Source organism: Semicossyphus pulcher, unplaced genomic scaffold (assembly GCF_022749685.1).
Source record: "Semicossyphus pulcher isolate SPU_LCO1_2020_fin unplaced genomic scaffold, fSemPul1.0.p SCAF_7, whole genome shotgun sequence".
In the NCBI taxonomy this organism is placed as follows: Eukaryota; Metazoa; Chordata; class Actinopteri; order Labriformes; family Labridae; genus Semicossyphus; species Semicossyphus pulcher.
Genome location: NW_027211748.1, coordinates 25824792 through 25968970, shown reverse-complemented (window position 1 = coordinate 25968970; position 144179 = coordinate 25824792). Strand labels below are relative to the sequence as shown.

Sequence of the window (144179 nt, the reverse complement as noted above, 5' to 3'; positions counted from 1 at the left end):
TTTGCGCCCGCTAAACCTGTGCAAATGACACAAAAAGACTCCTCCTCTTTCTCCAAGCATGCTGCAGAGCAAACAGCGTCACTGTGCTCCGGTGCCATTTGCACGTATTTAAATGAGTCATCATGCAGACATTCGGGGCAAATTTGTCCCCTTTCTATGCAAATGAGCCTCATGGCAAAAAGCCCCTAATTCACAAACACCAGCGCTAACAGCACTGCGCAGATAGAGTGATAATATTACCGTCTGGAGAGAGTAGGTGACTAGTGGGCCCCCTGGTGGTTGGGGGCCCTTTGCATTCACTTATAATCCCTATAGGGAGAAACCGCCCTGCTGAGACGGGGCAGATAGCGGGTGCAAATGATGCGGGCCACAATTCATTCTTAGTGAATTCCCCCCTCAGTCCTTTATCTCCCCTGCCTGTCTATGAGTCGTGCTTCTGGATTCAAACCTTTATTCTGACCTGTTAAGATATTAACTCATACGTAATGTTTCTGCCGTCTGTTCATGAACTTACTGTGCAGCAACTACGTGTATTGTTATGAGACTTGCACATACACAGAACCTCGTCTTCCTGACTCACAGTGCTTATAACCTAAATCCAACAGGTGGCGTAGTTTTACCACGAACACATACTATTCCTGTGAACATCACATCATGAGTCTTGTTTTCCAGGGGAAGGCCCGTTCCCCGCTGTGTTGGATCTGAGCACATTCGGGTCTGAGAAAAGAGCCAGTCTGCTGGCCAACAAAGGCTTTGTGGTGCTGGCAGTAACTGTGTATGTCGACAAGCCCGCCATCATGAAAGAGATCCATCTGGACTGTTATGAAGAAGCAGTTGAGTTCTTAAAACAACACCCTAAAGTGAGTTCTCTGACATGCCCTCGTACCCTTTATTTTTTCTAAAACATATAATATTACACAATCTATGCAGTGGTTGAGGAAGTATCCAGATAATTTAAGAAGAGTGATGATGATGATGATGATGATGCATTGATGTAAGAGCATGATTTGACTTGCATTTGTCGACATGTACACTGCAGCATTCAGGTATCAAACCGCCAACCTTCCAATTGGGAGACAACCGACTCTTCTCCTGAGCTACAGCCCGATAACAAAAACAAAATTACATAAGCAAAACACTTTTAGCAAGAACCAATATGTAATTTTGTTTTATAAAATTTAAAAATGTTTTCCAAATTGTAAATTTGTCTCAAGCTTTTGTCAAAGTGTTTTAGACTTTGTAATTTTGTACTGTACTTGTTTACCGAATGATCTCTGCTAATTTACGTATTTCTCTTCTCAGGTGGGCAGTAAAGGAGTTGGTATATTATCACGTTCAAAGGCAGGAGATATTGCGCTTTCAATCGCTGCTTTTGTACGTGGTGTGCATCAATGGCTGCAACGCCAATGTGGCCAATCCTCTCTACTATAAGAAGAGCCAGATCCTCTCTGCATTAACGATCAGCTCCAGCAAGATAATTCACACTGAGTCAGGGGCTTGCATTGGAAAGTATGCTCTTAAAGATCCTCTGGCAGATGAGAACAAGGACACCCTGGTCCCCATTGAAAAAGCGAAAGGACGTTTCCTCTTTGTGGCCTCAGAGGACGACCTCAACTGGGACAGCAAGGCTTACATGGACATGATGGTGGAGAGACTGAAGCATCATGGGAAGGACAATTTCCAGAGTGTATGTTACCCTGGAGCGGGTCATTACCTGGAGCCGCCTTATGGTCCCTACTGCCCCTCCAGTTTTCATGCAGTTGTCGGTAAACCAGCCCTTTGGGGGGGGGGTGAGCCCAGGTCCCACGCAGCAGCTGAGGTCCACCTGTGGAAGAAGATCCAGGAGTTCTTCAGAGATAATCTGAGCTGTGATGCTGCACAGACTAAAGCAAAGTTATAGACACAAACACAAACCACACTAGAGGAATGCCACATTCACAACAAGTCCAACCCATTTCTAACACAGAGATGTGTTGTTTCTCTTTTGAAGACGCTTAACCTGCACAAATGAGACAACAGAAACTGACTGAAAAGAGATGCACCCCAGACTGGTGGAGGTGAAACAGCATCTCTGTTGGATTTAAAGTCACTTTTTCTTATTTAAGCATTTCAGATTATTTACTATCTAAATAACTCATAATGCAGACATTTGCCTCGCCTCGTAGCAATAAAAAATCCAAACACCAGCGCTAACAGCCGTCTGCAGAGAGCCAACCTTCATGGGAACAATTCCACCTTTGTGTGAAAGAACCAACAATAAGAATCACAATCCTGTGTAAATAATAGTTCAACATTATTATATGTAAAATCAGGGGTTACACTCATCCTGGACAGTCACACTTTCCCCGATGCTTGGAGACAGTATGGAGCTGTAGCTGGAGGTTTCGCTGTCTGTGTTACGGACACAGAAACTGGACTCACATCTGTTGAGACTGGACTTGCCTCATCAACTGAGATCTTCGAGAATATATCTTAAATAATTCTTTAAAAAGCTGCGACAAATTTCCCCTGAAAGATACTTTGAAAACTCTAAAGTTACTCAGTGATTTCAATAAAAACCTGGTTATGGAAAGTCTTTTATCTTAAGAAATGATTCCAGGAGTGACGGTGAAATATTGGAGTCTGCTGTGAAAACAAAGGTTGTGAAATAAAATCAAACATTTCCTGCATTAACCCTCCACACACCTGAAAGTACATGTAGGACACCTGAAAGCCTAGCCAAGTGACAGTAGGCTTCATTAAACTGTAACTCATGACTTCCTGTTGAAACCCACGTAAACTGAACCACACACTGTTCATGACATCATCACCTGCTGCCAGGTGAGTTTAACAGGCTGTATATGACCAGCAAGTTTACAACGGTCTGGTCGATTTGAAGTCAGTACAACTGAGTGAACCGTTAATATGAATATTAAACAAACTCTCAGCTGTTCGTCCATGATTACACTCACACTAATGTAACAGGTAGAAGGAATGACAAAATCATTTCTGGCAACTTTTGTTTCTTTTGCTATTTATTTTGTTGTGCTGCATATTGATGTCACCAAAATCCCTCATTTATGTTGTTATCATAGGTTGTTATGTTTCCGCTTGCTCTTCTTGGTATTGGGAGTAGTGTTTACTGTAGAGTTGTGTCATAGCGCCCTCTAGCGATCGTTAGCGGACATATCGCTCCATTCCCGTCTCTCGTCAGTCTGCACTGAACATGACTGTGAGAGGTATCAAAGCAGCGCGATCATAAAGTCTGAAGTTTAAGTTTTAACATTGATTTGAATGCACACAGCAGTTTATTTAGTTACAATATTGTTACTTTAGAAGAGCTGTGTAGTTTTTCTGACATGTTTTTACCTGTAAATGTGAGTTTTGAGAGCTTGAAAAAACTAGCTAAAACACGTTTTAACTGTAATGTTAAGTGGCTTTCGCCTTCTTGTAGGATACATGTTTAAGCTTATCCTTTTCTCATGTTAGGGGTGCTTTGTGAAGCTAGGAAGCCTGACAGCGTTTTTGCTCTGTTTGAACTCACTGCAGGTACGTGTACATATGGTTTACTCCCAATACCACGTTCAGTAAATGTGTTTTCTTTTCACTTATGGTTTTCTGTTTTAAGTGACTATATATACACAGTAGTATGACGGCCGTGGGTGCCGGTAAAAAATGGTTCATTTCATTTATATACACTATTTTTGACTATATGTGATTGACTGTCATGGTAGAGACACGAATTTGTTTATATTTTATTTACATGATTATACCCATTTTGATTTAGTCTCTATGTTAACATAAGTCTTTACTGAACATGACTGTGAGAGGCGTGCTTTGTGAAGATGGGAAGCCTGACAGCGTTTTTGCTCTGTTTGAACTCACTGCAGCAATAAACCTGAGTTCGCCAAGAATTGTCGGTTTCCAGCGGTTCTTTGCACGCCTACCCAGAACACAACGCAGAGTGGCGGGGACCGGCAGACTACCCCAGTTACACTAAGGTCAAAGGTCAAATGATAACTGATGAATGGCTTCTTTACTGGTACAGTGACTGTGCTATTCCTAATCAGCAATGGTAAGCAACTCATCAATCCCCACAGAAGAACACGAGACTCAGAGATCACATGACGCAGGTCAGAATAAAACAATCCCACCATTATGATGCAGATGATACACAAACATACGTTTCACTTGACCTGTTAAATCTCTGTGTAACTGTCAAGGAAATCAGTGACTGGATGCAGCAACATTTTCTCCGACTGAACAGAGATGCGAGCGACAGAAGAGTCTCACCTTCAGTCCCTCTCTCTTGCTCTCAGCTCTGTAATGCGTGTGTTTCCCTTATACTGAATGATGCCTCAGAGATATGGGGATTCAAAGGCACTTCAGATGCTGTGAAAAATAAGTGTTCATAAACGTGCTCGTACTGTGGCTGCTCAGGGCCACGTGTTGGTCTCCTGCATCTATACAGAGAAAATGTGAAATGATTCGACTGTGGAATCGTTTCCTTCACATGTGTCAGAGACAGGATCAATAGGAAGGTTTGTCTTTTGGCGTGAAGTGTACAAGTCTCCACAGGCTGCAGAGCTTCATGCTGTCTCTGAGGAAGCTGGCTTACAGTGTACAGGAATCATTTATCATGCAGCCTGAACACAATGATATCTTGTTAAAACCTAAATTAGGAACATACATCCAAATCAAGCACAGGTATGGTGCGAGTCAGAGGTGTTTAGGTGCACAGGTGAGAACAGAATCCTTCCTCTGGCTCTTGAAGTGTGCAGATTTAAACAAACCCGGGAGGAAACAGGCTGTGTGAGCTTTGTGAGTTTGGAGAAGTGAAAAATTAATCACATTTTCTTTTGTATTGTCCTTTTTATGATGAGATCCGAGCATCCTGGATGAATGATCGATGGTCAATAACCCTCGAGAGCAAACCCACTGATTCATGATGTCCGCTGACATTATTTAAAATAGTGCTGAGAGCAGGCCTTCACTGCAGCTGAACCTGTCTCACTTCAACAAACGGCACTTCTCCCTCTTCGTCTTCTCTCACTCCTCTCTCCTTCTTCTTGCAACAACTACGGTCTCGTGCGAGATTTCAGCGCAAGACTTCTCCGTGAGCGAGACTTGGTTACAACAACAGAGAGCATAAGGTAAAGTAGCATGGCTGCCACAGTGTTGTCAGACACTTATTATAACGATCTGAGCCTGTCAGCAGCAAAAAGAAGCGCTTTTAGTAGCTGTATATTGGCGAATGCGTGGTGCCCTGTTTAGTTACATTGTATCTCATTTGGTGGCTGCCAGCCGGTGCTCCCTCCCTGAATACTGGATCGATTTCAGTAATTGTTGTCTCCACTAGTCACTTACACACAAACACATGGGAAAATAGGGTCTAGGTTGAAAAATCCCAAAGTTATCCTTTAATTGGTTGACAAAGTTGTGTTTTTTTTTAAAAAGGCTAAAAATTCCCCAAAACATGTTCAACATTCATTTGTCATACTAAATATCCAACTTACACTGAATCAATGTTGTTGAAATTTAAGTTGTTCTGAATCCAATGATACCAAGCATTTGATTTAAATCCTTGTAGTTTTTGAGATACAGCCATTTCTGTAAGAAACTATACTATACTGTACAAAGAAACACTGGAAACACAGGTTCCTGTGATCACATGTTCAAAAACTCTCATGCACCTAAAGACCAGATAGACTCGATTAAGAATTAACCCTAAAAAATATTTTCCAATCAACTTTTAGGAAGAAATGAAGAGAGCTTCAAACCAGGCGTTTACAACAGGGCTTCCATTCACTACAATGTATTTCAAGGATGCATGCTAATGGCTAATGGGCCCATAGGAATAAATGTATTCTAATTAGCCAAGCCCTTTGAGGTGCCTTAACCACTAGTAAACACATTTACACACAAACGTACACATGCAAGAACACATGCACATGCAAAATCTCAGACACATGCGAACGCACGCGCACACACTCACACACACACATTCAGACAGAGAGAACAATGGCCACAACCAGACACTTGTTTGCAAACATCTTTGCTCTTTGAAATGCAGGTGCAGCAGTTTTTTTTTAGTTATCTTGTTTGTTGCTCAGTTGGCCACTGCCAGTCTAACTATTATTATACTTTAGAAGTAAAAGCTAAGATACTTTTTGTACAGATTTCAGAGGATTGTGTAATAATGGTGTAGTAGTAGTGTGTCTGTGTGTGTGTGTGTGTGTGTATGCACATGTGCATGCGTGTGTATAAGTGACATGAATATCTAGTTTGGATGAATCTGAGATTTAAACAGAGTGAACCCCATAGGACAACATAGAAACACCATAGAGTACTATAGAAAATGTCACTAATTTCTGCAAAATATGAACACTGGACAAAGAAAAAGCAGTGCAGTATCAAAATTATTTTTGAATATAAATTGTAAGAGTCTAGACTATGCGTGTATGAAGAATAATGAAGATGTGATATTCCTAACCTGTTGGTTTAGAGGTTACCCCTTGTGACTAACAACTAAAAATAGTCGTCTAAGAAAAACTGGCGCTGTGGCCTCGTGCTTTGACCGATTTGAAAAATTTCAATGCATTTGCTCTTAGCTCAGCTGGTACTTTGAGTGCTGTGAAGGAAATCATAAAATTCCACTGTGGACATTAATGGGTTAAGAGTTTTTATTGCAGGGTCTTACGGTACAGTCATTGCATTTCACTGCCCATCTGTGTGAGCATGTGATAAATCTTGAACTTGAACATGTGCTCAGTGCAAAAAGCCACTCAGGGACAACAATCCAAACAAACACTGCCTCAAAATGGACGTTACATGTGTTTGTGTTCGAACACCATAGGTTATCCTACTTGCTTGAAAAGGGAGAGTGAGGCGAGCAGTTGTTAGCTGGTTGCAATCTGCATCCTCACCCCTAGATGCTGCTAAACCACCGTCGAGGTCTGTGAATTGTAAAAGTTCCTTGTGATTAGATGTGTTCTTTTGAACGCATGTCCCTGATTTTTACATTAAAGACTTTGATAAAGGTCATCGCTCTAAATTCCTCAAACAAAATAATAATCCAACATCTTGATCCATCTTTACATCACAGCTCATGCATGTGTAGCAGTTGTGTCTGTTTCCACTTTCTTTGCCTTACAGCTTTCCAGAGTTATTCTTATATTGCTTAGTCTTATTCTACCTTAATAGTTTGATGAACTTTTGTCAAACCTGCTCATCATCGATCTGTGCATGGAGCTGAGATCCATCAGTGTGCACGCAGCTCCGCGCAGCAGAGAGCGGAGGTGCAGACAGCTTTTCTCCACAATCAGACGCAAAACAAGAGCAAACTGCACGGATCCGCGAATCTTTTACTTTGTGAATTGAGACGGGGCAGATAGCGGGTGCAAATGATGCGGGCAACATTTCATTCTTAGTGAATTCCCCCCTCAGTCCTTCATCTCCCCTGCCTGTCTGTGAGTCGTGCTTCTGGATTCAAGCCTTTATTCTGACCTGTTAAGATATTAACTCATACGTAATGTTTCTGCCGTCTGTTTGAGAACTAGGCGAGCAACGACGTACTGTGCAGCAACTGCGTGTATTGTTATGAGACTTGCACATACACAGAACCTCGTCTTCCTGACTCACAGTGCTTATAACCTAAATCCAACAGGTGGCGTAGTTTTACCACAAACACATACTATTCCTGTGAACATCACATCATGAGTCAATTTTTTCCTGTAGTTGTGTTAAGGCTGGGACTCTTGTCATACATGTGGAATATGAAGAAGATTGAACATTGTGCACAGGAGTTATGGTGATTTTTCTCTTTTTGGCATTTTGCCAAAACAACATCAGATTTTCACCCCCGCCAAGGCCACGCCCTTAGACGAAAATTAATAAAATAATACATTTTTTGATCATCAATGTCTTGTCAATACACCGACCGAATATCAAAAGGATGGGATGCAGTCCCTGGAAGAAGTTCGGTAAAGTATGCACCCTATAAATGTCCAAAAAAAGGCTTTATTTTGAAAATAAAATCAAAATGGTTGACTTCCTGTTGGGTTTTGAGTATGGGTGTAAGAGGCAAAAAAGCTTTGACATGATACATATGCCTACCAAATTTCATCGGGTCAAACCTGCTGCCAGGGCTGAATTTTGACATATTTGTAGGGGGCGCTATGGAGCCATTTTGGCCAGTTAATGGCAGAGGCCCATAAAATATCAAATTTTTCGGCAGGCGAAAATACATTTAAAATGGCTGACTTCCTGTTGGGTTTGAGGTATGGGTGCAAGAGGTTTTTTGTGCATCTTGGCCTGTTTAATACGCATACCAAATTTCATACACCTCGGTGAAAGTAACCTCTATGGGGAAAATTTCTAGGGGGCGCTTTGGAGTCATTTTGCAACACTCATGCCCAAGGCCGCTAAAATATCAAATTTTTCACCAGACCTGATGCACGTTCCAAATTCTATGAGTTTTGGGCTATGTTAAAGGCTCCAAAAAGGCAATTCATTTGGGGGTAAAATAAGAATAATAACTCCTTGCATTCCAATAGGGTCCTCACACCCGTCGGTGCTGCAAGCGGTGATGAACGGGCCCTCACACCTGTGGCCACGTTGGGGTGTTTCGTGGCCGCGGGGTGTGCAGCAGCCGCGGGGTGTGCATGAAGCACAGGATGTGCTGAAGACACGGCCTGTGCACCAGTAGGGGGTGCTATCAGCATCACCCAAATTCCTATGTAGATGTGTTCAGACCGAGAGTATAATCATGCATATGAAATTTGATGCTGATTGAGCATTGTTTATGAGAGCTACTACTGCCTCTTTCCACTAGGTGGCACTATGAGTATGAGCAAAAAATGTATATGTAGATATGTTCAGGCCGGGACTGGCATCATAGATTTGAAATTTGGAGCAAATCAGACGATATATATGAGAGTTGATACGGCTCTGCCCAGTAAGTGGCGCAATGGGTGCATATGACCAAAAATGTATATGCGGATTGGATCAGGACAGTACCCTCATCAAACCTGTAAAACTTGGAGGAGATTGGACAATGTATGTGAGAGTTGATACAGGCTCTCACCAGTGGGTGGCGCTATAGATTGGGGGGAAAAAAGGAGTGAGTAGATATGTTGAGGGCGGGACTGTTATCAAGCATGTGAAATTTGGTGCTGATATGGTGAAGTACAGCTGAGTTATCACAGCCTAAATGTCATGGCGAGGCATCATGGCGAAGGTTACATTCGCCATTCCGCCAGGGTCACGCCCTCTGTTGAAACCTCAGCGAGGTTTTTCACAAGCCTTAATCAAGGTCTTAAGAGCTTCCTAACATGAATTTGAGGTTAATATGTTTTACCACCTTGGAGGAGGGGCTTGTAGAGTAAAACATGTCACTTCCTGTTTCAGGTAGGGGGCGCTAGGCCTGATGGGAAATATTTTCATGTAGTTGTGTTCAGGCTGGGCCTCTGATCATACATAAAAAATATGAAGAGGATCAACATTGTATAATAATGATGATTCCTTTTCCCGTTGGGTGCTAGGGCCCTAATAATAGTAATAATTCCTTCAATTACAATAGGGTCCTTGCACCCGAGGGTGCTCAGGCCCTAACGAGCTCATTTACCCACTAATGAATCAGTCACGGTTGTAGACTGTTTAGCTTTGACAACTTGGCATTTGCTAACCCCTCACCTCTCTCAAGCACCACGCCCTCATCCAAATATGGTCACTTCTGGTTCCAGAAAACCAACATGGTGGCGGAGTCTTCATTTACGCAGGTGAGAAACCAATGGGTGACGTCACGGTGGCTACATCATGAGTCGGTTCTGTTAGCTAAAACGTTTTTCTGAGCGATCTGTCATATGATTGAAAAACAAAATAAATATTATGTTTTTTTAAACTGACGTGTACATGTCTTACATGGCAACTTATTACTTTGGGTCCATATTCATGGTTAGTGTAGTACAGTAAAGAAAGAGTAGAGCATCAAATCTGTTATTAAGCTTTTATCCACAAATATATAATTGGAAGCACAATGTCAACAGCACTGACGGTAAATCTCAAGCTAAGCTACTATTAGGAGTGTGGGCACATGGAGATGAAAAGCTGGCGGCGCTGAGTCTTCTGTCGGCTCCTTTAAACCGTCGGAGGAGAAGTGGACTCAAAGCTGGGCTATAGTTTTAACAAGTTTTGTTATATTTGTTTAGATTCTCTTTACATCACAACAGCAGAGCAGACAAAAAAAGTTCAAAAGATCTAGTATCCACGCCTGTCCAACCAATTCATCCCGCATGGAATGATGATTCACCTGTCTCTGCTCTGCTTGTGCACTCTTTGCACATACGCAGAGTTTTCCAAAAATGGATGCAAGTAGTTGCACAAGAATGGCAGAGATGGGTATTTGAATACAGTTCACGATGACATTGTTTTCATTTGATACATTGTTTTTCTGAGACCACAAGAGGGCTTATCAGGTCACACAAACACAGTTCATTTAAAGGCATTTGGACAAATTACCATTACTGTCATATTTCCATTGAAGACTTTTACCAGATTTGACCAGGTACTCAGGACCAAAGTGCCACCCCAAAACAAGATCTTTAATCATATGTCACTTAAACAAACAAAAAAAACAATGTACCCAATGTAGGATGCATCCGCCATCTTCCAGGGAGTGAAGAGAAGTGACACCAATCTATCAGAGGTTTAGGGAAAACCTGTTTCTGTGTCAAAATCTGAGCTGGACCTAAAGAAAGACTTAATAAAATGCATAAATCACATCTTTACATTTGTTTGTTAACTGTAAGGTTGGATGGATGAAAGCTATCTTTATGTCATCAAAGAGGCACATTAAATTACCCTCATTAAATCCCTGTAAGGATTATTAATATAGTTTATTTATTCAAATATCATCTTATTCATACGTATTCATCAAGTTGACCCTGGTGCAAAGGTTACTAAGGGATCTAGTTTTTCATAAAGCCAGTCAAGTTTGCTATTTTAATCTAAAGTCTATTTTCAGTCTAAAGACTGACTGAATAAAATAAACAACAAATATTAAACATCAAGTAGTTTATCAAAAAGAGAAAGTGACTCTGTAGTGTGTGTGTGTGTGTGTGTGTGTGTGTGTGTTCATCCATTCCTGGGGTGCAGTGGAGCATCCAGGGAGCTGATAGGAGCTGAAGTGTAATTGTGTCAGAGCAAAGACCCAGAAAATACAGAGAGACAGACAGATAGATAGAGACAGGAAGAGAGAGAGAGACAGGAAGGGAGAGAGAGAGCGAGAGAGAGAGTTCCCCCATCAGCCTGAACTTTGCTAAATGTCATCCATAAAGGCATTTTACTATTTTGTACTTCAGAATGCTGCACACAAAATGCTGCAAAGAAATTGTGTTGGACTCGGCAGCCTCCCACATGCTTCGCGTGCTCCATTATCAAGGCTGCAGCTGGTGCTGAGCAGACACTTGCTTGATTCAAAGATTAATAATAATATAACTGATACTGAAATAGAAGCTGTCTGTGCAGATTTTTTAAGTAGGTCACTTCACACTGAACATATTCACACATGAAAGAAGCACGTCACAACCACAGTCTTATCTGTTGGACACCAGAAATATCAGATTAAATGACTTGCTCAGAGGCATCTCAGCAGAGGTAGCAGGGAGGAGACGAGCTCTGTTGTTTCACTCGGCCACAATGATCTGTTAGCTGGTCTGTGGATCCAACTCAGTCAGGTGCAAAGATAAAATCAAATGAATCCACTGGACTTCTGTTACGATGTTAAAGCTGGTAAACATGTCCCGAAAAGGTGTCACTTTAAGGGGGTGAAACTACAGAGATTTATTACCCTACTGTAAAGTTCCCTTCATCTCCACAGAGCATTTCAGCCCGTCTTACTGTAACTCATCGTTGTGTCTCTCTTCATGTCACACCGATAAAAAAGGGCAGGATGTATTTTTCAGGAGTTGATGGACACCACAAAAGAGCCTATTTAAGATGGGACATTAAACTAAAAGTTATCAGGTGGGAAGAAACACAACTCAGAATGAATGCTGATGTGTGCTACATGTGTATGTAAATATATGTTGTTTGTGATGCAGTGAGGGTGTAACTGTGATGTAATTTTTTTACGAGACTATCGTAGTCGGGCCGATTATTGGCGCCGATATTCGGCATTTTGACGCATATCGGCATCTGCCTTTTTTTTTAATCCGACGGTCGATAAGAGATCAATTTAAAACTGGGTTATTTTGGCTCTGATGCAGCCGCGCCTCTCTGTCTGCAGTCACTACTCTGTCTCCAGCATTGTCCCACCCACAGCACTGATTGGTTACACGCAGAGCCATGGCACAGGTAACAGCCAATCAGCAGTGAAAGCTGTGCATGCAGAGTGCTCACACACACGGCGGAGAGGAGAAAAAGTTCATTTCTTTGCTAATTTTATTTAACTTTGTTTTATTTACTTTATAAAACTTTGGGAAGTTATTTATTTATTCATTAAAATTTTCAGTTAACTTTATAAGAGATGCTGCTGACCCTGGGAACTCTTTGCGCTTTTTGTTTGTTTGTTTAATAAACATATGCTTAAAGGCATTTAAACAAAGTTAAGTGTTGGAGTTTTGACGCCAATATTTTCACTTTTACTGCAAATGAATATCGGCTCCAAATATCGGTTATCGGCCTCCTTGACTACTAATAATTGGTATCGGTATCGGCCCTGAAAAAACCATATCGGTCTATCTCTAGTATTTACCCAGGATTTTGCTATTAGTAACAGTGGAGGCTAGTTATTCTGATCCACAGACATCACAGTCAGATGTTTTCAAAGGAACATTCTCCTGAAAAAGAAAGGCTGCGATGTTCACTTTAATGTGACCTTACTAACTACTACAGCGCTGCATGAGAACAACCTGGTTTTGAATGACACACACAAGCGCACATGCTTGCTAAAGGGGTCATTATATGCTCCCATCAGCCTGCATCGATCTGCTCATGTCTGAGAAAGTAGAAAATACTAGATATAAAGACGGAGGGCGGGGGTGGGGAATGTGAGCCCCGCTGTTCTTTCAGCAGATGTTAAAGTGAGAGAAAATATAGCCTTTGTGTGTTTCACCACAAAAATAGCATGTTTGATAGAAACAAAGCAGAGAGAGAAAGATCGTGATGATGCAGGAATGTGTGTGTTGTTTCAGACCAAATTAAGAGACCTCTGAAAAATGCACAGCTGACATTTTGACTGTTATTATTATTCACACTGACTATAATCATATTGATTATATAAGCTCAGTATATTAATGAGATACCAGAAAAGGTGATTTAGATATTTTCAATTCAGACTCATTCAGCAGGATGTCACGATGAAGCCATGCAAATGCAGGATGTGGCCTCCCTCCTACATGTGGGTCACATGATCAGTACATATGCTGTAAGGTCTGTTTTCTATGGAGCCTCCAAGTCTTCATAATGAATCAATAAAAATAAACAGTATAAAATAAATATATAATATAATAAATAAATAATAAAATATAAATGAGGCAAACATTTCAAACACTTTTAATTAATGATATTTTTATTTCACAGTTTAATGTATAAAATGTGTCGTTATAAAAAGTGACAACATGAAGTAAATCTTAATGTGAAAGAAAGTCTAAAAAATGTAAAGTTATAAAGTTGATGGAATGAAATCCTGTTGTCAACAACAACAATGCTGATGTGACATTTCTCTGTTACAAGTTGAGTTTTAATGACTTGGGTTATTTCACACATGACGCCTTTTAAGACTCAGGTTTTGCACACTGGCTGCCACCATGTTGTTTTTTCTGAGCCAGAATATTTGGACGAGAGGATGGCTCTGACAGTCTGTGCTGGTGATTGCATATAAGTTGATAACTGTCGTGTTTCACGAGGAATGAGTTTGTATTTGCGCTAGTTGCAACCAATGACTGTATATATAGATGGACGACGCGTCTCCATCTGCTCCCATTGTATGAAAGTGATGCCAAAATAGCCCCTGTGATAGGCGCTGCCATCTTGCAATGGTGACGTCATTTGAAGCCAGAGTCTGCGAGTCTGTTTAACATCAGAACAGCTTCTTTGTGTTGGTCTGAGGTCAACGTTCACAGGTATGGAAACTTCAATGACTGTAGTGATTGTTTTTCTTATGTTTCCTCTCTCCTCCACTCTGATTGGCTGCAGGAGCCGTATTTGTCAACAGAGCTGTCAATCATCATTTTGACAGCATCAAATAACTCAGTAAAATAAACTTGGACATAAATCAGCATGATAAGAACTAACTATAATGGCAGAAACCATTTTTGAGAAAAATGTTTTTGGCGTGTATTTTGATGTTATAGTTTAACTCATGTCCCATCTGTTAACATGGAGGAGGCGGGCTTTATGACCTATACTGCAGCCAGTCAGCAGGGGGCGATAGAGAGGGATTGGCTTCACTTTTAGGGAGCTGTCATGTCGTCCATCTTTTTATACACTCTTTGGTTGCAACTGGTTGGATTGCTGATATTCACAGAAAGCTTTAATCGTTTTTTTTTTTTATCCTTGATGTACACTGTACAGATTAGAGGGATCTGAGGTCAAAAACAGTCACACTTCTGATTTAAATGAACAACCCAAAAAAGTGGGTTTGAGGAATAATAGGTCTTTGATCGATCGAAACATGTTAATTGTACGGCCAATTGTGAATGAATGTGTACTTAAAATAGCATCACTTTACTTTTCTTCAACACAATTGTTGGAGTAAACAGATTTAAAAAATGGTCGAAGCTGTTAAATTTATGGGAGGCTGCTGAACTTTCCCGTATGAATCTTCTTCTAAACCAATCAATGATCAATGCATGCAAAGCATTTGTAATTTAGCCGATAGATCCACAGCCGCATAGTCACACTATTACAATTATTTATATTATATTAACATTACTGTTTCATGCATATACATATCGCATATCATATCATTGTCAAGAGAGGAAATCCGACACTGTCAGCACGTAATCGTCACTCATGAGAGAACAACACTTACTAACTACTGCTGTAGGTTACAAGCTGCACTTTATTTTGTGTGTGTTAGAGCGATTTTTGACTCCAGTCTAATCGATCCTGCCCCAACTGTCACTGACAACAATACAATAAATACAGGACTATAAAATAAAAGCAGGAAACTAAAAATGAAACAGGTGAGATGGGGTGCAAAAAAAGAATAGTAACTAAAATATATGAGGTTGCTGCTGCCTAAACTAAACTTTCAGCCATCATCACCACAGTTTGTCTCATCCTGCAAATCAGTGGTGTCACAACTGCTCAGACTTCTTAAAGACAGGTGCATATTTCCCATAAACCCTCTGTCTTTGCACCATCTCATGACCAGAAACACTGACAGCTTTAGCTCCGGTTGTGAGAACAGCTTCCTTTTTTCTGCTGAGCGTCGTGAAACCAACCAGATTTCTCTCTCTGGCATGGTGGAAATGTAATGTCAAACCGCTGCAGTGGCCAGTGGAGGCTTACTGGTTTATTTTTCGATGAAAATCACATACGTCACATGAATCATAACACACCTTAAATACGGACACAATGTTTTTTTTCCTAATTAAATGTTCTTCTCTCAGTTTCTGCTTTTCTTATATTCGTCCACACTCACTGAATCTGTACCATGCCTACCGTGGCATTTAAGTGCATTTGAATTGATTTGAAAGAGAACGAGTAAGAGAGGGAGGGGGAGGAGAGGAGAGTGAGGGGGATGGGAGAATGTTGCCATGACAACTGCCATAATAATCATCCTAATGATTGATGTGCTGCGCTCCATTTCTCCCCGTTTGGACTCTCTCTGTTTTTCTCCTATTTTGTCCTCTAAGTCTGTCTGTCTGTCTGTCTGTCTGTCTGTCTGTCTGTCTGTATTAGACCATGTTTTTCTGTGCCTGTGCCATTAAAACATGTGGGGATGAACATGCAGGCAAGTACAAACACACTAATGTTCATTAAAATCTTGGTGGGACAAGGAGAGATTGTTTGATTTAAGAAATTACCGTTTTATTGAACACATTTCCTACTTGTGTTTAGTAATTAGTACCCTAAAAGTGTTTGTAAGAAAGGAGGAGAGAGGAGAAGAGAGGAGATGAGAGAGTAGAGTATACGAAGGGCTGTGGCCTGTTTAGAAGCCTGAATCAATCTCTCTGTGTCATTGCATTAGACCAGTCAGGCGTTTTGTGTGTATGAGTTTGCGTGTGTGTGTGCATGCACGTGCGTGCGCAGTGTCATGATAGATAGCCCTGTAATATTCTACACACAAATTGCTCATAAATGTTCAAACTGATTACTTTACTGGCCTGTCTGGGTTGGTGGCCACATGATGTTAGACAAACTACAATCCACAGTCTTTTAAATGTGACCTCTCTGGTATGAGACAGGATTTAGTTAAAGGTATCAGGAACCGCCTCAGCTCTGTGGCTGAGATGAAAGCGTATAATATATATATTACAACTTTTTGACTGTATACTGTGGAGCCCCTGAAGTTCAAACGGGTAATATTTTTGTATCTTTTGCGCACAAGATAATTGTCTTGTTATTACATTCTGCAAATATAACAGTGTTAATGATTGTGCTTGCCAACATTTGTCATTATTTGTCTCTATTTTTGCCAGTAATTTGCTAATTTAATTGTGTAAATAATGTTTATAATGTATTCTTATTAGCGTTACTCTGGGACCGGCGTTTTGTGTGTAACATGAGCACCCTCTGCTGGAGCCCCTGCACACATGAGGGATGCGCCCCATGTTGTGTTACGTAGCAAGCTCTGCTTAAATACATGAAAATAAGTTTGTTTTCTGGGTTAAACTGCTCTCTATCCACGTGGAAGGTTTGAGAGAATCTCTGAATTCAATATCAAACGCTTTTGTGATGAATATTGATTCGCTGAGTAGGCTCACCAAGTTATTATGCGTTGCTAGCTAAAACGTAGCTTCATCATCAGCGTTCGTTGTGTAGCTCACTTGCCCGCAGTTAGCTGAATATATCCTTCTGTGTTTCAGCATTTTTGGAGTTTATTTCTACTACAAAGGTGGCTGTGAGAAAAAAACATGAGTGTTGGAGCCAAAAGTGATGCCTGGTTGCCTGGTTCATCACAAAATACAAGAGAGAGTAGGCCTACACAACTGCTACACAACGTTTATTATCTTGTTCCCACAAGACTTTTCAGAGGGTAAGTCAGGCAAGTTTAGACCCTGAGTTCCTGAAAAGGTTCCTAGTTCCTGGGGAAAGTTCCTGCTGTCGAAAAACACCTCAAGCCTGTGAGTTTTACTACAGGAAGAGGTGTTAATATTGCTGTCAGAGATCAGTAGGACTCATCACAATTCATTTTCACCGTGTATTTTGACTGAGAACTACACACGGTAAAAATAGGTGTGCCTCCTGTTCTCTACATTTTCATTTAATTTCATTTTCATTTGCATTGTGAAGACTCATCTGTTTTCATTCTTTTCAAATGAAAATAAAGACGTCCCGCAGCCGTCACGCACGTGCCACGCTTCCAGTGTTGCCCACAAAAGCACACATTGGCCTGATGCGGTCAGCCACACACCAGGTTTTGACCTAGCCTTGTTTTTCTTCTTTTTTAATACTTTTCTGGTAGTTTTGGTACTTTTTGCTGTTATCACATCACACTGTCTTTTACTTTAAAATGTAACATTATTTTTCAATGTGTTGTGCAGTAACAGTTATACAAGCAGCAAAATGTAGTAATAAGTAATAATCAAAAACAGATTATTTCTTGCTCCACCAAATCAACTAGTTCCACAACTTAACTAAAACTGGACTGTTGTTGCCAAGCAACCCAAACATTCTCCTGCACTCTTGCTACTTTGTTTGTGTCTAAAGGCCAGTTCAGACCAATGACTCGCAACAAGACTGGATGCAACTGCCAAAAGAATCCCTCGACATCTGATCGTAAACGTTCTAAAACTGGGCCGTTCACATCAAAGCAGCGCAACGCAGCGCAGTGCAGCGCAGCTGACCGTTACCACAGATCAGGGTTTTTTTATTATACAACAGTTAGTTCCGATTAAGTAATCTGATTGGATCAGAGGCATTCCATGAGTGGCGATATAGAGTACAACATCATTGGGACTTTTCACTCCGTGTTCTGAATACTGTTCAGTAACGTTACAGCAGACTATGCATGTCCACAAACTGGAACTAACTGTTGTATAAATGGTTTTATTGGCTTAATGTTTAGCTTGTTTTCTTACCTGTGAGGCATTTTTGACTTTGTTAAAAGTGTCAGATATGAATCTGTACATAATACTTAAAGAAATATGTTAGGTAACATAGGTAAACATTTTGGGAAATTCAATTATATGTTTTATATGCATTATAAGTCGCCACCGACACCCAGTCCTTAAATCTTCAAATGCAAAGGCTTTCATCAGTGGGCCATAGACTCAATCACCATCGTGTTACCTTATTCGGTGATCGATGACTGAACAGACATTTATTTGAAGGAAAATCTTTGAGATTATAACTTTAATGTTAAGATCTCTCTCCCCTGTTTGCTGTGTTCAGGCTAGGCTAAACTAATCCCTTCTGACCGTAGCCTTATAGCAGGCAGACGTGAACTATCAACCTTTTTATTTGACTCTAAAAAATAAAATCAATATGTATATTTCCCAAAAGGTTGAACTATTCCAAAGCTGTTGTCACAGATGGAAGAACACTATTGTTTAGAATATCATTGTAAGCTGCCGCATGAAAACAATGATGTGCTGTTTTGATATAAATATGCCTGCACAGTTTTGATGGCAAAATGATGGTGTGCTGTTAGTATTAGGCTTCTTTTTGTAACACGTAACAGACACTATAATTGTGTAAATATATTATACTTAAGAATCTATTCAAATATAGCATATCACTCCTGTAACATTATAAGACTTGCTACACAGTTTTTTGAAAGCAGAATCAAAATCCATGCAGCAGAACATTTTCTATACCGCTCATCCTTTTCAGGGTCGCGGGGGGGTTGGAGCCTATCCCAGCTAACATTGGGCGAGAGGCGGGGTACACCCAACCATACACACATACATTCACAGTCACCAAGTGACCTAACGAGCTTGTAGTTGGACTGCGGGAGGAAGTACCCGGAGAGAACCCACGCAGGCACAGGGACAACATGCAGACTCCACACAGAAGGGCCCCAGCCTGCCGGAGGATTCAAACCAGGAAGCTTTTGCTGTGACGCGACAGTGCTCACCATGTGCCGCCCTCCACGTCCAACCTGCTCTTGTAAATACATCTTAGTTCGTTGTTTACATTATTTCCATGAATAGTATGGCAAATTCTGTCGTGCATTTTATTCAAAAAGGCAAAGAAAATGCTCGGAGATAAATGTATTCTAAATTAATGATAAGTCACAAAGATCAAGCGGCTCCTGCACTAAACCAACCAAAGGGATTTATACCAAAAAAGTATTTAATCTGTTCTGTTTACATTATTTTCCCCCAGCTACTAATCTGCTCAATCCCACACTGTCCTCCTCCCAACCTCTCCCACCTTGACAACTAGCAATTATTTTTCTCTGAGTAGTGAACTGTCTTAGTTAACGTGTGCGTGAGCGTGCGTGTGTGTGTGTGTGTGAGCGCGCACGTGTGCATACAGGGCAACCTGTCAAAACGAAGTAGACCTCATCCACTGTTGTCTATGCAAACTGACAAGCTGTCAGCTATACTATCTCTTCCTCTCCTTAACTCTCTCTCTCTCTGTCTCTCTCTCTCTCTCTCTCACACACACATACACACACACACAAATTTACTTAATCTATCATTTGTGTTTCTTAATTTTTATGACCCACTGTCTTTTAGGCAGAAAAAGTGCTGTGGGGTGTTGCGATCACACACAGGCGGCAACCTATCGTCTTCTTCTTTGCATGAATAAAACACAATGCACATTTAGGGTCAGGCCATTTAGTATGAACGTGTGAAAACTGCTGCAAAAGTTTTGGTTCATGGACGAATGAGAGATCACCTTTTCCAGCTGAAAATTGTAAGACAGCTCCTCTTTTCCAACTGCTGTTTTTCCAAAAATACCTGATGAGGATACGCACACTTTCTCTGAGACACCATTAATCCACTTCTCTGTTAAAGGTGGATCATGAAATAATACCATTAATAGCCACATTTGTGTCAGTCAGTCACATGCTCACAATCCTGTCTGGCTTTTGGAAACATAAAATAATTTCTTAGCATTTATTAAATCCTTTTAAGATTTCTCCTCATCCTTGTCAGCTGGTGTTCTTGGCTTCTTCACAGATGATTCAGTCAGCGGTCTGTTTCTGCAGGAAGACGTTTTGGACTCATCAGGAGTTCATATGTGGGACTGAAACATGTATCTACCAGCTTTTCTGTGCAAGTTGAACCTCGCATTATGTTTGGTAAAATATTTATCCGATACTAGCTTCAAATAATATCAAACATCCTTTCAGTTTGAGGTTGAATGTCTTGCTGCTGTGAATACTTCATTTGCCATTTTCCGCTGGCTCCCTGTTGGTCACAGACATCTCATTCACGAGAAGCCTTTTCTATTTTGTTTGTTGTCGGTGTGCACTGATGCAAAATAAAAAATATTGATAAGTCCCCTCAAAGGCATTTAAGATAAGTAATGAACCCTTTTTAAATTGTAAGGAGTATTTGTTGTAAAATAAAGCGGGTACAAGTCAAAGTTGTCAGGAACATAAATACTTGAGTAAAGTACATGTACAGAAATGCTACGTAACTACAGTTAGAAAAAATGTGTTACTTCCGATCTTTGTTCGACATCATTGACTTGCAACACAGTCGTATGCATCAAATGAGAAAATAAGAGGAATCTGTCAGAGAGGAGAGACAGAGATCACACAGGCCCCCACGTGACGGGACTGACCCCTGATGCAGAATGTCAGGTAACATGTCCAGGACTAAAATCTGCAGCTCGTTGCTCAGACAATTCAACCTTATCCTGTAAGACATTGAAAAGCCCTTTGTTTATACTCTTTGGATGCAGTCGATGTTATTCAGGGCACTCAGTCTAAACAATCCTTTACATGGGATTACTAAACAAGTCATAATCTGGTTTACCCTGAGGATGTACCTGCTGATGTATTGTGCATATTGTGTGGAGAGAAGCTGCTCTGTGTTATCCCACTGCAGATTTTTGTTTTGTCTTACAAAAGAGAACTTGGAGGTTCTACCATGATTTTTGGAGGTAAAACGTGTCATGAGTTATTCTAGTTTAGTTCTGGTTTTGATTTTCGGTGTTCAGTTATTATTTCCTGTTTTACCTTTACCTTGTCACTTTGTCTCTGAGTTCTCATCGTTTAGTTTTGTAGTTAGTTTATTCTGTGTTGTTGTCACAATTTAGTCTTGTTTAGTGAAGTATTTCACTTGTGTCTCTTTGGTTAGATCGTTTCCTGTTTTACTTTGACACCTTGCCTCTTGTGATATCCACTTCCTGCCTTTGTGTGTTTCCCACTTGTTTGATTGTGTGCCTTACCCTGATCGTTTTCACCTGCCCTTAATTGTCTCAGCTAGTTCCTCCTCCTAGTTTATTTACAGTGTGTCCGAAACCGTATACTATCATACTAATCATACTAACCTAGTGACGCAAAATTGAGTATGTCATGTGTTCCCATCTCATAGTATGTAATTTTGTGTATGCGAGAAATGCCCGGATGTATACTAGATCGTCCCGGATGTTTGAGTATGAGACGGGAGCTCGCTGGTTGTACTCAACCGCCCCAAAATGCATTGCAGCTATTCAGCTTCTACTATGGCGGAGATGGACCGGAGATCAGACCGGACATACGTAACGATTAAGTCACGTGATACGGAGAAGACGGCTCTGAGTATGATGCCACTGGCATCCTAATAGTCAGGTTAGTAGGCAGTGTGCAGTACATACTGTTTGAGTATGTAGTAGGCAGTACGTTAGTATGCGGTTTCGGACACAGCAAGTGTCTTTGTGTTCCCCTGTCTCGTGTTTGTCTTTGTCGTGTTACCTGTGGACTCTTGTTGTTCTTTCCTGTGATACTTTGGATTTACCTTTTTCCTCGTTGCTCCCGTGTGTTTCAGTTTTTTCCCTTTGGATTATTTTGTTACCTGGACTCTTACAGAGTCAGCCTTTTGTTTGGCCTTGTTTTATATTTTGTTTTATTTAATAAATTAATTAAGTCTGCACCTGGGTCCTCACCTTTTTGGTTAAACCTCAAGCCGTGACAAAAAAAGAGTACTGTCTGATCAGTATGTTGTTCTGATGCGGATAACCTTAAAAATTTGGTGTCAGTATTGGCGACTACACCAGTCTGTGTACCAATCCAAAACCATGATGTGTTTGACCTAAAACAAATCAACTTGTTTCCCCAGAACTCAATCCTTCATCAGTTCTTCCGTGCTGAAAAACAGTAGCGCACAGAGAAAGGTGCACTGTTGGAAAAGTAGAAGCAAGGTATCTGGCAATATTTGACACGATAAAATTTCAACCGGTAAAATGACAATGTGCATAATATGCAAGGCTTCAGTTTCAAAGGGGTGTTGTTTCACAGGGTTAGTAGTTAAGGTCAGAAAATCTCCTGCAACAACGAGCACGCAGTTACAGAACTCTTACATTTTGAATGGGAGGCTCACAGAGGTCGATGCACAGAACGGCTTTTTAAACACAAACACAAACACATCATACGGGGATTTCTTTTTGCTACTCCTGACCTAAATACTAACCGATGTGTGTGTTGATTCAGTTTGCGTAGTGTGAGCGCGCTGCCATATTCACTGAACTTTACAGGGACTTTAGAGTGGAGTCTCTTCAGTTTTCATTCAGATCACTTCAAAATGCTTGAGTGCAAACTGCAGCCATTTCCTGTCCTACAGACTCTCGTGTCGGCTATTTGGGTTAGGATGGAAATGGCAATTGGCAGCTGTTACATGATATGATACACAGTGTTGCTAAACTTAAGGGAGTGCCGTTTTGCACTTGATTTATAAATACATCACTTTTAAATTTGGACAAATGGTTAAATTAGAAGCAGAGCCACTTAGAGAGACTACTGAGCGTGTGGACTGCCAATAACACAAGAGGCAGGAGAGGAGCAGGAATCAGGAAGACAAAGACACGCTTTAGTTTCAAAGTAAAACAGGAAACGACAAACATGAATATGTGGAAAACCAAAACATGACCTGTGTCAGAATTTCCACAAATATCTGAAATTTAATTTTCACAATTTCAGACCAAATGTTCAATAAATGTACCTAATTCTTCTGAACCGCAACGCCTCCCCTGCCACCAGCCCCGCCACACCTCGAATCTACAACTTCACTGCACAGCGAAGCCTTCTGAACAGTACGTCATTCAGAATGTACAGGAAGTACAAGTCAGTAGAATATATAAAATAGCCAATGCATATCATTAGTAGTGTTTTGTTGATGAATCCTGCAGAGGTTTCCAGAGCTGAACTATAATCGTCCTGGCTTAAGTCCAGCCTGTAGACTCTGCACATCCTTTCTGAATGATAGCAGAGCAAATGCGGAGCAGGGTTCACTGCTAGTATATGACAGTTCAGTTTGAGACAGCTGAATCACCAGCAGGTTCAGTCGTGTTTACATTATTCCAACATTACAACATGTAATTTCAACCTCATGTATGCAAACTTCTTTCAAACCAGCGCACCTTTATTTCTTATGAAATAATTCTTGTGTTTTCTCCCGAGAGCAATTTTGGGGGAAAAAAACAAACATGTAGAATACTTTGTGCAGAAGACGTAGCCATAAGAAAAACATGATGTCTGAGTATTTGTTTAATAATCAGAAAACATCATAGACAGCATAGACAGCAGTCTTTCACTAATTAAAGCATTGATTTGGACTTCCCCCACGTTTTAACACTATTAATTATTCTAGCAGTAGAAATGAATGTAATAAAGGAATGTATAAAAACAAGAATATCACATAAGTACAAATGATCCAGATGCAGTGTTAGTGTACATCTTATATTCCTGATTTAACTAAGCGTACAGCAACTCAGAAACATCATCTAATCTTAATATTTTAGCATTTTTACACACCATTCGTCTTTTAAAAAAAAGAACTCACTTTCTTTGCATCTTCTCTCTCACACTCGAAAGCGATGATACCTAAAGGGCTGCCTTCTTTTACCCAGGAGTGGAATAGCTGTGCTATGAATCTATAATGTAATCCCCCGACATGGAGAGACACACATCATTCAAATGCGACAGTACATTACTATTTCAACCCATCTGATGTGTTCGAAATGCATGAAAACCTGAGAACTGTATGATGTAGAGAGAGAGAGAGAGTGTGTGTGTGTGTGTGTGTGTGTGTGTGTGTGTGTGTGTGTGTGTGTTTGTATGCATGTATGGTGCGGCACAGGCATGATGTTTATATGTTTGCAGTTGGGTATTTGTGTTCTTGTACCCATGTTTCGTCTTTGTGTGCGATTGTGCATGTACATGTACACCAGTATTTTAGTGATGGTTATATGTTGCGTATCTGCCTGAATTCTTCAGTGCACATATGCACGTGATTCAGTGTGTATATGCTGTGTAAGTGTGAGTATTTGTGTGAGTGTGAGTGTAGTTTTATGGAGAGGAGCTGTGTGTGGGGGAGGAGAATGTGGAAGTGAATTATGCCTTTTTCAGAGGGGAGGGTTGCATATATGTATGTGTGTATGTGGGGGATGGGCAGATTGCACGCTGTATGTATGTTCACTAAGTATGTGTGGGCTGGTTTGTGGCGTGTGTGTGTGTGTGTGTGAGAGAGAGAGAGAGAGTCTGAGAATGCAGAAAGAGAAAATGCATTTTATAATTCCTCTTTGTGTGTGTATAAACTCTGTGTGTGTCAGTGCATTTTTATGAACTTGTGTATCTATGTTTCCAACCTAGTGTTTGTGTGTGTGTGTGTGTGTGTGTGTGTGTGTGTGTGTGTGTTTGGGCGGTACACATATGCTATCCGTGAAAATGTGTTACTACTATAAAGAGTATAATCATGAGTATGTCTGCAGGTACTTTATGTGTGTGAGTGGATTTTTATATTTCATATGCAGATGTGACCATCTGCTTACTGTATGTGTGTGAATGAGCGAGGTGCACGTGTGTGTGTTTGTGTGTGTGTGTGTGTGTGTGTGTGTGTGTGTGTGTGTGTGTGTGAATGGGTTGGAGGGAGTCTCTTTGTTTGTGTGCATCTGTGTAGATGTATTTACCTCCTGCTAATGGAAATGTGTTGTTTGGTGTTGTTTGTCATTAAGGATCATCTGGAACGGCATCAACATCGTTCACTCTACTTTGGCTTGCATTGAGTAGTCTCTGTTTTGCAAACACACACAATCTGTCACATTATTTCATCTACTATACATTAGATCATTTAGGGATCTCTTTGTTGTCTATATTAATCAAACTATTTAAACTAAATTAAGACCTAAAGCACAAATTACTACATCTGAAATGAGCAGGAGGGTCTGTAAAGAGTCAACACAATAAATATGATTAACTCTATAGTTAAATTAAAATGATTAACCTTGATGTCTGTCGAAAACAAACAAACAATGATTTATGCTTTAGTCCTGAAAGCATTCATAATACTGTTTTAAATAGAAGTGCATCAGTCAAACACACATGTTACATCAGTGGAAGCAACAACAGTGGCATAAATACAAATGATCTAGATATAAGTGGAGCCCACCCAGGATTAAATGAGGCATCATTAAAGGATAAGACCCTTAAACTCCAACTAACACAATTAGAGGAGGAGGCAGAGAATCCGAGCCTCGGTTCATTTAGAGCAGAAAGGCAGTTTAAATGCACAACAGGCAATAATCACCTGTACTAACATTCATGTGATTCTGATACTCAATGATAAAGCTTATCGACAGCTAAATTTCAAACTTAAGGTGTTGCCTGCCTAAACTGTCTGATGGACTCCTAAACAAGAATCTCCTAATAAAGCTCAGACTGTGATGGCTAGAAAACTCCAGTTAGTGAACACAGAGAATTTGGACAACAGAGTGCATACGCTGTCCGTTTGATATTTGATATGTTATGCAACAAGCCTATGCACACGTCTTTGAGCAACTAGTCTTCTGGTGGATTGTTAGGACCCTGTCAAACCAGGGCGTTGCCTGACCATCGGCCAGTGTTTGGCTATATTCTGAAATCATTGTAGTTTGTCTATCAGTGGCTTTTGGTCTTACGGTTTCCCTTTTTGACTGACCAAGGGTGTGGAATTGGGTGGGGATGGCAGGGACACGTCCCTACTAATGTACAGCAATGACTGAATTGTCCCTACCAATAATTTTGTCCAAAAATGTATAAGCGTAACGGTTGCACTTTCAACGTGCATAAGAGACAGCCATCACTCTGTCACTGTAAACAAGGACTCCAGTCTACAGTTCATACACTTCACTAAACTGAAATCTACACAGTGGTACAACATGACTCATGCTCAAATGACCACTTCTTGCTGCATCCGTGCTGTCCATATGCATGCACCCTCTCTCTCTCTCTCTCGGAGTGCAGTTTGTTTAACTATTACACTGTACATACTAATATTAATGAATAGCGCTGCCCGAATGTCTTTGGTTGCAGTGGGACATTTGAAACGACAGCTCATTCACAATGTGTGCGGTGAAGAAAGTTACGCTTACCCATTATAATATTGGATAAAATAAAGGATAAAACCGATTTACTGCTACTTAAAGACACAGAGACTGGAGTTCATATACTAAAGTCATTTCTTCTTTTCAGTTTCAAGCAATGATTGTTTGTGAATTCAGAATTCCTTCATAAGGTAGGAACAGTGCAGACGGAGCAGAGAAAGAATTCGGGCCATATTTTAAATCTTGCTAGAAAAAATTCTAATTAAATAAAGTACAAAAGTTGTTGTCCCCACCAATGTCACAATGAAAACTGCACCCTTGTGAATGACAAATATAGATACTCGCCATACTGCTGGTATGGAAAGTTATTAGGTGTTTCTGTGCCTCCTTGACCACAAATGTTCACACCTATCAATTGCTGCTAAATTGTTGCAATGCCGGCATTCATGGCAGCATAATGTTAGCCAGAGGTATTTAACAACCACAGACACATTAACCAAAACCTGGATGACTGAGAACCTTCACAGAAACCACACACACTGCACTGTTGGAGCAAGCAAGGATGTATGTTCCAAAATAATCACTGATGATCTCTTGCTTGATTGAACGATGGGTCTTCAGCAGCCTCTTCACGCCTTGTGCTGAAACCAACTATTAAAAACTCTATGGAGCTCAGTGGAGAAACTTGAACCCCTATCAGACATGACATTGCCCGGGTGTGGTAATGCAATGTCCGAATCTGTTCACTCTAGACTAAGCGGACTTAACATTTTTATGAAGTCAGCTGAAAGTCGCAGCAGGTAATTGTCTGGAACATTCTCCGATGACGGCTTAACTCTGGCGTCCCCCTTCACTAAAACCAAACAAACTATCGCCAGTTGTGATAGTTTGTCTGAGACGAGCACAGTCTGGAAGATGTAAGGACCTGAATGTCTGGAAATTGTCAGGAGTTCAGGTGTAAAAGGGGCTCTGGCGCAAAGTAGAGAGTTTAACTTGTCTTGCTTGTTAATGAATCTGTAGAACTGGCATGCAGCTTGGATTACATAAGGAGGTGTAGACAGGAAGATGTGGCTCAACAAACTGCGGGAGAGGGAGAAACAAAATTGCTATTTGGGGTAAAAAAAATAAAATCAGAACCACGAGCAGTAACTTGAAGTGCAGGACTCTAAAAGATTCTGAGATGTTGAACTGAAACACAAGCAAGAATGAGCCCCAGCTGGATTAACTGGTTAGATGGCCTTGTGGTAAGAAATTGCTTCACCAATTGACCCTCCTTCTCCAAGTGACCGTGTGTAGTGTATGTATGTGATGTACCACGTTACCTCCAACTCCCAATCAAATACAATGACCCCAGCAGCATACACATGGCCACATAGCCTGTATATTCACCGTTGTAATTTTTTAAATCTTTTTTGTGCTAATTTGTTTGAACACAAGTTTATTTGAGTCACGGCACTTTGCGAGCTCGATATAAGATAAAACAACCACTCATTCGAACAAGTCGCGTTTCTTCAGGCAACATAAAAACAGGCATTTTGACACTACCTCCTCCTCTAGATGGAGCACATTCTGCCGTCCAGCTCCTCCTGGTCCCTTTTCAAGATAGACTTAAACGGATATGTCGGTTGCTCTCAAAATAAAACTACTGGCTTGAGATGTTTTTGTTGAATATTTTGTAACAGCACGCGGGTAAATTTCCCGATTTTACTTAATGTAATGATTCTTGTGCAGTTTTGACAGGTCGTGTTTGCTTTGTTCCTTTCAAACCCTTGTTTTACCCCTGACCGAATTTGCGCTTTTATTTTGTGAGGAAAATGTACGTCCGTGATTGTTGCGGCTAACGCATGCTAACTTTCTGCAGGAGCTCTTTGTATGCCTGGTCCGCGAGGTAACACGGCACCGAGCACACGCGCGGCAGCAGCAACGTCGGAGGAACATTAAACACAGAGTCCCAATCAGGGACAGACAGGGTCTAACAACGCTCCCTGTCCGAACCACTCGCCACCTTTGGATACCTTAACCGTTTAACGGAGCGCTTTTTAAAGCGCGCTATTGCCTATTAAGGTTTGTTTTCAACGTCAGGTATTAAATAAGTTGGTTAATTGGGAAGTTCGCTACTCACAGCAGCAGTTACTGGAGCCTAAAGCCGGTGTGAATAGGAGAGCACCAATCTAAACTTCACCGACTCCAGGCTTATTTCACCGACTTACCTGCTTGAAACGTGCATTTGTGTTCTAAGTGTGTTTTATTGGACCGTGGTTGTTTCTCTGTTTGTCTCTCAGGGACTCGACGAAAACCCAAATAACTTTCTAAGAACAATAGTAAGGTTATCTCACTGGTTTCTGACTTAAAGAGACACAGAGTTAACTAAAGAAATAATCTCGAAGAGTCGGGCAGACGGAGAAGTGGATGTATTTTCAGCCATGGATGTAACAGTTTACCCGCCTCCACCTCAGCCTCTGGCCGCTTCAGACCACACCAGGCTGGGACAGCTCTCCTATCCTGACCCGGCCTTTGGGACCAACAAGGTAAGCAAAGAAAGGCGAAATCTACCTACTTAGGCTAATGCCTGTACGTTTTCACTGCCTGAATATAAAATCCATGCATTTGGTGTGTTATTATAATTAGCTAAGCTCTCTCCTGTCCTCTCTGCTTAACTATGGCTCTCCCTATGCCAATTAAGTGGTAATTAATTGCCTTATTGGGCTCCAGTTATTAACGCAGCCATTGATGGTAACTGCATTTTTTTTGCGATCACATCCACTCACGGGATAATACAGAAACTGTGATTTCATCCCTAGCGAGTAGTCAGTGATGTAATGACACATTTAATTAAAACTTCATCAATGGTTATTGAAAAGTAATTAAGTTTCAATTAGCACCGCATTTACAAAATGAAGAGTTGTGCTTAGAATTACGCAAATAAGAGTGAGACAAACAAACATTGTTATTGCTTGGTATGCCTAAAATGGTTTATATATACTGTTGACATTTCTGTTTTGTGATGCTTAAGTTAATTGGTGTCTGGGAAGCTCTATTGTCTTTCTCCCTCCAGAGCAAGGTCAAAGGTCAGGGTCAGATTCACATAAGAAACCTGGAATTGATAGAGATTCAGTGTCTTGCTTTAAGACGTCTCCTAAGCATCTATCTATCTATGAATCTATCTATCTATCTATCTAGTAATGCCTCTCTGTTTGCTGTTATTTTGGAGGTAGTTGTTTAAGCTCCTGAACACACAGGGTTTTTGACAGTGATGAATTGCTTAATTATTAGACTGGGTGCAGCTGATCAGTGCAGCTATTAAAGTTAACAGATTATTAACCTCTCCTCATCTAAGCACAGTGAAAGTGAACTTGCAAAATGCAATCAAAAACATTTTTTCCACCACAACTATGAAATGAAGATATGTTAAATATACTTTATACAAAGCAAACAAAAGTATCACCTATCAAACACTGGCATCTTTTGGTCATGCCATGGCGTCCTTCTCTCAATTCAATTCTTTATTACAATTCGGTTACCTTTATGAACCAAAACATAAAGAAAAATAAATACAACAGTGACTGGATCAGGGATGATGTGTGTACAAGAAGCAGGGACGTAAACAGAAATCTCCACATGAAACGTCAATTCAACTAAACTGACTTTACCCTTTCAGATTGATCTCTGTTCCTTTACTTAATGTCTTTTATTCGTTCTGGCTGAAGAACAACTTAATGGTTGTTCAGATTATTTACAAGCCGGTTGTCTCTGTTCCTCAGAGCATCGCTGACGGACTGATTTGTCTCTGCTTAACACCTTGGCAACAACAGTGTAAACACAGTGTGAAACTTGAACCAGACCCTGTACTTAATAATGTCTATGTACTGTGCAGAATAAGAATTTATGCAGTATGTATACACATTGTTTTCTACTTGTGACATTTCATTGGCAGTATCGTTCCAAAGTACATATAATTGCAAAGACAGTACTCTGTGACAGTGGGTCTCAAACTTTCTTCAGTTATGTCCCCACTTTGAAATATTTTTCAGCCCAGCACACCCTAACCAACACAAACATATTTTCAGCGGGGGGAAAAAGCATTCACAAAACCTTTAAAAATGATTCTTCCTCGTTTGGTTTTGTTTTTTTACTCTACTTTCTTTTTTTCTCAGCTCCTACATTCAAAACAAAAATCATTTATTCCTGATTTTGTCATTCTTTGTGCTCACAGTGAACCGATGTAATCCTGCGGCACATAACTGCATTTAAAGTGGAAAACATAAATTGAGGTGTCAACTTACATTCACATTTGTTATTGAACTATAGTATAATTATTTAAGGACCGTACGCATGGCAGACATTTTTCAAATTAATGTTGAAAAAACAAGTTTGGAATTGGGGCACAGCATCTGGTTCCATACTGTTTGTGAAGCTGACTGTGACCTCTGACCTCAATAAGTGCTGAATGGGCATGGATGGAAAATCACACGTCTTTATGAGCTACTCTGGATTATGGATAAATATGTGGATATTTTAGTTTATTTGTCCTCGAGGAGGAAACAGTCAAACAGAATTGTGCCGAGTAATACAAAATAAAGGACACTTACTAACACAACAGAGACGCAGAACAAATGTAAGTTGACACTCTACAAACCACAGGCTGGATTTCCTCTAACTTCAGAGGAGGTAACGTTTGTTAATATAGTTATTTACTGTATATATCTAACTGTCATTAAGCTCTAAATGTAGCTGTGTAGCTCCTACATAGATATACTCTGCCTACAGGATCATACAGTATTGCACTGTTCTGTTGTCAGTGAGTGTATTTGTTTCAGAGAGGGAGGGAGAGATAAAAGATAGAGGCTGGGGATGTAAAGAGAGTGAGCTGTGTGGTTGGGGGTAGGGACTGAAGAGAGAGAGGGAGAGAGAACGAGAGGAGGGTTGTTGGGGGTAGGGATGTTGTAGATGAGAGAGAGAGAGAGAGTGTGTAGTGGGGGTGGGGCCACTAAGGTTTGTACTATATTTCTCTCTCTGTCTTTTGATTCACGGCTCTGTCGGCCTGATAGAAGAGATCATATTACTCTGTGGGGAAACAGAGAGCGAAAGAGAGAGAGAGAGATGAAGGTTATATAAAAAGGGAGAGAGAGAAAGGCACAAGAAAGAGGCAGAGAGACAGGAAGTGGGAGAGGAAAGTAGGAGGCACAGAAGAAACAAAATGAGAGAAAAGAGGAGGAACAGAGTTGTGTGTGTGTGTGTGTGAGAGAGAGAGAGAGGCGTGTCCTACAGACTTGTTAATGTAGAGATGTAATACCAGTGGTGGTCCATTTCAATTAAACAGAAGAATTCCTCTGAGCTCTAAAAAGGCAATATCTCTCGACAAATTGCCTCTTGGATTAGGACGTGTACTAACTAGGCTAATGTTAATTAGAGTTTTGGGGACGCACATTAGTTTATTGGATGGTTTTATTTGGATATGGGTATCCTGACTGTTATGAGCAGTCCAGCCTTCAAACCAGAGTAGCTTGATCTTAAAGATGAACTCATTACTATTGTCATTTTAATTATTATTATTTCCATTTCTCTTTGGCACACATACGTTGGAGAAAATGAGTGGATTACATTTCACTGGAAATGTTTGTTATGATTGACAACAGCAGAAAAATCATTCTGACAACCCGCCACAAACTCACAGTATTGCATTACTTTGCGATTTAATGCCTCTGAAGGAGTCGTGCACTGTATTTAGAGAGATACGCTGTATTGTTTTCTTAGTGCGTGTGAGAAATCATTCTTTATCTCAATGACATGGATTTAATGATGATTTGAGAGGTAGCAGTGTGGTGAAACAGACTGCACAGTTGAAGTAAAAAATGGTGGATAACTGGGACTTACAGAAATTGATGATGAAAACCTCAGAACAACCAATAGGCTCTACCAGAAATAACTGGATGATCGGAAAGAACAAAATGTTTTCTTTTTGTCAGAAGCATTTGTATGTGCCTCATGTTTTAGTTTCCATTAAGTATATACTGAATGTTATAATAATATTCAACTGTTTTAGAAACTAAAACTGAAACTCTGTCTTCTAGAAATGGTATTTTTATAGGACTTAGATCTGCATGTTTTTTCCTGTGATAGACAGAATATTGCATCCTGAAAACTAAATGTAATCAGGTAGACGCAGAATTGAACTTATGTACACATGCACAATTAAAAATCAGAAATCAGCTGAGGATGGTAAAACTATCAAACTCATCAGACAGATCAGATTCTATCGGTCGGAAAAGTGTTCAGACAGATCTAGATGCTGCATATTGTGTGTGTGTTAAGCGTCTCTTACATCAGACATCTAGACTAGCCCTAAACACTAACTTTTATGGCAAGGTGCAGTTGATAATGAGAGTACACAAACTCGATAGTTGCCTCACATAACTGAACTTCTGCCTCTTGCATGTAGCCAACATTTACAAGTGGTACATTTGCAACATGCTCTTGTGAAGGGGGTCACTCCGTCAGTTTATCAAACAACCAAAACAGGCAAAACTGGACTCAGTTATTTAAAGCTCCTGTGAGGAGATTTTCACTGGTTATGAAATACACTGAAATTAATTCAGGTTACTTTATATGACCTACAAACCTATACAGACCATCAGCAACAAGACTGATTATGTTTATATTAATGCCTGAAACTGCTGGCAGGTGGTAGGTGTGAGACGAAGTGATTGACTTCACGCTGCCTTTGTTTACATTTTCCTTTAAAACATTTAAAGTGAGTGATACATGTGACTGTTAAAGAAAGCAGGATGAGATTTGTTCGCTAAAAACCGACACTTAAGCATGTACAGGACAAAATCAGCAGAGATAAGAGGTACAGCTTTGTCCACAGGGGGCGCCAGAATCAAGCAGCTTTAACATCAAACAGACTTTTCTTGTAGATTAGTCGTGTGAACCGTGCGAGTTTTCCTTTTGTATCAAGCAGCAAAAATTGTAGCGTGCCCTGTCTGCAGACATTGCACATACAGCATTTTATATTGCACCAGCGCAATGACAATGTGGATGCTGAAGTGATACAGGGTGCCATTAACATAAAATAAAAACGTTTATGCTAACATAATGTTACTATGTAACAATTTCATTTAGCAGACACTTTAGTCCAAAGCGACATAATGAGCAGCCTCTTTTAATACACAATCTGTTCCCCTGTTATATCTGCTCTAACATTACAATAATATATAATTTCCACTGTTAGTTGCAACTAAAGCACACACTTGGGGTTTTTTTTGCTTTAGATTATCGAAAGTTCATGTTGTTTAAATTATAAATATGTCAACAGTGACTGGAAGCAGGACAGGGTGGTTGGGGATTGAGAGCTGGTTCCTGATCGGATCTATTGGAACATATAAATATGAACTAATCAATCACGTTTACATCACAACTGTATGATGGTAGAGAGCTCTGGTGCAGATGACATTCCATTAACCCATCACTGATGGTCCAACCCTGTACACCAAATAGAGCCCCCACTGCTCAACTGACACCATGTCCTTTACAGGTGTTGAATACTCCATGTATTCCAACAGACTTCCTTGAACCTTGATGATAATGAATGTGGATTAAAATAAGCAAATACACAGTTGTTGACCTGTGTAGGCCTAATTTTTTCCACACAAAAAATTAGCAAAAATTCACATAGAGATGAATCAACAATGGAGTTGATGAAGGATTGTAGCTATAAGCAGAAACAACCTTTTAAAGTCCTCCACTTTTTGTGCTAACAATCCACTCCAACCACCATTACCTTAACTTGCAGGTGTGTTTCCTACACCAAAGTGAAGATGTATTATATTAATGTAATTTGTAGGAGACAGGATTGACTGGTGTTTGAATGTGTACATGGTTGGGGCATGGTTGGGAGCGGCTGTGGCTCAGTGATAGAGTTGGTCGTCTCCCATTTGGAAGGATGGCGGCTCACAGTTAAATCACATAAAGGGCAGGCTGCAATAACAGAAGCAAGAGAGCACACCTGAACTCTGTTTGGATGTTAGTGTAGGGGTACTTCCTTCAATGCAGAAGTTAGTTAATTATAACATTGCAATATCAGGTGACTTAAGCAATGCTCATGAAGTTACATAAGTATCTGTGCTGGGACGGTTTATATACACAACAGATGAGTTAAACTTGTACCACTGGGAAAGAAAGAAAAAGAGGAAGCAAAAGGTACAGAGATGGGATGAATCAGGGAGGTTGGTGGAGGAAGGGACATAGAGAGAGAGAGAGAGAGAGAGAGACAGAGAGAGAGAGAGAGAGAGAGAGAGAGCCTAATGTAAACATGATGATTGTGAAAGCTGGGTGAGGTATTTCTAAAGCAAATAGAGAGGATGGGAAAACACGGAGCATAGAAGTAGACCTTTGTAACTAACAGGAGAATACAGATTGAAGGAGAGCAAAGGAAAAAAATCCATTTTAAAGTAGTGATGGGACAGAATGAGATTTGAAACCAACCAACCAATCATAAAACCACAGCAGCGTAAAAAGGACAGAAAGAGAAAACTTTTGGAACTTTAGGCAAATTGATGCAACATTCACCATCAACTCTTTATGTGCTGAAAAACTGCCAAAGAAAATGTCAGTCGGTGACAGGACAGGAAGTGTTTCTGTCTGCTTTGCGAGGAGGATTGTGACGCACGTTTGACAGAGAAGACTCTTCGACATGTCACAGCAGCAAAATCACATGTAATGATGAATACTATATGAATGGCTGTTGATCGAACAACAGAGCCAAGTTTATTACTAAGACCTGTGCTTTTCCTCCCATGACCCGTCAAAATGTCTGCTGCAGAACAACAAACTATTTTAGTTTCTGGGTTCCTCCTTCACATGTGTGCCTTCAAAGTTTGGTTTGCTTGGTATACAATCACATATATTGGTGACAGTCATAGGATCTTAATTTGCACAATGTTTGTGCAGTGCTTACAAGCATTGACAATCCAATCCAAACCTCACGGCCATAAGCACGCAATGTATGCAGTTCAAGATGGCCAAAGGTCAAGCCATTACATGCTTTACTATGAATGATCGCAAACTATACCTTTACAAAAAAAGATTCTGTCCATCCTTTTCTCCGTCCACCGCTGCAGACATGTAGCATTTCATTAACCTGGCCTCCACTCCAGCATCCACCTGTGGGCTCTGATTCTACGTCCACCTGTGTGTCAGTTTTAGTCATCACGTTCTATTCTTCCCGGTACCGGGCTTAGTGTGTACCTGCCGGTGTGCACAGTCTATGTTCATGTAATAATAAATCAGCTCCACATGAGTTGGCTGACTGGAGTTACTGTACATTATGATCGCTGGCAGGTTGCCATGGCATAAACAGGATGATCCACCCTGTTACCTCACGGCAACGCGACCATCTTTTAAAGAACAATGGCTGCCAGTCAGGATTTAAAACATTAATTGGAATGGATATTTTCAATGGCAGCCTTTCATACGTTTTCTTTAACGCAGTCATTTAGTCTGCCTGAGCACGTCTTGTGATATATCAGCAGATTTTTAGTAATTCAGTCATAGTTATTTAAGAAGACAAACCTCATCTCAAGCCATTATATCTTATCTTATGTTACCCTTCGGCCCTTCCCAGCGTTTTTTCCCCCTGTAGTGTATAGTCCCATTGTCCCAGCCAAAGTGTCGGCATCTCATCTAATTATCTATCAGAACAACCAGTCAATCTGTCTGTCCGTCTGTCCATGTTGGCTATATTCCCTGCTACTGAACACCTTGCCAGACCCCACCCACCCCCCCAACAAAAAAAACCCCGCTCTCCCCCCTCCCTTTAAGCTTGCTGACGATTGGGTGACTTTCAGCACTGTTGCTTGTGTGTCAGTGTTTCTGAAAGCGTTTCAGTTGGTTGAATTATTGGGACGCAGCGATGAGGGACTTCTGGTTGGTGGAGGGATGCCAAATGGGACAGATGGGCGGAGATCGAGCGCTGCCAGAAGAGACTAATTATCAGGATTTCCATTCCAAAACAAACATATTGCAATCAAATCACATACTGAAATCATTGCTGCATTGTTCTGTGTGTGTGTGTGTGTGTGTGTGTGTGTGTGTGTGTGTGTGTGTGTGTGTGTGCCGTATTAGTGACAATAACATGGATCAATTAACTTTTGGTGAAAGAGATTGGATCAGTTCCTGAGGAATTATTAAGGAGTTGTTGACGATCATATAATGATAACTGTGGTGCTGGCGTTGTGCTTATTACTGAAGCTTGATAAATATAAAGAAGTCGAGTGTAAAATGTGTTTTAAACTGTTTACTTGTGTTATAAACGATCTTTGACTACATTAAAAAAATTAAGTCAAACAAAAAGTTGAGGAAGAGTTGGGATGCATTTTTTTTCATTATGCTTTGCTGAGCTTTTCAGTTGTGAACCATTTATTGGATTGATTTTAAGAGTGCACTCTGCAGCTGTATATTATAGGGAAAATAGAAGTATTGGATCAGGGCCCGGTATATGCAGATACTCAATATTTGCCCCCAACGCAGATAGGGGGCAAAAAAACTTGATCCCTTTATTGAACTGTTCTTAAGTTGGATTTAGCAAAGTAGACTCATAAATTGATTAATATCATCCCTTCATTAGGAGCTGTGCTGTTTTAATATTCGATCATTAGCATAATCAATGACTCAAACATATCTGTATGTTGCTCAAGAGAGTACAAAGAAGAACTTTATGCTGCCAAGCTTCTTGTCCTGCTGTCAGGAGTGTCTGTGCATATGTGTACAGCTGCCAATGAAGAGTCCTCAGGGAAGCAAATGTTTTCAATCAATCAATCAATTTTTTACTAATTTTTAGGGGCATGATTGCCTTTATCGATAGTACATCTGAAGAGAGACTTATTGGGAGAGAGTGGGGGATGACATGCAGCAAAGGGCAGAGGGTGGGAGTCGAACCTGCGGCCGCTGTGTCATGGACTGTAGCATCTAACACAGGAAGAGACAACGACTCTGAGCTGAACCGGCGCCTCAGACCGAACTCTTTTTATAATCTACAGAGACCCAACATGAATTCACCATGAGCAAGTGCTTTGGCAATGTTTGGCAACAGTGGCAAGAAAATAGAAAGTAAGAAATGTGTCCAGCACTTAAATTGTCATTCCAGTAACAGTGCTTGTCAGGTGTTCAAATAGCTTAGCAAACCTTCTCCAACCACATGTCTCAGATTTGAAAATTAGAGACGGCCAACAAACATTCCGAAGCCAACGATGATCAAAGCCACCTCACACCATATTTGGAAGTGACTATTGTCTGCCCAGATAAGTAGTCATTCATTTATAAAATATGTCATCATAAAGACATATTTTCCCATGGTTTTTAACCGGCGCCTCTTTGTAATGAGGGACTACTGCCAGACGGTGGCTGTAGCGCATCTAGAAGCTGTTTGTTAACCGCCATTAAATAACAAAAGAAGAAGAAAGCATGTTTTTCTGATGCTGGCTCTTTCTGTGAACCGTCTCTGTGCGGTGTAGCGAGATGAGCCTCCTGAAATTGCACCCAATGCGGTGTCAGAACTTTTATTTGTAACATCTAAATCAGACTCAATAGTTCTTCAGTTGGAAAGAGGCAGAAAAAAAAACATAAAACAAAAAAATATTTGAGCTGATACCGATAATAACATGTTCCTGATAGCCGATACTGATAAGATTACCGATATTTATTCACATTTTGTATTTTTAAATCAAGTTCATAATATGTAGTTTAAGCACACCTGAGGGTAAGAAAGGCTAAGAGGCAGTGGGCAAAGATGGATAATATTCTATACTTACCAATTCTAACGGTCATGTCAGACATGTCAACATAAAAGACAAGAAAGCCTGTTTTACGAAATGCGGCATTAGCTGGCGAAATCCTTGGTCTTATACTTATACTATATATTTATGGAAAAATTGTAGCTATTTTGTCATTATTTGTATTTGTTAAACTTTTTGCAGTTTTCAAATGCCTGTTGAACGTACACTGCGGCACTCGCCTTCTTTTGTGATGGTGATGGTAGCTGCAGCTACTGCTGCTTTGTATTCCTTAAATACACCTTTGTTGCTTTGACAACTTGCAGGTGAAAGACACACACGCACACATACACACACACATTCTGGACTTAGTCAGGTTGATTACCCTTTAGACAATATAACTTGGTTTATATTGCTGTCATGGAGACACAGATAAGACAGATAAACAATGCTCAGCAGAACTAGCACAGCTGCTCACATCTCGCACGCTCATAAAGTCATCCGTTTGTCTCCCCTCTCTTTCTCGATCTGTCTCACTCTGCACAGACTTGTGAGTTGATTTAAGTCCCCTGATGCAGTTTAAAATCCATTCAGTCTAGTCCAGCCAAATAGTTTCACACTCCACACAAACCAATAAGTGATAAAAATGGTCTTACAGTGTGTTTCTGACACATTTTCACAAAGATAGACTCACAGCCCGGGGAGACATTAAGTTTCCTTCCATGACACTGACACTGTTTAAGCCGACACCGTCAGCCTGGTTTGTGACTGTAGAATTAAAAAATATATATTTTGAGATTTAACCACTCATCAAACATAGTTAAGTTTGTCAATTGATCTGAATTATGTTGTTCACGATCATACAATGATCACATTTATAAATACATTTTAGTTCCAACAGTGAGAGCAGATCGTTTCCCCTCTTCGTGATATTTCAGTATCTCCCTCCCTGAAAGATGTTTTTACTTTGAGGTTGAATAAGAGGTCAATTACTTCTGAAAACGAGGTGAACCTTCCTCAAATTTCAATCCATCTTTTTCTATCCGTCATTTGACTCCCGTTTTTACCGCTCTCTCCATCTTATTATTAACTGTACATTTCATTTCTCCCAACCTCGCCTTCGTCCTCTTCCTCACCATGCTCCCTTTTCCTCAAAAATCTGTCTTTCTCTCTCTTTTCCTTTGTCCTTGTCTGTCATCCTAATAGTCTCTCTTCCCCTTTCTCCCCCCTTCCTCCGACCCTGACCCACTTAGCTGGCTGCTTGTTATTCAAACCTTTCCTTTACTCACACAAACATGTGCGCGCACACACACACACACACACACACACACACACACACACACACACACACAGGAGCAGCAGAGATGAGAGAGTAAGAGACAGAGGAATGAAGGGGGGAGAGATAGGGGGTAATTTGGTTTGACTACAAACCTTGCTATCCTGTTTAGTTGTTGAGATGTTCACACGTGCGTAGAGCAGACTCAGATTCTGTAAAAGTACTTATTTGAGAGGCTGAATTCCTCATTTAATTGATTATCCGTTCAGTCTATAAACAGAAAGCTCCGACTTACAGCAGATTGTCTTATAACTCTGGTAAAGGAAAGATGATAGCAATATTTTTGGAATGTTACAGCATCTTTAAGTTTAAATTTAAAAGCGACAAAGCCGATAGGACGGTAAAACAATAAATATCCATTAATCAATCCATCTATGATCTTCGCTATCCAAGGCCTCGCAGTGGCAGCAGGCTTTGCCTACTGAAAAGAAAAAAAAGAGATCATCACTATTTTTCCTCCATGGCTTTTTTCCTCCGCTCTCTCTCCCTCTAATCTCTTCTCCTCTGAAAGCACTTACAGTAGCTCGAGAGCTGTATTTGTCCCGTGGATTGCAGGGACGCATTAGCCACTTAGCTAACAATCTTGACTCTTTTTATCAATCATCCAAAAACCAGAGTTTTGAATCCATCATCTACAATCTTTGGGTATCAACGTCCGACTGAGGCAGGCTAAGCCGGTCACACTGGCTGTCCTCCTTTAAGTTTTGCTAGTGTAAAGGATGTTGTAAAACTGCAAGGGCATGGAAACCTGCCCAAAGAGATGCATGCAGCATGTGACACTACCCACCTTTAGTTGATGATATCTTATTCTTTCTTTAAACAATATTAGTGTGCCTGCATGTACGGAGTATATGTTTGTGTGTGTGTGATTCAGGGGGGATAACAGGTCTGGTATTAGGTAGATGGAAGAAGCTGATGTGACAGTGAAGTCTGCTCTTTTCTCTGATTCGTCTCGTCTCTTTGTTTGCTCCCAGAGAGGACGAGAACAGGCGAGACAGACAAACAGATAAAAACTCCTCTGCTCTAATATTTGGAGCTGTTGGATGTTAAGTATTAAAAATAAACAGTTAATTATTTCACATTCTGTGTGCGTGTGTGTGTGTGTTTGCATGTCATAACACTGTTTGGGCTTTCTGTTGACTCTGTAAACCTAGACCTAATTTGCATAATACCCAACAGCTGGGGAATGGATAGGGCAGTTACACCTGTCTGTCCACCTGTCCACCTGTCTGTGCATTCGTGTGTGTGTGTGTGAGAGAGAGAGAGAGAAAGACAGCCTGTCGTACGTGTGCATGAGACATTGCTTGCTTGTTTCCACCTGTACAAACGTTTTTTCTGTGTGTGTGTTTGTCAGCCAAGACAATGATTATGAACCCAGGATTCCATTAAATATTTGAATGTGGTTTATGGATTCAAACACTTTTTTGTTGTTGTTGTTGTTTTGCGTTCCTGGTGTGCGATGTAGGCTTTAAAGATTCAATCTCGAAGAGTTCAGTTGCGTTCTCTTTGTTGGCCGCTTTGGCAATAAACAGGAATTGTGGGAGGACACATCCCAGTTCACGGTTGGCTCCGGTTGTAACTCTTGATTTTCCTCGCTGGCAGTCACTTTCCTTTTCTGTTGACTGTTTGCTTCATCTGAGCGTCGAGTTTGTTTCTTTTTCTTTGAATTTTCACTTATTGTTGAAGTTGTATCTGTAGTCATCCATCTTTTCTTTGTTTGTTCAGCCATAGTAGATTACTGTTTACTCGCAACACTTGCAGAGAGTGGAAAAGCAGCCGCTTAGCTCCGCCTACCCTCTCTGGCAGACCAACCACTGCTGGCTGATGGAAAACGCGTCACTAACTGGGCGCTGCTTGTGAATTTTTCCCTGAATGTCGCCATAGCAACCCAGTCTGTAAAAACACCATATACTGCAAATGTGAAAGCTTTGATCGGCGGAGGGCATTTTAACTGTTTCGACTAATGCTAAACAAATGATCCATGTTATCACACGACACACTTCAGACTGAGTTCAGGATCTCACCTTTAAGAGATGCCTGATCTGAGCCGTCTGTGGATATAAAACGGACACTAAATACGCTGTTATTGTTTTTTTAAAGATTACTAAGAACACAAGTTGCAACTAATTATATGCTTCAGCAATTTCATTGAACAAGAAAAGCTTAAAAACATGGCAACTTGCATTGCAACTTTTCCAAACAGCTGCTGCAACATCAGGTTTGTTAGGACATGAGCTCCTGGAGGGACGGTCCAGTGAAGGTGTTGCTACAGCAGAATGAAACCCCTTACCGCTCACTGAACATCATCCCTTACATAACTGTTCCATGTGTGATAGTTAATACATTGAGGTTTTACCAGTGAATTTACCAGTGAATATGTTTTGCTGCTGCTGAAACCTTTAACTAGTAAGTGTAGTCAACATCCTGTTTGGGTGGAGTCATTAATTAGGCACATACACAGTCCCCTCACGTTATTGCCCTGTTATAGGCGCAAAGAGGAAACATAGCAGCATTTTGCCTTCAGGCGGCTACTGTAGGACAACCTAACGTCAGCCTCTGTGGGGTGGACATGGACAATCTGCAAATTGTCCTCACTCAGGCCGTCAGTAGGATTTACTAATCGTTCATACTGGCAGCAACCGAGTTATCTGGTACCTTCATCTTTAATTATGGTCTGCTTGCTGGCTGTTCTCTGTTTGCTATGTTTGATTATAGTTTGTTGACATTGTTGCACTTGCTTTTTGTTCTCTCCAGCTGGATGGGGACACCATGTTCCTGGGTATGCCAGACGCAGGCCTTGACTTTCCCTCAACCAATCAGGTTAGTGTGTGTGTGTGTGTGTGTGTGTGTGTGTCCTGTAAAGATGTTTCTGTGACAATTTGTAGTTTCTAAGTGCAGTCCTGCATGTTCTGCATCTTATCGAAACACTCTGCAAAGTGTAATCAAAGTGTAATGCTTGGACATAACCACATGTGGCAGGTATGCACACAATTCTAGTTAGGGAAGTGTAAAATTTCCAATACATGTGATAGATACGCATGGATGAATGTGATGCTGTTCGTCCCTGTGGTTCATTCCACTTGATTTTTACTTTCATTTGCTATGTGTCTGAAAGAGATCCCTATCCCCTGATACCTTCAACCCTGCAGTCAACGTCCCTCTATCTGTTCGCATGTTGTCCGCAATCTGGGGACCAATTTTTGGTAGATCCCTTACACCTGGACCCCACAGGATCCGCGTCCAGCGCGTTCTGGTTCGTCAGGCAGCGCAAGCCCTCGCCCACAGGAAGCGCGTCTGATCCGCAGCCCAAGCACTTAGATCACTACGTTATCGCGCTAGAATTGCGAAATCACGCGATAACATGAAGGCTACACAGAGCAACCCACAAACAACAGTTCAGTTTGCACCCCCGAGGTTGATCATCTGCTCATTTGGAGATCATTCTGTAATTTTTGTGCTTCTACCATGAGTACACTACTTAATTAAAAGTGTTCTTTTTTCAAGATTTCAGTGTGTTGTTATGAAAACGGGAAAAAACGGGAGTCTGTACCGGTCTGTACATGGTGTTTTATTTTGAAATGACCGGATGCTGTATGCTGTTTTCGTGTGTGACTTCCTGTTTGGAACGATCTGCTCTGTTCAGCTTGACGCGTGCTTTAAGCGGCCTCCGTCAAAAATAGACTCGGCGTGTATCTTTAGCAGAGCGGAGAGACGCGTCTGAGACGGACCGTGTAGGCGCTGTGAAATCACAAGCATTGACTTGAATGGGCGCGATCGACTCCGGAGGTTGCGGTGCACACGGAACGTGCCGGAGGGTTATGCTCTGGTCCCCTGCAGACAAAGCACAAATTATTGCATCTGTTTCAGGGTTCAATGTCATTCAACCTTTTCACCAATATTTATTTATTTGACCCCAGGCTTTGTAGCTCACCTCATGTAGGCGAAGGTAAGATTGACTTATTATATGCAATTCTGACTTTAATAATATTTCCGTGGTGGCATAGAATTAGTTTGCTCAGGAAACTAATAAAATGTTTTCAATTAATTCACCAAGTAAATGCTTGAAAAACTGCAATAATCAAGGGCCAAATGATACAGTTATTTTCTTGATTGAATCTTGTTTCTCTGACACTTTAAGCTTATGTTATTAAACACGAAACATAGTAAACATGCAGTTTGAATTATGATATGTTTATCTCTTTTTGATAAAGGTTTAGAGAAGACTTCAAAATAAGGGAAATTTGATTCTTTAGTGTTGGTCATGCATCATACTCCGAGCACTTATCCCATATTAATTATTCCAGCCATTTCAATACGCACAACCGAATACAATGAGCCTAGTGCTTTTGTGATCCTTCGGGCCTGTGTCCACTAATGGGGCGACGCCTGCGAGCTAGTCCAGGCGGACAACTCGAGCTGCACTGATTTAATAATTGATTTACGTCGCTTCCACATCACCTGACAAACACTTCCTCCCAGTTGGCGGTCTATTTAAGCTGCAAGATTTCCTGTCTCTCCCTCAGCTCGGTCGTTGCCATCACTGCGCTCTTACTTTCAGCCCCACCACCACTCGAGGCTCCGAATAGGGGGAGGAGCGATGAGTGCCCTAGCGTTGTGCTAAAAGTTTGTTGTTGCGCTCACAGTGCTCTCAGTTGAGAATAGTTCAAGTTATGGAACAGCAGCAACGTCAATGTGACTTCCTCACATCAAAATAAAGAAGGGGCGAGTATTCAGATATCAACTTTGTTAACAGCAATGGCGGAGGAGAAGCTAATCGTTGCGTTTCTTCGAGGGTACAATTTCCAGGTCTAGAGCTGCCGCTAACGTCAGGACACGACTCCTTTCCAATGATTTTATGTTTTCGTTGTAAAATGTCCTTCAATCAAAGCAAACATTACAACAGACGTAACGGTCACTACCAAGGGAAGCAGAAGTGCCGCCAGACAACTTTCGTAACCTAGCAACAGTAATCCCCGGTGAGAAGCGCTCTGCAATCGAGGTCGTGGGCGCTGTCAGAGCAAAAAAAAAGCTGTTAGTGGACACAGGCCCTTAATCTGCTCCACTGCTCCGCTGACTGATCGCTGTGACAGACCACTGATCAATTTATTTGAAGGGTTGACGTGTTAGAGGCTGTGAGGACAACACAACTTTTGTCTGATGTTCACAATTATGATATATTTCTTTCTTTGTGTTGGCTTAGGCTAGTTAAACATTTACTGTTGGCACTAAACCACCAGAAGTTACACCTCTGGCGCTTTGGCAGTTACCAACAGGGATTGTTATTGGTAGTACTTTATTGATACCGATGTCAGTATACTGCTTATTGATGCAAAGTCTCACAACTACTTAATTTTCAATTCGCATCATTATATTAAAGAACTGTTTTAGATCACTAAGCAACAGCCCAAGAACATGTATGGCTGTGGGTGTAACTGAAGTCTTTTCCAGAGGCCTAAGGAAGCCTCCGGAGAGAAAGATGTGTGTTTGTTAGTACAGAATTACCTCACAGCCAAGCAAAGCTCATATTAATAAGAAACTCCACTAAAGATACATTATTCATCGAGCACACTTTGGAGAATGTTGTATAGTATAGGAATCTATGATTTGATGTTTTATTCATCGTGTTGTACCATAAGAAGATGGGAAGTGGTGTGTGGAATAACAATTTATAGCTTTATTATTGAAGTACATGGCTTCCATAAAGTCAGAGGTTGTTGTGATGAATGTGAACAATCGTCGGTCCTGTGTGACCCTCATCCTTGTCTTTTTGGAGCGGTTAATGGAGCAGCGGTGTGATGTTGCTGTGTTAAAGCTGAAACAGGGACGTAAAGAAAAGAGGAACGCTTCTCTGGAAGGGAGAAAGGCTGAACAGAACAAGCCGTAATGTACGCGTACGTGTCGGTTCATTGTTTAGAAGCCTGGAGACTTCATTTCACACACCGACACATTATAAGGGTTGTTCATGTTTTAGGTAAACTTTACTCCTTTACTGGAAGAGAGAATGGCTGTAAAACTGTAAAATACCATCCAACCTTAATGTGACAAATGTAATCTTTGTCTTTTTAAAACAAACGACTGATTGACTTGAACACGACGCTCCCTTCCTCATTCATTTGCATGTTGAGCAAATCACTCAAATGACCGTGTCTCCTTTTCCATCGCAGCAATTTACGGTATTGAAGTCGTCCGTGTTTCTTCACAGCCCTTTTTTATTTGTCATTTTAGAACATGGGATTAAATAGTAGAAGTTGTGGCTTCCTTATGCTAAACACACGTTAAAAATGTACAAATAATTTAAATTTGGAATAACAACAACTTTGCTTGAAAGCCTTACAATTTAAAACATCTGTGTAGAAGTGGATGTAGCACAAAAATCATGCTCAATATAGCTTATAGCTGATTGGACAATGCTGTTCCTTTAATCCGTATCATGTATGTGCAGCTTTATGGAGCTGCACGCTGGTTGTGGTTTTACTGGGGCTCCAGGTGTGACTGTAAAGAAAAGATAAAATAGCAGTACCTGGTGATCACCATTTCTTCTACCTGAACATGAACTACTCAACATATATCTGTTTGAGCCAGTGTAGATACCTGTGTATGATGTTGTATGTGCTGGTCTTCCTTCGTTGCAGCTGTGCAGCTCTATGTAACCTTCTCTTATCAGGGACGAGCTCTGGCAGGAATGAACTAGCAGTATATATATGTAGCCTCTTTCTCTCTGTCTTTCTCTCTGTCAACTCAGTTCAGTTGAAGCTGTCGGTATAAAAGTAACAGCAACATTACCTAAACATTATTTTAACCTGTGTCGGAGACTATTGTATGTGTGTGTTGGTGTGTGAGCGAGGCCCTGTGTATAATCGTACCGTCTCTCTCTGACGTTCCCCCAACCCCCTTCCACTCTCCTCTCTTTGTCCTTGCTCCTCTTTGTGACCTTTTCATTTGACCTCTGACCTTTGCCTGGCCTCTGCATCCATTTGAACTTTGCACGTCTTTGTGTTTCTTCCCCGCAGTTTCGTGTGCCACAGCCCCCTCATCCTCTCAGCAAGGTGACGCCACACAACCAGCCCTCACAGCACTGGAGGAGGGACACGCAAATGGCCGACACACACCGTCTGCCTTGGGTGAATGAACACACACACACAAACACACACACACACACACACACACGCACACACACACACACACAACACAAGAGGCAACACTCCAGTTTTTCAGATGTTTTTTAAACTTGTAAGTAGGGATGCACGATATTGGATTTTTTGCCGATATCCGATATGCCGATATTTTACAACTCATTTAGCCGATTACCGATACCGATATTTTTTTCCCGCACACCTAATTGCAGAGATCATCAACTCTCTTCTGTATTGGAATAAGCGTACAGTATAATGGTGATACTCTTATCACATGTGTTACAACAGTCGGGGTGACGGGTCTTGAGATGGTTAATCAAGTTTGTAGTGTTGAAAGACTTTGCCTTGGCTCCTCCTCGTATCACCGAAGCTGAGCAGTCATTGCAAACAGCAGTTTTGCTATCTATTTCGGACACTTTGAAAAACTTCCACACCACGGACATTTTGGCTTCTAACTCTCTCATGCTGCAGGTAGACACACGTGACGTCATCACGCTGAGCCGCGCAGGTCTTCTTCGCTCCGGGGACATTGCGCCGAGGTCGGGCATTTAATCAAGTATGCAGCAGCCCATTATTTTATCAGTTAATTATAACAGCGTGTTGGCCGATGTCCGATAGTTCATTTTTAAGCCAACACCGCCCGATACCGATAACGTGCCGATAATATCGTGCATCCCTACTTGTAAGTTACACATAAACACTGAGCTAAAATGGGCACAAAAGTGGAGCAAATTCCAGATCAGTGTTTACACAAAAGAAATTGATTGACAGCTTTGATTAAATGCACCAAAACCTAGATTCAGTGTATCATCCAATTGAAGTATATTAAAAGTGTAGATGTGAACAAGCTGAGGTATACCACCTATTGGCTTTACAGGTTAAAGCTGTTACAACTTTGACACTCAACTTTGAGACTTTTATTCACACTGGTGGACACACCGGATGGATGGATCACAAACTGGGAAATTGTAGCTTTACAGCAGTAGGTCATCAAAGCGAATACAGCACAGGAGAAAATAAATACTCAGTAAAAATAACCCTAACACTAGAAGAAGAAATACATACATCCAGCAATTCTAACAACTATAATAATTAGTAGCCTCAACCATAGTAAATCTAAAATAAAAGCTATATATATCTGAAATGTAAACCTACTTAAGTAAATCTAAAATATAGACCTAACATACATCTAAAATGTAAACCTACATTACAGCGAGGTAGAGGTGTTAACGTGCCATACAGTCATACTGAGTTCTAAATGTGCAAATTTTAGCAGTAAAATTAATCATGTGCAAATTTTAGTAGTTTCAAGATGCAAATTTTAGCAGTAGCAGAAAAAGGTGCAGTTTGAATAATTAGCAGGACAGAGTGCAGTTTGAATGAGACATCAGGATGAGAGTTTCCTGCTCAACGCAGGTGAGCCGAGTGTTTCTGTGTGCCTCCTATTTGGTTACTTAGAGGAAGCTAGGAGGAAGAGGAAGCTTTGTCCAAAGAATAAAAAAGGAACAAGCGGTGCAGACCAGTGGCCGTGGCCAAGTTCTTTAAGCAGTGTAAAAAACATTACCATAGCAGCTTTACATGTTTGTTGGAGCTGACTTTGACTTTCACAAATAAAACTGGCAAATGTGATTGCAGTTAGGTCAGCTGTTGGTAGTTAACGTTAATACCACAGGTAACGTGATAACAGTCTAGAATTACACTGTCGACTGGTTAGTGTGCTCTCTCCAGCCTGTACACAGTCAAAGATTATTTAAGAGGTTACTTCATATCAACAATTTCTAACTTCATATTTGAAACGGCCTTCGGTGTTTGGATGGAGTAGCTCATAAAAAACAAGTGTGTCTATCTTGGAAGACTGCACCTGTTATTTTAATGGGTCACATACATAATAAACCAACATATCGCATCGGGAAAAAATGGCAGCTTCTCATCAAAAACAAACAGGAATCTCGATCTGTTTGTAATGCTTACACCTTAATCTGAACTTCACCTGAACAATGTATTACGCAGCTATGCGTGTTTAGAAAAGAGCCCCATATCAGTGATTATTAGAAAGTTTGAATATGACTTAAGTTTTTGTCTCCCTTTCACATACATCGCACATGAATAGGAACCTATTCTTCACCAAGGCCTCGTACATTTTCTTTCAGGATACCCAAATGTTTCTGAGTCAACACAAAGCAATATATTTATAGAACGAACTGTCTGAAGCATTTTGGAACATTTAGTCATATCAGTGGAAACAATATCATGTGTGAGTGGATGACGGGGCCACCGTAGCGTTTGAAGGGACTCTCCCAACACTTGCATACACGTTTCGTGTTATATGCTGACAAATACAAAAACTGTTGTTTTAACGTCTGTCCTGCACACTCATACATAAAACAGCCTGCTGTCAACCGTTGTCTCTCCGTTTCTCAAACACACACCTTCTATCAGACTTTAATATTTGATTGCCCCTTCTTTTGAATGTGTCTGTTTATATGGAGCCCTCAAGGATACTTTTATGCCTTATCAGAATTAACAGATTATTTAAATGTCTAAGGTTCTAAACAACAGGCCCATTTCCACTGCCTGTTTAAGGCAGGATTTTTACACTGTTACCACAGTGTTTACACTTCCACCCTGCCGTTCTGTATAAAGGGTACGGAGGCGAAATGAAAATGAGCGAAAAAAATAAAAGGGCTAAAGATAAAAGGAGGGTTTGCTTTGTTCCTATAGAGTGTTGTTCTTACACTGTGCATGCTACACCCAGAAGTGGCTGAAACACATAACAAAAAAACATGCAAAGTGCTCGATATCTGCAGATACAGAGATCTTCAGACATTTATAGGGATCATTCAGAAACATGATATTTCTTTGGGTCTATAGCGTTTTGTTTTTTTAAGAAAATCATTGTCGGTTATCGTCCCCTCCTTGAGATTTTGTGTGGATGTTACACATTATTCATGTCCAACTGACATTGTGCTTTGTCATATCATATGAAACTGTCATGAACATGGTGATGTGAGAAGTGTGAAATGTGAACACGTGTGAAAAGACTTAATCCTGACTACATTAGTCCTTCTGGAAGCTCTCACACAGCACAGGGAACAGACTATTGTGATGACATGAATGGAAGAGCAGAGAGAGAGAGAGAGAGAAAGTAATTTATGTAGAAGTAGGAGAAATGACAGAGAGAGTAGAAGAGGGAGGGAGAGAGTGAGAGAGGCAGACAGAGCAGTGTAATTTATGCAGAGCTCTGAGCTCCAACAGGACACTGTTTCTAAGACATGCAAGTGGCTTAGAGTTATTAGTTTGTTAGAACCTCAGGACCTGTTAAACACAGTGTTGGAAGTTTAATGTTGGATAAACTAAGAGCTCCAGGCTCATAAGCACATGTCAAACTAATCAAACTAGCCGACCTATTTGATTTCTCGATAAAGATTATTAGATAATTAATTGCAGAACAAGAAAAGAGAACTGGCTTGGATACTCAACAAGACTTCAAGAAACTCCTTTAACACCTGACCATTAGAGATATACAACACATTGATGTTTTACTATGTAGTACAGCAGATTTCAGTGATGAGACAACAGATAAAAAACACCACACAAGAAAAGTTGCGAATATATGGAAGCAAATAAATATTTGACTCCTGTAAGCAGCTTATCAATTCCATCCAGGCCCCATAGCTTAGCATCGCCATCCGGGATATTCAGTCACCTACGATCTTGTCAGTTGAATTAAATGTGGCTGTTCAAATCAAATCTTTTACCATTTTTAACTACGTCATGTCAGAGGAAGTCGTTTAGTCATCTATTATTGACAGCTCAGCTTACCCCCCAAAGCCCTGCCGAAGACGTCAAAGATGCAACGCCATGATTCTGTGTTTCTACTAATTTAAATTAGAGTTAGCTTTACTGGTTGTTTAATTTTCACAATTATGAACTCGGTAGCTGATAAAGCGTCATGATTAAGAGTGACTGGAATCTGATTCCAAAACCGCTGACCCAGATGACTGAAGTAGGTCAGGACTGGAGAGACAGCGTTACAGAGAATCTATGAAATCTACTGCGTCCAAAGCAAAGTGGTCTTAAATCATGATTAAAACTCCCTTCATCATTTACCTAGACCAAACATTTCTTGAATGAGACAAAAAACTGATACTGCTGCATACATTTCTTTACCAAGTCACATCTCCCAGTGGGTGTCTATTATAGATCCCATTATCTTTAATTAACGGGGAAAACCACCAATGTTACCTGTCAAAGAGAATGCAAAAGCTGCTACTGTCAAGGTTTGGACTTAAACACAAAGGGAGAGGACCCAAGGTGCAGACAAAACTGAAAGTTCTATTAACAAAAAGCTTACTGTGAAACAGTCCAGGTACAAATCCAACAAAAATATCCAACTGAAAGGTAAAACCATAAATCCAACAGAAACATAGGGAGCCACAAGAAAGTCCAGGTACAGGTTCGGGAAACAGGATGACTGACAAGGATTCGGGATAAAGACGATGACGAACTGACACCGAGACTAGGGAGCACAAAGACTAAATAAACTGGGGAGGTGAAGCTAATTAGAGACAGGTGAGACAATCAAGGGGAAGGTGAAAACAATCAGGGTAAGGCACGCAATCAAACAAGCGGGAAACACGCAAAGGCAGGAATGAATCACGAGAGACGAGCGGTGTGTCTGAAACCGCATACAATCATACTAATCATACTAACCGTGACGTCAAATTGAGTATGTCATGTGTTCCATCTCATAGTATGCAATTTTATGTATGCGAGAAATGCCCGGATGTATACTAGATCGGCCCGGATATTTGAGTATGAGACGGGAGCTCACTGGTTGTACTCAACCGCCCCAAAATGCATTGCGGCTATTCAGCTTCTACTATGGTGGAGTTCAACCGGAGATCAGACCGGACATACGTAAACGATTAAGTCACGTGATACGGAGAAGACGGCTCTGAGTATGATGCCACCGGCATCCTAATAGTCAGGTTAGTAGGCAGTATGCAGTACATACTGTTTGAGTATGTAGTAGGCAGTATGTTAGTATGCGGTTTCGGACACAGCAAAGGTGTCAAAGTAAAACAAGAAATGATCCAACCAAAGAGACACAAGAGAAATACTTCACTAAACAAGACTAAATTGTGACAACAAAACGACTAAATAAAATACAGAACTAAACTCATGACGAGAGACAAAGGTAAAACAAGAAATAACAACTGCACACCGAAATACAAATCAAAACCACAACTAGACTAGAATAACTCACGACAGCTATTGTGTTGCATTATGGGAAGTGTAGGATTCAGTTTTGTTGGCGCTTTAATCGTACTCGGGCATAAAAGTCAGTATATCTGCTGCAAAAATGTTCCCCTGTTTTTGGAGGAGCAATGCTGAATGGCAGAACTTTCCCGCTGACACATTACAGTTCTCCTCCCCTCATGGTGGCTCCTTGAGGACTAAATACACAGTTTACCCATTCACACATTATCTAATGTTGGCCTGATTGAAATTCGATCCTTGCGAATAACAAATGGAAAATGTGTTCAGTATTCAATGTTGTGTTTTGCACACTTTTCCGTTTCTCGCATTTGAAACTATCAACTCAGATCGCGGCTTCTCGCAGTGACTGTTTATTACATGGAAAGCGTACACATCACATGACCCCCTTTGCTCATCACTCAGCTCACAAGTCATTCCACGCATAACTTAACATTGCACGCGGGCGTGAGATGGGAGAAGAAAAGAGTGAGGGAGAACTAAAGAGTGAGACGGAGATGAAAGAGAAATCAAGGGTGAGATTAGAAGAGCGAGAGAGGTGGAAGAAGAAGGATGTTGGAAGACGGAGATGAAGAGCAAAAGAGTAGGAGAGGGAGAGACTGGTGTGGCTAGCCAAGCAGAAAAGGCTGTCAGTCTCTATAAAAGATCTCCTCTGTCAGATTAGTATGAGAGGGCTTCTCTAACACTCTCTCTCTCTTTTCAGCCGCGTGCCTCTCACTCTTCTCTTGCATGATTCTCTCACTCCATTTCCCTCTTCATGCCTCCTTTGCATTCGTCTTTGCTTTGAGAATACCGTAATTCATTATCATTTACGGAGCTGCTGCCAGATTAGAGTTGATATATATTTACACACAATGATCCGCCTTTGTGTATTCTCTCAGGCAAAGGGGGCTTGTACATGTAAATTGCAAAGAGTTGTTCTGTTGCTGAGTGAGTGGGTATTTTACAAGGCTTTTGTTCAAGGCTGGGAATATCATTAGTGATAATTAGTCTGTGATAGAAGCTCTGGCTGAGGAAGAATGACTACATGACACAACACAGAGCTGGAGTTAAGACTGGATCTAGCGTTCTGCGCTAATGGTGATGGGCAGCTTTTCCATCTCTTCCATCTATTATCTCTGACAGTTATATTTCATGACGCGGTCTCTTATATTCCCTTATGTAACTCTTACTGATTGTCATCACTCTTAAGGCAACATTCACCTAAGCTGTTTCCTCGAGCTCACATGAGGAAAGAGTAAAAGTTTTACACATGTCTTTAATTGTATTTTCTCCAATGTTGTCCTTCTCTCCATCTGTCTTCAGTCATACTCAGTGGGTGGTTTGGGCGATGAGGACTTCAACATCCCCCCCATCACTCCCCCCACCCTGCCAGACCACATGCTGCCCCCGCATCTCCCCCACGATTCCCCCTCTGGGCCGTACCACCCTCTGGACCCCCCCTCCAGCTCAGGTCCACACCACCCCTACCAGCTGCAGGGCATGGATCTGCCTGGCATGCCTGGTGGCCAAGATGGAGCTGCTATGTTAAACCAAGATGGTGGAACATTCAGTCCAAATGGTGGCCCGATGACCAGTACACTGTCTGTGGTAAGTGTCAATATTACAATTACAATGTTACAGCGCTCTTGTCCGAAGCGACGTACGTCTGAGAGTTAATACAACACAAGCAACGATCGAGTCAGCAGGGAACGAAGGACCGGACACTGGGCGTTTTAGTGTCACACATAAATCAGACGTATCGGCAGATATTTGCTTTACTACTCCGTGATAGGGAAATGAAAGTCAGGTGGTTTGCAGTCAGATTTAAAAGTTGGATTTCCATACATCACATTCTCGGCTAAACATTACAAAGTCGCCCTCAGGCCAGATCCAAACAAATGACACCTGTGTTTAAAAACCATGTATGTGTAGGAGCTGTCTTACACAGCCGTGTCGTATGAACCGATAAATCTACAAAAGTTTTATTTAGCTCATTTTTTATCTTCATTAAAATATTCTGATAGAAAGCGTTTAAAGCACAAAGCTTATGAGAATTCAAATTCATTCCTCTAGCTCAATTTTTCACGTATGTCATTTAGGGATGCACGATATTGGATTTTTTGCCGATATCCGATATGCCGATATTTTACAACTCATTTAGCCAATTACCGATACTCATAGCGATATTTTTTTCCCGCACACCTAATTGCAGAGATCACCAGCTCTCTTCTGTATTGGAATTAGCGTACAGTATAATGGTGATACTCTTATCACACTTGTTACAACGGTCGGGGTGACGGGTCTTGAGATGGTTAATGAAGTTTGTAGTGTTGAAAGACTTTGCCTTGGCTCCTCCTCGCATCACCGAAGCTGAGCAGTCATTGCAAACAGCAGTTTTGCTATCTATTTTGGACACTTTGAAAAACTTCCACGGACATTTTGGCCTCTAACTCTCTCATGCTGCAGGTAGACACACGTGACGTCATCAGCAGGTCTTCTTCGCTCCGGGGACATTGCGCCGATGTCGGGGAATTTAATCAAGTATGCAGCAGCCCATTATTTTATCGGTTAATTATATCAGCATATATCGGCGTGTTGGTCGATATCCGATATTTCATTTTTAAGCCAATATCGGCCGATACCGATAACATGCCGATAATATCGTGCATCCCTAACGTCATTATTTGTTATTGATTTAAAACTTAATTTCTCTTAATCTCATCTATTTGATATTAATTCAAAACTCACTCACCAAATGTTTATAATGTTTTTATTAGATAAGAAACAGGTGATGAGAATACACACGGACAGGTGAATGACCTCTAAATTCAGGGCAATTAGGTAAACAGGACCAGTACAACTTGTCTCATGTTTAAGGAAGAAAATAAAAGTTGTCGTATAAAATTCGGGTGTCAGTCCAAAGGGATTTACCCGGTGTGTATGGCCGCCATGCTTCATGTATTTATGCTTGGAAACTTGACTTGGTGTAAGTTCAGCTCAGCAGCCCTGAGGTCAAAGATTAGCTCAGGGATGAGACTCTACTGCAGCAGAATACATCCGTGTTGTGCCGTCACCCTTCTTGTGGATTCAAAGTGCTGCCAGAGGTCTGTATTTTTCCGATATTCTGTCCCAACGCATGGACAGAAGAGAAATGCAAGTTGTTGTTTGAGGCATTTTATTGAAACACAGACGGTCAATTCATTGACAGTGAAACTGGCACCTTGGATTTCACTTGATGCTCTGGGGATGTTTGTAGAGTTTCATTTTGTGCTCTGCTCAAAGATACTCTTTACTTATTAAATAAAAACATGATCTCAATGAGTCTTAGGCTTTGACGTGACAGCCAGCTGATGTATATTCTGTCATATTTTATTCACTTGAACCGTGTGAAATAGGGTATTGCCCAGAGCAGTGTTATTTAAATCACGGCGGCTGGTCGATGTGACATTTTCTTCAAATTTTAAGTTCTCATTTCACAGTAAAGTGAAAATCTCGCTTTTAGCTGTGAAATTCAGATGTGGCTGACTGTGTAGAAACGAAAGCTTCACCTCAGACTTGGAGTTACTCAGACTGTCATAGAAATGAGTATTCAGTGGGATGACAGAGGTATTTATGTGTCAGAATCTGAGTGAAACTCTGTCACCTCCCACTCTTGATCTTTCTCTCTGTCTCTTGTTTCCATCTCCATATTAAATCTACTTACTATATTATTAAGTGTCAGTTTGAAACCTCAACATTAGCTCTCAACATTGACTGTAGCTGAAGAAGGATGGCTATAAAACACCATTACACATTGTTTTTATTCATTTTAATTAAAGATTTGTCAGGCTTTTTCCCTTTCACTTACTTGTGTGTTCTCTGTGTAACACTGGATACAATTATTTTAGTGGCCTGAAGGGTCTTATTTTCCACGTCTGTGTGCTCAGTCTCTCTTTCTCTGTACCTCGCTTTTATATTCTCATACTAACATTCATTTACTGCCAGTCCATGAATGATGGTTGCCTGGCAACCGTGCCTGGCTCAGCCTAATCGGGGTGGGTGGGGGGCTATAAAGATTCGAGTCAATGTGTGCGTGTGTGTGTGTGTGTTATTCCTAGAGGAGACAAGACTACTCCGTTTCACTTAATATTGAGATCCTGACTTTCTTCTCGTTTTGCCAGCCGTCTGATTGAAAGATAAAGTCTGTTGTGAGCTGGTGAAATGTGAGGAGTGATTTCATAAGTTTTTTATGATCTAAACATATCATGTCGGGTTCACTTACCAACAGTGCTTTGTTTGAAACAAACGGAAGGAGTGGGTCGTCTGAATGAGAGCCGGTATGGATGAATGAAGAAAAGAACAGCACTCTGCAGAAATGCAAAATACAAAGATAATGCATTACAGTTTGCAATGTGGCCCTTGATCTACAGATTTTGTTAAACTGTGTATGAGAAGTTTACAATCCTTTCATAGCTCTATTTTTATTGGACCTTTTTTTGTTGCTATTTTGCAAATTACAGTGTTTTATGGAAATATTGGATTTACAGGACTTTTGTAATGGATTCTGCAAAATATGGAAAGTTAATCACATTTCTTGATAATTTACTGTATATTGATCTTAATATAAAATTTCACACATGATACAAGATTGCGTGTGTGTTACCAACCTCCGCATTAAAGTTCTCAACACACACAAACCTGTCAGATGAGTCAACGCACCTCAAGCAGAGCTCCAATGATTCGTTATTATTTCATTGAATTTATCAGATGAATACAATTATTTTGACAATAAATCATTCAATTAATCCAAATGCCAAAAATTACAGGTTCTCAATCATGAGAATGTATTGCTTTTCTTACTGAGCAGTAAATGAATTATTTTGTTTTTTTGGAATTTAAAGATGTCCACAGTGCTCCAGTGTGATGGACATGTTTCAGCAGCCATGGTCCTGATCCTATTAAAGTCGAGGTGAAATGAAAAATGTCATTTTAATCCTTTTAGATCACATCCCCGGTAATATTGTGCATCTATTTGACAATATAGGCCAAAAAATAATACAGAAAATCCATTTCTTCGTATTCTTATATCAAAATTCGATCATTTTTTCTTCCGGTAAAAAAAAAAAATCCTGTGTGCTTACGTAAGTTAGCACCAAACAATTTCAACCAATCAATCTGCAACATTTAGCCGCAGAGCACCAAGAACGCTCGGTCAGTTAGCTAGCTGCTGCGCTGTGGAGAACGTCTGTCTATGATCAAATCAAATCCCTCTGATGATATGTCCCGCCTGCACGTCCTGTTTCACTCGGAAATACGTCACGATACGGAAGCTAGATACTCTCGAAATGCCGTTTCAGCTCGACTTTAACACATTTGAACATCAAAATAAATGCGCTGGGACAAAGTTTGGGTCTCCTTTGAGTAACCACAAGTAACCTAACAAGCATTTCAGTCATGTTTAACATCATATTTATTAAGAGACATTGTCACATCTACAATCCCTTTAAAACTAAGTAAACATGTAATATGAACAAAAGCTCCAGAAATGGACCTTCATATTGTTTTCTCAAGGAAAAATTTGAATTAAAGAGTGGGGAAAAAAAGAGCAAGCTTGTGCTAAGTTCATGCTACTCGCACGAAAATAATGCTGTGCAAGCAAATCACATATTTTAGTATTTTATTTTTATTTATTTATTTATTCTTTTATTTTATTCATTTTCATGTCTGACAAATGTTACAAAAAGTAATTTCTCCATTGGTAATGCTATTATACTCTAGATCTGTGACCTTTTGACCTTGTCAGCATACGCTGCTAGTGATGTTAACACCCAACCCACTGAAAAGAACCGCTGAAACCCTACCCCCTTATCTTATTTAAATATCTTACGTTCTTAATATACCTTAATATATTTCTTAATCGTAATATAAATACCTTACATCTTCCTGTTGTGCATTTTAATTCTGTTGAGTCAACAATTTATTATTTTTAAAAGTATGTTGTTGTTGAGGCAGTCAGTTTAAGACTCATTTAATAATGTAACATATAATGTGTGTATATATACTTAACACATATCATTAAATTTAATCAGCGAAAACATAAACAACATGTTTGTTTAAAATAAGAAAATGTTCTGATTTGTTGATTTTAATCAGTGTATTTTAGTGTCTTTCGTCAGTAGTTATTCTATGAGGCAAGCTGTTCAATACATTTGTCAGTGGGTCAAAGGTTTCTGGAGCATTATGACTGGATGATATATTTTGACTAATATGACTTTATTGAAGTCCCAAGCGCAACCAATGCCAAACCACAGCTATTCGTTTTCAGCACGTCTACCATCCACACGTACCACCTACGTCATTCCGAAAACCTCTTCCTGCATTCGAGAAACGTCACTCGTGTTCCATCTAAATACCGCAGCATTGTTCCGAGGCTGCTGCCGGTAATCAAGTTCAGGTAACGCTACCCAAGAGGGGCACGGTGCACAAGACCACATCCGCTTTATTGGATGCTTACTAAGCGGAAACTCTAAATACAAACCATCAACCGAGTCTCATTTTCGTATTTGTGACATTAGGTGTCAAAGTTCCCTTGCTGAAGGCGTGTGCAAAGCCAACTCTTGTTTTCCTGAGAAATGGAGTATTACTTCAGAGTGAGTCACTACAAGACTACTCGCATTTTGGTCAATCAAAGCTGAACTAACACACAAAGGGGGTGACAGAAGGGGCTCACAAAACAGAAGGATCGTTCACACAACTATGCTATGAAATAATACTCTTAATCTCCAGGCAGAATAGGTGCTTTAATGCTTCCTGCTTCAAAGATGCAGTTTAAATCAGCTCTTTGATTTGACATTAAATTGTTAACCAGAGTAGATTTTTTTTTCTGTATATTTATATGAGATTTATTGAATATTTCCCTCATTGGAAAACATTCTGTTTTGAAAGACAGCAATACACAATGGAACATGATGCATTCAGGGCACAGCCGGGACACCAAACGTGGACAGGGCTGTCTGGTCACTTTATATCCAGCAGTACATCAGCTTTCTGACAAATTATTGAGTATCTGGATGCACAAGGGATAAACGTGTGTTTGTATCTGTTCAGCCTGCACCTGTGCACCCCTTAAGGTCTCCTTCAGCTACTATAATGTACCACTTCTCTGGAGGGAAACAAACGGAGTTAAGCATCTTTATTGATGTATTTACGCATGAGTGGGAATTGATGTTTTAAATGACTTCTAATCTCGTCTTCTCTCTGACCTGTATTGCCTGTTGCCACGGTTACTATCAGACTTCATTATGGGTGAACTGGACTGCTGAACACTGTACAAACCCCGTAATGCAAAGGCAGACTCTGTTTCAGAGCTCAGCTCGGTCTGTCGCAAGATAATGTTACATAGCTCGGTTACTGTTTCGGGCCCACCCTTTATGAAGTCTGTTAAGAAAATCTAAGACACACACCTGATTTAAGGGGCAAAGCAAGAGCTGTCCTTATAACAACTAACGCATTTTTTCTACATCTTATAATCTAGTAGCTGTGGTGTATGAAAGTGTTGGCAGACAGTTGATTTCACACGTGATAATTAATTTAGGAGTTTTCACTCAGGTAGGTAGCCCAGATAAGATGTTAAATCTGTAGCAGGATTAACTGTGAGGAAGTTGTTGATCTAATTGCAGACTGGAATATTCTGAAAACCTGATCTTTACCATCACATTTGCAAACAGTCATCATCACTTGTTGTCTTTCCACAGATGCAGCAGATGGTGAACTCTGATTCCCGGTTTACCAGCAGCCAGCAGCCCATCGAAGCAGCGCTCGGGCCCAGGAGCCAATCGGGCATGAGCCAGCAAAGTCAATTGTCCACCATCAACCAATCCCAGCTGGGGCTGAGTAGGAACTCTGTTACCCACAATTCTCCTTCACCTCCTGGAAGTAAATCTGCCACGCCATCTCCCTCCAGTTCAGCACACGAGGACGAGAATGATGACGGACTCAGGGTAAAACAAAAACACACAGACGCTGTATCTTCTGTTTTTACTGTTAGTGAGTCATATCTCTCTGGGCTGTGGCGACCCTTTGTTTTCTGCTGTGCTTGTGTGTGTGTGTGTGTGTGTGTGTATGTAGACAGTGGAGAGTGGTTATGTTAATGTTATGTGTCATGATAGAAGCATTCTTTCTGCATATCAACTAGATGGAAATCAGCTCCCTCACTGTTAGGTGTTTCACTCTGAGACAAGCACTCACCACGGGACTGCCTGTTAATATTCTGGGAAAATGAAACCTTTACTTTACTGCTGAATTAGATTTACCAAATGTATCATCCTCTTTGCTTATGTATTGAAGAATAAGTTGTATTTAAAGTCGAGGTGAAATGAAAAATGTCATTTTAATCCTTTTAGATCACATCCCCGGTAATATTGTGCATCTATTTGTCAATATAGGCCAAAAAAAATACAGAAAATCCATTTCTTCGTGTTCTTATATCAAAATCTGATAATTTTTTCTTCCAGTAAAACTAAATTTCAACCAATCAATCTGCAACATTTAGCCGCAGAGCACCAAGAACGCTCGGTCAGTTAGCTAGCTACTGCGCTGTGGAGAACGTCTGTCTACGCCCACTTCTCAACGATCAAATCAAATCCCTCTAATGATATGTCCCGCCTGCTCGTCCTGTTTCACTCGGAAATACGTCACGATACGGAAGCTAGATACTCTCGAAATGCCGTCTCAGCTCGACTTTAAGCAAGATTATTAGAAGGTACACGAGTAACGCCTTCTTCAGGAAGGATAAGGAAAAGGACACAAAATAGACATTATTTATATGGTGAAGTAATACAAGCCTTTAGCCTTTATTAATCATTTGCAGGGCAGGTTTGTATGTGTAGCACCTTCAAACATCAGTACTTTAGAGTACATAACCTGAGGAAAAGAATGATGAAAGGCAACATTTGTGTGCAAAGTAAAGCAGGAACAAAATAAGAAATAATGTTTAATAAAGGAAAATAATGTGGAGAAAAGTGAATAAATGAAAGATGCAGAGGAACATGGAGATTATCCAAATATTATGAAAATCATCATCATGAAATCACATTATTATACCACCTTCCATTCTGCAATGATGCTCTTTTTGTCTTGTGTTATGAATCCACCCCTTAACTTTACAGCAGTGGACTTTCAACCGTCCTAGAAGCCCAAACTCTGGACGAAAATGCCAATAATAGAGCGGCCCTATAAAATTTCCCTAACGCCATACATATGTGTCCAACCACACTTCCTTTTTCATACCTAACTGTGTCCCACTTAACCTCTTTCCCTTTTTAGCTGGGCAGCGGAGCAGAGAAGAGACCAGCAACTGTGGACATCTCCAAGAAACCCAAAACACCAAAGAAGAAGAAGCGGAAGGACCCCAATGAGCCAGTGAAGCCAGTTTCTGCATACGCCTTGTTCTTCAGGGACACCCAAGCCAACATCAAGGCCCAGAACCCCAACGCCACGTTCGGGGAGGTGTCAAAGATCGTGGCCTCCATGTGGGACGGCCTGGGAGAGGAACAGAAACAGGTATTTTAGCATGTCCATGTGACGATCTGCTAGCCCATGATAACGCACCTTAGCAGTTATAACATATGCCGTGTAAATGTAAATTTGATTCAGATAGGTTTCTTGCAATGCTGTTTGGTACTAATCAAATCAGCTTTATTGGCCTAATATAAGGACTTTAACTTAAACTAAACTTATATGGAGAGATTTGTCTAAATATTATTTAGTGTCCGTCATACTCAAATGTACAATAGTGAGTGCTAGATATGATACAAAGAATAAATAAACCCAGGTTATTCTTTATGTTACATTAACTCAATAAAACAATGACTGTAATGTAATGTAAAAAACAGGTCATAGAAAGCCTGTGCTCTTACTTTGAAGTGTGAAATGACTTCAAAAGTGATACAAGTAGATTTTTTTCAGACTTTCTATAGAAAAACCTTTTGAAATGCTAATCTGCAAGCATAGAACAGAGAAAGATCCACAAACATCTGCGTTTCACAGATAGAAACGGGATATACTTATGCCTGTTCAAAAGTTGAGTGTATGAAGAAATCACAAATGCTTTTCATTCCATGCATTCAAATAAATCTATGTCAAGGTTTGGACTTAAACAAAAAGGGAGAGGACCCGAGGTGCAGACAAAACTAAAAGTTTAATTAACAAAAAGGCAAAAAGGCAACAAACAAAAGCTTACTGTGAAAGAGTCCAGGTAGAAATCCAACAAAAATATCCAACTGAAAGGTAAAACCAAAAATCCAACAGAAACATAGGGAGCCACAAGAAAGTCCAGGTACAGGTTCGGGAAACAGGATGATTGACAAGTATTTGGGATAAAGGCGATGACGAACCGACACCGAGACAAGGGAGCACAAAGACTAAATAAACTTGGGAGGTGATGCTAATTAGACACAGGTTAGACAATCAAGGGGCAGGTGAGAACAATCTGAAAGGCGGGAAAACAGAACAAAGGGAGGAAGTAAAACAAGACATGACATGCAAGGGGCGAGAACTACAAAATAAAACAGGAAACACTAGGAACCAAACACAGGACTGACAGGACTACAAAATAAAACAGGAAATTCTCTAAATGAAAAGCACAACTAAACCAAGACAGGAACACAATATACAAACTAAACAATAAGAAGTCATGACAACAAGAGACAAAGTGACCGAGGAAAACAGAAAATAATATCAAAACACCAAAATACAAAACAACAACATAACTAAACTAGAATGACTCATGACAATCTATTGTTTTAAGAGTTGAATGTGTGGGAAGGTTCTCAGTATTCCAGGTCATGGTCATTCTTGGTTGAACTTAAACCAAGTCCAGTTGATTTTTGGATTAAGCCTAGAATTGCAGAGTGTGTTTTTGTATTTGCAGATCTGTTTAATATACGCAAATTATTTCTGTGACTTTCCAGATCTTTCTTCTTGTATCAGTGGGAGGTGTTTTATATTTTCACATTTAGACACAGATTGTCCATCTGTTCACACGAATAATATTGAGACAAATCTATCTCCACACAAATGTTTCAAAATCAGTCAGAAACACTAATTAGATTTATTTGGGAAAAATATTTTCCGAGAACTTTCAGGAGCTCAGTTTTTGTCACGGTGGCGACACAGCTCTAAACATGTTAGTGTATATCCATCCATAACTTTAATCCTCACTTAATATTTCAACAAATATTGGATAGATTGCGCTGAAATTTGATTCATATATCGCCCATCAGCGTCTTGGTTTTGATATGAGGTGTAGTCAGGGTGAAGCGTCGGGAAGTCTATGGCACAATCTGTGTTTGATATTTAAAGGGCGCATTATGGACATACATCGGAGAGTTTACAACACGAGTCTGCTTGTCACTCACACGGGGACGCACAGCAGCGCTTCTACTTTGTAAACGTTGTTTAAGGGACAGACTGCAAGCTTTGGTTTCCCTCGTCTCCTTAAATCATGATACTGCTTTCGGTTTGCTACCGATCTGCTGAGAAGTGCAGGAAGACGTGGACAAGCTCACCGCTGCCTCCACACACACCTGCTTCACCTCAGGGAGATTCCTGCTTGAGCCGCACACGGGTCAAAAACTACTGAGACCGACACAAAGCTCTCCATACTGCACGCTCATTCAGACGCACGCTCTCTATAATATAGCAGAAACTGAGACACAGTCACACAGACACGCAACTAGGAGGTAAATTAACTACCATACTTAAACATAACTCCCCGTAGCACCGACAATCGTGCCCACAGATATTAAAACATTGTCCAGTTAGTCCCATTAGGCACGAGAATACAGCCATGTGATCCAGCAGCAACAATAAGTAAACAAACATTTAAAGCCGACCTGTCTTTGATGGGCAGCACACAGAACTTTAATAAACATAAGATCCTGTCCGTCTGGGGACTTAAATCATTAATGCTGTGCCTCGTGCATAAATGTTCACATCATGACTCTCTTCATTTTCGTTTCTGTTGGGCAGTGGGATCGCTTCATCAGCTTCAACATCAATCCGTGCTTATGTATCGTACAGTGACCTGTGTTTTCTTTCTGCATGTTCAAGGACACAGTGGAAAGAAATAAGTTGAATATGCCGGTCGGGGTCCGGGTTTTATAAGAAGAATCACCGGGCTCTTAAAGGGAATGAGAGCTGACACTCTGATTGGTTTGATTCATGTTATGCCGAAAACACGCTTATGAATTATCCAGGGACTTAAACCAACCTCTTTGCACCTCGGTTTGCGCCCAGATTGTGCGCCATGTAACTAGCACAAGTGCGTCAGACACGCCCTAAACCACTTAGTAGTGTCGTGTGCTTTAGACTGTGCGCCTTCTGCCGTCTAAATAGGGCCCTTAGTCTTGTTGCTGAGTTTCTGAGTTTCTGAGTTTTGGCAGTGGCAGATGAAACAAAAAGAAAGCCCAGTGGGACGGCATAAAATGTCTATCCTGTTCAGTAAAACCATAAAGGAAGAGTGAGAGGCACAGCAAGTAGCTTCATCGACTGTGACAGGAATCAACAGTTTTGCAGAGACATCAGCTCTAACAATACCACTGAGACCACCAATCATTACTGAGCTTGCAAAATTGTTCCAATTGGCATGTCAAGTGAATTTTCTGATTTAGAGAAGAGTTGTTGAAGCTGCCTTGGGAATTCATCAGTGTGCTTATGTGTTTTAAAAACTGTGTCAGCTGAGTGAAACACTGTGATTGATGATACTGTTTTTCACAGGCTGTAAACTGTTCTGTAAAGGTTCGTAGTCCAACAGATGGAGGTAAATGTTTGTGTTTCAGGTGTACAAGAAGAGGACGGAGACGGCTAAGAAGGACTACCTGAAACAACTGGCTGCCTACAGAGCCAGCCTGGTCTCACAGGTGCTACACAAAAAACACACACACACACACACACAGAGATCATTTGTATAATTGGTGTTTAGTTGATGTCTCAAAGGAAACTGCAAACTGATTTCCTGTTATCCTTTTTTCCTCCCCAGAGTTACAATGATCCATCTGAAATGAAGCCGCCGCACTCTTCCTCCACATCTTCCTCTTCTTCTACCTCAATGTTTACACCCAAACCTTCAGTCTACCCTTGTCACCCAGGCCAGCACCCTTCCTCCAGCTCACTTGCCCATTCCCACCCTCTCCCTCCCCCTCAGCACCCGGGCATGTACATGTCTTACCCTCACCCGTCACACCCTTCTCACGCTGCGAGCCCCAGCCTCGGCCCCCACTTGCCCCCTCCCCACACCCAGATTCACCCCCAGCTCCATGTTCTGTCCTCCAGAGGGACCGTGCCGAGGCCCAGTGTCCCCCACCAGGGAGCTTTGTCCCTCGGCAACATGGCAGCGGCATCCACCCCTCCTATCCAGGTCAGCCCTCCCCTCCATAGCCAGGCACACCTGGGAGGGCTGCACAGTCCACATCATCAGCAGCTCAGTGGACACTCAATGGGAATGACGCATTCGCCTGCCATCTCACAGGTCAGTCATCATAGCACTTAACCACCAAGCCCAAAGATATACTTTAACAGCTGTGGTTGTAGCCGCTGTAGGTTTTATAAAGTGTTACTCAAGCAGAAGGAAAAGGTTAGTTTTTAAAAAAAGTTGATTAATCCTCCAAAGTAAGCGCTGAGGTACGGAGGAATAAGACACGTCAGGATTCAGACAATTCACCGTTGGTTTTTGTGTTTCTGTGGGATTTGTTGACAAGATGAAACATTTAAGATATTTCCCAATGTTATTGTTAAACTAATACTATTAACATTTGAGTAAAAGCAGCCACCTGTCATATCAAGGGACATTTATTGTGCATGTCCGGCCATCCCCGCTCTGGAAGTTATCGACCCAGTCAAATTATGCCATGTTGGATTTTCCATCAGATAATGCATCTTTTATTGACCTGCTGTGTCCCAATCCATTCGACAGACTAACCCAATCCAACACACTATAGACTGATGTTAACACTGGGCTGTTTATGCAGATGGTATTTAAGAAATACACATACCTGAAGAGAAGATAATGACATTGGCTGACGGCTGTCAATAAAGAGACAGCGTCACGTTTTTCTGTAGATTCAATAGCTATTTTTGTTTTCCACCCTTCACTATTTACGGATCATAATAATGTTTTTTTGCAGTGGCTCCTCCATTTTTTCTCATTGTTTGACTTATTATGTCTACCAGTATCTCCCTCAAAAATCAAACATCGTTGAAAAAGACTTTTCTGAGGACACCTAATGTAGGCGCTCATCCCGTGTGAGCTTCATTCAAAAGTTTGGAATCGGGACGCCGTTCCTTTCTTCAGTTTATACTTTCCTCTTTTGGTCATCAAATCATTTTCACACACACGCACGCACACACACTCACTCTTTCCATTTTCTCGAGGTAACAGCTTCTTGCTGATTTAAAAGCGGCAGCAAGGTGAATGGAGACGGATGAATATATCTGCAGAGGAGACAAAACACACACACAGTAGAAATGAGATGAGTGCGTCAGCATTTCCTCACAGACCTCAGCGGACCTCCTCTATATGGAGGAGAAGTGACATGAAAACTGATATATAATAAGTCCGTCCTCTCCTGATTGCATTCATCATAATTATTATTTAGTCTGAATCGTTGACCAATGTTTTTTGTGGTCCGTAGAGAAATTGATATGACAACAGAAAGATATCTTTTTCTCTACTTCTGTCCGTCCCCGTCTACCTTTTCCTCGTGTAACGGTCGAAACAGTCACTCAGCCTATCAATCAGCCCCTCAGTTGCTCTTTTGATAGTCACTCGATCAAGACAGGAGGACGTCAGACGAGTACCTGTCATGTAAATGTGAGATCGTATAATGCTGCGAGTGATTTCTCAGAATAGTTAGAAACTCGGGGATGGAGTGCCACAAAGTCTTTCTGCCATTGTCGCCCTTTTTACGGAGCACTTTCAAATCTCACACTCCCATGATCCCCATTTCTCTCTCCCCAATTTTGGATATAGTTAGCAAAAAAAAAAAGTAAAGCAAAAGAAGGAGAGGACACAGTGACAGAGCTGTAAACTTTTTTTTTTTTGCTGAGTGAAGAGTGAGAAGTGATGGGGGAAGGGAGAAAGAGAGAGAGAGAGGGGGGGGAGAGAGAGAGAGAGACAAAAGAGGCAGATGGGGTCTTTGTGAAGGAGTGAAGGAGAAGAATTTGCTCAACAATGGATGAATAGGTGAGGTAGAGGAGGAGAGGGGGAGGAGAGGGGGGAGAACCCAACCACCTGCTGTCCTCCTCTTTCTCCTCTTTCACTCACAACACTCAGATTAACTTCCCTTTCAGCCTCTCTCTCTCTCTCTCACACACACACACACACACACACACACTCCTCTCACTGCACACACTCATTTCCCCCTCTTTCGAATCCGTGTCTCCTCCCTTAAGTATATTTTGGTTAGACGCTCACCTCCTATTCCCTCTCCTCCTCCTCTTCTTCCTCTGCTTCCTCATCTCCTCTTCACTTGTCTTTAGAACTCCTCCTCCCAGGCAGATAAGAAATCACTTCAATCATAAATGACAGCTGATGAATCGCTCTCCTTTCCCTTGAGCTCGTTTGTTTATTTCTCTGTAAATCATTTTACCAAGAAGTTCTTATCACTGATGGAGCTGCTAGAAGTTACACACAAACAGTCAGTCATTGAGCAGGTGTGTTGTTTGGTACAACAGTAACAGCAGGTAGTTGAAGATGAGACAGAATGATTAATACAAGTGATTAACTTTAGTGTGTTTACTCTTGGTCTCTATTAAAAGAGATCATCAAAAATATCAGTAATTGTTCATGTTTACTGAATAGAAACACTTTAAGCTCCTTCTCCCAGCCCTAGTCTGTCACTGTGTTCACATTGTAGCCATGAGCACAAGTTTAGTATTAAAGTACCTTAGTGGCCTCTGCAAGCTGAGTGCAGCGGACCCCGTCAGTTAACGACCAAACGAGCAGCCAAAGCACAAAAACCAACACATTTAATAAACGCTGGTTATACGTGGTTGTGCTTTAGTCAGCTGCCAATTTTTTTCTTTCATCCCAACTTTAAAAAGAAAAAAAAACGGAGGGCAAAAACATCCAGAACGTTCTGTATTTCTTCGCTCCAGCATCACCTGCATTGCAAGAACAGACAACTTGCCAGTGGCATTGCTTACCTGGTATCTCAGTCAATCGAGTAACAGCAACAGTATATTATTTGTCAGGATTTTCCAATGCTCATTTTAGAAGCGTTTTCCATTCCTCAGTGTGATCAGCTCTCGACACATACCGAAGAATGTTAATGTTGACACGTAATAAAGACTCTTTTTATTCACTAACTTTTCCAGGGCTACCACCAGTCCGACTTCCAGCCAATAGGAGGAGGCATGCTAAACAGCGGAGCAGTGATGTCATCATCAGTGGACTACCACCAGATGGGTCGACACACGCCGAACCACCACCCCTCTCTGGACTGGAGCACTGATTACCATGGCAACGGGTAGGGATCAGCGTTTAGTTTAGTTTAGTTTAGTTTATTAGTTTCACATAAGAATAAAAGAAGTCACAGAGCACATGAAGACGTTATAAAGGCATGCGCGTGGATGTGGTAGGAACCTGTAAATAACTTACATCCAGAAGTCATGCAACAGGTAATACAAACCACCAAGACATCAGCTTTCTCATGTTAAAGTGCAGAATTAAGTTAACAATAAATAGGGGAAACAATGGAAAGAAAGGGAATGTTAACAAACAATATCTTTAGTGATTTACAGCAGATAATTTCTAAGTATTTTTATGTACATAGACAGTGACACAAATGAGCATTTTCATTACATAAAATAACTGTCCGACATTACATTTAATCTTAATAATTAAGAATGAATTAAATTAAATTAATTAAAAATAATAAGAGTGATGACCTCCACCAGGGGTCTCCAACCCTGCTCCTGGAGAGCTACCTTCCTGCATGTTTTTTGTTTCTCCGCACTCAAACACACCTGATTTGAATGATCTGCCCGTTATCAACCAACTGCAGCGTCTCAGGGGATTGATAACGAGCAAAACAATCGAGTCAGGTGTGTTAGAGTGCGGAGAAACCTAAAACATGCAGGAAGGTAGCCCTCCAGGAGCAGGGTTGGAGACCCCTGACCTATACCTTCTTGCCGCGCTGCAATGATGTGCAGGTGCACTCCAAAGCACTCTGAGATCACTGTTAGGTCTGGTTACAGATGCAACTGAGAACAGATTTAGCTAACTGGACTACAGACTACAATTATTCTCCTGCTTGAATAGATCAGCCTGTGAAGCTATATCAAACCATGTTTTTATTTAAATAGGTATCTGCCTAAAAGAAGGCCTTACTTTTAAAACGTGTGTTTCAAAAAATAATCAGTAAAAATCAATCAATTGGAAGATTTATTGTCCTGAAAGTTACCAAAACGTAACATCAGCCAAATGTATAAAACAATGTGACAGATGTTTCTAACTCTCTCCTCCACTCCCGCAGAGGTCTTCAGAGGGACAAACATCTGTACCTGAGCTAATCTCAGGACAAAGTGACACCAAACTTCAACCGAGCCCTTCTACTGCCACACCACGGAACCTCTACCCTCATCTCCACGTGAAACCAGGCCAGCCTGCTCCGACTTCGATCCGCTGAGGACTCAGTGGACTCATCAGAACACCTGCGCTTGAACTAAACTTGAGTTAAGCACTTCAAATTAAAGCCCAAGCAGTGTTGAGAACAGGAGGAAGTACTTTCTTTCCAGATCTGTATTTCCCCCGGCTGGTCTGACATCTGTTATTACTGATCTTTTATGTGCTATGATTTGACTTGAACATGTGTGTAGCAGGAGAGGTGGGCAGGTCCTGTGCTGTGATCAAGGATGATAGGTGTAAATACTCCAGCCTCCCTCAGAAAGAAATACTCTGTCTCATTTTCTGTCTGCTCTAAAAAGTTCCTCATCATGTAAAGACGGTGTTTACCGTCTGCTCCAAAAGGCTCTGAAGAGCACGTGTAAATCCTGTAACATAATTGTATGAGCTGTCAATTTAAAGCCAATTGATTTTTTTAATCTCGTTGCTGTTTTCCCTCTATGGCCATATTCAAGAGAACACGGCACGTAAACAAAGGGTTAATAACCAAATACGACACACACGGTGTTTCTGACTGGTTCTTTAATTAGACGAATATAAGCCTCCAGTTTGAAGCTGTGTGGATTTAAGTCTCACGCTCTGATGGTAGAGGCAGAAAACATATTGTGATTCTGATCAGAACACTGAATTCACTCTGCTTTATTTAGCTAAAGACAAACAGGAGAAAGAGGTTGAAGCACCTGAAGCTGTTTGTTGTTGTTAACCCGGCGCTGACTGTGAATAATTGTGTAGGATTAAAGAACCGACGGTGAGGCTCAGATCTGCCTGCTAGAAATTCAGTGTATTTTAGTCCTTGAAATAATGAAATGTCAAACAATTCTTTGTTGGAAAAAAAAAGAAAGAAAAATACTCCTTTGTAAGATGACAGCTCCTCCTCCTGGCATATGTCTGTTGATGATATTGATTTGGATCCAAACTGTGTGTAGGTGTGTGTGTGTGAGTGTGTGAAGTGTTAATGAGAAGGCTGAGTGTTTGATTGGGCTGCATGGTCCCTTTTGTCATCTCTATTTCTCTGTGCACAGAGGCTATTTAAGAAACTATATCTGTTGCTGGTGGGCTGTGTTTAAATGTTTTTTAATCAAATTGAGTTTTGTTTTAGTGTTAATTATGATGATGATGAGAGACACATCTCTCTTGCCCTGTATCTCTTTGTATTAATGTGTTTTTGACAGATGAAAAGGACTCTGGGCAACAACAACCATGAAGATTTTCTTATTTTTAGATTCTAATAATGTGTTTGAGAATAAAGTCGGCGCTGCATTGATGTGCAGCCATTACTCCAAAACCTGCCTCTTTCATGCTGTTTATTTCTGAACACTTTGTGACAGTTGCTTTAATTAACTGCACATAATAATGTACACCTTTACCACCGTGTCCTGGCCTATTCAAAGTAGCAAAGCAAAACAAGTGTCTTTGAAGTGTTGAAAAATATGTATTTTTAACCTCTGTTAGCTCAGATCGGATCCTGTCAGAATAGTTTTAACAGAAATTAGATGACATGTTTTTCTCAATACTGTTTCAGCCATGTGAGTCATTTTCGTCCAGACTGAACCACTGCTGAATAGACTTTTCTTCCTCCTGAGAAATACACCCCTGTTAAAACCTCAGAAGGTCTTTGTCCAACACTTACCCCGTCTTTCAAGGTGTCTCCTCAAATCTCTTTCAATGGTCTGGATCAGATTGCAGTCTGTCGCGCACACAACAAAAGTTATTTTTATCTGTCTTTAGTAGAGACTACTTTCAGTGCAAAGGTCGTCACAGTTTACATAACTTCCCTTTAATTTGTGCAGAACAAGTACAATATTTTAGTGCTATGTTTGTCTGATATAAAATAACGGAAAGACATTAAAAGCTGCACTAGTCAATATTTTAAAAGAACAAGGTAACAACATTTGGATGGGATAAAACCTGCTCAGACTATCATCACTACAATCTGCAGTCGCCCCCTTTAAAGTCGAGCTGAAACGGCATTTCGAGAGTATCTATCTTCCGTATCGTGACGTATTTCCGAGTGAAACAGGACGTGCAGGCGGGACATATCATTAGAGGGATTTGATTTGATCGTTGAGAAGTGGGCGTAGACAGACGTTCTCCACAGCGCAGCAGCTAGCTAACTGACCGAGCGTTCTTGGTGCTCTGCGGCTAAATGTTGCAGATCGATTGGTTGAAATTGTTTGGTGCTAACTTACGTAAGCACACGTGAAATTTAGTTTTACCGGAAGAAAAAATGATCAGATTTTTTTGGCCTATATTGTCAAATAGATGCACAATATTACCGGGGATGTGATCTAAAAGGATTAAAATTACATTTTCCATTTCACCTCGACTTTAACATCTTTCAGCGCACTGTTTTGGTTTAATTGTGCACAACTGCTTTGGTTCAGTGTCTCTGCTTCAGTGTCATTTGCAGCAGCAGCAGCAGCAGCAGCAGCAGCGTCCAGCTGTTGAATGAAAAGCTCAAAAGCCTACTGTTCGCTACCTCCTCAGCACCATACAGCTAAAAGACTGACTATTTGACCTCATGTACATTTGTTGGGCGACAAAAACCACTCCAAATACAAATCTTGATCCATGTCAGCTCAATGTGTTAACAGGCAACTGTTTGTAACAAGCTAGAGATAGAAATAAATAGGTGATAATATGTCAAACTATGATTGATATTCAGCGTTTTTTAGAATCCTGTGGTGATCAAAAATGGATGAAGGCTGCTTTATTATTGACACATCTAAACCTGACCACCGGGGTCAGCCCTACAAATGGGTCTGTATGTGACTGACTGACTGAGTGACGGTACTTTCAGAGCCGTAGAAACAGAGAGAGTCGCGACATCGCAATGGCAGATCATGGAGCATATTGGACCTCCACTGACGCAACTCTCTGTCTATACGGCTCTGGATACTTTGTTCGGTGGAGTAGGCGGGGCTGCTCCTCCGCTGTCCTCCGCCTACGTCCGCAGCACGCACCCGCTTTCAAACACGTTGTCATCAACAGTCCTTGTAACACATCGCCCACAAAAGCACACTTTCACCTGATGCGGTCAGCCACATACTAGGTTATGATCTAGTCTTGTTAATTTAGATGTGTGTCGTACAAACTCTGATTAAAATGGTCATGCGTAAGAGGTACAAACTCGGGCTAGAGTTGCTCTTAGAGAAATATAACAAAAGTGGCACATTTAAACATTTCACTTTAGAATGTCAGAGGTGGTAGTTCCTAAAGGACATCAGTGTAATGGTTTGTTGCTGGGTATAAGACAAAGAGCCTTTCTGATGTAGTGATATTGTGTTTATGGGATAAACATCAGGAGCTCCTCTCTTCCACTAATCCCCATCTTGATGATTATTTGTCTGATTGACACTAGAAGACATAACGAGTAATAATCACTGCACCTACAACAGCTGCACCAAGATAGAGCAGTGACAGTGTCCAAGGTGAGAGGGTATTTAGAGTTCTGACATGTGTATAAATCACACTTGATTTATATGCAGTTCAATGTTTCTGAAGAAACAAGCCTACAGTGGGTGTGTGGGCGAGTCAGAGCCCACCAGGCGTTTTTTCCTATTGCATTAAACATTTGCATTTCACACACAGATGCCTGGGGACACACTTACATTAATGCGAACGCTATAGTGGTGGTGCTAGTCTAGGTGTTAGTGCAGGCTATTTGGTAATAGTTCCATTTTTTTTTAGGTGCAGCTATTTCCACCTGATCAATCCGGCCTGTAGTAGTTGAATCTTCATCCTGAACTGTTAGGAAAACCTCAAGCTCCACAAAATATGACCAGGGTGACATCTGCATACATCTGACATTTGACAAATGTCAGAAGCCGCTTCACTTCGGTTCTGTCTGCCTTCCTTGAATGAATCAGTTTATTTGTAAAATGATTTGTTTAGGATACACACAGCCTCTATCAAAGAGATCAGCTACTTCTCTTCTTTAATTACATTCTCTCAACCAGAAGGTGACATTTCAGTTCCATCTCAGACAAAAGTCAAAGATTACAGTAACTCAGTGTCAGCAGCTATACACTGCCCCCTAATGGCAACAAGAAGGAGCTGCACCAAGTGTCTTTTCACTCAGGTACACTCAAAATCCTCAAATCAAGTTCACAATTGAGTTATAAAAGCAGTTTAGTTTACTGTAATCCATATGTACGTTCTTCTTTATATTTCAATTTGTCACAAACTGATAACGGTCACTTATATTTAACCGACGTGGTGTTTAAGGTTGAAAGTGAGGGCAAGCAGAGCAAAGCAAGTGTAAGGGGTCGGACCTCCACTTCCAGGATGAAGGATGGTAGATGGGTGAGTTTATGCTCCCTTATTGTTTGGTCTCTGTGAATGATAACAAAGACTATGGTAAGTGTATGGTATTTGTTTTTTATGATTTGGTGGCAGACAAAGTTAGCAACTATCTAATAAACATTGATTAATAATTAGATGGACTATATTTATATGGCACTGTTCAAGCTACCGACCATTCAAAGGACTTTACACTACATAATATTCATCCATTCACACTCACACTGATGACTGAGGCTGCCATGGAAGAACCTGCCCATCAGGATCTCACCTCATCACATTCACACACATTCACACACATTCACACAACGACAGGGGGGCATGTTGCCCAAAGGCCACTTTGACATACAGACTTAAGAGGCTGGGGATTAAACAGCAAACAGTGGACCACAGACTCTACCTACTGAGCCACAGCTGCGTGTATTCGCTAGATATTTCTCTGAGGAACACTTGAAACACAATTATGAGAGTAAATATTGGACACTACAACTACAACTGTAAATGAAATAATGTCGCTCCATGTCTGCTACGTATATAATAAATGAAACAGCTTTTTGCCTACATGTTCTGATATAAACGTGTGTGCTAGATGGCACAACACGAGTGTGTAGCTTTCTCTTTTCTTCCTTTAAAATACTACACACATAATAAAAACTTAATTATAGTACTGTTACATGCGCTCCCCCTGCTGGCTATTGGTGTTAATGTCTGTACTCACCACTGCTAATTCTTTCAGGTGTTGGTGATCCACCTGATTTGGAGGAGAGGCCATAAAAGGGAGGGGCAGAAAACACTACTCTCTCTTCCTCTCTTCTGATGGCTTCACAGCAGCTTCATTTGAGTTTTGCTTTGTGCATTCTTTACTTATTTTCTGATGGGACCGGTAGTCTAGTTTCTTTACTAGGGTTTAGTTTTGGTTAAGTTTAGCGAAGAAGGAAAGGCACCAGATCCTACTGCCCTTTGTGGGCTGGTCTGAGTGTCTTCCTGCTTTTGTTTGGTTTGGCCGGCCCATCAGTGTTTGTTTAGGTTTGATTTTGAAATGGGTTGTTTTTGCAACTACTCTGATTCTTTATGATGTTTGGCCTCTGTGATTTGTTGCCTTTGGTGAGGTCATAACAAGTACCATATTGCAGTGACTCTGAGTTTTGCACAGCATAAGGTTGAGGATCTGTAACTCTGGCGAAGACGTCTGATGGTGTAGGTTTGGTGTGTAAACTGAACTGCCTGTGGGCAGCATTTAGAGGTCGGCAGTGCGACCAGTGAAACCCAACACACTGCAAACAGTCGCCCTGTTGCCAAAATGGAAACCTAATCCAGCAGTGACACAGAAGTCTCAGCAACCGGTTACAGTCAGCACACAGGTCAAAGTCACCGCTGCTGCAGTTTGTTTCTGTTCAGGTTGATGTTCTCTCTTAATCACTGAACTGTACAGAAATATTTTAAGGTTATTGTCTTTAAGTGTTTCATTTTACGTTGTCTTTGTTTTCAGAGTTTCGGTGTGAGTATAGTATTATGCTCTCATACATAACCATGACTTATGAATGAATGTAATGTACTTATTGCGAGTATCCAAGAGCAATAATAATTTAAAGTGTATACATAAAACATAATATGACATATTTAAGAACAGTCTCTTTAGTCTTGTATCACTTTGTGTACATTTTCACCACTTACCTAATGAGAGCATCTGACAAAACAATCTCATCTCAAGGTACATTTAGAAGCTGATCTGGAGCCTTTGACCATATCACATAATATTTACCAGCAAATGGAATTTGCTTGCTAAAGATTTTGGTGAAGATCGCAAGAAGATCATTAAAATTGGGGTGCTGGTTTAACTCCGTCAGTAGAGCAGGCGCCCCGCAATCAGAGGCAAAGTCCACATCCTTGGTGCACGTCGTCCCCATCCTCTCCTCCCCACATTTGCTGTCTATCAATTCCATCAATAAAGGCAAAAGGCCAAAATAATCCTAAGAAGATAATGAATTTTAATCTAATTTAATGTTACAAAGGCTGACTTTGAAACTCAATTATAACATCTTTACTTAAAACATAAATATAAAACAACCCCAAACAACTGTAAACAAGACGAGGTCAAAACCTAGTATGTGGCTGACCGCATCAGGTCAATGTGCGCTTTGGTGGGCGATGTGTTACAAGGACTGTCCATGACAACCTGTTTGAAAGCAGGTGCACGCTGCAGACGTAGGCGAGGACAGCGGACGAGCAGCCGAGGAGCAGCCCCGCCTACTCCCCCGAACAAAATATCCAGAGCCATATAGACAGAGAGTCGCGTCAGTCGAGGTCTAATATGCTCCATGATCCGCCATTGCGATGTCGCAACTCTCTCTGTCTCTACGGCTCTGAAAGTACCATCACTCAGTCAGTCACATACAGACCCATTTGTAGGGCTGACCCCGGTGGTCAGCCAAAAAGTTGTATGGTTTAGATTTGCCAATAATAAAGCAGCCTTCATCAATTTTTGATCATTTATTATACTTTATATACATTTATTATCACCTATTTATTTATCGGATGTTAAACTCAATTTCAAATTAAATGCTTCTGACCTTTATTAAGCATTAAGAACCATAAAATAAGGCTAGCGTATTTTTCTCTCCAGTGCCGTCGGTGGTTGGCTGGATGTCTTCTCAGGAATCACCAGTCTCAGTTTCCTCCTGGGGGAGGATCCTCCCTCCTCTGACAGGTACTCCTGCTGCAGCAGTGCAGCAGCTGCATCACTTGTGGAGGACACACTGAGTGTCGACACAGTGGGTGCAGATACACCTGGTACTGACACGCCTGCTGTCTGCATGCTGCCTTCTGACACCACGGCTGCAAGTCCTTCAGTTAGAGACAAACCCTCAACTGTGGGCCCGGCAGGTACGTGCACAGACTCTACCTGACTGTTATTGATTGGCAGATTCTCCACAGTGGTCACTGGTCCAGGGGCTTGAGGGGTCACCCCAGAAAAAACATCCACACTTGGAGGTGGCTGAGTAGGAAAAGTGAGGCTCTCTTTGGTCTGTGGTACTTGAGATTCAATGGGTAGCTGATGTCCTCCTTCAGCAGTCTGAAGACCTGGCCCAGGGGCTGGATCTGACTTCTGTCTTGCTACAACAGGAGAGCTGGCCAGTAGCGGATGGCTCTGCAAGAGGGATTGCACTGGTGCAGGAGTAACAGCTGGGTTTGCTATAAAGCTTGAGGCAAGTCCTGCGGGCTGGGAGGTATGAAGAGGAAAAGTGTGTATTGCACTTGTTTGCAAAGGATGCACAGTTTTAGCTTGAAGAGAGGTAGCAGAAGACACGAGGCCTGCTCCAGCTTGTCTGATGAAGCTGTCTGGAGCACCGTTAGGAGCCATGCTGGGCCCACTGAATACTATGTTGGGAGCAGCTAGACTGCTGGAGAGCAGTGCAGTAGATCCTGGGCCCATAGACATCAAACTGCCTCCTTGAAGAGAGAGGCTGCTGCCAGTCAGTCGAGAGCCTGCTGGACCAAGCTGGGAGAGGTTGGTAGTTTGACTCCTGTCAGTGGCAGAAAGGGATAACGAATGATGGGCACTCCCCTGAGCCAATCCAGCTCCATGATACTGAATACTCCCACTTTGCATGTTTTGTCCCTGACCAATAGCAACGGCAGAGCCTGTTTGGTCATCAGTGTTGGTGGTATCACCCAGTGGAGAGTTCTCGAGGTGTTTTATCTCACCCTTGTCAGCTTTAGTATCTTTCTCGCTTCCTTGCCTCTTTTTGGAAGTAGAGGACATGTTGCTCTTCTTTTCTTCCCCACTCTCTCCTTCTTCCTTCTCTTCCTCACCATCCGATCCTTTAGCCTTGGCAGATTTCTTAATTTTCTCGCTGCTACCCTTTTTTTTCTTACCCGAACTTACTTTACCTTCCCTATCTTGTTTGTCCTTTCCATCATATCTTTTGTCTTTACTCTTCTTCGGGCTGCTCTTCTCTGTGTGGCCCTGCTCAGTTTTCCTCTTTGGATAGACTTTGCTTTTTCGTAGCGGGTTTAAGTTTAATTTAACCTTTAGCAACCGACTTGACTGGACTTTAGCTTTGAGTCTTCTTCCTCTCTCCTTGCCTCCAGAGGTCTCCTCTCTCGCCTCCTGCTTGTCCTTGTCTTGACCGCTTCCCTGCTCTAGGTTTCTTGACCTCTCCAGGTCAAACGTTACATTTCTTGTTTCTCTTCTCAAATCCGTGTTCTTCATAATTTCAAAATGGTTGTGGTTTAGATTCCTTGACCTGTCAGTCTGTCTGTACTGAGAGGGGAGGACATCAAACAGAGCAGAGTCTCTCGTGTTAGTGTGATTCCTCCCTTCCCTCATGTTCTGCTCTGGTGGTCTGTATGTCCTGTGGCAGCTCTCACAGTGTAAAGCCTCGTACCCTCTTCCCATCTCCCTGAGAGTGTCTAGTCTCTGACTGAGGATTTCTTTCCGTGGATGAGAGGAAGAGTTTGTGTTGCCATGAGAATGAAGTTTGCTTGGGATGTCTCTGCCTAAGATTCCTTGTTGTGTCCCAAGCCTTCGTCTTTCTTCCTCTGTCATCATCCTCAATCTTCTCTTCTCTCTATCCTCGTCTGCCTCCATCCCTCCATTTAATCTGCTGTTCCATCTCATCAGGTTTGACACCATCGCTCTTTGACCTACGGTGCTACAGTCCGGGCACCTAAACTGATTGCTGTTTTCTTCATCTCTGGACCTGAACTGGCCACCGTAACCATTGGCCCTTGCATCCAACATCATGTCTTCCCTTTCCCAAGGCTGGCTGCTATTTGTTTGCAAGGAGAGGTCCCTTCTCTTTTCATTAACATCAAGGTGATTGACATGGTGACTTTTCACTGTGCTGCCTCCCTCTTCTTCCTCTTTCTGGCTTTTAGTTTCTTTTGGTTTCCTCCTCTGATGCACATGATAGCAGATCAAGACGACCATCAGGGTCAAGCATGCACCACCTGAAGCACAGCAGGACAGGATTTTACACAGTGTTGCCTCTAATAATAACTGCATTCATTTATACAATTCTACATATATGTGTAGAGTATCCTCATTACATTCAGCATTTCTGAATTAAATAAATTTCTCTCTAGTAAGTGTTAAGTAAACTAGCTTTGCAAGGTCTTTTGTCATGTAAGCTAGCTTTCATGTTACCATTTAGCTTTATTTTGCTCAATATAGCCCTCCTGTTCTGCTATCGGTTGTTCCTGTCCCCCAAAGTATCTTTATCTTTCCTTGCTCTTTGACCCCAGAGCTATGTACAGGAGTAAGCCATTCATGTCCCGTGGGTAAATCCATGTTGACTTATCTTAAAGTAATAATCTCGAAGATTTTCATGTAAATACATGTCTGTTAAGTCACTATCTATCACTGAATGAGGTAACACAATGATGATTGACTGATGAAAGCCTTTGCATTTGCAGTGTTACAGACTGGGTGTCTGGAGCGACTTTCGTCAGCCCAGTTAGTAACGCCTTTTCCATCAGCCAGCAGTGGTTGGTCTGCCAGAGAGGCTAGGCTGAACAAACAAAGAAAAGTTCGATGACTACAGATACATCTTCAAAAATAAGTGAAAAGAAAAAGAAACAAATGACACTCAGATGAAGGCGAATAGTTTAAAAACTAAAGTGACCGTCAGCGAAGAAAATCAAGAGTTACAATCGGAGCCAACCGTGGACGTCACACATGTGACACTGTCTGGATATAGGGACAGTGCTCCCACAATTACCCGTTATCACCAACGAAACTGAAATTTTCGATATTATCACTTTAGAGCCCAAACCTTGATAGTAGTTTTTGAAACCTAAGCAGGTAGTGTTGGGGCTAATCTCTATTAAGTGGATTTCCGGGAAGGCAAGTGTTCTGTTTGAACTACACTTGTAGTCTGAGTAATATTGAATTTCCTCCCTGGGATCAATAAAAGATTATCTTATCGACCAATCACGTATCAGCAGGCTGCGGCGTATGCAGGAAAAATAGGGACAAAAGGCGGAACGTAATCCGCCGTAATGCCATCCCGGCTCCCATCAGCGTCATCTGACGACGATTTAGCTTCTTATTAATCTCTATAAACAGCCATCTGCAGCAAGTTCAGCTAACAATCTGCTCTACATCTAAAATTCAACTTGAAATGAATTCCCTTAACGCTGTGTCAAGAAAGCCTTTCAGCGTTTAGATTTCCCGACTTCCTCGAATGCATCAGATCGATCCGACCTCAAGAAACAATAATTTTAAAAGTTTTCTTCTCCTCTTGAGGACAGACCTGACCAAGCTTGAATTTTTACTTCTTACAAATCTACATCATGATGTTGAAATTTCGGCAAAGGTAAGAACCCGTTAATAACAAGTAAATCACAAGAAAACGGTTTCTCTTTCTGTAACAATGCAGCACGCGGTAAGGGAAGTCTTGACCGGAAGTCGATTATCGCTTACCGCCCGGCACGTTCAACGGTGATCCCAGAGGCTTTATCGTCTCAGAGTGTAGCCGATGGGATCCGAGATTGTGTTGGGGCAAAATGTAACCAAACTGTGACTGTTGCACAACCTTAACCTATGTTTTTTGTATTTTAAACACTGTCAATATAGTTAATGTCATAATGAAACACATTTTAGCAAGTCATGAGAGTCATCCAAAAAAATCCCTTTCAGAAATAAAATAAAAATACAACATTAATTGGAACTCTAAGTTTGTTATGTTTTCCTTTCTACCTTGAAGAAGTGAAGAAGAAGTTTATCACAGTATTGGTTAACAGTCACATATTTGTTGGTATTTCTGTGCCGCCTAACATGCTTTGACATTTTTAGATTGTTTAACTGCTGACATCGTCACAGCTCAACTAAACAAATGCTTTATTTTAATCGTACTGTGTATCGTTCTCACCAATGAAGCAGATGACTGCAGTGATGGCCAGATCTCGAGCATACAGCTGAGGGGTCACACTGCCTCTCATCTCTATCTGCACTGTGATGTTCTGATTCGACGGGACACAGTTGGCCTCTGTCAGCTCCAACACCGTAGTTACAGCCGGGTTGTCGGCGCTCACACACACCATCTTACGGCCATTATAAAGGGTCTGAAAGGAGCAGGGAGAGGAGGGGGCAGGTGTAAGTCAACAAGTCCTCTCGTGATCGTTTCTTTCTTAAAACAACTACATATTATTGTACATATAACTGGATATTTTAAGTTGGGTAAATATACTTGCTGGTCTAGTTTGAATTGATTTCAATGCAATCAACCAAGTATCAGTCTTTTATAGACCAATGACAGAATCCCAAAATAACCTGCACCAGTAAGTGGATATAAAGAAATTACTGTTTTTTAGCAATACAGTGAGTCATAATTTAATGTTTCCACTATGTTGTTATTGATTTAATCGTGTATTTTCATGTGCCGTTTCTGAAACAAGTCAGGTTGAAAAAGAACTCTGCACCTTGTCAGGTTGTTGTATGAAGTTGGACAGGAAGGCGGCCAGTTCCAGCAGCTGACAGGAGCAATTCCATGTGTTGAGGTCCAGGTTGAGGTTTGTCAGCCAGCTGAGGTAGGAAAAAGCCTCAGCGGGAGATGAACTCAGACGGTTTCTGGACAGATCCAGAGTGTGCAGGCTTATTAACCCATCGAAGCTAATACCGAAAGACAAGATCATTGTGAATATCTTAAGCTGGTGTTGCTAAAACTAATTTATTGATTTTCTTTGAAAGAAAAAACTGTGCACTCCTTCTAAAAACTAAATATAAGACAGCATGTTAAATAGAATGTTTTAATTATGTACTAACCTGTTTCTATCCAGATGATCTATCAGGTTATCAGACAGATCGAGACTTTCCAGATCTTTAAGGTCATTCAGAGAGAAAGAACCAGAATCCAAACTGGTGAGCAGGTTTCCTTCCAGCTTCAGGCTCCGCAGGGCCTTGGTGCCTTTGAGCCAGCCACCTTGGATCTTCACATAAACATCCACAGCCATTATATGCATGTCGTTCTTTCTCAGTAAAAGAAGAGGAGTGTGTCATTTCTGCAAAACGTCTGCCTGTGTGGTTTTTACTCATTAGTAATAGAATATCCACTGGATCATCCAAATTCTATACGTCGATTTCACAACTAGCAAGCTAAAAACAAGGAAGTTCAAATAACTTCCAGAGATTCATTTTACCCACCATGCTGATGAGGTTGTGTCCAAGGGCGAGGACCTCTAGCTGAGTTAGATTGATCAGAGCTCCGTCCTGTAGAGCCTGGCTGGTCAGGAGGTTGTGGTCCAGCAGTAAGGTGTGGAGGAAGGGCAGCTTCCTGAAGGACTGTTCGCCCAGCACTGAGATGTGGTTATGACTCAGACCTGAAAGATTCACATACACACTTAGACTCATAAGTGCAACATTTAAAGTAACCGTGTGTAGAATCAAAGCTGACCTATGATTGTAATGTTGCTGAGGTCAGACAGAGACGCAGTCGGGACTGTGGAGATGGAGCCCTCTGTTAGCAGCAGAGCCTGGGTCGTGTCTGGAGCATCTAGACGCACACACAGTTAAAACACGTGATGTTTATCATATGACTGCATGTGTGGGAATATTACATTAGCTTTTGTGTGGGGAACTGTTTTTTAATGTGTGTGTGTGTGTGTGTGTGTGCGTGCGTGCATACGTTACCAATTATGTGAGCCATTTGATGACAGATGATGGCGTCTTCAGAACAAACCACACAGGTAGCAGGACACGACGGTACAGGCGACACAAGCAGGGCTCTCAGGACTGACAGCAAAAACATCAGCAAAACACCTGCAGAGCAATTTTCCAAAAATAAAACTAACCACAACAAAACTTTATAAAAAAATAACATATTGGGAGAACACTGCTGATTTTGTGGTGATCTACAGCACCTGTTTGAACCTGCAACAGACAGACTGGATGTTTGTGTTTATGATAGAAAGCCATCATGTGAAGTACTTACTGGTCATGTTGTGTTACAGTTAAGGTAACATGGCGACAAGGTGACATCTCTCTCATACTGCTGAACGCTGATACAGCTGCATCGCTGTCACGATCCTCATCTGTTCCACGTATTAAAACACATCATTACATCTTTGGATAAATACTATAATAAGCTGTCTCCTCTCTGCAGATCTGCACAAGTCAATGTAGACTCAAGCCAACAACAATGTCTTTGCCTTTTGTTCTCAGGCTTCGTTCTGTGCTTTTCACCACAAAGTTATTCTGTTGCTTTTGCATGAAAGCTTTACAAAAGCAAACCCAGGTAAAAAAACAAAAAACATTTTTTAATTCATCCACTCTTACATTATGACATCATGAATGTAAAATGCAATGAACCCTGACAGTACTGTTTGTACTCTAAAATCAAACATGTATTTGTCCCGTGTTTTGTTACAAACGAGATCTTGGGCCAGTACGATTGATGGTCCTGATGTTAAGCTGGCTAAGGATGGCTTGAGTGCTGTCATGTAGACCTGTGAATCTAATTTGTGAAGACTAACATAAATGAAATGAACTGTTCTTCAGGTCGGCCTGTCCTTGGACAAAATTTACAAATGTCACCAGTGAGCCATTTCTCATGTTTGTTCGTTGTTTGTTCGGAGTTGCTAGGCAAACAAACAGCGGTGGATTTGTTGGCTATGAACTGTTTGTGTGTGTGTGTGTGTGTGTGTGTGTGTGTGTGTGTGGTATCATTGGGGGAGGTGGAGATCGTCCCCAGAGGATGCTGACTGATGGATGAAAGCCAGACATTGTAGCAGAATGAGGCCTATCATGTTTCTGCTGAAGCTCTCCTCTTAAAGGACATTCTCTTGTGAGCTGTCCTCTTTAAGGAACAAATGTGAGTTGTCCACAGCAGAAACCCATAAAGCAGAGTGCATCGACAGAACGTGATCACGATCAACCAGAGAACACAGGAGCAAAGAAACGGAGTCTGATGGTGTAAAATGCTGACAGACTTTCAGCAATGTCATCTCACATGACGTTTAGTACTTTGGTGTGTTTGAGCAATTGTTCCTTCAAACCTGGCAAAGATACCTGCACTGAATAAAACAATCCCATTAAGCAGGACAAACTTGCAATGTTAAGCAATTTAGCAATATTTGTGTTGTTAAAAAATGTACAATCAGTGTGGTGGTCTGCTTCATTTTGTAGTCATTTTGTATATCTTTGTAGTTGTTTGCTTCTGTATGTTGTTGCTTTGTGCTTATCAAAACATATCAATCAGCTGTATGCAACAAAGTAATCTCAGATGAACCCACTGTACACTAACAGCCTAACTCCAAACTAGAAATGAAGAGTCTAGTTAACAGAGTAAAAAAAACATTGAGCAGTATTTGAGCTCAGGAGTCATTTGAGAACAAAGCAGAGCTATTCTTAAAAGTGCATATTGGAAATAAATCTCAATGTTGCTCATATCTACTTAACACAAACTTACTCACCTAAAACCAGATCATTAGTGTAGATAAAAAAGCACAGGGTTTGCAAGTTATTATATCTGTTTGTTAGTTAATTGGTCTTTGGCTCAATCAAAATCTATCCCATCACCCCACTAGTCTCCAGAGGCACTTACAGTATCTTCTCCCTTTATCTGGCAAGCTTGTGACTGGACAATACTTTTTTACAGGTAGATGATTTTATTTCTCCATATACCTCTAGCAAAGCCTAACATGATGAGAGTGCAAGATCATTTGAGAAACCTCTACACACTGCTTACCTCTCGGCAAAGGTCCACCCCTGCTGACGACATGGTACGTTCCATTCACAAAACAATCCATAAGAATGATCTGTAGCGCTGTAAAGCTCCGTCATGTAGCGGTTGCTACAGAGCCGTGGCAGGTACTGTGTAAATGTTTCTGTGTAGCTTAAGTTACCCTCTGGAGCATGCTCAGTAGAGCTTGCTGTCACCTGAGAGGCACAGATGTCGTGTGGGACACAGTTCCGTGACTCATAACTGAGCATTTATCTTGATTCTTTAACCTCAATATTAAATAGCATTACCACAAAAGATTCCCAAACTATGTATCTTTAATTTATTTATTTTATGTTCAATAACAATTTACAGCAAAAAAAAAAAAGGTTATATGTATTTTCTGTATTAGCCCTCTTAGGATTGTTGATCACAGATGACATTTGACAATTTTGCTCTCAAGTTCATTGTAATGTGTAAATTAGATGAATATTAAAATAGGTATTTCTATTGCCTAAAAACGTCCAAAACATTTGCAGTCATTGTAACACATTCATTTTTAACAATGTCATTAAGAACTACCAGCATTAAAATACTGAAATATGACTATATATATATATATGTTATCAATAATCACTCTGGCAAACAGAAGACAACAGTGATAATTTCAACATTATATTATATATATTCAATATGTATTATATGACGTAGTATATTTTAGTATTTAAAGGACATTATTAGTAATTATGTTAACCAATGTTTGCTTTCACTGCTCCTCAAGAGTCTGCTACTTTATGAAGAGCCGAACCTGACATGGTGACCTTTGACCTTTGATGTAAGCATATCATCACATGGTCAGAACAATCTTCCCAGCGGCTCCAGGAGACTCAATGATGTCATGGTGAGCCTTGTCGGCCTTGTCCAGCAGGTACTGGGAACCAACAACGGGATTCAGCCAACCAGCTTCCATCCCTGCATAAAGCAGCGCTCCACACTCCTTCGTCTCCTCCTGAGGGAGGAGGATAGGGGGGGTGACTATATTGAACTGAACTGATATTCTATCAGGGTTTGTTTATCTTGTTATCTTATCTCTCATGTGATCACTGTAAGCATCGGCAGAGGCTAACTATAGCTAACAGAAAGTCCCATGAGGTATAATCAGCATGTTAATTGGCTGGTGGTAGCATGTAGTCACAGTGTAATACATTATTTTTTACCGGTGTAGCAAAGAAAAGGGCCACTCCCATGATGCTGCTCTCTTTAGCCATGGTATCTCTGGGGTTGATCTCTATGGGGCCTCTGGAGCCCACAATCTGAATAGAAAGAGACATGAAGAAGTATAAAGAAATGTACTAAAATGAGCTACACTGGGATTTAACTACTGTAAAGAATAGACCAACTATGTAAGAGACAAACTACACTAAAGGCAGCACAGCCTACAGTAACTGTGATATTTGCTTCTCTGTACTCGTCCTGTTAGATCTTCGTGCTGCATTCGACTTTCAGACTAGAACATTTAATTGGCATTACAGGATCTGCATTAAGTTGGCTTAAATCTTATTGATCAGATCGATCTCAGTTTGTTAATGTTCATGATGTGTCCTCTTTGCACACCAAGTTAGTCATGGAGTTCCACAAGGTTCTGTGCTCGGACCGATTCTTTTCACTTTATATATGCTTCTCTGGGTAATATCATGAGGAAACACTCCATTAATTTTCATCGTTATGCAGATTATACTTAATTATACTTATCAATGATCCAGATGAAACCAATCAGCTATCTAAACTAGAAGAATGCCTTAAGGACATAAAATAAAAAATAAAAAGCATTTCTTCAAACTTAGTTCATTTAATTGAATTGAATGTTTTTTAAATTACCCTTTTTGTGGACAATATTTTAGTCACTGTCAAATGTGACATGATGTCATCCATAGCAAACTTTGAGAGGACACTTATGTAGGAATGTCTGGTGCCATATGAGACGATTGTAATATCAACCCCCTGCACGTTAGTCCCACTGACCGTAACACGTCCTCCAAGGGCCAACATCTGGAGGTCTTTACTTAGGTTGACATTTGACAGCATCTCCACTATCACATCTATGCCTTTGCCCTCTGTGGCTCCCTGGAACAGACAAACACACATGAACACAAACACTTTAAAAACTCCATATTTCTGTAACCATTACTAAACCAACATCAGCTTTTTCTCCACAAACAACAAATAAGAAATACAGATTAATGCCTTAGTTAGTTAATGCCTTATTATTAATATTGTTATTGTATTTTATTGTCTTTTTGTATCCATCACTTATTTTACCCTGTCCTTTACTTTGAGCTGTTGAAACAAGTGAATTTCCCCCAATGGGGGATCAATAAAGTCTATCTTATCTTATCTTATCTTATCTTAGGCTTATTGAGCTTCATTAAGGACAAGTTCCTTTCCTTCTGATGTTCCTGCGGGGTATGTGTGTGCTTGTGTGTATATACCGTGATCTTGTCTATGTAGCCGTCTTCTCTGTGATTAAAGGCCAGGTGAGCTCCGTTGTTGAGAACCACCTTCATTCCCTCTGGTGTCCCTGCTGTCCCTAACACCTTAAGACCCAGGGCCCGGGACAACTGGCACGCTGCCACACCAACCTAAACACAACACACACACACACACACACACACACAGACAGACAGACACACTTAGTGTGTAGATGTGGAAACCATTTTTATTTTTCTAATGTAATAAGATCGTAAAGAAAGACAAAAGTAGATCGGGGAAAAAGTGCACACCCCGCCACTGGCTCCATGGATGAGGACGGTCTCTCCAGCCTTGGCATGGGCTCTGCAACACACCACACATCAGTTTAGGGACATCTTAGTCAAAACATTTGTGATAACCAAACCAAACCAAAGCGTGGCTTAGTCTTACTTGTGCACCAGAGCTCTGTAGGCGGTGAAGTAAGGGATCCCAATGGCCGCACCCTGGTTGAAGTCCAAAGCATCAGGCAGTTTGTGCACACAGTCATCAGCTGCTACAGTGTACTCTGCATAACCTCCAGACACCGTGGACGTTGTGAACACGCGGTCTCCTGCCTGGAAAACACACATGCACAATATTTACTCATGAAGTGGTTGCATTGTACATGACAGCAGCAGAAGAAAATGCCACAATCCACATCCTTCTCCCACCAACTTGTTATATCCGTCAGTGTCTCTGGCTTTAAGTAAACAGTCTGTACTTTTGCAGCAACCATTTTTGCATCCATGTAGGCCTGTTTATAATACTTTACAAGCTGCGAGACATACCTGTGCTCTCTCTCCTCTCCATGCTACACATATATTATGTGTGAATTGATTATAGCCAGTTAAGCTACACAAAGACAGACAAATACAGAGAGCCTAAAAAAGATGTAAGCCACATCATCACGCACTGAATCCATTGTAACACTACATCCCCCTTACAGCAGCTGAAGTTACTAAAGTTGGAACATTTGTAAGAAATTGGATTTTCATTGATGTGAGAAAACATGTCTTTAATCCAGCCAATCACACATGAATTGTAACAGTAAATCTGTTTTCTGTCCCTGGTACCACCTGTACCTGACCGAGGAAATGCCAGAGAGAAAAGCAGGCATGCTGCTGCTCTCCTGCTGTCTGGATACACATCGACTCCCAGCAGCTGAATAACAGTTTATGTTTTCTTTACTTTTTTTCTTGAGAAAAAGTGTTTTTTTTACTCAGACCTTTACAGCATTGACTCCTTCTCCTACAGTTTCCACAACTCCTGCTACATCTGTGCCTGGTGTGTAAGGCAGGGTGGGTTTACGGGCGTAGGTCCCAGACCGGATGTAAGTTTCGACAGGATTCACTCCACAGGCGTGGACACGAATCAACACCTACAACAGAGAGACATCGTAGCAGAGCTGTTAGTCAGCTGAAAACCATTATGTAATACATTTATGATGGATACATACATTAGATACTTATGTATGTAAAAGGGATATAAAGATTTTAAAAAACAACAACATATCTACAGCAAAAGTAAAAGCACTCTCACACCTTTTCATAGGCCTTAATCACAATTTATTGAGTGGCATTAAAATGATGAGGCTCTTCATCATATATTTAATTTGACACTGGTAAACAGCAGAGAGGCCAGCAAACGGACAGTGAGGTTGCACTGTAATATGGTAGAGTTTTCATGTATAGTTTGGCCCTATGTCCTTTCTTTATTAATAAAATCACACTGCTCAGTTTTGACCAGGATCACAACAAATTCAATGCCACTATTTGAAAATAAATATTCGTTTCAATATAAATGTGCTTGGTAAACTTTGACAAGTAGTCATGATAAATTGCACTATATAAGTAAAATTAGGTTTTGCAAAAGTCAAAATAATCCAGACAAAGTGTTGTTTTTTTACTCAATACCAGTTGTATGAGATCAAGTCAATGATGCGTTCAGTCCATAAATAGCCACTAGAAGAACTTAAATTGATCAACAAAAAAAACATATGTAATATTTAGGATTTATAATCAGGTATAAAGGGACTGGGAAAACAGAATTAACCAACATGACACGAACGCCACACATTGCGGATTGTGCGGTATTGCAGAAAACATGCTTACTGTAAAGTTGTCTGTTTGTACTTATGTGAGTGACAGATCTGGTGATTGTGCAATCAACTTTAGTACAACAACGCCGTGATTTTATAGCAAACATCAACTTTACAAAACGGTTACTGAAGTTGTTGGTACAATAGCTGAACTTTAACCTGCGAGCTGTTCTTGTCCGGTCAGCTCTAGCTGTAGTTAGTCTCACCTGTCTGTGTCCAGGCTGAGGGACGGCCACATCTGAGCAGAGTTTGAGCACTGACGGAGCTCCAAACTCACTCACTCTGATGGCTCTCATCAGCCTGCAGCCCGACATATCAGACACACAATTTCAGAACGTGCAGTGCGGAGCAACGGGACGAAATACTTCAGCGACGGACAGTAACTTCCGGGGTCTCTGTACAACCTGCAAAATGGATTATGTTGCAGATCGACTACTTTCGTCTAGAGTCAAAGATACGTCACATCCGTTTAGGTATAATCGATTCCTGCATACATGGATGTGCATTGACCTAATGCATAATTACAATGTAGGAGCCCATCCACATGAGCAAACAGTCGAGTAAGCTGCTGAGGATGTCCAAGCGGAACCAGGACCAGATGAAGTGACGGTGGAGGTTTCTCTTCCAACCAACACACACTGACCCGGTGTGTGATGTCCGGTTGTCGGTGTAAGCGCTCACATGCCAAATGATGGTAACATTACATCAGGGACTCTTCATTGTATTTGTCAGAGTAAGAGAAGCGTTCATGTGTTTCATTAAAACAGCCAGATACACTGACTGCACTCCTCGATGAGTCTGACAGAAAACGTTCATAGACTGTCACCTGGTGCTTTAGTTCGATTTCATAGAAAATGGCAACAAGAAGCAGGTATCTGCTTCAGAGAGTGTTCGCTGGATTCAGAGCTCACACTGTCTGCTGTCAGAGTTCTGCTTTGACCTCGTGTCAAGGACGCCTGCTGTGGAAACCTCAAGTCAGACAGCTGAGCTGCTCACACAGACTGAGCAGGTCTGGTTCTCCAACCACAGGTACTTTTAACGAGAGACTGATCATGGGACTGTGTGGTTATAGTTTAATTATTGACTGTTGCTAACTCTGGTAATTCCCATAATCGTCCAGGCTGTGCACAAGTTAAACAAAGATTGACTTTCTGGTTATGTGACACGAAAACTAATGTTAAAGAATAATTAATAATTAGTTTGAGCCTTAATCCAGTATTGCATCCACCTAAAGTCTCAGTTGACAGAGACTGCTCCATGTCACTTATATTACATTTTTGTGTTTATAAAAGATGTATAAACACGATAAGTGTCGTTTATATAAATTACAGATGTCCATAGTCAAACGTTTCTGAAAGTGTGAAGGAGTCTAACAAGGGCTAAATTCATAACAATATAAAATTATTACAATTTCTATGCAAAATTACATGAAATAATCATCCACTGAAAGCTCTACATTCATACACAAGACTAGTAGCAACACTTTTTTTTTAGTAATTATTCGATATAACAGTTTGCTTGGAATCAGTCAGTTAAACAATATAAGTTTGTGAAGGACCATATGGCCATATAATCACAACAATTTCAGTTATCTTCACAGTTGATATAATTATAATATTAATTGTGTTTCCAGGTCCCAGCAGTCTGTCCTTCAGGAGTCACACCTGTGGAGAACTCAGATCCGATCATGTGGGAGAGAAAGTCTCTCTGTGTGGCTGGGTCCAATATCTCAGGTATTGTGCACTGTATTTTGTTACCTCTGTTTACTTACTGAGGTCCATGCATTCATATCCTGTTAAGGGTTGCGGGGGGCTGGAGCCGATACTGTCATTGGGCGAGTGGCGGTGTACACCCTGGGCCAGGTCTCCAGTCAATCACAGGGCTTGACTTACTGACATGCAACAAACAGTTACACTGAAGACATTAAAATAAGTTTGAAATACTATGTAAGACTTTGCCTTTAAACAAATGTGGCTCAGCAAGAGGTAACAGTTTGACCAGGCTGTCTACAGCTGTCATGGTCGCTCTATGAAGCTGTGTCAAGACATAGCAGAGTGTTGAGCTAAATGCTGACATCAGCATGCTTATATGCTCACAGGGACAAAGCTAATATGCTGATGTTAAGCAGGCAGGTGTAATGTTTTTCATGTACCATGATGATACTACCACCTTAGTTTAAGATATACTTTACAGTCCCCTTGGGGAATTTTCTTTTGCAGTTGCAGTTAGAATAACACAAAAGTCACAGTTCAGGATGTTAGCAGGCTGCCTGGAAATTTGCATTAAACTGAAAGGGCAGCAGAGGCTGATGAAGGACGCAGGTATTTGGACATAAACCAAAGTTTCAATATTGACCTGATGATGGTGCTAGACAAAAAGTCAAAGGATCACCAATGTTAGTGGAATATGAATGTCTGAGGCAAATGGCAATGCATTCAATTGTTGTTGAGATATTTTAGTACTTTAGCTTCTTTATTTTAGTGTTGGTCAATTTGGTGGGCAGGCTGTGAGACAGAGATTGTCCTTCCTAGCGCCTAACCTGGCTAAACTTCACTGCCTGAACCTCCTGTGTGAGATGTTTACAGCATGTACAAGAATTTAGCCTGTCAGTCAAGCCTCATGTTAAAATGATTTGAATTGTAATGTTGGTCTGTCCAGGTTTTCTCTACACCTTCTGTGATCTCTTTGATTTAATTGTCAAACATAACGTGTGTATGAAGAGAAGAGACCATGTATAGTTACAATTATAGATTTCAAATTCCAAATTTCAATCAATTAATTAAAGGATTATCTTAATATTGACCTGCTGGTTGTTTGTGGGGAGCAGGGCCCATGGCGTCTCATACAGTACAGTATTTTAACAACATTTCAACTCTACCAGGCAAGACCTGTTTGTCATCCTGCGAGATTTCAGCGGCTTGGCACAAGTAGTAATTCCTCAGGAAGAAGTAAGGATGACATTGTTCAAAAAACAATTATCATAACGGAGAATAATAAAGCTTTTAATAAAGATCCCAGCACAGAAAAGAGCAAAATATTAACTTAAGACTTTGTCTGTTTTTCTGCTTCAAGTCTGCCAGTAATTTGAAAACAGTGCTGTGTGATCTCACAGTCGAGTCTGTCGTCAAGGTTACAGGAAGAGTCAGACGACGACCAGAGGGACAGGAGAACAAGGTTTGTGTACATTTGTGTGTAACAATAAATCATGAATAGCAATATGTCTGTGAAGGTTCTCAGTCATCCAGGTCATGGTAATTCATAAAGCTTAATCAAAAAGGCATCTGTTGCCTTTTACTAAACTAAACTTAAAAAAGGAGGGGGCTTGGTTAACATGCAGTTGCACAGTCCATTCACACACGACTGTTGTGCCTTATTGTTTTATTTTAATGCAATACAGTTGAACAAATATTTAGTCAACCCTAAAAAGTGGAATGGAAGATTTTAGATAAGTTAATGTTTTATTTATTTGTTTTAATGACTTTACAGCTCCATGATTAAATGGCAAACAAACTGTATGTTGAATCACAACTTTTTAGCTTTCTGTCTTTGATAACTGTAAGAATTATTTTCTATTGCTGTCCAGCAGAGAGCAGCATGGACCTGCCAAAACATACAAAGCACTGTCTATAGTTTGCATGAAGAGTAGTAGAAATTTAGGTTGTTGTTTTGTGCGCAGTCTAGTGTAAAATCCTGGTAATTTTCTGACCTCCCCATAAACACCAGGTAGTTTGGAAGATGCTGTAGAGTTAAGGAGGACTATTGTGCCACCTGGGAAAAAAACAAGAATCCTTAAGGCTATATTGGAGAGTACAGAAGGAATTAATGTCATAAATAATTTTATTAAACACCTTCAAACCCATCATGAAATGAATCATGTAATTCTTGTACTATAATTTAAAAATTCACCAGTTTTATGATCTGCAACAATGAAAACTGAAATATTTAAATCAGTATTTTCTCGACCGCTCCATCCTCTCACTCTGCTGTGTCTGCACCAACAGGCGATGCCGACAGGACAAATAGAAATCCTGGCTGAGAGCGTGGAGGTTTTTAATGTGTGCCAGAAGTTGCCTTTTGAAATTAAAGACTTTGTCAAAGTAAGTTGCGTATGTTAAACGTGTGCGTAATATTTTACAAATGCTCATGCAGTTGATATTAATGATGAGAATGATGAATGATTGTGTTTTTATTTGTGTCATGGTTCAGAAATCTGAGCCTTTGCGGATGCAGTATCGTTACCTGGACCTGAGGTCCTCTCAGATGCAGCAGAACCTCAGACTGAGATCTCAGCTGGTGATGAAGATGAGAGAATACCTCTGTAATGTGCACGGTAAAGAGAGCAAGACTATTTCCTCCCATCAATACATCTTTTCCATTGGCTGAATGGAGATTTTCCTGACCTGGGAAACACCCTGAACGTACAGTCCTGTAGGCTGAGGCCTTTTTTAAACTGTCTTCTCATTTCCAGGTTTTGTTGATGTAGAAACTCCAACCTTGTTTAAAAGAACACCGGGGGTAAGAGGATCATTTAAGCTTTTATGACTTCAGCTACACAGATCAAATCAAATTCAGGTTTTTTATATAAGTCAGTTTGTCAGAGTCACATGTGTTAAAGGGTGGTGTACTCAATTCGGAACAAAACTCGCACATGCTATCAAAACACTTCTGGTATCTAATATTAGCAAGGATAAATTGTAATGTAGCAGTTTAGAACAACTACGATGTACCGACACTTGTTCGATGACTGGACTTTGTTGATTTCTTTTTTGTTTCAGGGAGCCAAAGAGTTTGTGGTTCCGTCCAGAGAGCCGGGCCGCTTTTACTCTCTACCTCAGAGTCCACAGCAGTTTAAACAGCTTCTGATGGTGGCTGGTATAGACAGGTAAAAAATCAAATACAGACACGCACATCCCTTAGTGGGTGCTGGATCCAAAACATCAAGTATATCAAAAAAAGGTCCCATATGGGAGCTTCCTGGTGTGCAGATCTTGTTATATTTTTTATATTTTTTTGGTATAGACAGGTAAGCACAGAATTGAGCAAAGGGAAACTAAACGTTTTTCCAGCAGTAGTCGGCCGTTTTCCTTTTTTCTTCTGTGTTCGGGTACGATGATCGCCACATATATGTCACTCATCACACTTAAGTAGACTTTTTAGTTGTTAATTCAAAGGATAAAAAGGATTTGGTTTTGAATGTGCAGATAGTAGCATCTCAAATTTAGATTTCCATTATAATACATATCATATTTGAAAATAATGGTACAATGTCAAACGTTGACGACCAGAAATGTTCTGAACACAGAAAAATAAGAAAATACAGGTAGACAGCAGAGTCTCTGCCAATACAACTGATGACTAAGAGAGATTATTTTGTGTTTGTCAATACATTTTTTTTGTTTTTTCTTGATCAATTAATCATTTTTGATGCTTTTATTTTGTAAGCAGCATGTTAATGTTGGAGATATTTGTTAATCGTACATACATCATTATCAATGTTAAATCTTACTCTGCACTGCAACGTCTAAAGTTACAATAGATCAGATAAATGTAGTGGTGTTAAAAATAAGTGTATATAAAGTAATATAAAAGGATTTACTAACTTACTTTATATCGCTAAGAGATATGCATGATTGATGAACACTCACAACCACAGAAGTATGCATTGCAAAGACAGGATAAAGAGGGGACATTTAGACGACTAACAGCAACAGTAATGTAATGTTTCAGACACAGTCTGTGTCTCTGGATAGGTTCGCACTGCAGTTGAAAGCGGCCTCACACTTCAGAGAGTCTTATGTTTTATTGTTCTGATTCATAACTAAAAACCAAGCTGTATGTAATGGTCAACAGCCTTTGTCCTTCCTCTGCGTCAGGTACTTCCAGATGGCCCGGTGCTATCGAGATGAAGGCTCCAAACCAGACCGGCAGCCAGAGTTCACCCAGGTAAGGAGCTTATGTTCTGTGGCTGTGGATGCTTCTATCCGTCCTCTGATCATTCATATCCTTGTAATCAGTGGGAACACAAATCTTCAAATCTGGTCCAGGAAGTAAGACTTTTTTTTGACAAGGAAACTTGGTAAATATTTTCCATCCCTGAATCCAAGAACAGTAACCATCAGACCATATGGGAATATGTGCCATTATGTGACATGGTCTGGATGTCTGTTCTCCGATGTTGAGCTCCCTATTATTCTCCAATTTCAGAAAAACAACACAAATTCTTTTGTATTGGGTTCCCCTTTGTGTGAATTTTGGTGTTGACTTGAACAAATCTTCCTCCTGGACATTAAAAAAACGTTAGTTTAAAATCCCACTACGTGTTCTCTAAACGCTTCTGCTCTCCATATCTCTCACAGGTTGACATAGAAATGTCTTTTGTGGACCAGACAGGTATTATGTCTCTAGTGGAGGGTTTGATTGAGTACTCCTGGCCCGCAGAGAAAGGTCCTGTTCAGGTTCCTTTTCAAACCATGACTTATGAAGAGGCCATGAGGGACTACGGTGTGGACAAGCCTGATACCAGATTCAGTATGAAGGTAACATTTGCTTATTAATATTAACTTCTTTCACTTTTTCAAAAGTTTGATTAAACTCACAAAAGATTGGTCTTTTTTAATTAAGGTGTCATAAAACTTGCCCAAACCAAGCCTAAATTCCCCCTAAACAGCAGGGGTCTGTATCGCTGAGCAAGTTCATCTTAGTCTGCCTCTCCTTGGTTTTCCTGATTCAATGAGCCGACTGATTCCTGATAACCAATATCCCAGAGCTGCTTATCAACTAGCTCTGTTATGTCTGTTTTTTCCAACTTTTAATTGCTATTAAGTTGCAGCTGTAATTACTAATATTTATGTTTCAGTGTGGTAAACTATCCTTCAGTTTGTTAGAAGCAACCTACCGTGAGTCTTAAGAACCTGGAACAAAAAATGATTCTACTGACCTGTACTAAAGCAATATCACTAGAGAGGGAGTGATGTTGTGCTGAATATCATCAGGGCTGTGATTCTGAACCTGGACCTTTTGTTGCCAAGCAACCCAAACATTCTCCTGCACTCTGTGTCGACAGGTCACCACAGATCAGCTGTTTTTTTTATCACGGGCATTTATCTGTGTGTTTTTATTTATCATCAACCAGTGAAATATAATACACAAAGTCTGCTGTAACGTTAATTAAAAGTGTTCATAACACCTGGCTGAGGCGGAGTGATACACAGAGTGAAAAGTCCCAGTGATGTTGTTCTCCATATTGCCACTCATGAAATGCCTCTTGTCCAATCAGATTACTTGGTCAGAGCTGTTTGCTCTTCATTACTGGAAACTGTGTAATAAAGTCTGTAGCTTTCAACCTGTCAGGATCCTGTAGGAACATTGACTCCATGTGTCTGGTGTGCTGACTGCTTGTGGATTTGGATCTGATCCTCTGAAGTTAAAGGTGTCCTGTGGAGTCTTCTTATAATCAAACAATATACATTCGATTTTAAGCACCAAAACTTTTTTTTACACATTTTCTTCCCTATTGAACATTTTCACATGTATGTGTGCACAAGATAAATAATACGGAGACACATCTAAAAAGAAACAGCTTGACATCTAACCTTTAACCTTAACAATGGATTACCAGGGTGATCTACCATGGTTAAAAGTCAGTAAACTATGTGACACAGGAAAGCCTGACTCGAGCCCAACGATAGCCGGCTTACCCAATGATCTCAATTTGTGTTGCAGGTTTAGTGGTTTATTAGTATCACATTTTCCAGTAAAACGTCACAAAAGTAGCAATTTTGTTACAAAATTTAGCCTACTGTGGTTCTTCAGCTTCCTCTTTCTCACCTTAGATTCGCTCTCGAGCCAATTTATGTGAATAATCTTGGAAAAACATTAAAACTAAACCAAACTCTGTGTCCAGGACAGCCACCGAAGACCAACATTGCTGTTAAAGCCAGAAAACATTGTTATCATCTCTGTGCTCAAGCGGGCGTGAACGTGTCTGTGACCAGCACATCTCTTTCTCAATCCTCGCCTTCTTCTTATCTGTTTGTCTGTCCAGCTGATTGACCTCAGTGAGATGTTCCTATCTACAAACATTGAATTCCTCCGATCAGCTCTCAGCCAACCAGGTGGCTCTGTTCAGGCCATCTGTGTTCCCAGTGGAGCGGTGAGGACATAACTGTTTCCTGTTGAAAGAAATTCACCACAGCATTCTGTTCATACATAAGGTTGACCCCTTCACATGTGTAAAATTATATTTTCCTCTCGTGTTTGACGGCAGAAAATATTCACAGGGAAAGATCTGGAAAACCTGAAACAAACGACAAAGACTCAGTTTGGCCAGGTAGGTTTATGTGTGCTCTTTTTCTCACCCTATTTTGGCGTCTAGTTTTGTCTTTGGACTGCGTTTAGATTTGTGACGTCAGCACATGTTATGTCAGTTTCTTGTTTGTGTGTGAGTGTGTGTAACAGACATTGTTTGATTTTCACATGACTGCAAGGAATGAATACAACATGTGTTTGTGTGTGTGAGTAGATTGAGGATCCTCTTAGCTGCATGATTGTGTTTACAAAATGTCACTGCAATCCAACCATCTTTTTTGTTTCATCCAAAGGAGCTCAGCGTGGTGCTGGTCAGAGCAGACGGGACACTGAAGTCTTCCCTTAAAAAGCTGCTGTCTGTCTCAGCCACAGAAGAGCTGCTGCAGAGGACTGCAGCCAAACCAGGAGACCTGCTGCTGATTGCAGCCGGTTCCCTCCACACTGTGGTAAGAGAAATCAAACGTAGATCAGGTTAGACTGAGGAAGAGGAAAAGATGTTCATTACAGCAAACTGAATAGAATGTGTACATATATGTTAATTTCTCTTCTGTCCTTCCATCTTGTCCTCTCAGCGGCCATTGCTGGGTCATCTTCGCCTTCAGTGTGCACAGCTCCTGGAGTCTCTTGGTGCTTCAGTCCGCGACCCCTCGGCCTTCCACTTCCTGTGGGTTGTAGACTTCCCTCTTTTCTTGCCCAAAGAAGAGGAGCCAGAGCAGCTGGAGTCAGCCCATCATCCATTTACTGCTCCACTGCCAGAGGACACACAGTTACTCTACACAGAGCCACACAAGGTAGGCATGAAGATTAATTCAACATCTGTGTAACCATTTTTGTCCATTCATGAAGAAACAATCATACGTCATGTTCTGTCATTGCCAGGTACGTGGTCAGCACTACGACCTGGTGCTGAATGGTTGTGAGATAGGAGGAGGCTCCATTCGCATCCACAAGGCCTCAGAACAGCTTCATGTCCTGAAGAATGTCCTCAAGGTTGTGCACCGTTTATTTCGCCAATGTTTAGCCTACATTTTGAATAATGTGGAATAAATTGTTGACCATGACTGTTTTTCTGCTGCAGGAGGATCCTGGTCTTCTCTCTCACCTGCTGGAGGCTCTGGATTCAGGAGCACCACCACATGGAGGCATCGCTCTGGGTAAGGTGAACTCAACCACAACGTACTTAAGTAATCACTGAGCGGAGACATAAAAGTATTTAGTTTACATATTTGTTTGTGTTTTAATTGGCATGCTCACTTTAGCAAATGTGTTTACCTCCGCACTTACCTGGGTCATATAGAGTCTAGGCCAAAAAACGGTGTCAGTATTCTGTCAGGAACTGCAGACAGGAGGTATTCATTAACAAGTTTTGTTACTGTTTAATTCTTTTCAAGGTTTGGATCGGCTGGTCTCCATCATGGTCGGGTCTCCCAGCATCCGTGATGTCATTGCCTTCCCCAAGTCTTTCCGGGGTCACGACCTCATGAGCTGCGCCCCTGATTTTGTATCTGATGAGGAGTTAAAGTCTTACCACATCTCTGTCAAATGGCCTACTGAACGAGGAGGAGAGGGGCAGTGATGCATCAAAAAAAGAAGGGATGAAGATACAGCCGAGGAAGGGATGATGCCTCTGTAACTTAGACGACAGAGGAAAGAGCGTGAGGAAGAGGAGGCAGTTAAGCAGAGAACCAGCAGGCAGTGGAAAGCTGTAATCGTCCAACTGGCTGGCAGATATGTGGAGGAGGAGAGAAAAAGAGGAGGAGGTGATGTTGTGGCTGCATCTCGATGCTGTTGCTGTGAAATGGGAAGAAAAAGGACGATAGAAAACAGCCACAGCATATCGTATTGAAATCTGAAGCAGAATCTGACACAAAGCGGAAATCCTCCTACCGATTCTAACTAATAACTAATGAACAATTATGTTGCTTTAAAAATCCTGAGCCTCTTTCATCATATGATAATTTCTCAATAACAGAACCTTTTCTAGAAATGATTAACTAGTAGTCCAAACATTGTTTCAGAGTGTGTTCTGCTTCGATAAATCTGGTGAAACACTTCGAACCTGTAATTTGTTAGGCTGCAGAACAATGTTCAGCCCACTGGATTACACTGTCTCAATTACAAGCACTAAAAAGCTGTGTTGTTTTCTGTACATAAAAGTTTTTGTGACCATGTTTTTTTTAATCATTTTTGAGTAACCTATATTTGATGGGACGGTTCACCAAAATGCTTGAAAAACCTTTTTTTTTTACCTTCCTTCAGTGTTCTAATCAGACAGCTGACAAATAAAAAAGCACACAATGTGACATAAGAAGTGATTCATGAACAAGCAATAACATTCCTTATGCCTCTCATTCATTCAGGTTATTTCTTCATTTTCTTTCTGTGGTTTTGGCTTAAAAGATTATGACTCCACACAGTGTTAATTTGCCATCAACTAAAGCTATGGTGTCTTTCTCAAAAAATTCAAAAGAAGAATGTGTGCCACTAGCAACACAATACTTCTGGTTCTGCTGCATTAATTTGGATCTTTTACAAACACTGTCCGTCATATGTCTGGCAGTTTGTAGACGGAGTAGATTAGCTGCTTTTTAAAGGAAATTGTGCTGGTGATGTTTTTCTGACCCTGTAATCTAACACAATGATGTCAACGTTTTGCCCCTGCACAAAGTCAGAACCTTACAAATATAGGAATGTGGAATCGTTTTCAAACAGTAGTTTGAAACCATAATCTGAAGAACATCTTGTACTCCTACCATATGGCTGACTTATAATGGATAGTTTAAAAACGGATCCTATCAGTGCAGTTGGGAGTGTTTGGGTGTTTGGCTAATGAAGCCTTGATCCACTTGACTCAAGCAGAGCAGGGGAGCTGGATGAAGAGGTCTTCTAATTTCACAAATATTCCACATTTTTATAATTTCTCAAACTTGTACACTGAAGCAGCCTCACTTTAGGACATCTATAAGACCTCACCAAGTTCCCTCTGGAGTTTTTGTCTAATATGCAGTCGTAAAACGCCTGTAAACTGACTTATTGGTGTATTGCGGTGTTCCCCTTTTGAAACCTGTTTTCATAATTAGTCAAGTCAACTTTTCACCCAAGTTATGATTAAATTGCAATTTATTATTACTTTACTACAGTAGAGGTATCCCTAAACTACCTGCAGGATGTTAGAGACAGTAGTAATGTGGGTCAGTTGTGGAGTTCCTGGAGCTTAGGTAACAGCTATCCTGATCTCTTCTGTCATATGGTAATAGAAATCATAAGTCTGTTTTCAGTCAGTTGAGTATTGTCACAATAGTCTGATTTATCTCTTTTTTTACTACAAGAAATAGGCTTTTTTTTGCAGTAAGGAAAACTAAGAAATAAGTGGGGTCCACTGTGATCACTTTCTTCTTTTTTCACTTTAAGCTCAAAGAATTCCCTTTTATGTCAACAATACTTTTGGCTTGTTTGTTATGAATGCACACTTTTTATATCTACATGGCAAGAACAGTAACTGTATATAAAAACTGTTTTTACTTTAAACATATTTTTGGTGTGTGTATAAAACATAGACTGTCATTGGTATAAAAGGTATGTAAAAAAAAAAAAAATAATAAAAAAATAGACGAATACAAAAACAACCAATCCAAAGGGATGACGTAAGCAGTGATAACCCGGAAGAGAAGTAGGTAGCCTGTGACCTTTGCTGTGTACGTAACGTTAGGGAGGAAAAATGACTGAACAGAGATGTGATTGTTCCGCTTTGCCTTCGACACCAGTAAACACTTGGCTTGCTCCAACGAGTTAACAGCGAAAACGACAAGAGACAAACTATCCAGCTTTCATGATGTCTTTACAAACAGAAACGACAGTCGGTTATTCGATGGACGTCGCATGATGCTAAACGGCTTGCCAGCTGAAATAAATTAGCCCTTGTGTCGGTTCTGTGACTGCTTCAGTGTATAAGTCTCTCTTCTGATTGCTTCATGACAGTCGACGTATTTACTTGAAAACTAATTGCCGGGTGTGAAACAGCCGGTTCGCTTATTGTGTTAGAGCTGTTCGGTGGCGTAACAGCCACGTCAGCTAACGGTAGCTTTATAACCATATATCTGTTCTCCGTTATCTTGCGAGCGTTTTTGCACTTTCTTTGGTTTTGTTTTCTAATTATATAACAAAAACGTACAGGGTATTATTGGCAGAAATGGCTCCGATGGGCATCCGACTGTCTCCCCTCGGTGTGGGGGTGTTCTGCCTCCTTGGAGTCGGTGTCATCTATCACCTGTATTCAGGAGTCATCTCCAGCCACCTGGCTGCGTTCAGATCGGACTCTGCTCTCACCACCAGGTCAGACTCTTCTCTTGTTACCATTCATAATATAACGTAAGTAATATACATAAGTATTTTCTCAATTTATGTACAGTTACTGTATATGCAAGGCAGTGCTTGACTTGTAAGCTTAACACCAGTCCTCACCAGTTCCTTGTCTCAGTGTGTATGAAGCCAGTGCTCGATTGAAGATAAGTTTTATAACCGAATAATTTGACTACATGCTGGTTTTCAGGCAGGTCATTACCTAGCACTTACTGTTGAGATTGTGGCAGATACCTGTCTAGGTAGGGTCATTTCATTGTATGAATTTTTAGACACAACATCCGGTTGATTTTGGCATTTTAATACGAATCGACAGTAGACAACTCGTGTCTTTCATTAAGGTCGAGTTTTGTTCCTGACTGCAGCCCAAGTTTATGTCTCTCATGAAACTACTGTCATTTATTAAATGTGGTGGGTCACCCAAGTAATGTCGCTGCTAACTTCCTATGGGTGTTGAACCTCCAAACCTTTATAGTACAGACTGATCTGTGTCCGTATCATAAAGTATTGAAGACTTTTAAGTGCCCAAATAAGGCAATGAATGTCTGCTTAATTTAGGTAAAGTTCTTGTATAGCTGTAGTTGAGAGATTCACCTTTATCGTACATAGAAATGGTGTTTGAAAAACGATACCAGCAACACTGCTGTCCCTAAGGCATTACCATTATCTGGCTTCCAGTGATCTGTGGGGTAAACCTGAAGCTTTTCAATTGTCTTGCATAACAATGTTGTGACTGTAAGATAGCGAAAATAAGCAAAAAAGAGAGACATAGAAAGATTAATTTCTTGACTTCCAGGGACTTTCTGAAACTTGCTTTCTCATTAACCCAGAGCTGTTTAGCTTGACATAGTTTCACCAGGTCTGGTGTGAACAGTCAGTCCTGTTTTTAGGCAAACAAATGATTGTTGTCTCTCTTTATCTCTGCAGACAACGGAGAACAGTGGATCTGAGGGACCTGCTGGCTGTCTCAGTTGAGGCTGCAGTACTCGGTGGCAAAGAGGTAAAACACACAGCTCAGTGAACACATGTTAAGCAGGCTTTATATTGTAGGCATTTATCCAAAACCATTATCACACTATTAAGTAGTTAGATAGCTTGTAATAGCTTTTTGAGTTGTATTATCTTGTTTGATCATGGTTTTTAAATTGGAGGTTTTGTCATACCTGACGGTGGTCAGTGATTTTTTATTTTTCTAATCACTCTTTGGGCCTTTCTCATTTTTTTAATACTTGGTTTACCCAGACAAGATGAAGAATGAATGTATAATGTTTTTGTCCGGAGGATAATATGCAATTTTCTTTGTCCCAACTTTCTGTTGATAAGTTCAAAGTTTTAATTAAATCTGTTTTTAAAGTTATTGGATACATTGTGGCATCACTGTAGTAAAAGGTTAATTTGAATCCCTTATAGAATAATTACCATTCATGTGTCATTTAATAATTGATGATAGTAATATTTAAATGAATTAATTAATATTTAATATTATATTGAGTATTGTTTGGAAAAAAAACCCAGGTGTGTATTTGTGCACATCTAGGGCCCTTAAATGGTGTCAGCGTGTGGGATGTCAGTTGTTTTTTTCCTCCCTAGGTGAAGACGGTGCGAGATGAAAACAACCTGAAGGAGACGTCGAAGGGCAAGACGAGGGAGGGAGCCAGTGAGCCTCTGACTATGGGAGACATTCAGTCACACAGAAAAATGTTTAACCTCCTACGGAACACATTCCCTGAAATCACGGTGAGCCCATCCACTCACAGAGTACAAACTTAAGTGATGTTACAGACTCCCAGTTCTTGTTTGTTTGATGTGGAATGAAGGATCTCAAAGATGACCAGTTCCACTCATGTTAGACTGTAAAATCACAAACTGGAAACTACGATGAACAAGCAACTAGGCTTGTCATGATGACCACTTTTGTTCCATGACATATTGCCTAGGCCTGCACTTTTTTTTGTTTCAGCATTGACATTGCAAGAGTGCCAGACATGGATGTCAAGCAACAACCAAGCTGCTTGATTCAAAAGGGAAACTCTCAGCGTTGACATTTTCCATGATAATCTACAAGAAAAGTCTGTATGATTTTAAAATTGCAGCCCTTCACTAAAGCACACAGCCAACTCATTGCTGTTCATGCCAAGTCTGCGAAATCACCTGTGTGTAAATATGCAAGCCACGTGGCTGCTGTCATAGATATTGTCCCCTTGATGCTAGAGGCATTCAGTAACTATAATACAGCTTTTGAGTATATGTTCTCTTGGTATCGCCTCATCGTGAGGTTGGAGTTTGAGCTGTGGCTACATACAGTATGTGACCGTTTGTAGTCCAGGTGTGTCATTTTATTCTACTTATGTGTTAATTCTTCTGCACATAAACACCAAATCAAATTGGCAAACCTACTTGGCAAGAAACGTACAGTACAAGTGAGTTCATAGGGCTGGTCAGGGCTGCAATGTAAGAAACATTTACATCTTGCAGTATCCACTTCTATCTTACAACCTGCTGACCCGTAAATAATTTGTTGCTTGAGTTTTTACCTTGTCAGCCAAGCTGGGAAGCCTTTTTACCTTTCACCGAGCAGATTAGGTATACATCTGAAGGTCATGTGCAAAGTTAGAAGTGGTTGATTACATGTAGATAACACGGATACATACACAAGTCAGTTCATAAAGTGTTTATTCTAAAAAAGATCGCTCCAGCCGTGCTCTGTGTATTGCCATTTTTTCGTTGGCACTCTTTTTAATCAAATATGTCACACGTAATTGGGCTCTCTACTCTTTGCTTTACTGCTGCGCCCAAGTCTTATAGTGGTAGGGAAAACTCTGGTGTTTAGTTTGTCATCATGTTGGCTAAAATGTTCTATAATCAGGACTCATCATTTTGTCATCTTGTGTTGGCTTTCAGGTTAATAGTGAGGAGCATGACAACGTGGTGGATAAGGTAACCTGGAGTCATGACATCCCAGCTGACATACTAGACAAGATAGAGGCCGGCAAGGAAGTTCCTGCTGAGAGCGTCACTGTGTGGATCGACCCGCTGGATGCTACACAGGAATATACAGGTGCGTGTAACTGAAGTAAAATCATGTGTTTTTACCAGAGACTATTTAAAGACATATAAATCAACAAGTTGTCCACCTCTCACAGAGGTAAATCTTGAGCTGCTCCTCTGAAATAGCGAGCCGCTTTTCTAGAATTAGACTGAGACCTGCAAACGGTGTCAGTGAAATATTGGGCTTTAATTTTTCCTTCTCGCTTCGTCAGTTTTTAAAAGCTTTATGCCACTTAAAAATGTGTATTGTTCATAATTTCTGCCCATATTTTTTTATCTTTTACTGAAGAGAGCGATGGAAGGCTGTTTATTACGAGGTCTTATTTCATGATTTTGTGACATCACAACTAGTTTTGAAAATTAATAGATGTGATGTGAGCACTTGAAGCCTCCAGCAAACATACACTGACTGGACTTTCAAGTGAAGAAGGAGGCACTTAGTGTTCAGTTAAATTTTTCCCCCCATGATTAGATGTCATTTTAATCATTTTTAACCAGGTGCTTGAACTTTCTTGAGGACAAACTCATATCTGACACAAATAGTTTTTTATAAGGAAGAGTTTGATAGCATGCCTGGAGGTTTGGTGGCTGAGATATGTTTGTTCTTCCATTATTAAAACGTGGTGACTAAACACACGTGTCCCTTCGCTGCAACGCCATCCAAACATTCATCCAAATTAATCTCACACATCCGGGAGCGGCCCAGTTCAGCTCCTGTTTACTCTGTCTGTTTCTACGTTTTTACTGCCAAATTTGCAACGTTTCAGTGTGTATGGGAGAAACTGAGCTTTTGCAAAAGGATGACTTACCTGCCTAAGGTTAAGAAGGCCATGAAGGTTAATTAGTAAATAAAACACACATATTGGTCATTTTATCCACCCCAGGTCCTCTGAAAAAAAAAATCTTTAAAACAAAGCACATGCATATTGAGTTAAGTTGTGGCAGGTAACTGTTTGAAGTTTGAAGATGATGAAAGCACAAATAGTCTCTGGTAACCTATACAGCTTTTCCCCCAGTCAAATGGCATTCTTCTGGCCCGGTAACAAGCGTTCAGTCGTCTTGTTCTTGTCAGTGGCCCTGGGTTAACAACCACTGACTTAGAGAACCTCACTGATAGTTGTCCAAGGGTGTGGCTGAGCTCCTTGTTCATAAGTATCTATTTAATCTCCGGGAACCATGAATTAAATGTGCTCTTTCAAACGCTGCTACACTATTATTTATTCAGATTTAGAACATAAATGTTTTTAAGAACCACATTTGAAAGGTAAGTGTGACACATCATAGACCTACACCTACAGAGAAATGTCTCTCCAATGGTCTCCTTTTTCCTGTTCCCACCCATATCCTGTAACCTCTTTCCTTGCTTTCTCTCCTATCTTTTTTTTATCTTTCTTTTCAACTGGGCCCTCCCTCCTTACCTGCAATCTCTCTCTCCCTCTCTCTCTCCCTCTCTCTCTCTCTCCGTAGAGAATTTGGTGAAGTATGTGACCACAATGGTGTGTGTGGCTGTAGATGGTAAACCCGTCATTGGAGTGATACACCAGCCCTTCACCGGGTTCACTGGTAAGTTTGTGTGCATCAATATCCTTACTTACTTGTTTAACAAGATGCCTCAAACATTTTTATACTACCTTTGACAGGCGCATAATACGCCCTTTTCCCAAAAAATGTTGCATTTTTGTTGATATTAAAAAGTAATATACTTTTGATAAATAACTTAAGTAGTTTAAGTATGTGTATGGATTTTCCTTTTACTGGAAAACTGCAAACAAAGACATTTTGAGTTTCATGAGATCTATGTTTCCTGTCCTTTTTTACTTTGGTATCACACGTATGGTTCCCTCACACTAACCTTCCATTCCCTGTGTCTCCCATGTGTCTCTCCTTCAGCCTGGGCAATTGTAGGTCAGGGGTCAAATATGCGCCCGAGGTCGTCCTACAGTATCAGCCCCCCAAAGGTGATTGTATCACGTTCCCACTCCGGAAAAGTGAAAAGTTATATCCAGGATGCTTTTGGAAACAGCACAACAATGATAACAGCAGGTGGAGCAGGTGGGTAGAGATTTCTTTTCCATCTGTATATTTTGTTTAAAAGTATTGCATGCTCAGATGAAGCTAAAATTCTACATCTGAGGCTATGATCTCATGTTAAAACCATCTGTTACAGCGATACTGCCTGTTAGAAAGATGTGCAGCATTTTCAGATCTTAGACACATTTTCCTTCCAATGAATGCACAAAGAAAGAAAGAGCTGACGTGCTCACCTCAAGACTTTCGGTGCAAACGCGTTTCATTCACCTGCTGCTTTCGTCAGCGTTTCGCAAACACATGTGGGTGTGACACCTCACAATCAACGGCAGGTGACTTGCCAAAGAAGACTAAGTCAAAACCTAGTATGTGGCTGACAGGTCAATGTGCAGTTTTGTGGGTTTGAAAGCAGGTGCACGTTGCGGATGTAGGTGAGGACAGAGGACGAGCAGCGGAGGAGCTGCCCCGCCTACTCCCCGAACAAAATATTCAGAGCCGTATAGACAGAGAGTCGCTTAAGTCGAGGTCCAATATGCTCCATGATCCGCCATTGCAATGTCGCAACTCTCTCTCTCTACAGATGTGAAAGTACCGTGACAAACAAAACTTGAGTTGGCATTGCAGTGAATTGTTAGCTGTACTTGTACTGTATGTAGAGGCCCGTTTATAGAGATGAATCAGATGATGGCTGATGCATTCTGGGACTGAAATACAGCTGATGTGTAATGCCTCCTTTTATCCCCACTAGGGCTGTTTTTTTGCATGTCCCTTGCCTTAATGTTTAAATAACAAGAAGTTCAATATCAATAAATCAATAGTCTCATAAACTATTTTCAGACATTGGTGAAATTTGGCTGCATTATCTCTTGATCTGACAGAAGAGAGGTTTATGCTTCCCTAACTTTATTAATATATTACACTATAGCAATAGTGTGTCGACGAGTTACACTGAACTGATCTTGTTCTCTTTCTCTCAGGATATAAGGTCCTGTCTCTTTTGGAGATGCCTTCAAGTGAAACAGCTTCAACAGACCAGGCGGATGTTTACGTCCACATCACCTTTATTAAGAAATGGGATATCTGCGCTGGAGCAGCACTACTGAGTGCATTGGGTAATGTAAAAACCATAATATTCATCCTGCGGTTTCCTTTTATATTTCAAATTGAACTCAGATTTGTCTTCAGTTACTATCAAAAAATAATTTTTGTACGCTTATTGTGTTTAATGGATTGCATTTGAAACCCTTGAAATTTTGGTTTCATGTCCTCACGATTTAACATGTGATATTCATGAATTAATAATCAACAATCAAATTTAAAGTAGGAAAAAAATATTCTTAGGTATGACTGAAGTGTAACAAAAACTCTGCTGTGATTATAATAATCTAAAAAAGAGTCTAGACGGTCTAGCCCTGCTCTTTTTGTAAAGTGTCTTGAGATAACTTTGGTTATGATTTGGCGCTATACAAATAAAATGTGATTGATTGATTGACGCTCCACCAAAAGTGCGTAGGTGTAGGTACAGTGGACTAGCAACATAAACAAAATAACTCACACCTATCAGATTTGAGTTCAAATTTTGGGGCATTATCACATTATCCAACTAAGCCCTGACGACTTCCAACCAGTAAGAAAAATACAGACACACAATCAGAATCTCATGTACTCACTGTATTCAATCACAAAAAGAAGCTAATCAATGTCATATTTATCTGGTCCTTTAAATGCTCGTCTTTATTGATAATTAAACTAAAACACTCAATATTTTTTGCCAAATTCTGGCAGCTTTGAAGTGTTTCACAAAACAAAGATATCTTGCACGACAGATTATCCAAACTTACAGTTATGAATGAATGCAGCAGGATATCAGTTATACTTCCAAAGATATTAAAAAATACGCCCCTTTGTATTTTTACATTTTAAAGAATCCCTAATCACTGTACTGTAACACTGACATGTAATGACCATGATTGTAGGAGGCCATATGACAACCCTGAAGGGAGAGGACATCGACTACAGTTCAACACCACTGAACAAAGGTGGGCTGGTGGCCAGTGTTGGTGTGGAACATAAGGCTGTACTGGAGAGACTACCAAACTGGGACCCCGAGAAGAACTGAGAAACACAAACAGAGCCATTGGTGGTGGTAAAGGCAACATGCGGCAGACCTGTGGGGCTGCAAATGTAACAAGGCCTACATCATTTCATCATCGAGGGACACCAAACATCTGCAGTTGGATCGGTGTCACTGTCCCAGGCATGAGCAATTGAGCAGGACTGTGGGACTAACATTGCTACAATGGCTCTGAACACACACTCTCAGACGTGCATACATATTTGCAGCAAGGAAAGACGGTACATCACACGAACACTTGCCCACTGCGGCTACTGGACAACAGCCGCCTAACTGAATTCCTTCACCTTCAGACAACAGGATGAATCCAATGTGAAATTTAGCTGAGGAGCACAACACTGAACGTTACGACAAAATCACAGAATCACCTTGTCTTTCATCACCTTAAATCCCAACTGAATCACATGTTCTTCCAGTGACAACACAAGAACACGGTACACCATGTATGCTAGACAGGCACGGTATCATTAAAGTCAACATCAGCATACAGTAGCTAAGTGAGTGAAACCACCGTTTATAATCATTGGGATTAAACTCTCACAATGACAGGAAACGATAAGCTCCATCAGCCTAAACAACCAGTATATCATGCAACAAGCCTATGTCCACCAGCACCAATATAACTTCACATTTCACTCCACACTGTCTTAATGATTTTCTGTTTCGAATTTGCCATCTGAGATGACTTGACAGATCCAGGGTCTTTGTGGAGTTTTTATTGATTTGACCTTTGACAAATCAATAAAACAAATCTTTGACCTCAATTAGATAGACGAGCAAAAAACTATCCCCCTCAACTATCCCTCTCCTATTTCCTCATGTTCACCTGAAAGATTTAAAAAGCAGTCTCTACTCGGTAGGCAGATCAACGTGTGCTTACTAACACCAAAAGGTCGCCACAGTTAAAGACAAAAGGCTTAATCTATACAAAGTGTTTTCAAAAAGTTGAACTGCTAAAATTGTCAAAACAATAACATATTATTTTAAATAGAAGTAGACCAAGTTATTTCTCATTTACTAAATTACAAATTCTGCTGATCTATGTTGTTGCCAAGTAGGCAGAAAATAATGTTTAAATTAATTCAAGAGTAAATGATGAAGGGAAAAATTGGGGACAATGTTTACATATCATCTCTTGTCTGAGACACATTTTTGGCCTGTTAAACCGATGCTCACGCTTCAGTGAGGATTTGCCTTGTTTGATTTTGTCCTTACTCTAATAAGAGGTTATAAGACGAAATTATGACTCCAAGTTGTGTCTATCAAGAACAGAACCAGTTAATAACTTGTGTCTGTACACTGGCAAACTTTTGGACTTTATCTTCCTCAACACGTTGTAAATGGACGTAATGAGTTGGACTGAGCTGAAGTCATTTAACACCTTCACAGTCTCTTCCCTCCAAGAACTGTCACCTCTCCGTTACAAACAGTGCTGGTTGACTTTCTTAAAGAATAAAGAGCAGAGGATTGTGGAACCGGACTAAAGACCGGATGGCAGTATGCTGAGAACAATGTACAAAAACAAGACACACCCAATATGTACCTTCTAATAAATGACTTTAAAACAGTCTGCCAATGGGCGTCACAGAAGAAAAGGATTTGTGTATCAGTGGTGTCCTGTCATCAAGATTTTAATGGAAGTTTAAAAAAATCTACAGCATGGGAAAAGTCATGTTGAGGACTGTCTGCAATGAAGCCCACCTGAGCTGGACCGCTACGTTTCCTTCCCTTTTTCAAAATCATCTCTATGACCGAATTTTGTACTGTGCTTTATCCAAATGTATTGATACAAGAGTGACACCCTGGTACTGTTCATATTTCGTTGGAGACTGAACTGCAGACTGTGTCCAAGTGTACATGTACTTGCATGGTTTTGAATTTTGATTCATCTTTGCTCCTCTAACGTGTCTCATTCGGCTGAAAATATCACTGACTCGATCGACCTCTGTCTCTGCAGACTGCTGTCTGTCCGTCTTTTGAAACATACTTTTTCACAGCCAGTAGTTGTATTGTGTTCGACAACAAACGATGTGAAGTGGGGTTTTTCTTTTTGATGTGAAACCATGTTAAATGGTAAAAAAAAGAAAAAAAAACACCAGCAAAGTGTGAGCACTTGTCAACGTCTTAAAGAAGATAATTACAGTTGTTCTGTTTTATGTTGGGTTTATCTCAGAAGCCTTTGTATTATTGACAACCGTGTATAGATAGGTGTCTGGATGGTGTGGTAATGACATCAAAAGGGCAGCACTTGACTCAGAGAAACGGCAGGTAACGGCTTTCTGTCTCACAGCTAGGTAAAAAGGATTGCTATGCAAGGGTTATGCTGAAATAGCATTTTAATGGACAGTGACATGGGTACTACTGTTTTGCTATGATGAGTAAGACATAGAGGGAATTTATGCATCAAAGTCTGTTTATAGGTCTCTGGGAGTGCTTAAATATATGTGAACATGTCGTATAAAACCTTTTGTTTCTCAAAGGAAAGCTGTGTGAAGTCTCAAATGTCCTCAAGCGTGTTGGAGGAGCCTGATGCTCCGTGGAGTACACTTTAAATTCACTGATGTGAATCTATGGTGCAAATATTGTCGGCATTGACAACAGATTATGGTCAGGTTGTTCAAGGGGGCATAATATATTTTTATCTACACACCTGGAAACTGTTTAAAACTAATAATCACCAAATCCTTGAGCATCTAGCAACTGCAGAGTGAGCTCGGCTGCCTTTTTAAGTTAAGCTAGAGACACTTCTGTGTTCAGGGTAAGTTTTGATACAATCCACAGTAACTAGTGACATGCGGTGACAGCAAAAACAATGTTTATCCAAACTTTGAGAGGGTGAATTGTAAATTGATGAAACAGAATCTTGGCAGCTGTAAAGCCAGCAGTCCCGTGTGAGTTGTTTGAAATAATGTTGACCAGATTCCTCAAGTTCAGACGTGACTTTATGGTCCAGGGTTCAACTGCAAAAGGCTTCAGTCACAAAGCATGTTAACCAATGTCCACAAAACTGGCATGCTGATGGACTTTGTTCTGTTTGAAGGTGATATTGTCCACTTTGTTTTGGGTTATTTGTGCATGGTTCTGGTACTTGGGTCTCAACAAAAATCGACCCTTTTAGAGACCTCACATTTCCCTGGCTGAGGTAAGAAATGGCTAAAGAACATGAACTGTTTTCAATCAGTTGAAATGAAAAGTTCATTAGTCACTTTTTTAATAGCCTGTCAACTGCTGTCTTCCCCTACGTCTCTGCTTTTGTGTTGAGGCTAATGATATGGTGAAAGCTATATTTGACACACAGATTAAGAGCAGCCATGTGGTTGCACTGCCCACTCAACCTGCCTCCTATCATTGATACATGGCAGTATGCAAAGGCAATAAGGACTAGCAACATTCCCTTCAGTCCAGCAGTGACATGGCAGTACGTTTTTATTTGGCCAAACAGTCGTGTTCTTACAGATACTCCGGTGAAATAGAGAGGATAGAAAGCAATGTGAGAACTAAGATAATTGTATAAGTTATCCTGCCTTGTACCATGCTATTCTGTGGTGGTTTTGTGTGGATCAAAGGTTACTCTGAAGTGGCTGTGTGTGTGTGTGATAACCAGGTTGTTGTGCAAATGCTCTTTCATCCTGCTTCTGATGTGAATTTCCAATAAAACATCAGTGTCTATGATAGTATGGGCTACGTTTCTGTTGGTCTTATTGTTGCAGGCAGTTAACTTAAAGTACAATGGGTAGAGCATCACATTTAAATGGTACCTAAATAGAGTTTTAGCTTTGTTTATTTTTTGCCATCCTTTAAAACTTATTTCCAAATGTCTCTAGATTTCAAACTAGTTATACACTGAAAACAAATTTACCCCTTTCAGACATTTATTGGAACACTGATATTTCATTGTTTTTTTTCCTCTCTGCTTCAGACTCTTCCTGTTGTGTTTCAAGGCACCTCAGCAGCTGCAAACAGAAATAAGATGATCAAAACATGTAATTCCACACTTGGTATACCAAATCTCAGATATTTTTTTTATACTTTACATAAAACCACAAGGTGTCAAATCATTTCTTAAATCTCATGCTGCTGTACAGTCATATCAATACTTACATTCAGCTGACAGCTTGCTAAGAATAGGCTTGAGAGTGTCCTTTATGTCTTTTGTTTGAGCTATGAAGTCTGAGACTGTTGGGTTTGTGATGCTCTGAATCCAGTCGGACTTGGCAGAGCATGCAGACCTGCAGATTTTCTGCGCAGTCATGAACAGAAGAGGCAAGAGAAACACAAAAAACACCAGAGACGTGAGGACTGAAATGATTAAATGGTAGAAAAAAGTCACATTATTTCTAAACTAAGTGAAGCCACTATGTCCTCGTGCGCATGAATATTAGAAATTAAGAAGCATGTCTAAAGCCTTTATTTACATTTACAATGAGGAACTATTATTTTTTAAGGTAACATTCCAAAACATGTATATCTTAATTTGTGTTGAAGTGTTGAAGATGTTCCAGATGTTAATGAATGAATGCATAATTTTGTGGACTAATAATTCCTTAGATATTTTGTTGAAAACACCTTTAGAATGGCAAATGAAAGTTTTGTCTTTGCAGATGTCAGCTCAGTAAAGCTGAGAAAATGGCAAATGTACAGTTTAGAGTTTAGAGACAATTTGTGAAATGTCAGGTGAAAAACTGACATTCAAAGTGGTTTGCAAAGAGGACAAATCTTACACCCATGGCTTTAAACAAAATACATGGCAATGATAATTTATTTAAAATTGCTATTTAAAGTTATTTTCAGATTCAGTAAGTTGTTGAACTCTGATGTAAAGAAATGTGCTACCTTCTCCTCTTTTGTTAGATTCCTCTCTGGGTCAGCGACAAGGTCTTTAACCGAAGCTATAAATGACATCAAGTCCTGTTGAGCTTCTGCACATAGATAAACACACATTGTTAATCATTTAGAACATCATTACTTCATAGAAACTGCCATAACATCTGTTAAACACACCTGCCAGGATGAGACAGTCAGCACAGTCAGCCTTGCAGTACTTGCTGGCTAAGTCTAAAGGCTTCTGCCCTCTGAAGGTCTTGGCCTGTGTGTCAGCTCCAAGTTCAAGTAGAGTCCTCACTGTCTCCAGGTGGCCCCAACAGGCAGCAAGGTGTAGGGAGGAATAACCTGGGAGTCACAGGGAGTCTCAAACTAGAAGCCAGGCACAGGGGGCTCACATGGGAATTATTTTGGTTTGTAGATGTTCATGTTTCATAACCATTGAAAAACTCCTCACAGTGGCTTTAAAATCATTATCTACATTATGTATTAGCTCTTACCCCACTTTGTATATAATCAATATGTAAAAGAATTGGTAGTTTTACACATCACAGCAAACTCTATGACCTTCTCTTACCCCTGTCAGTCTGCTCGTTGACCTGGGCCCCATTCCTGAGCAGCTCTCGGACGATGGCGCTCCGTCCCAACATGGAGGCAGTCATCAGCACGTTCCTCCCAACCTCGTCCTTCAAACCAAACAAGCCTTTGTCCTTCGCCTCCTCTTTGACAAACTCGCGTTCAAAATGCTCCTTAATGGTTTCCAAGTCCCCAGATAACACACAATTCATGATTTCTTGCTGCAACGATGTCATTTTGCACACATGTCTTTAGCAAACTGTCGAGCACAAAGTGGAATTTACTGTCTCCATGGCAATGACATATGTTTATACAGTCTATGCTCCATGGTTACAGCGTCACCTCCTGTAAAGTGATCATTTAAACCTGTAACCTGCTTTTTGAGTTTTGTAGCCGTCGTGGAACTTAAAGCACACATGTACATTCTGTTTATATGTAACCATTATACCCCTGCGACGCTTTGTCTGTTTGGGAATTCATTTTATGAAGAAAAATAAAACCTTTTGTCATGTAGGCTGAATAGAAAACTACGACGGAGTAAAAACAAGTCCATCCACATGTGCTTTCAAATTAAAAGGATCTTTTCATGCTATCTTACCTATCTGATTCTATTGACAGTTAAATCGACATTTAGACCTAAAAGAAAACTGTATCTTCAATGCCAATATATCAACTGCTTTTATATCCCCTATAGCTTTTAAACCCCCTAACGCACATCATATTAAATATTTCACTACTTATCTTTGATAATCTTGTCAGAAATCTGCACGGATAATACCGTTAGGAAAAACACAATAGGCCTATGCCAGGTGAGTAAATCAGTTTACATTTAACCCTAAACAATGCCTCATAATAATGGTTTCACCCTCAATACTATACTGTTCTGTTATGACATTGCATTCATGTATTTTTACATTTTAATATTTTCAAAATACGTGTCCATCAATTAAATTAGCAAATAATATAAAGTAAGAAAACATTTATTTAAAATCTCTGATGGCAAGATTGCGGGAATTCCCACCCACACAAATTGTTTTTGAACGCAGCATAACCTCTCATAGGGGTTCTATGGTGTAATGGTTAGCACTCTGGACTCTGAATCCAGCGATCCGAGTTCAAATCTCGGTAGGACCTGAATTTATTGCCTTTGTTATCGGATAACTCTTGACCCCATAATATTAAAGATTTCAAATTGCATTAATCAAACCCCTAACCTCTGATTAAGTTATTGAATTTCCATGAATTCATTTGGGCTGATATTTCATGTGGTAGATTGTCAGTAAAGCAGCAGGAGATCACAGTGTCAGTGGTGACGGACAGACTGCAATGGACTGCGCTATATACAGTAAGTGCATTCAATTTACAATAGAAATGGCATATTAAACAAGTTGACAAGTTTGTTTATCCTGTTTTCTTTTTTTTTCAAACTGTTAAATGACCGTTTATTATAACCTTTGGTGTGGGCTTGGCATTAAGATGAACGCAGTGTGTGATTCTGTAAGAGGTTCCATGGTGTAATGGTTAGCACTCTGGACTCTGAATCCAGCGATCCGAGTTCAAATCTCGGTGGGACCTGATTTTGAGAAGTAGCTACTGACAGTAGGGTTATTACGTTGTCACATGGTTGAAAACATTAAATCTGAAACTTGTCGTCGATCACTTGTGGTGTTGACGGCAGACGGCTACATGATCTAACCCGGTACTCCTGTGTACTGTACTCAGCTATGGGAGTCAAATTCGAAATACAGCTAAAGCATATTGCAACTAAAAACTACAGACCTTTTCAGCTACGCTATTGATAAGTACGTGTATAATATATCACTTGAATTGCAGGTGTGTAACACTGAATAAATTGTAAATGCAATCATTTGGACAAGCATGTCAAAATGTTCCAAGTTACCTACAGTCTTCACACCTTATAACCGTCATCTGCCAAGCTTTAAGGTAGGCCTAGTTGTGAGACATTTTAAAGCAACTTTGCTGAATGTTTCCATACGCCAATGGCATAGCATGCTTATAGTGTTGTCCATACTGAGGCACCTAACTTTAGTAACTTTTTTTGTTCTTGGGTTGAATTATTTTTTCTTTCTTTTTTTTATTTAGACTTGTCTTTACTGCATTTATATACAGCTGTTCACTTAGTTTGCTCTATAGAAAATTGGTTAAGCATCACCACCAACAACATGAACACAATTTTAAACAAGTTTGAAATTTAATTGATATCGCATAACTTGACAATTAATTGCAATATTTAAAAATAAACCTTTATTGATGTTTTTTTGTACGTTCATCTTTACGGTGTATTTTCTCTCTGACACATTAGAATCAACAGAAGATTGTTTTGTTCCTTTTTGGCTGGACAGTGATATCATAGATGTAAACACTACCTGGCCTGAGAAAGGGATATTCACACATTAATTTATTTTCTTTTTTTTAACCTGGATATATCTATAAATCAAATGTTTTTATCTGCACATAATTTGGGCCCTGTAGGCTCGACAGTGGGAATTTCAATTGTTGAATAATGATCGAAGCTGAAATAATAGGGGCTACTCGACATCTAGCCTACAATCAGTTCTATTGAATAATGCGTTAAACACTTAACATTGATTGACTTGACAAAGTGAACACTCGACATTATTTTTTCCCCGTGTTTCAGAATTTAATTTTACTATACGGGTTATAGCTGTCTGAAATACTATAATTAAAAAACAATACCATAAGAAAGACTAATAAGTTGGCCCTCAGAAATAATTAAAACTCCTGTGAGGATCTTTAGGTTTGTGTTGATTTTGGTGACCCCTGTGGACAAAGTGATACCTCTTCTCTCTTTGCTGATGATATCTCTTTGTCATGTACATGTGTAAGAAGTGTTTTCTAACAAAAAATCTAATTCTGGTTTCTTATAACATTCAAATGATTCGATCGCTGTGGATCTTTGCAGTGGAAAATATAGAAAAAAAGGCTGATCTGGTATCTCAAGTTAACCACCCCCTCTGACACCTACCCTCCAGCAGTGGTAAAAATAATTTTAAAGATATAATCGATCTTGTCGCTGATGGTCTTGTTTGCTTTTGTAGCTCATATAGAGGCATCAGTATTAATTTCAGTCCGTTTGATGACCAGCTTTAATTAATCAATTTAAGGAACATTAAGAAAATCATGTCAAGAAAATAATCTTTTCACCATTTATGAATGCAGTTGTGCATGCAGTTTTCCGGAGGAGGGCAGACCATAGGGGCAGACTCAGTGTAACACCGGAAGTGACATCGCACTACCTTGAAACGGAAGCGGAACCACAAATCGATTCGTTTAGCGTGAACGACTGGAGAACTTTTTCGCTTTTTTAAAATCCACGTAAAACACTAACGATTCCAACTACAGTTCAACCCCCTTCGCAGACTTCAAGATGTTTAACAGACAGACGAGCCTGTGGATGGGTGATGTATGTTTGTGTGTTTAAAGTTTTTTTCAGTGTGGGGACGTTAGCTTTGCTGCGCGTGCTGGTTGCTAGCTGGGTTACGTAAAGTTAGCCCGTATACGAGACTATTGTCGTAAAAGATTAGACTAACCTCTGTTCTAGGTATTTGCAATGTAGGACTTTGTTTCCTACATTTCAAAAACTCAGTATTGTAGCCAACATTGTGGTAAAATGATTCAAGCACTTCGAGCCACCACGTTGTTGTTGTCCCCGCTAATCTACCCTCACAGCCAGCAACCATTAAATTCAGAGCGACTTGAAATGGGTTAGCGTAAATGTTCATTTTTAAAGACACTATAGCGTTAATATGTGTGAAAGCAACATACTACATTAACCTGAGCCAAGTAACGTGACTAAAGAAATGGGCGAGCGTTTAATGATATCTAAAACTGTCGTCTACTGGTCTTTTCGCGACAGGCAAAAAAGGGACAGGTGTCCATGATTACAACAACACTTGCGCCAATCCATTTATGTTTAGTTATTGCGATATGCCTGTATGTTGCCTCCTTGCTCCGTTGCATCGCTTTCAGGACACCTGGAGCAGAACCACGATTAATGCTATCATTTACAGTCTGTGAATTTATGTCTGTAATATCAAATGACGTCAAATGTGCGGCATTCTGCATTTTTTATACAAATGTATCTTTGTGATTTGTTTTTTGATTAAAAGTGTCCTAGTAATGTTTCTTTGCATGTGTGTTTAGTTAGACCCATATATGGATGAGAACTTCATCAAGCAGGCCTTCAGCGCTATGGGGGAATCGCCCTTTGGAGTCAAGATCATCACTCACCGGATAACAGGGTAGGATATACGGAGCACCTCATTCCAACATCAGCCTCCATGTTTATTGGATTGAAGAAGATTACTATAATATTCAATGAGCTGGTGTGTTTCCAATTGAAAAATATTTGTCATATTGGGTCTATTCCCGAGTAGGTTTTTCACAAACAAGGAATTGGCTTTGGTATATTGGTGCATACAAAATATATAGATAGATGAAGATATAAAGTAATATGTATGACTGTTACGCCCCACCCTAAGGCGGCCCTATGGGGCTAACAACTATCCACATTTGACCCAACAAACTCACAGGAAACACCTTTAAAAAAAGTCAAAACCAAGGGATTTACTGAAGACAATAGTAACTACTGAATCATTAACTGAAGTCTAACAAAAGCAACTAGAACACAACACAGAATCCCAGTCTGACAGCATTCCCCACTCCAGAAGCCTCTCCCCTTCAGATGCCAAGTCTGGGGGTTTTAAGCATCCAAGACCGGGTGAACATCATTGTGCAATCAGCAGGGAAGAGCTGGGAAGACAACAGAAAGGCAAAAGGGACAAACAGTGCAGGGAACACATACAGCCGTAACAATTACAAGTGCTGTAAGTCAGAAACTATTATAAAAACATATACACATATCCATGTGAACAGTATTCTCTAGGGAATGTGCAAGTTCACATCAGTAAAGTTAAACAATATGCTCAATGTGGACCAAAAGGTGTGTTATTGTAACACTTTGATTCCAACGACTATAAACATTGACAGGAAACCCTGTAAGTGCTTCCAGCAAATGTTGTTTTAAGATGTTTAAATGTGAATACGGCTGCATTGCCTTTATAGAAACTAATCTCTCTTCACCTGTCCCTAACATTTCTTTCTCTTTTGCAGTGGCTCAGCAGGATACTGCTTTGTGGAGCTGGCAGATGAAGCAAGTGTCGACCGCTGTGTGCAAAGACTCAACGGAAAACTGGTCCCTGGATCAAACCCGGTTAGTTCTATGGTGTAATTGCAAAATACTACTCATATATCTTTGATGCAATCCTTACTGCTGTATGGATAATGTTTATTTCTCTACAAATATTTTTATATATACTATTGACAATTTAATACTGCCTTCCTTTTTTTTCCCAGCGTTAGACTTAAATTATCAAGCAGTATTTAATTGTTGATGTTAATGTGGATAGTGGAGCTCAGCTAGTCTTGGTCCTCCTTTGTTACAACAGTAACTCAATAATGTTAATTATTAATGAGTCAGTATTATGTGGGATTGTCATTTTGCTCTGTAAAAACACATTCTTGGTAATACATTGGTTTGGTTTGCCAAATCTACTTGATTTGCTGTATGTGTTGCTAATGCTAACACTACTGTGCTTTTTCAGAGAATTTTATCAAAAGCTTCACTAAACAGAAGCAGATACTATTAAGTGACGCTATATCCTATATTCCTCCAGTGACAGCTAATCTGCTTACGGGTCTACAGATGTAATTTAGTAGTTATCATTCCAGCTTAAAAATGTTACGAGTCTCAAGTGGTGTGAATAGTTGTAAGCGTTAGCTGCTTGCTGCTGAATTCGAAATGCTGTTGGCACTGTGAGCTGGCCAAGCTACTGGGCTCCCCTGTCCACTGGCCTGTACCTGCTGCTGAAGGTGGCTGAGAGGCTGCTTGTACATGAATGTACTTTGTTTGAAGCTGGTGAATAGAGTCTCTGGTAGGAACTAACTGAGGAATGGGCTAAAGGCTGGTCTGGGTGGTGGAGGAGGTATGTAAACCCAAATAACAACCATAATAACTCCACTCTTTATTTCCAGCAATATCAGTGCTATACTACACGTCTTTTGTGTTCGATGTTGGCTTAGTGTGTGTGTTTTTCTCTCCCCCTGTGCAGCCCCGGAAGTTTAAGCTAAACTATGCCACCTACGGCAAACGGCCAGAGGCAGGGTAAGATATGATTCACATTCAACTTTTGTGTGCCAGTTTTTGAGTCAATGTAAGAAAGATTCTTTTCAACCTTTGTAAAGGGGAAAACTATTGTCTTTATCCTGAAACGTTAAAAATAATTGTTTTATTGTCAGTTTGGCTAACTGTGAATTAGTGTATTCAATACCTTGCTGATCCCATTATCCCTGTCATGTAGGCCAAGGCTGGCCAATCTGGCTGAAATCAATATCAAAATACTGTTAAGAATATTTTTCACTGTGTGGTAAATGTAAGAAAAACACACGTAAAAGATCCACACAAGTCCAATCTGCCTGAGAACAAATAAGACAGGATAATTGAGAACACCTGAGATATGCCTTCAAGGTGTAACTTTAAGGGGAACTGATGTACAGAACATAATTTGAGTACAGGAAAAAGATAATAGGTCATAAGAAGCCTTTTGTGGCTCCAGATAATCTGTGTGAAAAAAGTGTGTCATTGCGTCACCATCAGCTTTTATGGGGACATTGTTGTAAGAGTGCAGTGCTGAATAGGTGTAGTTCCCTTTTAACACTCCTTGAAACTTACAGGTCTGTGTTATGACAAACTGTTACAAAAAATACCAATGAATGATTTTTAGGCGATGCTCTCTTACAGCTTCTTTTGGAACCCTCCAAGTACAATTTGCTTAAAATCTTGATGTTGGACGACAGAATTTGTAAAATAATAAGACAGTCTTATCAAATTTCCACAATATGATTCGACCATTTGTGGTTTAACTGATGGCATAACACTGCACATTTTTTATTATCAATTATACTATTGAAGACATGGGAAACATTTTGGCTTCTGACACGCTTCTAGATTGAATACAGTAACATGCAGACATACTGAACATGTTGCTGTAGGTTGGTTGGATTAGTCATCATTCCTTTTATTCGCTCTAGAGAGGATGTGATTGTTTCTTCCAATGACTTATGGATCAGGCTTGGCTATGTTAATTACAGAATCTATACCATAAAGACCACAAGAGAGGTACTAATTTATTTGTCAGGTCAACAGGGCAAATAACGCCTCCTCAAAAACCTGCCCCTTTTAGGCCTTGACATTAATGCCTGTGTATAAAAAAGTTTTGATCAGAGTCTTTACTTCTCTTAGGCCCGAGTTCTCAGTGTTTGTGGGCGACTTGGCCTCTGAGGTGGACGACTTCCAGCTACACCAAGTTTTCAAGAAGTACCTTTCCTGCAAGGGAGCCAAAGTGGTCACCGACCAGTATGGATACTCCAGGTATGTGGACTCGTAGAGGTCGACGAGAGAGCGACGTGGTTTCAGAAGCGTATAATGCATAATGTGTTCATTTTACCTGCTGTCTTGTATAATATTCTGGTTTTAATATTATTGTAAACAATGTACAATAATATAAAATGTTTCCTGGATTCTGTTTTGTAATGTTAATTTGGATAGCAGTGCTTTGGACGTTGACCACCATCTTCATCTGTTTTCGAAAAAAGGCTGAAAAAATGTTTTCTTACCGTCTTATCCTGAAACTATTGTTTTCCCCATATAGGCTAAGCAAGAGCAACTCACAATTCAAGTGATGCTACCTCATGTTAAAAGTAAAACAACAAGTTTCAGTTCTACCATAATAATATCCATTATATTCTGTTTCTCATTATAAGTGGCTGTTTAATTGCCAAGTATGGAGCGTGTGGTGTTGTGGAGAGGAAGTGTAACTGTTGTTTGACCTGCAGAGGTTACGGCTTTGTCAAGTTTGGGGAGGAGGGCGAGCAAAAGAAGGCGATCGAGGAGTGCCAGGGTACGATGCTGGGAGGAAAGCCGCTCAGACTGAGTATCGCTGTGGCAAAGAGGTAAGAAAGATGATCTCTAGACTGCACATCTGGATTGCTATACTATGTTTTATCGTTAAGTACACTGTGCAGGCCCAAACACACAGTAAATGTATCGTACCAACAAGTCGCGTGTGTATTAAAGCCTGATTCATCTTATTTATCTTTGCCGTTGAGCTCCTTTTATCTCTAAATCTCTGAAAGCAAAGAGCCATGAATTACATGTTACAACTTAATTTAGCATATTTGACAAACATGAACACAATGTAGTTTATTTTGACACAAACCCTTATTCACCGCTGTTTCAAATACTCACGAGAGCTCTAAATGTGGATTAATCTGCAGCTAAAAATAGTCCCCAATTTGTTGAATTCATATCTTTATCTGCATAGTACTGCAGTAAGAATATTTCCCCCCGGACATCTATTCATGTACTTACACAGTTTAACAGTAAGTAGGATTAGTTTGCATCTCAGATACTGCACAGAGCAGAAAGTGTACCTCTTGATTAAAACCTGCTGCCAAAGAAACATCCATAAATAATTGTTCAACTACATTCATTTTCTTTTAAATGTGTTCTGACTTTTTATCCAGCGTACGCCTTTAAATCCCTTTAAATTCCACTGAGACACGTACGCCTATTTAACCCTTAGTAAATAAATATACCCTGTTTTATTCTGGTGTTTCCGTTTGACCTCCCTAGGTTGACAATCTGATTGCAGGCAGATTAAAAAACCAATATAAATTGTAATTAGCTAACATATTTACTTTAACTGTTTTTGACAGATCTTAATCCATTAACTGAGCCGAGTTACTCAAAGTGTCATTCACCAAATTCCCTTCAAATGTTAATGCTACCTTTTTGCATTTTTTTATGTTGCAGCCAGAAGATGAGCAACTACCATGGGGGCCAGGGTCAGAATTACCATAGCAACTACAACCCGTCCCAGTCCAGTTATTATGGCAGCCAGAGCAGCGGGGGTCAGGGGGGTTACTACCCTCAGTGGGGCGGCTATGACCAGTACAGCGGCTACAACAACAGCGGCTACAACAGTGGTTACAACACGGGCTACAATAGCGGGTACAACTACAACTATGGGCCCTATGGATACCCCCCACCAGGCCACATGATGCCTCCACCTCCCGTGGGGATGCCACCCATGTCCACTGACGTGTCAGGAGCTGTAGAGGTGAGGGAAAACGTTCACACTTACTTTTAAAGAAAAAGATGGTTTTGCATTTGTTTGGTAAGTAGAGAGACGGGTCCAGGGTGCAACTCAATGAAGTGCAAAGCATTAGACTGAGTAGAGGTTGGTAATCTCCACCAATAAAGGTGAACTACACCCTGTAGCACCGCCAAAATAGTCTGACTGCTTGTAACCACTTCAGCCAGGGGTCAGCTGAGGTTTGTTTACAGCGACTGAATGAACTTGGCCGTATGTCTGTCAGGGCAAAACTTCTGTTTTACTGCAAGAAGTTGGATCAGCTGTTTTTTAGCGCTGCAACGATTAGTTGGTTAAGGCAAAGGAATTTAATTTAAAACAATTTTTTAAAACTGATTAATTGTTCAAGTCATTTTTCAACATAAATATCAAACTTTTTCTGGTTCCGTCCTTTTAAATGTGAGGATTTTCTGCTTTTTTGTCATTGATGAAGGTATTGTTATTGTTGTTGGACACAAGAAGTTAAAAAGAACGGGGCACAGTGACGTCCAAACCAGTTAATCAAACGTAATAAAACATGTACACTTGTGAGCTTCTATAGAACTGATTTTGTCCCCTTTGGACCAGTCCAGGCTAGCTGTTTCCTTCATCCAGTCTTTGTGCTAAGCTAACTGGCAGCTGGCTGTGGCCTCATATTTATTGTATAGGCATGAGTGGTAACGCTCTAATCAATTCTCAAAGCAATTAAGTGTTTTTGCTTAATGCAGACATATTTCTTTAAATACACAAATACACGGACAGCATGGAGTTTTTGAAAGTCATCTTGATGGGGCAAGTCTCTAAGTCACTTTAAGAGCTTGTGCTTAGCTAGTCAAAACATGATGTATGATAATGCAATGACATTTCTGCACACTGGAGAGGAAACTAGGGGACATTTTGTCTCCATATTTTTACGTAGAAAATGCAAAACAAAACCATCCTGCAATACTACAGTTTGTGCAAAAGTCAAAGTTGCATTGTTTATTTCCAGGCATGAATACATACACCAGGGATTCTTAATAATTGCCAATGTGTGATGTCTTTCTTCAGCAGAGCAATGAGGAGACCGAGGGTGTCGAGGAGGATAATGCTGAAGGTAAGGAGACCCGTTTGGCATCAAATGCTCCTAAAGTCATACAGGGCATGCTGTCATAACTTGTCCCGGTTTCCACCTATAAATAAGGCTCTAGATTTTTTGGAGCACTTTGATCAGACATGGCCATATTTACCATAGATGGTTATTTTTACTCAATATGTGGTGGTAATTAAGGCGTCAGCTGATTTAATCTTTTCTGTCGGGAATGATATAGTATATATACCTCTAATTTGTTTGCTTAGTTATTTAGATGGTAACAGGTAGAAACCTTTTTGTTGCACTGAGGTGTCCAGTGTGAGACAGACTCTAGCCCATCGGCTTTGTTTGCATGCACAGGTAAATATCATACAGTGGATGTTTTCAAATCGGTGTGTGCTGGTATTTTACAGAGCCCATACCCGAGTGTGATGTGGAGCAGTGGAACAAAGATTTTATGCAGCGCAGCGAGGAGCTCTACGACGCCATGATGAACTGTCACTGGGAACCCCTGGACTCTGTTAGCTCCCCGATCTCCTCCCTCTCTTGATAATAATCCTTCTTCTGATCCCTTTATGACCTTTTTGAATATTTCATTTTCTAGGAATCTGCCATGGTCTGAAACCACATTGACACTTTAAATGGTTCAGCTTCAGATGTACCTGTTCCTCTTCAAATATGTTAAGTACACACAAATATTCACTTGGCTTTAATGTATACCATGTTGGTAATATTTAACACGTTCAACAATCAGAAAAGTTACTGACTAGTGCATACTGTTTGTTTGAACTCCTGTAAAGCGGTCGTGGGAGAAAGTGCTGAAGTTGCTTTAGACTGTAGAGCAGACGCACTGTAGCTGTAGCAAACTGAATGTCACGTGTCAATATTTCACTATTTAATGATGTCAATGAGAAGCAAACCCCACTTTTATCCACTGACACCAGCAAAGCTAACTTTGCTTATTAAATGTGAGCCCAACTTTTAAAGAAGGGATTGTCTTTACAAGACAGAAGTTCAAACTATGCCTTAATTGTCATTGGCCGTGAACTTCTCAATCTAGGATGGTCGTAATGATATCCTGCATATTCAAAATACTTCTTGTGTCTTACGTTTTCATTATTAATGGTAATGTCATCAGTTTTTGTAACTATCCGATTGATTTAATGACCATTATCTGGGTAGAAGTTAAAATATTGCAAGATGTTGCTAATGACAGTAAAAGGAAATGAACAGTAAGCAACCACCAATGTAATTTATCACTGTTTTCCAGACAAGAAGCTTTATGTCTTTCTATGTAATAGACAAATGGTACAACCTCCCAATCCTTTTGAGCGCTGTGTTACTGCATGTAATGATTTTTGAGGTTGATCTGATTAACTCCCATCAGATTTCAGGGCAGCATTGATTTTCTGCTGTTTGATAGCTGATGTTTTTTGTATATATTTTCTTTCTGGAGATGTTTTTATCAATAAAACAAATTTAGGAGGAAAATGGTCGTCTGTCTTCAGAGGGAAGTCTTCCTGTTTTGAGTCTGTTGGAATTGTATAATCTCGAAGATCTCAGTTTCGTTCTCTTTGGCGGCGTCTATGGCGATACACGGTAATTGCGGGAGCACACTTCCCAGATATCCAGTGTTGCATGTGTGACGTCCACGGTTGGCTCCGGTTGTAACTCCTGATTTTCCTCGCTGACGGTCGCTTTCCTTTTTAGACTGTTTGCCTTCATCTGAGCGTCGAGTTTGTTTCTTTTTCTTTGGATTTTCTGTAGTTTTATCTGTAGTCATCCATCTTTTCCTTCTGTTCAGCCATAGTAGATTACTGTTTACTCACAACACTTGCAGAGAGTGGAAAAGCAGCTGCTTAGCTCCGCCTACCCTCTCTGGCAGACCAACCACTGCTCGGTGATGGAAAACTCTTTATTAAGTGGGCGCTGGTTGTGATATTAAGCTCAATTGCCATTGTGTTACCTCATTCGGCGACAGTGACTTAACAGACCTTAAAATCTGTAGGTATCTTCAATGGTACTTATTTACAGAAGAAGAGAACGGCTATACTCGCAATTAGTATTTTGAATGCAATAAATAAAAGATCATTAATTAGTTCTTCATATCAAGAAAACAAGCTTTGTTATCTGAAAATAAACACCTCATATCACAAAGGTCGTTTCCTCGTATTACTGAAAATGAAATCTTGACTACTGTGGCGGCTGATTTAAGCTGACAATGTCAGACCATCTTTAGCTCTGTACCACTGCCTGCCATTATAATGGGCTCTATTTGGCAGCTGACTGTGGAAGTTCAGGGATGGGACTTGGTCAAACTTTCATCTTTGACTATTATGAAACGAGATTTTATGTTCTAATGACTCAATACTGCAGACACAGCTACACCTTTATACCTCGGCTCACTTTTCAGTTATGAATCCAGTAATGAGGCTGTTTTGTTGTGATAAATAATCTTATCTTAAGAACAGGAGCTTTGTTACCTCAGTGAGGAGAATCATTGTGATGTTAAGATTACAACATGTCAGCCTGTCAAAAAGGCCAAGCTGGTAAATATTTTTCAAGATGATTTACTAAAGAATTTTCCTGCATGTGATAAACTGACGGGTTTGTCTTTTACTAAATGAGAAAACTGATCTAAATGTTTTCTTTAACAGAAGGGCACACTGCGATTACTGCCTGTGTCAGACCTTGATCGATGTGACCTACAGTCTGATGTGTTGATTGGTAATGGGCACATCGGTTGGTACAATTGTCCAGACGCCGTATACGTATGCAGACATGGCTTTCCTGATCCCTGATTGACCTTAGTAATAAGAGGAAACAACATGATTATCTTGTTTTCCTAACATAACATATGATCTTGACCCTATGGTATTTAAACACGCTCTATTTTTCAGTCTGATGGGAATGTCATTAGTTTGGGAGGTAGTGGACGAGTCTAATTTTGTCATTCAAATCAAATAAGAAAAATAAACTGCAAATCATGTTTAGTGCTTACAAGCACATGTTAGCATGCTATGACGCTAAATGATGATAAATATACTGGCTAAACATGCTTGCATTAAAAGTGTTTGCTTGAAGCACAGCCAGGTAAAGGGAGCCGGGATTCAGGTGAGAGTTATGTGATTGTTTTAATCTCAGAATTTGCAGGCTTAACAAACACAAGTGACGGCAGCGTGTGTAACAAAAACAGCCTTTACATTTTCTCCGTTGAGATGCTTCAGACAGTCGACTCTGAACTGTACCTAATGTTGACAGAAAAACATGTGGCTGTCTGGTAGCATCTGTCAGCCGCACATCCATCCTGTTCATGAGTCTTTCTTTAGTAGTTTGACATCTATTGTTTAGGTGCGAGCTTTATTTATTTGTTAATTAGCATGTCACAAATTCATCAAATAATTTGAGCCATTTTCTATTTATTGCAAACTAATTTTGAGTTCAGAAAGTCATGACAGTCAAAACGTTTTCGTCTTCTTCTTGAGCACACAGACAAACTGAATCTTCAGACATCTCTAAAACCACCGAGAGCGACTGATGTCATCCGCCTTTGTGTTTTCTGTTAATTGCTGTGATCATGGCTGAGTTGTGCATCTTCTACTTCGCTACTGCAGCTCTTGGTGTTGAGCAGTCCCTGTCCAGGTCTCCCAGGTGAGCACCAGCCGGGCCCGAGGCGGTACCAGCCCTGGTATAGTCCTCTCCAGCTCAGACACCCCAAAGCTCCCCCTAGCAGCTGGGTGGGGAACTGAGGGAAGTAGGCTAAGAGGCAGAGCAGCAGAAAGATCCAGAGGCTGAGCAGGAGGACGCAAAAGAGAAAGAGGATCCTTAGAGGGGCATCTGAGATCCCACCCAGGCTCAGATAAGGGCCGAACACAGCTGTTTCCTCAGCCAACAAGAGGCAGCAGAGACAGAGGAGGAAGACATCCTCTGAGACTTCATACCCCCTCCACAGCATCCCAGCTTTGAGGCACACTGACTTACTCTCCCCTTCCCTCAACACCAACAGAGGCTGCCCGTTGGTGACCTCTGGGCCATTGAGTAAAGGTTCGTAGCAGCTTCCTGTGGCGTTCTCCAGAAGGTCCAGGAGTTTACAGAAACCAAGCCACAACCCACCGGCAACCCCAAGCCGGGAGAGGTGGCGCATGGAGAGGGAGAGGGAGCGACGGATGGAGAAGGAGAGGAGGAAGACAAAGGACCCAACAAAGATGCAGGTCCAGCCCCAACCAGAGCGCAAGAACATCCTGGGAGAAGGAGAGGAGAAATGTGAACAATTAAGAAGTCAAGTGAGAGAGAGAGAGTGATGGGAGGGAAGAAGATCAATTAAATTCTGGCATATTGAACATTTAGTGTAGTCGTTAAACAGCATCACTGCCACATAACTGTCAATTAGTGTATTTACATAAAGCTGAAATCCAGATGGTTCTCTAACGGCTCCTATTCAGCATTTCATGATGTTTCACACCATGACAGACTCAGCAGTTGATCTTATGATTGCTTCCTGGCACAGCAGGAGCTGTATGTCTTTTCTTCAAAACTTTTTCTTATCTGAATCAAGTGTCTAAGGGTAAAGGGTTCTTTGGCTGTACGTTTATGATATTGTATATGTTTGTGAAGTAAAACTGTCTTGAAAATAACATGGTTTAAAAATAGGCCATAATTAAACATTACTCGCTCCAGCAGCAGCAGGCAGCTGTTTTTAGGGAAAAATCTCTGATAAAGCGAACAGACGAGGGTAAGAAACTAACTGGTGGAGCATTTAGTACCAAAGAGCCAGATATTTCTCTCGGGACATTGTGGAGGTGTTGGCTCTGCACTGTGGCTACTTAATAGGCTTGTTCGAGATGATCGCAGCCGATTGCAGTCGGGGGAGGAGTCATAAAGTCGGACACTCGCCTCGTCAAGCATCTTTACCAACACCTCACTGTAAATTGAAGTGAATAAAGTCTTTATTTGTTGTTGTTGTTGTTGTTGATATTATTATTATTACTACTATCATTTTTATTTTAACTGGATTTAATATTAAGTTCTCATTATATTTTATTCAGGGCTTTTGATAGTTATTTCGATACAAACGTCATTGCATTTATGTTTATTAAGAGCGTTTATGATAAATGAGTAAAGCATTACAATGTGAATGACAGTACTATGATAAAACCGTTTGGTGTCTGTCTGACACTTCATTAAGTTTAATGAATAATGATGAATAAGAAGTCTCATCACTTCCTCGTGGGGGGTGTCAAAGCTTTTTTTTTAGCCAATAGGCGCTTCACTCAAACCAGAGCAAGTCGTTTCCCATCATGCATGGAGGTGTGCAGTCGGTGGAGAGCAACTGCGGCCGCCCCTCTCTCTCGCGGGACTTCAGAGCTTCGCGCAGTCGGGTTTTCAGAGCAAGTTGGACAACAATCTAACCGTCATGCAATATGCTTGGCAAGGCGGCGATCGATTCTGCGCAGGCCTCGCTCATCTCGAACAAGCCTAATGTGTGAATAAACCCCCTTTGCTGTCAAGCACACCTAAATCAACTTAATAGGGTGAAAATACAACCATGTTGTGCTAACAGCTTGCTCTGCCGCCCCCAGGTGGCCAAAAAAATCTTGAAATCTCACTCTGTTAAAGTGGTAATGCTTTCCAAAATTGCACAAAACGGTTGTTACATTTCTGACATAACATAACACTATGCCATGCAGAATACAACATGGGTTATACTTATACTTGGTATTAGTGCCTAAACGTAGCTAATGAGTGTCCATCTGAATAAAATTGACAGCAAATACATGTGCCTGTGGTGAACACAAGATGTTAGAACAAAATCTATTCTAAAATGTATTCAAGGGAAAGAATGTCCTGCTCAGCTTTCAACAAATGAAACGTTTAAAACAGTGACAGTATTCCCTTTGAGCAGTGACACCGGAGGGCATTGTGGGAAATACAGTGGCATAATAATAATACGCCTGGTTCGAAGAACACAAACAGGAAGCAGCCTCACCTGTACAGGAAGTGGCTTCTCTTGGCAAAGATGCTGTGCTGGGAGACCCAGAGGCTCAACGCAGGACCAAACATCACCACTGCTGACAGCCACAGATGGAAGTGCTGCCGGAACACGGTGTTACCCAGGAGCCGGGCCGCCAGGTCCGTCAGGACCACCAGCACCGTGTTGAGGAACATTTGGACCCAGAACCAACCTCTGACTGGAGTTTAATTAGCTTAATTTATTTGAACTGCTACTGGCTTTGTATGTAGCAGTGTGTTCATGTAGATGATCCACCTCAAAGTAAATGCTGTGGCATTCACCGCTGCATGTGATAAGTCTGTAATCCTGTGTAGAATGCACGTAACACAAGGGCTGGTGCTGTGGATTACCTGTTACATATGGGAACGATCCACTTGTTTATGTAGACCAAACGTTTGGTTTGAATCAGTCAATCTACTCAAACTGATTTATATTTTTCAGTCTGAGAATGAATGCATCAGAGCATTGGTCCACTGGTGGTAGCTGCTAGTTCGGCGTATGAATGACGAATGAAATGGTGGCTGGCCCCGCGCATTCCAAAGACTGCAAATACATGCACACTGTGAAATACAACCCTGACACATCAATCCAGAGGGCGCTCCTCCGGACTCAGAAAAAACGATTACATCCACTGGTAGCCTAAGTTCACAGTAGTTTAGTCACAGTTCTCAGTTTTCATGCTTCAACAATGCAACTAATCCACAGAGCTGTTGCCTGGCTGGTTTTCTTGTAGCTGCAGTGACGTGAGGTGAGCTTCAGTCCTCTCTGACCTTCTGTAGCAGGTTTCCCACGTGTCTTCTTCCCTGTTTTCTTAATGTTGTGCAGCAGTTGTCTTTGACCTTTTCTGGATCAGATCCGCAGAAATACAATGGAAGCCACCGTTATTCCACTCAGTGATGGCCTCCTCTCTTACCCAGCGCGACCTCAAAGGGTTGGAGCTGCAGAATACCTCTCCTACTTGAACTGCGTCTGCAGTAACTGTAGCTTCTCTGCTCTTCTCCGTCCCTCACACCCACCCTCTCCAACACACATATACATAAAAATACAGACTATGTTCTCGCCCTGTCATATGCCTCCTGGGCCTTGAAGGTGTCACATTGCTCCTACTGAGATGACTGAAAGGTACAGAAGGCTGAGCCACTGACATTGATTCCTTGGTGTTGGTAAAGTTTCTAACGTATTTAGTCTTGCCGGCAGAGGTTGAGAGTAAGCCGAGCAGAACCAGAGTGTTACAGAGAAGTCATAAATAAAGTGTGAGCAATGAGTGATATTAGACGCAAAGTGTTGTATTGAACATGTGTGTGAGTGCCTGTTTGCATTCATGCGTATTAATAGCAGTAACCTTTGTACAGTATCTGGGCTGAGACTCAGCTGTTGCAGCTGTCTGTTTCTGTCAATCAATGGATGCTAATACACAGGCATGCACGTGCACGCGCGCACACACACATAGTCAACATGTACTGTCCTTTCTCACCTCAGCTTCTCTTGGTTTCTTGAACTGACCCTGAACCAGGCAACATAATTATCTATCCACATGACTCATTTTGCGATTTTAGTTATACTGGATGACCTTTCATCACATGCCATAAAACATAATCTACATCTACAGAAGTGGACATAGCCTCTGGTATCAAAAGTGAAGACACCACGGAAATGCCTTAATCCGCCATTTTTTTAAAGCACCAACAAATGGTTAATGTGGTAGGGGCTACATTGAGAGAGAGAGAGTGAGAGAGTTGGATGAGAAGATGCTAAGTGCAGCCAGCTAACTAGTATATATGAAAGCACCTTTATTAATATGCTTTAATGGTGCTGGTCGGCAGAAAAAATTAGCTTTGTTCAGAGCCAGGCTGTTAAGCTAAGCTAACCAGCTAGCAGCAGTATCTTTAGTCCTTTTTACACAACAGTGTCATAATGAAGCCCCACCATTACGCCGCCTTAATGCTTTTACACTGAACCACACAACGGTGCGATATTGGTGTCCTGTTTGCACAGCGTTCCGGCATTAAGAAGCAAAAGGTGTGCGACGTGTAAACAAACAGTAAACACATGGTGCTGGTCTGTCTTGCCAGCTCTGTTACTACCTCCGATGCCGCCTCAAAAGGCAGAACAACTTTGCCCCTCAGCCTTCTGTGACTATTAAACAGATGGTGAGGTGTAACAGTCCTGTCCTGAACAGGCAGTGTAAAAAGGGCTGGTTATAGTACAGACATGAGAGCTGTTGAACAATCTGAACATTTCACTCTAAGAAAGTGATTATGCATGTTTTACTAAACTGTATAACTTGTTCTTTAAGATGGTCAAGAACTAGATACTTAAACATCCATCAAGTCTATTTGTTTTTCATTTGTGCATTTAATATTTCCTCTGTACAATGTTTCATGACTAGTTAAATCAGTCAGTCAGTTTGTGATATCCATGTTTGTGTTGTAAATTATCATTTTCCCTCAGAGGATCATCACCAGACAGATAGCATGTTAATATAATATATTAAGTGACATCTCCAGTAGAACATGGATTTAAATATGTGTAATTCAACATGAGACAGACTTGTTAAATTTGGTGTACTCTCCATGTATTTTTGTATTCGTATTACCATAATATATACATATTTGTTGTTGGTAAAGGTGTTTTGCTTATGTAATTTTGTTTTATAAAATGTAAAAATGTTTTCCAAAATGTAAATTTGCCTCAAGCGTTTGTCAAAGTGTTTCAGACTTTGTAATTTTGTTTTGCACTTCAGGGCCACCGTAGAAAACACTCTTACCTTGGGGTTCTGCTGCCAGTCACCCCCCAGAAAATCACCATCCTTTATTTGGAACTTGACTTCCAATATTTAGAAACATTTGCTGCCAGTTACAGATAGTACTATAGTGTTAAAGGCAAATTAGGTTAACTTATTGAGGAGAGCGACCCGACATCATCTGATTCATGTCCTAAAGCCAAACATCCAGATTTCTGTTCTTATCTTGCCCTGAAGAAAACATTGTCTTTACTGACACTGATACAACACTGCTGTATTTTATACTGCTTTGAAAGTGATGTATTTAAATTTGATGTTTAGTTGCTGCCACATGGCAAACCGTCAACAAGTTGGTTTTGATCAGTGAGGACTAAACACAGAGGTGGTTGCTCTGATACTGATCAGTGTTTAGTGCAACAGCACCTCCAAGTGTCTTAATATGCTGTGGCACCACACGCCACAATTACATGAATGTTGCTGACATCTACAGGAATTACACATAAATTACAGATGTTTGCTGGTAAGAATTCTGCCAACCGACAATGTCACTGGATTAGACATGTATTATTGGATACACACATAATACAATCCTTCGGAGCGGGAGAGAAACCCCAACCAGACAAAAAGAACTGAATGAACCTTGAAAACTGTGGGGGGTCTGATGCTTCACTTTATCGTTAGTACACCTGGGGTTAGATGTATTATATGCCCAAGTGCATCAGAAGTGATCCAGCCACAGTCATTTACATCATGAACATTGAATTAAAATGAGGATGCGTCTCCCTCCTAAATCCTTTTATGTAATTAAGAAAAACTGCTGCCACTGTGTGGATCTACTGTGGCATTACACATGACTCCTCCACAGTGGTGAGATGGCTTCCAGTTATGAACCGTTTCACTTAATGAGTAATGGAGCATATTAGATCATTTATTCCCACCTGCACACATCATGATAAAAGATAAGTTTGAAGTAATTACATAAGTTGGCATCTTATTCATATTAAACAACCCTAATTCTTCACACAGCGAATTCCTCCTGTTTTCTCTTGTTTTTTCCGCTCGTCTCTTCTGCTCTTCTGCCTCTTCATCCTTTCCCCGTTCCTGCATCCTCTTCGACCCGGCAGCTGACGAGCGCCACACCCCGCCTCCGGACTTCCTACACTTTTAAATACTTCTTAAGTTTTGCCCCGCGAGAAGGCCCAGAGCCTGTGCGCGCCTTGTCGCGCTGAAGACCTCGCGAATCGGCATTGCTCCAGCATTAAACTTAAAGCTAAAGGGGTAGACGGTAGCTCAGTCTGTAGGGACTTGGCTCTGGAACCGGAGGGTGGCCGACTCAAGTCCCGGAATGGACCAAGCGTGGAATTGGGCTGGTAGCTTTGAGAAGTGCCAGCTCCTTTCCTGGGCTCCGTCATCCTTGAGCAAGGCACCAAATCCCCCACTGCTTGAGGCGCATGTCCATGTGCAGCGCCCTCACTCTGACATCTCTCCATTAGCGCAGGTCCATGGAATCCTGTTTGTGCATGTGTGTATTTCGGGCCTTTGTGTGTGTAGCATGTTTGCAAAAACAGAGTGAAAACATTGAATTTCCCCTCGGGGATAAATAAAGTGTTGCTTCTTTGCTTCTTCTTCTTCATGAAAGCTTTACTTAGGGCAATGTGGGGCATAAACTCCACTCACACACACATGCATGCACGCACTCGCAGAAACGGTCCAGACAGCTAACCAGGTCACATGGTGCACGCCACATTGTTATGTCATCAAAGTGTGTGCTGCTTTATTCTCTGTTAGTGTCCATGTTTGTTGTTCTCTTTGCTCCACATTTTTTAGGAACATATTTGTGCGATAAATAAATTAGCTGTCTCTAACTCCATCACATTTACAGGTTGTCCCTCTGTTTGTTTGTCCCAGTCTTGTGAGCATGGTATCTACGGAATGCCTGGAGGGACTATCTTCAAATTTGGCACAAACGTCCACTTGAACTTGATTTTTGTGATAAAAGGTCAAAGGTCGAGTTATGCGCTGTGCTGTCTCAAAAAACATGTTTGGTCGTGACTCAAATATTAATACTCTGATTGTGACACGATTTCAAATAAATGTGATGAACTTCACTGTGACACCTGGGCGGCAGTGGCTTAGTGGTAAAGCTGGGCACCCCCAATCGGAGGGTCATTAGTTTGATCCCAGACTACTGCAGTCTACATATCTGAGTGTCAACATGACTGTGACAACATGTTGTGTAAAGACACTTTGAGTGGTCAGAAGAGTTGGAAGTCAATATATTTGTGCAGCCCATTTACTTCCTGATGTGTCGTTATAGCAGCACAATAATGAAACAGCCACATTCTTTCCTATAATGTTTTATTAAATGCTTTCAAATCAGGGTGGCTCTGAGCCTCGCCAAGACTGTGGACCTCTTCAAGGCAGCAACTAGTAACTGGACAAAGTCTGCACCGCCATGGTTTTATACTGTGATGTGCAAAACATGAAGTGATGGAGCAGGACTACACCTGAGCTGGTGGTGGGTTATTAAGGGTTCGACATTCAACAGTCACACACAGAGTTGAATAAATATTTGTAAAAATTGTGGCTTGATGTTGAGGAAGCCTAACCAAGCTTAAGTGGCCATCATGTAACCCAGAGGAAACACCATGATGATTCTGGAGAGTATGTTAAGCCCAGCTCGCTCAGGAGCATAAAAGAAGGGACGTCCACACAGCAACAAAGTCAGCAAAGTCAGCAATCAGCAGTGAAGTGCAGGTGTTGGGTGCTGTGGAATAAACAAAAAAAATAATGACAATAACTGTTAGAGCCATTCTGTGTTTACAAATGATATGTTTATGTGTTTACCGGGGCAATGTCGATCCTTTGTTTTTGTTATGAATAGTTTTCAATTATTATTGTCAACAGTTAATTTTGTTGGGATTAATCAGCTGATAGTGAGCTGCGGGGAAGCAGGAAGGCGGGTGTGTGAGATGCGTGGAAGTGGACGGGGCATCGGCACGGTCCTTTGACCTCATGCAGACGATACTACAACCTTTGTTTTGTGTTAATAAATGGTCAAATGAGGACAACACAGTAAGCGGCTGCAGCTGTGATTCTTGGATCTGTGTGTGAGTCAAGAAGCGGAGCCCTGTTAAGAATCTGGAAGTGGCCAGAACAATAACAAAAACAAGATGACAAAGACAGACATCATTAATATAATGTATTCATATACAGTTTTCTATGGTTAAAAAAGAAATAATAACCATTGCTTGGGCCACGCTGGCCTCATAATCACAGTGAATGTCATCTTATGAAAGCATAGATCCAAAAAACCTCATTTACATCTGTTTGATATCAAACACTCAAAGCCGACCCCATCCTTCGATTCCTTTTGTCTTGCAAACAACTCTTTGGACCCTTGTAATTAAATTCAGTGTTTTTTTGTTTAATGTGTCATCATGGAACAAAAGACAAAAGTGATTATATTTTAGGCCAATCAAGAAAATCCGATTTTCAACAACTGATTCAACATTTGGCACTCAATTTTCATTCAAATGAAGAAGGTTGTAATACCACATAATCACCCGTCCCTGTGCAGATCTATTAAAGGGCCTGGTATCTGAGTGGCATCCAGGCATCCGGAGGGGCTGTCAGCTGTAGGATCTCACCTCTAATCCTCCATAAAACACTGACTGACAACAGAAACAGCTGCCTGCTGGCTCTGCTCTGCTCTGACCTGCTGCTGAAAATGTTCCAAAGTAAAGAGCCACAACAGGGACCATGTTGACAGACATGCAGGAGGCCTCATCTTAATCCCTGCAAAAGGAAAAATATGGCAAAAGGGTTTTTTCAGTTGACTGAATTCACTTCAGTCACTAAAAGTGAGCTGAAAAGGAGGATTGGCATAGAAAACAAGTGGTTCGCAGTGACATCTCTGTAACAAAGATGTAATTTGTAACAAGGGATCTCTTTTTATCCTGTCCAGCTGTTCTATTCTTTCCCCCATTACTGTGTCTTCTGTGCTTCCATGGTTCCAGTCAATTCTAAGTGAGTCCTTATCTCCCTGGCTGCCATCATGCTGAAAATGCCACTGATAGTGTGACCAGTAAACAGACTCAAACACAGTTTGTGTGGTCTGTTTTCTGCAGCAGAAGGCAGCGAGCTCAGGCAAGGTATCAAACAATAGGTTTATTAATATCCATCACACCCAAAAGTATTAATAAACCGCACACATGCTTAATACCAAAAGGATGAGGGAACGATGGGGAGGGTAGCTTTGTATGGACACAACACTCGCTGTCTACGAGTGGACTGGGACCTGTTGCTTCTCTTAGTGTAGTGGTAACAGAACAAGGTGTTTTAGTATATAATGTAAGACTACAGTATTTAATCTTGTATGTAAGGGTTTATAAATGATCACTGGCACTTCACAAGTCAAGCCAAAAAGAAGTTACTATTGCAAACCTTCTGTTTGACACTGTTTATTTCTGGGAGCACAGTGTCTGCATTCAGCAGAATCTCCTCAATGAATCAATGAATCCATTTTTATTTACATAGTCATGACCAAAAATAACCAAAGTGATCTCTGGACACATTTTACAAGAGCAGGTCTAGACCCAACATGAATCCACCACGAGCAGCACTAACCCTTCATATATTTTATTTATTTATTTGCACATATACACGCATACAAAAACAGATGATAACAATATTAGTAAAAAAGATGAACATTGTGCCGGAGAGGTTAGAAGCCAGAAAAGGCTTGTGAAGATTCCTCCCCGAGTAAATATCACTAAACTAAGCAGAAGTAATACAACATTATTGAAGATATATTGACTAGACTGAGGATTATTTTTACAGAGTGGAATGCATTGAAGTGGTATCCATATAGTGTTTAAAGTCTTGGCTAATAAGATTCCTTTTCAGATGTTTTTTTTGAATGATGATAATGTTGATGTTGATTGTAGTCATGGAGGTAGGTTGTTCCAAAGAGATGCTCCTCTGTATTTCAAAGAAAATTGATTAAGAGAAGTGCGACAATACGGAAGATGAAAGTCATTTGAGTGTCAGTGAATATCTGATGAAATCATAAAATAATTCTGGAAAGAGCTGGGCAGGTCATGCGTTAAGTGTACATATTCATACATAAATACACAAGTCTGGTATTTGTTCACATCAAACATTGATAGAAGTTTGTATTTTCTGAAGAGAGGAGCATAATTTTAAATGATCATGACAAACAATGGGGAGTCAATGTTGTATAAATTGATCTATATGATATTTTGTACTGATCAAACGTTTCGGTATTAGACCCTAAAGTAATAGTCTCGAAGATTTCAATTTCAATAAATGGACTGGGTGTCTGTGGCGACATTCGCAGAATTATATAATTATATTTCAATCAGGAGAGACTTGAAATGTGCAAAGTCTTAGAGTCCATCGTGATGTCTTCATGTACTTGAAGATGTCGAGAGGCCGAGAGCAGGACAGGATACCCCCCGATGGAGTCTAGACACTGGTGGTGGTGATGATGGTGAAGACAGGATGAGCTGAGGAGCTGGACTCGGACACTGATGAGATGGATTGGAGGTGAACGGGGTGGAGGAGGGTCGCAGTGATCGAGCTGAAACGACAAACTGTCTGCGGAAGAGAGGAGAGCAGATTTTAAATTTGACAGCAGCGGGGTGATTGGTCGACAGACGTCGAGGCTGAATCTGCTTGGTTTAGTACTTAAATAGTAAACGCCCACAATCAGCTGATCACCAGACAGGAAGGTCGGAGCGGGAGAGAGAGAACGTGGCGTGAATGAATGATGCTAATGAATGAGTGAGTATGAACAGTCTTCCTGGTTGAACTTACGCTCAGCTACATTAAGCCTTAAATCACAGGGGCTGGCTCACTTGATTGACAGGTGGAGACTGCTGGCTGTCTGCTAGACGTCAACACAGACACACAGTCACTGAACTTAACCTGTTTGGCACCAAGTGAACATTTTGTCCTGGAAGTTGATGTGTTAGAAGCAGGACAAATGGACGAGTGTAAGGATGCAAGGCGCTCTGACAAGAGCAAAATTGTGATGGCTAGACGACTTGGTCCGAGCATCTCCAAAACCTCGCAACAGGACTTAAAGGATCTGCTGCTAACGTCTTTGTGCCAGACTCCATTAGACCTGATGTCAGCAACAGATCCTTTAAGTCCTGTAAGTTGCAAGATAGGAGTTAAGACTTGCATGGTAATATAACAGGTATAGGTATACTCCTCTTTGTAAAGTGTCATGAGATAACTTTTGTTATGATTTGGCTCCCCGTTATTAAAAATTGATTGACTGATTGCGGTGTGGCATTTGCATGATCTCCCTGTGTCTGCCTAGGTTCTTGCCGGGTTCTCTGGCTTCCTCCCACAGCCCAAAGACATTCTTGTTAGGTTAATTGTGACTCTAATTTGCTCGTACCTGTGAATGTGAAAGGTTGTCTGTCTCGGGGAGTCAGCCCTGTGAATGACTCCCGACCTCTCCAGGGTATAACCTGCCTCTCGTCCTCTCCACCTCTTACAGGATTTGCAGTATAGATGATGATGGATGGATGGATGGATGGATGATGATTGATATACTAAATAAATATTTAAATGTATATATATATATATTTAACAATTGATGGATTGAAGTAGAAATTTGTGCTTTGAGTCACTGTTTTAGTGTAAAACAATGTATTGAATATGAGTATAAGAAAGTGACAGTTTTACAGTTTAACCTTCCAGTAGTGATCACTTCAGAGGCAGTGTAGCTAACACAAATACCACAGACGTTTGAAGACAGACGTGAACTGCTGATGCTTCTGATGATGAGCGAAACTGGCTGTTGAGAAGTTTGAATTGTCATCACTCAATATTCAATTCTTCGAAGTCTGTATTTTCATCAGCCCATTGGGCTACATGTAGGAGGTCATGACAGAGCTGTTACTGAAGTGTCAGTAGTGGCTGCTGAAAGCATTCTAACCACATGAATCTTGACCAGCCTTCAGTGTACATTAGAATTAAACCCTGGCTGTGCATGAATGCATGTCACATGAGACAAGTGTTAATTTATAGGCCTCACCAAACCACTTAGCCCTGCTATCACACGACCATTTTAAACGACAGTTCGCATCCCTTGCACAGTGAGCTTCTTTCCTCGGGTCGGAGGTTCTTAGTCCCACGCTGTAGAACTAAACGTTACGAAAACAGCTTTGTTCGAGCTGCAATCACACCGGTAAACAAGCTGTAGAACCTTTGCACAAAACTGCACGAGTCACTCTGGAGCATGTATCTTATTTTTTATGCATTGATTGATTTTTATCTCATTGTTTTATTCTATTTTATTTTATTGAACTGTTTTATTCTTTTAACCCATGTCTGGTAGGAATTTTTACTTATCTTAATTACTTGCTTTTATTTCATGGATTGCAGCACTCTGTCCATTTTAAATTTGTTTCTTGTTTATGTTACTTGTTGTATGTCTTGTCTAGATTGTCAAACTGTGTTGAATGTTTCAACTCTCGACTGTGAAACTAGTTTACCCTTGGGTATCAATAAACCTGAACCTGATCATTTAGAGAAGTGGTGGGGACAGTATGACACACCTCTCTATATACTTTGTGTCAATAACTCCCACACAGGATCTAACTTAGAAACAAAGAACCGCCTCGGTGCTACAAACAGACCATGACTACAGCAGGAGAAAGTTGGGCATGTGAGACTTTCGCAGAAGCAGAATTCGTAGAGTGGATGCAACAATCAGAGCCTTTAAATAGATGAAATGGATGAAGCTGTTTGCTACCAACCATATCAATTTACAGTGTCCTGTACCTTTACCTGAACTTGTGTTTTTAGTCAGGACTTAGAGAAGTCACTATTTTATGCAATATAAACGCAGGTGACTTGACAGGATGACTCTGCTCTTGGGTAATGATCCATGTGTCCGTAGTGCAGCGTAACAGCAAGGGATACACTTCAAATGAATTACCTGTAGAGCACATCTTCAGTAACCCACAACACAAAGGCGTACCTGCGATATCAAGTTGATCATTTGTTTACGTTTGTCGGTAAAATGGCCCAATCAGAGCAAATAAGTCCCCTAACCCACAGACTGTATTTTTCACAGACTTGTGTCAAGGAAGACAGACCCAAAATGTGCACACTCTTAACTGTCTCAGATTGCTCTTTCTCCCAATCAAAAAGTATTTCCAAACATTTTGTGTCGACTATATTTCAGTATTGCCGGTCCCAAGCCTCCCCACCCCCCACTGCAAGGAACAACCTGTAAAAAGCTTTCTGAACTCAGTAGACACTTGAGTTTGTGTTCATAAGACTACAGAAGCTGGAGTTTCTTTGGCGTTGGACTAACAAAGTATTAAAGGCCTGCTTCTCTCACTTAACAGCTGTTTCCATTGTGTGTCTACCAGTGGGTTTGAGGATTTTCCTGATGACAGACATCCTCCAACAGTCCAAAGACATGTCCAAAGACAAGCTTCTGGATACACAATGGAGGCTTTTGAATTGGATCCCAGGGAGACTCCACTTTCCAAAAGGATGCAACACCATTTATGCTCAATAAAGGTTAATGTTCTGACCAACTTTACCCCCTCCTTACCAGAGTTCCTATAGCCCCTTTCAAATATACACTGCACTTCTGAACATGTCAGGACATTAGCCAAAATGGCTGCATGTCAGAACGAAAAAGTCCAAATCAGTTGAACGGACATTAAACAGACTTTCCTCTGTTAGTTCCCTTGCACAACGTCTGTAAAGTGTCCGAGTTGAACTGTAAACGGAGCAGTTAATTGTTACGAGTGTTCACAGTGAGAGAGTGAGTATGGTGATGACGTTGTTGAAGTTGCACAGAGAAAATCTCCCACTGTGTGCTGCATGTGTTAAGGACAATCTCCTGGACCTGGTTCATGTGTGCGAATGGCTGAGGACCTACGACAACACCATTTCGCACACAGTGTTTGTTATGGACAGTTCAACAACAACATGCAACTAAGACTCAGATGAAGCAGGGCTACCGACCAGTCACCCCTCCAGGAAATGTTCCGGTTACAAAACCCCAAATAAATACTGTGTTTATCAGTGAGAGGTGAACTATATTTATTAATAATAATAATAATAACTTTATTTATATAGCACCTTTAAAAACTAGAGTTTACAAAGTGCTTTGACAGCCAAGCAAACAAAGTAAAGCAGAGAACAAGCAGATCATAAAACCAGCAGATCACAAAAACCAGCAACTCACACAAAACCAGCAATTCACAAAACAAGCAAAGCACAAAACCCAATACCCAATAGGCAGCAGGGGAACCCACACAACCAAGACCAAGGGGACGAAGCAGGAAGAAGTAGAAAGAGTAAATAAAATGAAATAAAATCAAAAATACCTAAAAGAGATAAAAGAAAGGAATGAATGCAAAAAGAAATAAAAGCTGTAAAAGCAATATGAGAGATAGAAACCAGTAAAAGGAAATAAAAACAATAGAAGAGCTAAAAGCAATACAAGCAATAAAAAGGAATCAAATCAGTAAAGCAACGAAAGAGATCAAAGCAATAAAGGAGATAAAGGATCAATAAAAACAAGGAAAGATGGAAAAGTAAGAATAAGGTGAAATAACATTTTAAAAACATAAATAAGAGCCAATAAGAAGACGATAAGATGACGACATCACATAAAAGCAAGACTATAGACGTGAGTTTTAAGAAGAGATTTAAAAGATGTCACTGATCTTGCGAGCCTCATCTCCTTTAAATTATATCAGTACACAATTTTAGAACTAGGAAGCAATTCATGCTTTTCGTGTCACACTCTGCCCCTCTTTGCTTCTCTTCAGGCAATAAATAGAACCTGGTTTCTGTCCACGACCAGTCCTCACTTGGAAAAAGAAATGAGCACAGGAGACGACAGGAAAAAAGTGTGGAAGAATTAGAGATAGAGAGGCTATGCTTGGGTGAGTCACAGGAGAGTTATGCTGGCACTGCTCCCGAAAAATCACATTATTTGGTTGTGAGCGGAGAGGGCAGCCAAAACATCATGAGAGCCAGAGAGAGCCGTGTCACAAGTGATGAGAGTGAAGGCGATTACCACAATGTGGAGATATGTGTGGAAGTAGTGTACCTGTTGGTGTCTGTGTGTGCGTGTGTGTGTGTGTGTGTGTGTGTGTGTGTGTTAGCAGGTCAGGGTGGTGCCCTTGGCCTTGTAAGGCAGGGTTATCAGGGGTTATATATTTGATCCCTGCCCTCCCTGCAGGTCTAGCGGCTGCTTCCACTTCACCTGGCCTCTGTAAGTCTGCACTACACTTTGTACTCGTGCTGTTGTTCTTGCTGTATTTTGTCCACTGTCTTAACTTTAGGTAAATACATTTAAGTTTGATGTCATTCAACAAAATAGGAGTGATGGGAAAGTACTCTTTCCAAACGTGGCTTACACAGGAGTGACGTAAATGCTTAACAGGGTGAATGTCAAACCAAACTCTTTCTGATGTATGTACCTAAACAGATGAACT

The 144179-nt window shown here is 40.7% G+C and overlaps 7 protein-coding genes, 1 long non-coding RNA gene, 2 other non-coding genes and 1 pseudogene across 12 annotated transcripts in view; 7 read left to right on the top strand and 4 right to left on the bottom strand.

The window, feature by feature from the left end:
* Window positions 1-1900, top strand: part of LOC138612150 (acyl-coenzyme A thioesterase 3-like) — a 2563-nt pseudogene extending 663 nt beyond the window's left edge.
* A 26637-nt stretch (window positions 1901-28537) lies between these two features.
* tox (thymocyte selection-associated high mobility group box) lies at window positions 28538-71053 on the top strand. 2 transcript variants are annotated; one of them, XM_069685004.1, is made up of 10 exons: window positions 28538-29135; window positions 42466-42531; window positions 46722-46832; window positions 53430-53714; window positions 59840-60085; window positions 61410-61646; window positions 64925-65005; window positions 65125-65613; window positions 68460-68611; window positions 69620-71053. In XM_069685004.1, the coding sequence occupies exons 1-10, from the start codon at window positions 29031-29033 to the stop codon at window positions 69654-69656; spliced, it is 1809 nt and encodes a 602-aa protein (XP_069541105.1). In that variant the 5' UTR covers window positions 28538-29030; the 3' UTR covers window positions 69657-71053. The 2 variants fall into 2 exon arrangements, with proteins under 2 accessions (XP_069541105.1, XP_069541106.1); XM_069685005.1 differs by lacking the exons at window positions 28538-29135; window positions 42466-42531; window positions 46722-46832 and adding an exon at window positions 52542-52639.
* A 14040-nt stretch (window positions 71054-85093) lies between these two features.
* On the bottom strand, window positions 85094-89746 carry cryz (crystallin, zeta (quinone reductase)). The gene is given in 8 exon segments (XM_069685211.1): window positions 85094-85740; window positions 85949-86044; window positions 86754-86855; window positions 87221-87370; window positions 87512-87563; window positions 87651-87841; window positions 88471-88617; window positions 89544-89746. Coding segments are annotated over 8 exon segments (1008 nt in total). The 5' UTR covers window positions 89652-89746; the 3' UTR covers window positions 85094-85578.
* A 195-nt stretch (window positions 89747-89941) lies between these two features.
* Window positions 89942-99813, top strand: dars2 (aspartyl-tRNA synthetase 2, mitochondrial). The gene is made up of 17 exons (XM_069685064.1): window positions 89942-90366; window positions 90971-91070; window positions 92219-92285; window positions 92410-92511; window positions 93339-93434; window positions 93544-93667; window positions 93806-93852; window positions 94113-94219; window positions 95211-95280; window positions 95694-95873; window positions 97382-97489; window positions 97604-97666; window positions 97938-98090; window positions 98217-98435; window positions 98524-98634; window positions 98723-98798; window positions 99036-99813. Exons 1-17 carry the CDS (start codon window positions 90192-90194, stop codon window positions 99218-99220), a joined length of 1983 nt encoding a protein of 660 aa, XP_069541165.1. The 5' UTR covers window positions 89942-90191; the 3' UTR covers window positions 99221-99813.
* Window positions 99814-101351: 1538 nt separating this feature from the next.
* On the top strand, window positions 101352-112882 carry bpnt2 (3'(2'), 5'-bisphosphate nucleotidase 2). Its single transcript, XM_069685497.1, has 8 exons — window positions 101352-101976; window positions 102931-103003; window positions 103594-103740; window positions 104905-105061; window positions 106519-106614; window positions 106942-107103; window positions 108057-108191; window positions 109056-112882. The coding sequence occupies exons 1-8, from the start codon at window positions 101834-101836 to the stop codon at window positions 109196-109198; spliced, it is 1056 nt and encodes a 351-aa protein (XP_069541598.1). The 5' UTR covers window positions 101352-101833; the 3' UTR covers window positions 109199-112882.
* Window positions 112883-113149: 267 nt separating this feature from the next.
* On the bottom strand, window positions 113150-114846 carry ankrd45 (ankyrin repeat domain 45). The gene is made up of 5 exons (XM_069684776.1): window positions 114612-114846; window positions 114215-114382; window positions 114047-114132; window positions 113315-113453; window positions 113150-113166 (listed from the first exon to the last, which is right to left on the bottom strand). Exons 1-5 carry the CDS (start codon window positions 114844-114846, stop codon window positions 113150-113152), a joined length of 645 nt encoding a protein of 214 aa, XP_069540877.1.
* Window positions 114847-115672: 826 nt separating this feature from the next.
* Window positions 115673-115744, top strand: trnaq-cug (transfer RNA glutamine (anticodon CUG)). Its single transcript has one exon. It is a non-coding gene; the product is annotated as a tRNA-Gln (tRNA).
* Window positions 115745-116113: 369 nt separating this feature from the next.
* Window positions 116114-116185, top strand: trnaq-cug (transfer RNA glutamine (anticodon CUG)). The gene has a single exon. It is a non-coding gene; the product is annotated as a tRNA-Gln (tRNA).
* Window positions 116186-117904: 1719 nt separating this feature from the next.
* trnau1apb (tRNA selenocysteine 1 associated protein 1b) lies at window positions 117905-127053 on the top strand. Of its 2 annotated transcripts, none has more exons than XM_069684995.1 (9): window positions 117905-118055; window positions 118796-118893; window positions 119765-119864; window positions 120763-120815; window positions 121953-122081; window positions 122546-122662; window positions 123525-123831; window positions 124897-124939; window positions 125329-127053. In XM_069684995.1, the coding sequence occupies exons 1-9, from the start codon at window positions 118020-118022 to the stop codon at window positions 125463-125465; spliced, it is 1020 nt and encodes a 339-aa protein (XP_069541096.1). In that variant the 5' UTR covers window positions 117905-118019; the 3' UTR covers window positions 125466-127053. The 2 variants fall into 2 exon arrangements, with proteins under 2 accessions (XP_069541096.1, XP_069541095.1); XM_069684994.1 differs by having other exon boundaries at window positions 124894-124939.
* A 971-nt stretch (window positions 127054-128024) lies between these two features.
* Window positions 128025-131217, bottom strand: fitm1l (fat storage inducing transmembrane protein 1, like). Its single transcript, XM_069684997.1, has 2 exons — window positions 130902-131217; window positions 128025-129156 (listed from the first exon to the last, which is right to left on the bottom strand). Exons 1-2 carry the CDS (start codon window positions 131078-131080, stop codon window positions 128478-128480), a joined length of 858 nt encoding a protein of 285 aa, XP_069541098.1. The 5' UTR covers window positions 131081-131217; the 3' UTR covers window positions 128025-128477.
* Window positions 131218-138186: 6969 nt separating this feature from the next.
* LOC138611403 (uncharacterized) overlaps window positions 138187-144179 on the bottom strand; it is a 12488-nt gene continuing 6495 nt past the window's right edge. Inside the window, exon 3 of the long non-coding RNA XR_011309609.1 lies at window positions 138187-139290. This is a non-coding gene — a long non-coding RNA (uncharacterized lncRNA). The remainder of the gene's footprint in view (window positions 139291-144179) is intronic.

What these genes read in the sequence shown, in the direction of transcription:
- tox (XM_069685004.1), top strand. Translation starts at nt 29,031, where the DNA reads ATGGATGTAACAGTTTACCCGCCTCCACCTCAGCCTCTGGCCGCTTCA. An exon ending in GAGCCAGCCTGGTCTCACAG is followed by an intron (nt 65,006 to 65,124) that starts GTGCTACACAAA and finishes TTTCCTCCCCAG; the next exon opens with AGTTACAATGATCCATCTGA. An exon ending in ATTCGCCTGCCATCTCACAG is followed by an intron (nt 65,614 to 68,459) that starts GTCAGTCATCAT and finishes TAACTTTTCCAG; the next exon opens with GGCTACCACCAGTCCGACTT.
- dars2 (XM_069685064.1), top strand. Translation starts at nt 90,192, where the DNA reads ATGGCAACAAGAAGCAGGTATCTGCTTCAGAGAGTGTTCGCTGGATTC. An exon ending in GGCTGGGTCCAATATCTCAG is followed by an intron (nt 91,071 to 92,218) that starts GTATTGTGCACT and finishes CAACTCTACCAG; the next exon opens with GCAAGACCTGTTTGTCATCC. An exon ending in ATACCAGATTCAGTATGAAG is followed by an intron (nt 95,874 to 97,381) that starts GTAACATTTGCT and finishes TTGTCTGTCCAG; the next exon opens with CTGATTGACCTCAGTGAGAT.
- bpnt2 (XM_069685497.1), top strand. Translation starts at nt 101,834, where the DNA reads ATGGCTCCGATGGGCATCCGACTGTCTCCCCTCGGTGTGGGGGTGTTC. An exon ending in GCCCTTCACCGGGTTCACTG is followed by an intron (nt 106,615 to 106,941) that starts GTAAGTTTGTGT and finishes TCTCTCCTTCAG; the next exon opens with CCTGGGCAATTGTAGGTCAG. An exon ending in AGCACTACTGAGTGCATTGG is followed by an intron (nt 108,192 to 109,055) that starts GTAATGTAAAAA and finishes CCATGATTGTAG; the next exon opens with GAGGCCATATGACAACCCTG.
- ankrd45 (XM_069684776.1), bottom strand. Translation starts at nt 114,846, where the DNA reads ATGACATCGTTGCAGCAAGAAATCATGAATTGTGTGTTATCTGGGGAC. An exon ending in CAACGAGCAGACTGACAGGG is followed by an intron (nt 114,383 to 114,611) that starts GTAAGAGAAGGT and finishes TGTGACTCCCAG; the next exon opens with GTTATTCCTCCCTACACCTT. An exon ending in TGACTGTCTCATCCTGGCAG is followed by an intron (nt 114,133 to 114,214) that starts GTGTGTTTAACA and finishes ATCTATGTGCAG; the next exon opens with AAGCTCAACAGGACTTGATG.
- trnau1apb (XM_069684994.1), top strand. Translation starts at nt 118,020, where the DNA reads ATGTTTAACAGACAGACGAGCCTGTGGATGGGTGAT. An exon ending in CGAGCCTGTGGATGGGTGAT is followed by an intron (nt 118,056 to 118,795) that starts GTATGTTTGTGT and finishes ATGTGTGTTTAG; the next exon opens with TTAGACCCATATATGGATGA. An exon ending in AGTATCGCTGTGGCAAAGAG is followed by an intron (nt 122,663 to 123,524) that starts GTAAGAAAGATG and finishes TTTATGTTGCAG; the next exon opens with CCAGAAGATGAGCAACTACC.
- fitm1l (XM_069684997.1), bottom strand. Translation starts at nt 131,080, where the DNA reads ATGTTCCTCAACACGGTGCTGGTGGTCCTGACGGACCTGGCGGCCCGG. An exon ending in AGAAGCCACTTCCTGTACAG is followed by an intron (nt 129,157 to 130,901) that starts GTGAGGCTGCTT and finishes TCCTTCTCCCAG; the next exon opens with GATGTTCTTGCGCTCTGGTT.